The sequence below is a fragment of the Anopheles nili genome, chromosome 3 (assembly GCF_943737925.1).
Source record: "Anopheles nili chromosome 3, idAnoNiliSN_F5_01, whole genome shotgun sequence".
In the NCBI taxonomy this organism is placed as follows: domain Eukaryota; kingdom Metazoa; phylum Arthropoda; class Insecta; order Diptera; family Culicidae; genus Anopheles; species Anopheles nili.
In genome coordinates, this window is record NC_071292.1 from 14,262,428 (window position 1) to 14,391,493 (window position 129,066).

General features: G+C 48.7%; 13 protein-coding genes across 13 annotated transcripts; 8 read left to right on the plus strand and 5 right to left on the minus strand.

Annotated features, from left to right (window-relative positions):
* The first annotated feature begins 8,101 nt into the window (after positions 1-8,101).
* LOC128722835 (uncharacterized) lies at positions 8,102-10,778 on the plus strand. Its single transcript, XM_053816518.1, has 3 exons — positions 8,102-8,397; positions 8,467-9,914; positions 9,993-10,778. The coding sequence occupies exons 1-3, from the start codon at positions 8,102-8,104 to the stop codon at positions 10,115-10,117; spliced, it is 1,869 nt and encodes a 622-aa protein (XP_053672493.1). The 3' UTR covers positions 10,118-10,778.
* An 89-nt stretch (positions 10,779-10,867) lies between these two features.
* Positions 10,868-12,493, minus strand: LOC128723735 (zinc finger protein Xfin-like). Its single transcript, XM_053817500.1, has 2 exons — positions 11,707-12,493; positions 10,868-11,664 (listed from the first exon to the last, which is right to left on the minus strand). The coding sequence occupies exons 1-2, from the start codon at positions 12,491-12,493 to the stop codon at positions 10,868-10,870; spliced, it is 1,584 nt and encodes a 527-aa protein (XP_053673475.1).
* A 505-nt stretch (positions 12,494-12,998) lies between these two features.
* Positions 12,999-15,199, plus strand: LOC128725186 (peptidyl-prolyl cis-trans isomerase sig-7). Its single transcript, XM_053818910.1, has one exon. It carries the CDS (start codon positions 12,999-13,001, stop codon positions 15,087-15,089), a length of 2,091 nt encoding a protein of 696 aa, XP_053674885.1. The 3' UTR covers positions 15,090-15,199.
* A 1,311-nt stretch (positions 15,200-16,510) lies between these two features.
* Positions 16,511-47,418, plus strand: LOC128725711 (NPC intracellular cholesterol transporter 1). The gene is made up of 10 exons (XM_053819477.1): positions 16,511-16,639; positions 32,196-32,417; positions 34,134-34,658; positions 34,736-34,952; positions 37,391-37,531; positions 38,372-38,557; positions 38,639-40,489; positions 40,567-41,442; positions 46,163-46,471; positions 46,529-47,418. The coding sequence occupies exons 1-10, from the start codon at positions 16,511-16,513 to the stop codon at positions 47,095-47,097; spliced, it is 5,025 nt and encodes a 1,674-aa protein (XP_053675452.1). The 3' UTR covers positions 47,098-47,418.
* A 6,336-nt stretch (positions 47,419-53,754) lies between these two features.
* LOC128723736 (uncharacterized) lies at positions 53,755-55,405 on the minus strand. Its single transcript, XM_053817501.1, has 3 exons — positions 55,361-55,405; positions 54,028-55,290; positions 53,755-53,955 (listed from the first exon to the last, which is right to left on the minus strand). Exons 1-3 carry the CDS (start codon positions 55,403-55,405, stop codon positions 53,755-53,757), a joined length of 1,509 nt encoding a protein of 502 aa, XP_053673476.1.
* A 2,432-nt stretch (positions 55,406-57,837) lies between these two features.
* LOC128723737 (uncharacterized) lies at positions 57,838-59,545 on the minus strand. The gene is made up of 3 exons (XM_053817502.1): positions 59,501-59,545; positions 58,142-59,401; positions 57,838-58,038 (listed from the first exon to the last, which is right to left on the minus strand). Exons 1-3 carry the CDS (start codon positions 59,543-59,545, stop codon positions 57,838-57,840), a joined length of 1,506 nt encoding a protein of 501 aa, XP_053673477.1.
* Positions 59,546-61,804: 2,259 nt separating this feature from the next.
* LOC128726771 (argininosuccinate lyase) lies at positions 61,805-63,930 on the plus strand. Its single transcript, XM_053820597.1, has 2 exons — positions 61,805-63,074; positions 63,149-63,930. The coding sequence occupies exons 1-2, from the start codon at positions 61,923-61,925 to the stop codon at positions 63,422-63,424; spliced, it is 1,428 nt and encodes a 475-aa protein (XP_053676572.1). The 5' UTR covers positions 61,805-61,922; the 3' UTR covers positions 63,425-63,930.
* Positions 63,931-64,178: 248 nt separating this feature from the next.
* On the minus strand, positions 64,179-84,095 carry LOC128723738 (serine-rich adhesin for platelets). The gene is made up of 14 exons (XM_053817504.1): positions 83,919-84,095; positions 80,306-80,623; positions 79,173-79,414; positions 77,217-77,320; positions 77,040-77,175; positions 76,519-76,692; positions 73,902-75,538; positions 72,361-73,329; positions 71,969-72,097; positions 71,158-71,906; positions 70,870-71,092; positions 70,334-70,774; positions 70,110-70,248; positions 64,179-64,309 (listed from the first exon to the last, which is right to left on the minus strand). Exons 1-14 carry the CDS (start codon positions 84,093-84,095, stop codon positions 64,285-64,287), a joined length of 5,463 nt encoding a protein of 1,820 aa, XP_053673479.1. The 3' UTR covers positions 64,179-64,284.
* Positions 65,850-68,678, plus strand: LOC128726770 (carotenoid isomerooxygenase). The gene is made up of 4 exons (XM_053820595.1): positions 65,850-66,338; positions 66,447-66,772; positions 66,836-66,982; positions 67,040-68,678. Exons 1-4 carry the CDS (start codon positions 65,958-65,960, stop codon positions 68,463-68,465), a joined length of 2,280 nt encoding a protein of 759 aa, XP_053676570.1. The 5' UTR covers positions 65,850-65,957; the 3' UTR covers positions 68,466-68,678.
* Positions 84,096-85,053: 958 nt separating the features above from the next.
* On the minus strand, positions 85,054-86,578 carry LOC128723739 (uncharacterized). The gene is made up of 2 exons (XM_053817505.1): positions 85,316-86,578; positions 85,054-85,248 (listed from the first exon to the last, which is right to left on the minus strand). Exons 1-2 carry the CDS (start codon positions 86,576-86,578, stop codon positions 85,054-85,056), a joined length of 1,458 nt encoding a protein of 485 aa, XP_053673480.1.
* A 1,978-nt stretch (positions 86,579-88,556) lies between these two features.
* Positions 88,557-89,259, plus strand: LOC128723740 (uncharacterized). The gene is made up of 2 exons (XM_053817506.1): positions 88,557-88,604; positions 88,666-89,259. The coding sequence occupies exons 1-2, from the start codon at positions 88,557-88,559 to the stop codon at positions 89,257-89,259; spliced, it is 642 nt and encodes a 213-aa protein (XP_053673481.1).
* Positions 89,260-117,956: 28,697 nt separating this feature from the next.
* On the plus strand, positions 117,957-119,577 carry LOC128726707 (RNA-splicing ligase RtcB homolog). The gene is made up of 2 exons (XM_053820528.1): positions 117,957-118,201; positions 118,269-119,577. Exons 1-2 carry the CDS (start codon positions 117,957-117,959, stop codon positions 119,542-119,544), a joined length of 1,521 nt encoding a protein of 506 aa, XP_053676503.1. The 3' UTR covers positions 119,545-119,577.
* Positions 119,578-120,852: 1,275 nt separating this feature from the next.
* Positions 120,853-126,425, plus strand: LOC128723741 (RING finger and SPRY domain-containing protein 1-like). The gene is made up of 6 exons (XM_053817507.1): positions 120,853-121,112; positions 124,620-124,953; positions 125,043-125,132; positions 125,205-125,322; positions 125,403-126,019; positions 126,096-126,425. The coding sequence occupies exons 1-6, from the start codon at positions 120,853-120,855 to the stop codon at positions 126,423-126,425; spliced, it is 1,749 nt and encodes a 582-aa protein (XP_053673482.1).
* The last annotated feature ends 2,641 nt before the right edge of the window (positions 126,426-129,066 follow it).

Here is a 129,066-nt window from a genome sequence, read left to right on the forward strand (position 1 = left end):
CATGACAAACTGAGCGCCTGCGTTGTCACTAATTTTCCGCCTCAAGGAGGATTGCTTTTTCTTCCCGAAACATATTAATAAATCAACGAACGCTTGCCGAAACCGATCGCCATTGAAGTTGGGGATGTTATCAGCGGCACTGCGGGCAGGTGTGCTTGGGCCTTTAAAACTCCATGATTCATTCATCGGTTTCGCCTTCTGTAGCCTGGTTCAGGGAAAGCGAAGCCTTGCAAAATCAAGCTGGCACATTATTTCGAATAACTGCTTGCTCGCCGATGGCTTTACAAGGACGAGAGACAGAACGCACAAGGACATCTTAGCTTTAAGCATCACGGGAGCACCGTTTTCTATCATTTGTGTACGCCTTACCAACATATACGAGGTTAGTTCTGTAAGGTTCCGGCATCCGCCATCGGATGGGTGATCCTTCTAAAATAGCGGCCACCAATGAGAAAGGGAAGACGAGCTTAAACATAAACACAAAACCTAAAGAGTGGCCTTCAGTGAATGGGCAATAATCTTCTCACGTGTGAGTGAGCAGAAGGAAAACCAGAAAAGATTTCGAATAATAGTGATAGGGTCGAGTGTAGCGTTTAAGGTAATGATATTGATTAGTCCGTCCGTTTAAGTCACTTAGCAAACTGCATCGCAACGTTTTTGCAGCTTTTTTTCATTTCGCTACATGATGCTTGATCTTTCCGTTTGTAAACTGGTAGAAAAGATTTCTAGCATGGAAGCAAACCGCATAAGTCAAACAGCTTTTGTGAGGGCGATCGAATATGTTCGATATACACGATATTACTCTTTTAAGCTTCTTCTGTTCGCGTATGAAGTCCTATCATGAAAAAAAACCCCGCATGCATTAGGTTAGGATTACGAAAGGTTTAGCGAAGTAAGATAACTGCGTAGCTAGCATTTGTTACAAATATAAACATGCCCCCCGTTCATATATTTCCTCCGGGGCGGGACATGCGCATCGATCGGTCGATCGGTTGTTTAAAATGCATTTGTATAATAGTACACGGTGAATAAAAATGAAACGACCGTCGAAATCCTCTCACACGAGGAACGTACACACTGTTGCAGACCGTTTACGTGATGGCGTTGTCGTTATTTGATGCAGCGAAACAAAACGAAAGAAACTCATTCGAAGCGCATTCAAACGCTACGAATTCGCGATCACCGGTGGGATGTTGCAGTTCTTCGTCATCGTCGTCGTCGTCGTTGTTGTCGCCGTTGTTGCCGTTGGGTGATTCATCTCCGTCTCGTTTCATTGCGATCGAAATCTCCGTAGTGCTGGACCGGGCCCGGTGGGCGTCGGAACATCCACCAGTACGCCCTCTTTTTATAATGGCCAACGTCCCGAGGGAAATCTCGTTCCGATCTCACCGGGCCGATTGGTAGGAACCTTCCTTCGTTCGCCTCGTAGGCTGTACTTTTTGCACTTTGGTGTGCAAATCGACGACACCCGCTAATGAGTCACTGCCCACACGCGTCTGCCGGGCAGAGTCCACACGTTGGGACAGGTTTTTCCGCTCGTCTGACGGTACCGTTGCGCTAGCATCCTGCACGATCGCGCAAGTCGAACGCTAGCGTTACCGGTGTGGAAAAGTAGCAATGAAAGAGTGGCTCTCTGCAGGCGAAAGAAAGCTGTTTCCGCAGTTCCGTTCAGTTGAATCACAACGACGATCCGTTGGACGCCGTGTTCGACAGGCAGGATGGATCGGAAATTATTCATTTTATTCTGCACGCCGCGTGCGAATGAACTGAACATTTAATAACCACATCATTGACTTAACTGCCGCTCGAACTGAATCCGATCAACGTTAGCTGGCTGCCGAACGGCACAAAACACCCGCTAAGAAGCAGCGCGTTCGAAGGTTTCAATGAACGCAACGCAACGAAAGACTTGGTTAGTGCCAAACAAGCGACGAACCCTATTGCACGAATGAGCGATCCATCTGTGGGTCGTTCGCGTGTAAATGCGCGCGGCGAGAGAAACTTTGTTCGCGGTTTTGCACGAATTTTCTTCATCTCGCCATTGAAAAGTCGCCAATAGTCGCTCAAGATCATCGCCGTAGCTTTAGCGGGTGTTCGACCGATATTCGAACCAAGCATCACGTTCTGTCCTTTCGCTTCGTTGGCGGTTTCTTAGGCTAGCCTTTTTGTGGTGCAAAATTGTCCCCATCGAAAAGCGGGCTCAAAAGAATCAGCCCAGTAAAAATCGGTATTAAATCATCCGTGGTAGCTCCAAACCCGAAACGGTCGAGCGACATTGCCGTGTCTCGCGTTCCGTCCAGCTCGTGAACCATTCCGTCCGTGACCCGTTTATTTCTCTGGCCATTCCCGGCACGGTTTTCTCTTCCCTTTGGGCAAAGGTTTTCCCTTTCTTTTCTTTTGCCCTTTTACTTCTTACTTCCTTTCGTTTCCCGGTTCGCTGTGGGCTGGAAACGGCGCGTTCTTGGGCGTCCTTTGCCGTATTCGCTTTATTTTGCGATAACCGTCGAGCAGTTTATTCATGCATTTGCTCTGTTTTGTGGTCCCGATTCCGTTCTCGGTGTGCGAGTTTTCGCGACCATCTGTCGCCCATCAGGGATCGAAAAGGCCAACCTACGGCGACGAGAGAGAGAGAGCTCCAACATATAACCAGCACCGTACGCGATATAAAAACCCAGTAGATATTCATGAAATAAACGTTGAAAACGAAGAGCGGAAAAAATACACTAAAGTTGAAACGCGGATCGCGTTTATGTGGCCAACCGAAGCGTACTGAGCGCGAAGACCACGTAATCATACTACCGGCCTGGTCGTAGCTTTTTAGGCAGCGAGGGCTCCGGAAGGCGGGACATGTTGCATGACGGGGTGGAGGTAATTTTAACCGCCACCCTTTTACGCGTCCCAACCCCATCCTGGTGGGTTTGATGACGGGCGAGCCTCAGTGAGGCGTACCATATGATGTCGTTACTCCGCACAATGAACATATAAAGCACCGACGTTTTGGGTGCAATTGTGGCGGCGTGAGGCGATCGAATATCCTTGGGTGATGTCTTCTCCAACCGGTGGTTTCGTTTTGAACGCGCTAAATGATGGGAAGGGCTGTTATTACATTAATAGTAGCCGGTTGGGGGGAGTTTTGCGGACAAAAGACGGGCGTGTTACTTTTCCAACGCCCAAATGACGGACAGTGCGGTTAGCAATATATGGTACAATTACGAGCCGCACAGGACCACGTTTAAGCGGAAAGCACTGTAAAATTGCCCGTTTAGTGGTTGAAAGAAATGGGTATATTTTAGGCCTTTTTTTCTTGAAGCACTTACTGCAGTATTCGGAGAAAAGAAGCTCGACCATAGTGCGACCATCGAGTCCCGAAACTGGCGTGATGCGGAAATTGTTTTTCACCTGGCCGCATAGCCGTGGGTTAGAAGAGAAAAAAAATAAAATACATACACACGCTAATTGATGTTAATTAACACCCGAGCAACGTCACGCTGTCCCGGTGATCGTTTCCCTGGAAACGTGAATGGACAAGAACGGCTTTGGAAGAGCAATTCCGCCAGCTGGGATGTTGCTAACCAGAGAACCGGTGTCAACTGGGCTACATTTCGGCCATCAGTACTACCCCAGTGTTGCATATGTGTTTTAGAACAGTTGATTCACTTTCAACACACTTCCCAACACCATCCAGGTATCGCTCAAACGCATCTCATTGTGCTGGCGTTTAAGCTCGTCATTAGTTTTATAGGGTCCTGATTTAATGTGGAGTAGACGCAACCACAACGACGGCACGTTGGCACATTTGGTATGCTGCGAGCATTCGCCGGAAACGGCCCATATAGAACCCAACCCCCGGGGGTATTGTAAGCCACATCGTCATTACCACCGGAAACGGAGGCTTGCGAGAAGCATCGGTGGATGAGGAAGTGTGTAGCATAGACGGAAAGAATTAGACATTAAAACAAACTCCAACCGTCACCGTACGCCGGTGCGGGATGTTCTAATCGACTAATCATGCCGGCTACTGGGCGAAACAAATCCAAAAGCACCCGTAGTTCATGGTCGCCGGTACCCCTGAACTTAGGTCAACAACACCCAACCGACGGTTCGCATCCGGTTCGGGACAATCCACCGGGTAGCCCATCTACATGCGCCACGCGGCGACGATCACTTGGTGATCGTTTCCGTCAACGGACGCGTATGGTTCCGGTAGGAATTGAAGACCGCAAGGCATTGCCTCGCGGCGGTTTTGGGAGGCACGTTCTCTTCACGTAGTATTCGTTGAACGTTTGCGCGAAGTTCGATTATTATGTCACGTGTTTTGATCATCGATGTCCACCCTGAAAGTAGGCCATTAATCGGACGATCAATTGGGAAGGAATAGGTCTCGGATTGCGCATTGGTGGCATCACTCGTCTCAAGTAACGCTACGAAAGAAAACTTTTCAAAGAAGCTTCCCAAAAAAAAACAAGAGCTCCATAAACGTCCGATCGGTGGTGAGCTACACAACAGCAGAAGTTCATTGCACGCAACCACCACACACGGTGGACAGTGGAAAAGCCCATAACGCACGGCTAACGGAAAAGGGGGTGAAGCTTTTTTTTTTTCCTCACGCTTCGCCGCCCCGCTATATGCTCGCTAGGGAAGCGCATCCTCGCTCCTGGTGAGATAGAGAGAAAAATGAAAGAAAAACCAACAACCTCGCGTCAGCTGCGGCGAGTACGCACCCGAGCGTTACAATGGTTCCCCCGTGGGCGGACTTCTTTCGCCCGTTCTGGCATGCTGCTCTCGCGGGTTTTTCCGATGCGGGGAAGGGGAGGGGAGGGGGCACACGAATGGCCACACCGTTGGTCATTAGCAATTCTCGCCCGGACCGGCGCAGGTTTCGCATTGTGTTCCGTCGGGCACCGGGCCTGGAGCTAGGCGTTGCCTTCCAAACGCAATTGATAATAACTTCCGAAAATGGGCGCAAGAACGCGTTTATATGGTGGCTGGTGGGTATATTGCTGCTTCCGGTCCCGCGTACCGTACAACGTGGCCTGGGCTGGTGGGGAAATAAAGAAAAAATAAACCAACCACAAAGCAAACGTGAAGAAAACGCGCCGAGCGGGATGGGCGCGTGTGCCGTAGACACGCAGTGACGTGACGTGAGTAACGTACGTAATGGCCGTCGGAAACCCCCTTCGAGTGGATGGCCAACAGCAGAAATGTTCCGTAGAGCGACGAATCGAAGCCCCGGACCGAACGGAAGCACCGGTGTGGAACCGCGGAGTGCTGGCGGCGTTATGGTCGGCCGGCTTGAGGGTTTGAGCGGTCGGAATGGAAAGATCCTCCACCGAAAGGGGTTTCGCTGGGTTTGTTTTTCTCCAAACCCTCCGGTTGGGAGGGTTCTTGTTGTTTTGCGGCGCAAATTTCCTTGCGCCGGCTTAGGACACGCTCGAGGGAATCGGTTCCGGAGAGGGCCATTCGTCTTTTTTTTTTGCAACGGCGCATAAGCCACTTGAATGATGAATGAATATGTTTCTAAGCGAAATGGGACGACTTTTTTCTCGAACGTCAATGAGAAGATCTTGGGGGGCGCGTTCCAGTGAGAGTGGTTGATGGCTTTACGACAATTCGTTCCGCTTGAAAGCCTTATAATGTGTCCCCATAAAGGGAAGGTAAAACAAGAGTACTTCTTTACCGAACGCCTGCCGTTGGTACGAGAGACATTTCGGACATTATAAGGCGCGCCATTAAGCGACATACCTTTCTGGGGAATTAAATGGAGTGGAATATCTTCCACTCCAAATAATGCAACAATGTATTCAACTGCTTCAGCATCGTTTACCGGTTCCGTCGAAACTCCTTCGCGAGCGAGGTATCATCGCTCAGAAGTTAAAATGCGGTCGTCAAATATACGACGGAAAGTCAAACGTAAATCTCGTGTCCTTTTATCAGCTTCCAGAATCCAGGCACGCATCGATCGACCTGGGGATAAGTTTTTCCTCGCAACCTTGGTTTCATGTTCCACGTGCATACTAATCAATCGCTTCGTCTGCATTACCGGTTGCGGATAATTTATTGCATGAAAATATTGTCCTCGAGATCCCGCGGCATACGGCCGACCAAAGGGGGAACGAAAATCGAACCAAAGAGAAACTGACCGATTGCTTAATAAGACGCTTTCCTGCGATCCTGTCGCTTTCCCCTTCCCGATTTTCCCGTCGTTATCGACGAACCCGATCATTCTGATTGGACTGATGAAAGCTCCATCGGTTCCATCAAAGAGGACGTTCGACTGTTCCGTAACTACGTCGCCGTATTTACCGTGGTGGATGATGGATACACGCCTCGCTAGTAATTATGGGTTTCGATTTGCGTGCGTCTGCTTGACGACGATCATTTCAGATTTTCAAAATTTGCACCACATGTGCGTACAAAAGCGAGACTGGGTTGCGTGTTTCATATAAAATTGTTTCGAAACGCACGCTTTGAATTCGGAATGAAAGAAGTTCGTAAATTGGTTCGCTTTTGCTGTAAAAAGTTGCATCGTAACGGCTGTTCATCGAATGATGGTCTCTAGCGTTGGCACAGTTTTAGCTACTGAAGTAGTGCAAATATAAATCTCCCTTTCGGAGCGAGCGGTTAATAACTCAGATTTGACTGCTTTCAACGACCTTCATCGGTCCTCGGAGGGACGGGTTTCCTTTTTTGTCATTCTCCAAGATATACTGCTCCCGTGGTGAAACGGCGACAGGGTAACATGCGGCTTATGGCGTCGGAAGCTTTGGAGCAGACAGAACCTGTGAAATAGTGCAAAGCACGGCTAAACAAAATTTACTATTGAACCAGTTTCTTACTCATCGTGGGCATCTCAGGGCATGTTTAAGCACTGCTCGAGTTGATCGTGAGTGCGCGAATAATCAAAGATTTTTTTCCGCCATCTATCGGATGTCTTATTGATCGATTGTACAATCTTTTTTACAATTATATTGAGAAAGATGGTCGATTCCTAGGTTAATTAAAGATTGCATGATTTGTAATTGAGAAAAAGTTAAATGTTGTTTTTTGGAACGTTCTTTTTATTGAAAAGTTTATAATGTATGAAAAGACGTTTAAAATCTTATCACGGAATAGAGGCCGGTGCTATATATATGATTCAAATAAATCAGCAGGTGGATGCATTTCGATTGCATTCGGATGCATTTGATTGTATTCGGATGCATCTCAGTTGTATACTTTTTTCACCGGGCGCTCTATTTTTCGCTGTGCATTCAATGGAAAGGTACTTGTGATATTGCATATATTTTTATAAGATGAGCAAAATTCATACACTAAGAAAGAAAACTATCTCAGTGTAAATAGTCCAACGTACTCTGAAAAGTATCTTTTTATATTTGTTTAAAACAAATGAAGAAAACGAATTAGACGAAAACGACTGATGTATGGTGAAAAAGTTAGTCCTTATCTGACGTTAGCAATGCTGTCAAAACTAATGTCGACGTGTTTGTGCGAGCGTGTGTGCGCGATTGTTTTGGTCGGTGTGTTGTTGTTTGCGAAGAATTTTGTAACTTTTGTAAATTACAAAAAAGAATTTTAGCCTTCATCTGGATTATGGAGACTTTAGAGATTAAACAAATTTAGAAAATCTGTCGCATAGGTATGTCTATAACTGATAAATGGGGCCTCCCGAAGATGACGTAGTTCTGACGATATTGTATGCCTATTTCAGCTTTTAGCAACACATAGTTGATCATTTTTTCGATGCAGAAAAACCAGTCGTTTTCCGTAATGTATAAAAAACTGTAGCCTTGCTGACATCTCTAAAATTCGATTAGGCATCTTCCATTCATTGATTTGTGTTTGATTTACGATACAGTTGTTAGCAAAACTGGAATAAGTTACAAGTATCTGAATGATTTGGGTTAACGGGGGTTTGGGTGAACGAAGAAAAGTAACGATGCGAAATTAACTATACAAAAAGCCATTGACTAATCTACATCATTAGCTTGCGGAACAAGTACTTGCCTTTGATTGGGCTTGTTATTACCGTTTTTCACGTCGGATTCTGGAAAAACTCGTAAACTGTTGGGTTTGTGATAGAAGGAACGAGCACACCATGAACATGACAACGGAAGAACCGGGTTATCAAGAGTCGGACAAAACTCGACCATCCAACGCAGAAGACTTTCCAAACTTTCGTAACTTTCAAATCGTCAAAATGGTGGAGCATTTCCGCGTCGTAACAGACGGTTCCCAGGAGCAGTTGCGTCTCGGTTTTAAGTGTAAAACATGCGGTGAGACGTTCAATAAAACAATGCAACTGCTCGGTCACATACGGTTACATTACGAGGATGAGCACACGTGCCGCGATTGTGGGAAGTATTTCTTCGATCCAAACAAGCTGCAAATACACGTCAAGTAAGATTTATTCGAACCCTTCATTATATTGTTAGCTGGCCGCTAATTCTTCTCATGATTTATTTCTAGAGCAAAACATACGATAAATTTTCTAAAGTGTCAGCTTGGATGTACTCGGTACTCGACACCGAATTTCAAATGTCTTCAGCTGCATTACGAGCGATTTCATTTCGTAAAGATCCGCATGCGTGAGCTTCGTAAAATGGATGATGCTGTGCGTAACGGCGGCACGGTCGTAACGCAGATTTTTTCAAATAAGAGACAGCGCAAGAATATTGCAGCGACCGATGTGCCACGTTCATCATCCAGTGGCGAAGAATCGCAACAATCTGATGCTGATGAAGACACAGAACAACAGCCGCAGGAGCTACCACAGCAGCAACAGCAACAACAACAGCAACAGCAACAGCAACAACAGCAGCAACAGCAACAACAACAACAGCAACAACAACAACAACAACAGCAGCAACAACAACAACAGCAACAACAACAGCAGCAACAACAACAGCAGCAGCAGCAACAAATACAACTACAACAACAGCAATTACAGCTGGTTGAACAGCCACAGCACTATGTGGTTCAGACCATCGATGAAGAATATGAAGATGGATATAATCCCGAAGACGATGACGGTAACGAAAGATTGTTGGCCGAACAGACGGAGGAAAATGCGTTGTATGATGACCAGATGCAGTGTTGTGTTTGTGGAGCAATATTCGAGGACGAGCAGCAGTTAGAGATGCACGAAAATTCACACACTGCTCCGTTGGAGTGTAGCTTCTGTAGCATGACATTTTTGCAATTATCGGACATACGTGAGCACTACCAGAGCAGGCACCAAGCAGTCAGCAGACCTTCTCAGTTCGTTATCGCCCATCCGAGTCAGCCACTGGTGCAGCAACAAACGCTACATCAGATCGTGCACAACCCGCACCAATTGCAACAGTCACATCAAGCGCAACAAGAGCAGCAGCAGATACAGCATTGTGCTCAAACGGCTCAGTTCGTGCCCAGTGCATCGAACGGGGCGATGACCACGATGCTGGTAATGCAAAATGGAATGTTAATACCGGTGCATGCAATTGACAGTGCGCAGCTGACGGCCGTGAATCCGTATCAGCAAACGGCACCTACCGCCACCTTAACACCAATCACGCAAGCCCCCCAAATCGCCTGGCCAATAACGGCGACACCAATAACGACGAATCAGCCGCACCAACAAATCCTACCCCCCGTACACAATCAGATCGAAATCATCCCCCTACACGGTACTCCCACGACCGGTGCAGCTGCGCCCCATCACGGCATCATCACGTCGATTGCACCGCAGCAGGTGCAAGCGCAACCTCAACAGACGCTTGCTCCGATTCAGCTTAGCATAAAAGATGCGAGCGGAGCCCTGATCACCGGAGGTGGCACTGCCACTCCGAACGGTGCTGGTGGGTACGTCATAAACTCGATCGCGTCCATCGATCCAAACTACTTGAAACAAATCGATCCTGTGTTACATCAGCAACATTCGCAACAGCATCATCAACCACAGGCAATACAAAATCAACAAGTACACGCCCAATGGCTCAACGTGGCGCAGCAACAGCAGCAACAGCTGCAGCAGCAGCAGCAGCAGCAGCAGCAACAGCAACAGCAACAGCAACAGCAACAGCAACAACAACAACAGCAACAACAGCAGCAGCAGCAGCAACAACAGTTTCATTCTTAGTAACGAAATCAAAGGAAACAAAAAGTTGTTAGCTAGGATCGTTAATACGCTAACCTAGGATCATTGAAGGGGTGGTCTTTTAGGAGATGAATTGTGTTTTTATTCATGGTAGCGATAGAATACCCTTTCTGGACGATTCGATGTGTCCCGCAGGCTGCTGTAAGCTATACAGTTGGCTTTATTTTCACTGCTATGAATAGTTTATGTTAATTATTCTTGCCACGGCTTAGAATAGCTAGGAGACGGGTGTTTTTGTATCTTATAGTTAACATCGGAAGAATAAGACGTAAACGAATTATCGATGGAATATTATTTATAAAAAAGCTATATTTTTCAGCTATGGCTAACATATGTTTAATTTCCGCAATATAACCTTCTTGTGGAATCAAGATTTAATACGGTGGCATATGCGAAAGTAGTTTTCCAAGCTTCAATAATTCAACCAGTAATAACTGTAATGCAGAATAATTGCACAATATTATTATTATTAGTAATAGTGATCTTGAAATTCACATACCTTGCAGATTATTTCTCTACTTCCTGGATGTGTGGGAAAAATTTACCTCATCCTCTCAAGGTTACAATTCGTAATTTCGTTTATATAGTTAACCCATTGTTAAATTAAGATGGTCGATTAAGAATAAATGGACAGCATAAATCGTTTCACGTACAGAATTCGAAATTTATTTTACTTGTTTCAATAAATTACTTTGTCGCTACTTAAGAAAGTATTTATATCGCTCTCGTATTTTATATCGCTTCCTGGCTAGCAACTATTGGTCCGCACTCATTTGAGGATGCATTTTCTTCCGTCTGTTCTGTGTCATGGGAAAGGGATTGCAGCAATAACTGCCGTAGTATTTTCGCCCGTTCATTTTCGGATTTCTCAGAACGAATCTGAAACAGCACCTCGGGAAAGTGGGGATGATTTTTCTCTATGTGACACGCGTAATTTTGTACATTTTGCATCGTCTCGTTACAAGCGAAACACTTGAGCATTTCGTGCGAATGAGACGACAGGTGGCCGTTGAGCGCCGCAGCACGTGTGAACGTTTTGTAACAAATGATGCACATAAACGGCCGATTGCTCACGTGTATGCGCAGGTGAATTAACATAGAATGTTCTTTGGCAAAGCATTTCTTACACTCCGGACATTTGAATGGTTTGGTTTCCGCGTGCATAATGCGCATATGCTGCCGTAGGCCGAACTTTTCGCTGAATGTTTTCCCGCACAGGGCACATGTCGTAGAGGAAAACGGGTTCTGCCCGGAGTAGGAAGCAGCATCTGCTACCGTTTCCTCCATCAGTGGTTCCAGCAAATCCGGCGTGCGCGTTTGTAGCTCCATCTGGGCAAGATTTTCCAGAAACTGTTGATCAACAGTTGCAACAGAACTAATGATAAATCCTCCTCCTCCTGCGGTAGATGCCGGCGTGTCATCTTCTGGTTTTTCTTTAATCTTCGTTTGCTCTGGATGATGTTCCGGATCCGAATTTGATTCGCCCAACTGTAACAATTCCAAATTACATTTCGCGTCTTCCGAATAGTCTTGCCTGTGAAGTTCTTCGATTCCTTTTATGGGCTCCAAACCCACCGTGACTATACTGGGTACTGGAGGTGGTTCTTGTATTTCTTTCATTAGCAGACCCGATAAGATGGGATTAGCCTCAATTTGTTTTTTAAAGCAAAACGATTCTTGCTTGTTGACTGGGACTAGATCTACCTCAGATGACACCTTTATTGCTCCATGGCATTTACCTTGGTGCTCTTGTAAAGCTGAACTCTTGGGGAATTCATCTCCACACTGGCCGCACTGGTGCGTGGCTTGTTGGTCAATATTTGTTTCAACTAAGTGCTGCTTCATGTGAGGATAGATTTTCTCCTTGGTTAGATTCTCGTTACTCTCAGTAGGAGAAAGCGTGGCAGAAACTGGGTTCGTGGGTGGTTCAGAACCTGTCTTGTGGACATGTTCAGCGCTTTGTGTTTTCGGCACCCTTGTAACCGTTAGTCCCGGATGGAGCTTTTTAATGCAGTGCACTTTAAGATGTAGCTTGAGGCGCGTCGAATTGGCAAAGGAACGTTGGCAAAGGCTGCACACGTACGGGGATTCACCCGTATGCAGCACGATGTGAGCTATTAGGTGGCCGGTGTTGTGAAGAATTTTGTCACACTGCTTGCACGTGTATTGCGGGATGTCCGAGGAACTCTGCTCGATAATGTACTTATCGGACATGGATTTTGCGACGACATCGTTGAGGTATTCGGACGTAATAAGAGTGCCATTGGAATCGTAAAGCTCCTCTTCCGTCTCATCATCTCCGTTTTTCGCTGGTTGTAAATAGTAATATGCTGGAATTTTTGGTTTCGAGCAATTCATGTTTACATTTGCTCGATTGTAACTATTCACACGATTTTCGTTTTATCAAAACGCTTCTGAAGAAGATCGTAAACAAACAGTGCAGTAGATTGAGCGAATTGTTTGTTAAAAACTTGCTGAAGGCAAATCCTTCAGTGTTGGTAATTTCTGTTACCTCTTTGCACAATTTCCGCCAACAAATTTTAAACACTATGGCGATGGGTTAGTGTTGTTTACATGTTTATGGCCCCTTTCGTCTTTTCTTTTCGAACTGTCAACGTAATGGACGCGAGGCGTCATTGCGGCTGTCAAAGAGCTGTTTTTCCAAGGAGATTTTGTGAGGTTTGCCAGAAAGGCGCGTTTTCTTTAAATTCAATGCATTTGTAAACAAATGGACAAGTAAAAAGTCGTGAAATACTTGCTTCTGAGTGTGGATCGCGCGGCCCTTCAGCTGCCTTTGCTTATTACAGTCGCGAACTGTTTGTTTTGCTGTTGCACGCGAGAGTAAACCTTTTTCGGCTTGAGGATGTCGGTCGTCATCGAAACCACTATCGGCGACATTACGGTGGACCTGTTCCTGAAGCAACGTCCTCGTGCAGCGTTAAACTTTTTGAAGCTGTGCAAGATGAAGTACTACAACTACAACCTGTTTCACACTATACAGTCGGAGTTTATCGCCCAAACCGGCGATCCAACCGGCAGCGGCGATGGGGGCATGTCCGTCTGGGGCATTCTCGAAGGAGCTCACAAGCGATACTTTGAGGGCGAAAGTGTACCGAAGATCAAACATTCCGAGCCGGGGCTGCTCTCGATGGTGAACGCCGGCGATCGCCTTATTGCGTCACAATTCTTCTTTACCCTCGGTGCCGATTTGACCTCGCTGGATGGCAGCCACACCGTGATCGGCGAGGTGACGGAGGGCCACGAGGTGCTGCGAAAATTGAACGAGGTTATATGCGATGAACGGCACCGGCCGTACAAGGACGTACGCATAACACATACGGTCGTGCTGGATGATCCTTACGACGATCCGGCCGGATTTCGGGAACCGAGTCGATCACCTTCACCGTCGGCCGAGCGGCTGCAGGGCGGACGAATTGCTGCGGACGAAGACATCGACGATCTAGATGGCAAAACAGAGCAAGAAATCGCAGAAATGATCGCGGAACGGGAGGCGAAAGCGCGCGCTACTATACTGGAGATCGTGGGCGATATACCGGATGCGGACATTGCACCGCCTGAGAACGTGCTGTTCGTGTGTAAACTGAACCCGGTCACAACGGACGATGATTTGCAGATCATTTTCAGCCGATTCGGCAAGATTAAGGGTTGCGAGGTGATTCGTGACAAGATGACGGGAGACTCGCTTCAGTACGCTTTTATCGAGTTTGAAAATCAAAAGTCCTGCGAGGATGCATACTTCAAGATGGACAACGTGCTGATCGATGATCGGCGTATTCATGTCGACTTTTCCCAGTCAGTTTCGAAGGTGAAGTGGCGCGGTAAGGGACGAGGAATAGAATTTTCGGATGGTGCCGATAAGCGATCGTTCAAGGATCATGATCGTAAGAAGCCATCGAATCGGAACGGAGGGCCAACAAGAAAGCCGCAGAACGATTCTCCTAAAAAGAATCGGCACCATGGTAAGGACGTCTCGCGTTCAGATCGATCCCGTTCGAGATCGGCATCCAAATCTAGATCTCGATCGCGTTCACGATCTCGCTCTCGCTCGCCAAAGCGATCCCAAAATACGGATCGCAGGCGTCGTAGTCGGTCTGGGGATCGTAAACGTGACCAGGACCGAGACAAGTTCCGCCAACGCAACGCTCTGGACGCTGGCAGCCGTAATAGGAAGGTGAATTTGACGAGCCGAAATTCCGCCTATCTGGAGCAGCGAAACGGAAGAGATATTCGAATAAATCAAGGAAAAGTGGACTACAAAAATCGTCCTTATCCGGTTAGCTTCATTGAGAGGAATGTGCCCAAAGACAAGCAGCAGGCCGGACCAGGCGGACGACCGGGAGGTAAACGTCCAGATCCGCCTCGACGTCGTTCTAGATCGCGTTCGAGAGATCGTCGAAACGTGCGTTCTCGAAGCAGATCCCGCTCACGGGACCGTCGTCACAGTCCGGATCGCTACAGAAAACAACGATCGAATTCCCGAGAAGGGAATGGACGGAGAAGGAAAACGTCTGATGGCGAATACAGTCCCCCATCAAGTGTTCACAGGCGGGTGGAAAAGGATGATCGGAAAACTAATATCGTAAAACCGTCTGCTTCTTCTAAATCTAAACGAGCAGTACAAAAAGAATCAAAATCGTCGAAATCATCAAAACGACGGTCCTCCAGTTCGGATTCCTCCAGCCCACGGAGAGGAAAAAAGAAGAGAAGAAGTCCATCGTCATCTTCCGGTTCGTCGACGACGGATAGTTCGTCTTCGTCAAGTTCCTCAACGGATTCCTCAGACGAACGATCGAAAAAGAGAAAGAAAAAATCATCCAAAAAGAAACCCAAAGTCAGCAGCAAACCTAGGAGACGTAAAGGATCTGTGTCTTCGGAGGAAGATAAACGCAAAAAGAAGAAATCAAAGGACAAGAAAAAGAAGAGGAAACATTAAACTTAGAGGGGTCTTGCGAGGTATCGAGTATTTCATTCGGGGTTTAAGTATGATGCATTTAATTGAATTAACAACGATTTTATTTCGATTTCCCGAGCGGTGTGTATAGTGGCAACATATGAAGAATAAATGAATGGAAATTAAAGCAGCGTAATTGTTATTAATTAAAGTGGCAGTGGGTATCGAGTAAATGGGGGGTCATAAGGATGGCCCCCCATCTTAGAATGGGATAGAGATAAGGTGATACACTCGGAGTAATCTAGGTTTGATTTAAAAATTTTGCTTTGTTTGTTTTTCCGTACAATTCTTTCCCTTTTTCAAATAGCAAACAAGTGCTTTAGAAGTCTGAGATATAATTAAAAACGTTCCAAAAATACCATACGATCCGGTCGGATAATGACAATCGTATAGCAACTGTCAAACTTACCCTTAGGCTGTTTGTTGGGCATGCTGTCAGTTGTTGAGAAGTAGTGAGCTCGAACGGTGTACCTCACGTAGTGCGTTCAGAAATTTTCGCATTTTGTATCAATCGTGAGACCCATCCTCCACTGCCCAGGCTTCAGTGTAACGCAAGCCGCAAAGTGAAACCCTAACAATCAACCCCAACCAGGGGGAAACGTTGGAAATCTCGTACCAAGGTGTGGCCTGCGCGTCCCGTGCCCTCTTCCTTTCTAACGTTTCCTGCAAATGGCGGAGCATCCGATGAGGTGCCTTCACACAGCGAACCTCTCGGCATAGTGCTAATGGACGGTGTGGTGTAGCGCGAAACAAACAAAAAAAAACGCTTTCAACTAGGAAGCTACCCAACGTACGTGATAATCTGCACTTTTCGATTACTTCGTGCCCTGTGAAGGGATTCGTTAGCGCTCTCCGATATAGCATACGGTACGGCGCCCTAGGCCCTGCGTTGCATGTGATATCGATTGAGAAATCAATGTCGCCTCCGTTATCGCTGTGTTCGGTATCGCGGTAAGCAAAAGCGGTTCGCAAAACGCGCAACGTCCGTCTTCGGTTACGGATAGCGCGGCCTTAGGATAGTGAATATTTTTTTTCGGTGAAATATCGACCGCCTGACGGTGTCTGCCGTTGGGTCACGCAAAGTTGTTGCAATCAACTACCCGTGGAGTGCAAGCGTGTGAGCGAGAAAGAGAAAGCACCACCATTACTGTTGATTGTTGTTGCTGTCCGTGGGGGTGGTGTTGTTGCGGCGAGTAGTGACACCGTGGTGGCGAAAGAAGTGGCTCGTGAAGTGTGTTGCAAAAACAACAGTCTCAAAAATCAGCCGTTTGCCAGCCAACCGATAGAAAGGCGGCGGGCACAGTAGGCGCAAAATCTGCATTCCAATCTGCGTGCCGAAGGGCTAAGAAATAGCATCGCTAGAAAGTAGCCCGTGTGTGGTAGATGCAATCGTGCGTAAAGGAATGAAAATGATTAGCGGCAGTGCTCGAGTCTGCCCATCGGCATCCCCGGCCGCCATCCGGGGGCGACGTTCCGTTGCATTTTGGTTCTTTGTCCCGCTGCTCGTCCTCGGCGGTTTGCTGATCGATCAGGTGAGTGCAAACTGAAGGGCTCGTTTTCTTACACACACACACACACACACACACACACACACACACACACACGGACATAACGTCCCCACACACAGCGGAAGTACAGTGGCTCCCTCTGCAGCCCTGGTGTGTGGGTTGTTTGTAAACAACAACACCGCCCTCCTGGGATGATGGTCAGGGGCAGCATCGGGTGTGGAGGGGGTCGTTTGATCGCATTTCTGCTTTTGGCTAACCCCCGCGTCCCGGTCGATAGTCCAAACAGAAATAGTGCAACGTTGTAGTCGTGATCGTTGCAGCGAAGGGAAAACTGCACACACATCCGCAAAATGCATGGCAGAACCAATGAAAGGGGCCTCGCGCGTTGGTTTGACGTCACGATTTATGGCGCGCGCGATTGGTCGTTAGCCAGAGTGCACCCCACCACACGCACCCTTCCCCGCACACCTTTCCCGCCCACGGGGGTTTTCCACGAGGTGAGATAGTTTTTCTCCTGCGACCGCGCCCGGGCGATCCTTTTCGTCCTGCCATGGTTGGGATGGTTTTAATTCGCCTCATCTGTGCCTTCATCTCCGCATACGCAACGTGTTTGCAAAAAAAAAACGGGGTGAAAACAGCAAGAAAAAAAAAAACACACATCGTACGGGGCTTGCGTTTGTTTGCTCTGCTGCTGCACCATCGTGGAGAGAGGGGCTTTGTTTTGTTAGTGGGCATACCACGTTGGTTTGTTGTGTGTGTTTGTGCGCAGTAGAATGGAGGCCATCGCACAGAGGCAGAGGGGCATGATTTCGTAGCCACACTGCGTAAATTGTGCACCAGCCGGGAAATGATGGTGGTGTTGTGTTGAAAGTGTGCTGGCCTCCAGCAGCAAAACAAAAAAAATTCCACCCCACAAACACACGCTCACACCTTGGGGTGGCACTTTTTTTTTCTCCGTTCGTGTCCGAAACCTCGAAGGTGCCAGCGGTTTCAGGGCCGCCTGCTAATTATCGAAGCAAGGTGGATGGGTTACCGTTGGGTGGAAAATGATTTCCATCTCATCGATGAAAAGCAATTTCCCACCTCACAGGAACTGCGAGCCGGGTAAAGTGCCACCGGTCAGTTGACGATTCCGTGAGCGATCAGTTTCGTCGATACGGATGTGCTAAACAGCCCCGAGGGTTACTCGCATTCGCCCGCTGCGTAACACCCCCAATTAGGTGTGTTGACAGAAGCGTTTTATCGCGTTCACGAAGAAAACTGTGATTTTTAGTGGTTTCGAGAGTGCACTAAATGCTACTGCAAATATGAGAACGGCTGTACGGCGGGGGCCGGTGTGCTAATGGCTAGGAAATCAGCAGTCCGAGTCAGCTATTGCGATCCACTTTCCACCGGTACCGAAATCTGTAGACAGTTTACATGGATTCTTTATTGCAGGAAATGGGTTGGCTTTGCCCTGTCCAAAGGAAACAATTTTCAAATACGCGACCCCGATTGCAAGGGGGTCCGATGAGTTGCGAATAACGCAAGTTTGATAACGTGACATATGATGCTCGTTTGATAACAGGCATTTTTCACATTTCTCAAGAAATATCCGTCTCATCGAAGAGCTCCGCACAAGGCAATTCGAATGACGGAAGTTTAGTCATATCGCGTTGAAGCTATAAATTATATGCCGTTTATCAGCGCAGTCGGTCAACAGTTTTATCAGCAACTTTGTTGCTTCTTGTTGGGTTCGAGGTTTTTGTGTTCTTTTTTATTGATCACCCTATCGTGCGTAGATCAGATTGCAGCTGATGAGAGCAGGTGTTCAGCTGGTGTTTCATACCCAACCGTGCCATTCGTGATTTAACGGGGAAAAATTATTGATTGCCGGGAAAGATAGCTGGTCGAACGAAGGTCGCAATGATGTAGAATAAATAAAGACAGCTACCGATGGGGTGTGGTGGACTGATTAAACCCAGAACCGTGGGTGCTAACAGTTGCTATCTTTGAAGGCAATTATCAATCTGCTAGGTGCACTAGGAAGTCATTGCATCCATAATGCAATCCACAAACAACGTATCTTGGAAACCTTTTTCCAATTCCCAGAACAATTCCACCGTTTGGTGGGTCTGTCTCTTCGTCTCCCCCCCACGTGGGGATTGCTGACGGGAAATGTTATTCCCATGGTTTCTAATGGGTTCGTACACTTCGTTGATGATGACATATCGGAACATCGAAACCAATGTAGGTCACGGTAACACACGAACCGCCCTAATCTTCCTACGAATGTCCTTCGTGGCATGCATTTCCCTCCCCCTACCGGGCCGAGAACCATAAAGAATCCGCTCGCGACTAGGTAGAGGGATGTGCATCCCTGACATCAAATGGGCCAGCAATTTTTTACAATCAGCTGAAACGCCCGAAGGATGACCGAGAGGAGGAGAGAGAGGATCGCTTTTTAGTCCTTTGTGGTGGATAAAATTTTCCGTTACACTCCACTTCGAATCGTTTGATTAATTTATTGTGTAATTTCGCTCCATGGTCTTTTTGTGTGTGTGTGTTTGTGGGGTGAAAATCCATCCGTCCATTTTGCTGTCGATGATTTCGGTTGCAAATTATGCACAAACGTTACAGCGATTACCGATCGTTGCCCGGGTTGGATAAAATCGCCCTTTTAGATGCATACGGCGTACGGTTCGAGTGGGTAATTGCACTTATTCTACGGTCGAGCGCTCCCCTTCGTTCTTTCTCTCTCTCTCTCTCTGTTGTTCTCGAACCTTCTCGGTCGATGTAAAACAAAAAGACCTGACTGGTGTAATTTAGCTGTCTAGTCACGTGAGATCCCGTGATAGCGCATATAATGCAGCCCAGGGAGGGCTCCAAATCACCGCAGGACCGAAGGACCTGCGTAAATGGGCGGGAAGCAAAGTCGTCTGGCTTCTTGTCGCCTTCAAGGCGCCTTTACACTGGCCTTTCGACAGGAAATCGGTTTTAGCAACGTCAAAAAAGGCATGTATTTTGTTCTCTGAGTGGTTCGTTATTGATTGGAAGGAAGCATAGAAGGTAGAAACGTCGTTTGATTCATTTTGGGTTTTTTTTTTCTCTCTTTTGTAATCGTGTTAATTTAGCCAAAAAAGAAAACCCAAAACGGGATTCGCTTGGGAGCGTTCGAAAAAAAAATTTGTAAAATACGGCTAATTGAATTAATTCCAATTTCCTAGAGCGCGCACTCAGAGAGTCCTCGTGGCGTAAATGAACCGAAGATTGGATACCGTGGCCGCCCTTTCTGCAAATGTTCAGCTTCGCGTAGGTTAAATATCCCTTAACGAAGGATCTCCCGGAAGCGAGCAATGCGCGTGCTGAACGCTTTGACTGACGCAAGCAAAATGAGCCAATTGGAAGGGTCAATTAACGGTGCGTCGCGCGGCCCTTTTGTCGTGATTTTGCCATTTCTAGCGCGCCAGTTCCAAGTGAGAAGGGCGCTCTGATAACAGGTTTGTTTGCACAATGCTCCGGACCCAATTGGCAGGCCTCCGTGGTGTGATTTTTCACTGGCTCCCGATCAATTGAAGTAACTCTGCGCACCGCCAGGATGTGCATGGATTCGGGCACACGCAATCGATCGGTGGCTGTGTGATTAGTCGATTGGCAAATAACGTGCTCGCGTGGACTCACCGAAAAAAGTCCGTTTTCCAATTAGGCAGTAGGCCAATCGTTCGGTCCGCAAGCACAGGTGACTCTGTGGGACGTTTGCCAACGCCAGCGATTGACCAAAAGGAGCCGATTTTGCAACGCAACCACCACCGTCTAGGTTGGTCTGTCACATGGTTGAGCTGTATTAGCGAAGCAACCCCCACTCGGTGTTAGAAAGAAGGAGAACCGCACCGGCACGTGTTTGGAGTTGGGCTTTTGCAAAAGCCTGTTTGCCTTGGTGTCACCTCCCGAAGCTCCGGCTGGTTGTGTTGTGTCTGTCCGCGTGCCTCGGCGTTGTTTGGTGGTTAAAAAAAAAGAAACCAGACGTGGTGGAGGCCGGACCGATCGATCGATTGGGGTGGTGGAATACTCACAAGAAGCAGCACAGGCACAAAGGTACGCGTATGCAAAGGACCTCTCCGGTATGGAATGTCGCACATGCACGCGTGTTCCATGTTTAATTGAATTAACGAAGGTTGTCGGCCTTTTGGAGCTGGGTGGCACGAAAAACTAAATGTAATTAGAGGGAATCGTCTCCAATTGCGCTAATCCTCTTGCATTGATGGCGCGAATGGATCAGGTGACAAAAAAACGGAAACAATTCCTACGTTTAAAGGACGAAACACTGTCAAACTGAAGCTAAAAGCAAGACCCAATCATTCAGGCGAGTTAGTATATCATTTCGGAAACATTAACGTGCATTTGTCATCGTCTCTTTGTCACCGTCAAAGCAACTAACCAACGTAATAAATGCATTACGCGGTTTTATTGAGTACAAACCCTCGTGCGGTGAATCTTGTGCCCGATTTGAGGTGCAATTAATTATGCCAACCACGCAATCTAAGGATCGTTGGTAAAGAGGAACACACGAGCACGATTTGTCGAGGTCCTAGCAACCCTGGCACGCACACACAGCTAAAAAGGGACCTGTCATTGATCGTCTCGTAATGCGGAGGCGTGCCGACAATGATTTTCCGATCAACCTTCTCGGGTTGTGTCAAACCTCTGGGTGTGAGGGAAAATGTGCTTCCAATTCCGTTGTTCTCAATGGTGGTTGTTTGTTTGTAATTTTTCGCATGATTGGACCTTTTCCGCTCCATCTTGAAGCGATGAAGGCTGCAGCGTTGGCAGCCGGTTGATGAATGTGGTCGGACTTGAGTCCATTGCCTTGAACGTCGTTTGGGACGTGTTCTTGTGGATATTTCTAAGATGTCCGCGATCGAATCCACCTACTCACTTCTCTTCCGAAGGGTCACCCTGAGTGTGGCCGTTAATGTTGTGAATTCATTATGAGCACTGAAGGTGCCTTGTTGCCTTCACCCTTTTGGGGGATAACAGTCCACATCGCGAGCTCGGAGAAGCTTCTGGAAAACGCACTCCATTTCGTTTCTGTTTTTCGATTTGGCCGCATTCCCGTGCTTTTCTCGCTAGCCCGTGTGCACGCTTTTACTTGCATTTCTCCGCTGCCCGATAGAAATAGAAATGCGGCCGTCCGATTTGAGCGATGATTTAGAAAGTTTTCTGTTTTTCTTTTTTGCATTCATTCGAGTACTCTCGCCCCAGAGCTGCGGTGCGTTCGGTTTCACTTCCGAATCATCGGGTCGAATTGCGCTGAGACGCTTAAGTTGCTTCCGACCGACTGCCCGACTCCCATATGGTTCCGTGGAGTTGCCACGTAGAGGATTCAAGTGTTTGTCGTTTTTAAGTACACATTTCCCGCAAGCAGAGAAGGCACACCAGCCCCAGCGGCGATGTTAGCGATGAATGAATCATCAACCCATTCTCGTGCTGATAACGAACCGCGAGTGCGTGTGTGAGAGTCGCCGTCTTTGTTCTAGTCTCGTCGAAGTGGAAGAGCTTGAAGTTTGCATTTCTCCAGCGGTAGAAATTAGTAATATGAATTTATCGCTTTTTCTCGCTAGTCGTTTAAGTTTTGTAGATTATTTTTCTCATAAGGAAAAAACGTCCATAAAACATATAGAGTGGAGTGGTGATGACTCACGTGGCATAAGTCTTGTCCCCTCAATCCGGAAAACCCGGTCCATGGTGTGGTTTCGATGAAGGAGTACAATGCTCATAATAATTTCCTCACGTTGTTCAACACACGTTCGGAGAAGAGAACACGTCCATCGGTGAGTGTGGGATTCGTCCACGGTTTTGCGGAACCCGGAGCTACGCCTGCAAGGATCAGCTCCACTTGCCCGTCAGCTGTTTTGTCGTAGTTTGAGTGAGTCACCTCCACTGCAGGAAGGCAACGATGCCCGGAAGGCGGATCCTTGCAAATGCTTCATGGAGTATGAAAACACCGAAGCACCAATACACTGAAACGATTCGTCCCCATCTATTTTTCCGAGGGAGCGTCTGCGCAGTAGGTGCACTTTAAAAACGGACGAGACATACTACGCCGTTTCACGCTATTTGCCCAGCTGGAATATATGTGCCCTGGTCTGGGGAGTGTTCGTTTTTCTGCAACTGGTTGCCGGTTTTCCACAGCGTATCGATTTTACGTACAGTCTATGATTCCTGTGGAATGATCGGGAAGGATGAGAGAGAAAGAAAGAGAACGAGCATTAGAGCCTCCTGGATGGGGCGAGCCCGTTGGAAAGCCGTATATGGCTTTCTTCACGAGGATGCGCGTCCTTATGCCCGAAGGTCAATAGACACGGTTCACCGTGGTGACGTCATGAATGGATGGGCTTTGTTTTAGGTAATTTGTGTCTCGTTGAGTGGTTTTCTTTCTCGCCTTCTCTTATACGCTTTCGCAAAGCCGATGACAAATTACTGACTCATTTGGGTAGCAGTCACGGTGCAATTTTACCATGAAAAATACAATGACACCTGCCAATTTCCGATCGCCGGCCCTGTCATCATTGTTAACATTTTGGGGAAGTAAACAGCCTTTAACCGGACGCACTGAAGCGTCGCCTCATGTCCTACTTATGGATGACGGTCGATGGGGTTATTTCGAATTAACATCCTCGAATGGAAGGGATTTATGTTCTGTTTATATTTTTCATGCCTAATATAAAATTGCGCAATTCGGTTGCACCCGGTTTCATATGCTACACTTGACCTTTCAATGCCGAATCTAATGGTGAATGCCGTTTTTGGCAAAGTGGTAAATTTAGAACGTAATCCAAGACGTGGCAGCAAGTGGGGAGGAGGGTACATGTTGCCATTCATCTTTTTCGCCTGGTCGTGGTTCATCCCTCCGCCAAATGAAGGCGCAATTGATGTATTTTTGGAAGTCGGTGAAAAATTGGTATGAAAAAAAGCAAACGGAAAAAGACCAACACTTCAAGAAATAACGACTACATCAGCGGATGTTACACGTCAGAGAGGAGGGCGTAAAGATAAGTGCGGACTGTGGTAACCGGGTGAGGAAATAATGACCAATTGGTTGAGACAAAGGCGCTGGAAGAAAAACATGTTGTCAGTTGGTGAAACCTCACGTGCCACTGATGGTGATATAAATTCCAATAAATTTTGATTGCTTGTCACCGGGTTGTATGGAATCAATTATTTCCCTCGATTATTTTCGCATATTGTACAAACACGAATTTGTAAAACATGCCGAGCAAACAGCATTCACACGTGGGAGCGCAAATGTTTTTGCTAAAAAATATTTCGCATTTTTTATCAAATAAGCAACAGCTTTCGACCTGAGGAAAATGTTCTGAGCCAAAGCCCTACATAAATAGAACAAGGATTAAAATGGCACTTCTCGTTTGCTCCTGTTCCGGTTGCTAGAGTCTGGATTTACCTCACATGGTACTGCAGGTGGACTGCGCTTTTTGTTGCTACTTTCGCTCTGTAAACTAGCTTAATCCGTGCTCTGCGTCAGTTTCTCTGCATGTGCCTTGTCATGGTCCGACTGGCCTATTAATTATCCCCACAACGCCTGAGATAGGAGCTGGCGTTTCGTCACAAATTGTCGTGCGCTAAACGTGTATGAGAAAATGTGAATGTGGCTTAAAGCACGTACAAGCGAGGATTTTTAGATGTACAAACCTTCGGCCCGTTCGTCAACCAAATCGTTTTTGGATGGTGCTATGGGTGTGAGGTGGTCCGATGGTTTTATGAGTAATTTTGTGCGTACTTTGCCGTCGGTGGATGAAATTCTGACGTGCGTCATGTAGCGAACATTCAAGCGCCGTAGAAACAAAGCAAGCTGAACCGGACCTGTGGTCTGTACACAAGTCGACAATGACGAAGACAACACAATTCAAGACACTGTAATAGTAGCACTGGCCGATCGGTCATGCTGTCCGCTTAACGTGAATTGGTGCTACACCCACGAACACGTGAGACGATGATAAGAGCGAATTGTTTGCTCATGTTGCACAAGAAGTATTGCTTACCTGGGGGAATTTATGCTTATTCAGTGCACCAGGTATATTGTCTTGATATTCTCCTTTCAGATTACGTATGGGATCCAACATTTTGTTAGACCACAGAAATTGAAGTGTTTGTGGAAAATGATCGCAAGATAATATTATATCTTTCCTGCATACTATTAGCATATAGAAATATTCCAACGATTTTACTTCCTGTAATAAATATCCCCTGTAATGCATTTGTATCTTATCACCTGGCTTGCTTTGCGATGCGTTTTGTCCCTATCAGTTTTTTTCTATTCTGTAAAATGATCGATAAAAAATACCCTGCAAAACTTATATTTCCTTCCATTGTTCCACGACCTTTTTCCTACCTGACACAGCATGATCACCGTGACACATTGGCTTGCTGCAATTCCGATTGTATACTGCTGCGGAGATAGGACAAGCTTTAAGAGAAGGTATTTCGAAAACAAATTGTTCGTATCGCCTCACGATGATGAACGAATTCCAAAACCATGCCAAGCAAAACGTCTTCGGAAGCTTCGAGAGACGAAATTAAAAGTGGTCAAACCGGTTCTATAAATGACGGGGCTTGTTGATCGTGCGTCGTAAGAAGCTCGCAGGTCCCGTCGTACGACGCTGTTTGGGTGCGATTAAGGTAGAATTAGTTTAAATAATGTTTGCCTACGTTCCTGAGAATGGAATGCGATCGTGCATCTCTTCTTGCGTTGCATCCGAGAGAAATCGATGCACAATTTTGGAGTGCGTTCGAACAGAGACGAGATCACCTTACGATCGTTGAGAAGCTCCAAGGCGAGCTTGATCTATAATCGCTTCCAATGGTCATTGGCATTTGGCAGCGCAAGTGGATGAGCTACATTTACCGATGAGTCAACTTTCAACAAATCCAGGGTACGGTGTGGCTGATATTTTTGTAACAACAGATAAGACCGACCGTTTTCTTATTTTGTTTTTGCGGTTGATTCGGTGGTGATGGGTTTGTGTGAAATAAAAACATTACAAAGAACTTCTTGCTGATAACGTACAAAACCGCTGGTAAGATTTGTCACAGTTTGATAATAAAAGGAAAACCAACACGACTATCGCACCTCTTGGCTTTGCATCGCAATAAATTATTTAATAGAGGCTTGTGCGCAAGTTGATTAAAGCTGTCCGAGTGCTGAATTGCCTCTAATTGGATTTCGGAAATGAATTTTTGAACATGCGCCAGCCGCGTTCGACGTAATCCCCAAGCTTACGTTCTTCCGTTACCGACAAGGATCGATGATTCATCGCGCGAATAGCCGAACACTCTCATGACGGGGTTGTTTTTTTCTCCTACCATCGTGTCCACCGATCGTGATACTCCTTGACGTGGTCGCGTGTTCGGTTTTCTTCCCAAATGCTTCCCTCGGGAAGCATTTCGGTTACGTGATGCAATTTGTAGTCCCTCATTTGCATGCTTTGCGTCCTTCCTGGCTGAAAGTCCTCGACAATAAAGGCCAACCTTCGTTCGGTAGGCGCTCTCTCTGTAGTAATAACGGAAGCGTGATGTACTTGGCAATGCCACAACTCCAGTTGCCCTTGTGTGGAGAGAAAGCTTGTTGCATCTGCGGCCCTTTTGTGCGGAGGTAGAGTGTAATTTTCTATCAGAAACAGAATTAGTTGCGTGTTTAGTTTTTTAAATGCATACGGTATGGTTGTTGTTTGCCTCGGGCTAAGACCTTTCGACGGGACACCATAAACATCGGAGCATGCACAATTGATTTGCCACCGAGGGGTGGAGAATTTGACATGCGTTAGTTAGGTATGCAGTAAAGTGTGGTCATGTTCGACCTTCAGCTTAGTATCACTATGTACTGCACCGCACAGGAAGGCCACACGCAGGGTTTTGTAATCTGTACAGTATTTAGCTTCGGCTGTAAAAATTAAACGTTCGGTGAATTATGATAGCGTACGTGTTTGGCGGTAGATTAGACATGTTAAACAAGATTAGGCAAGCCGAAAGCGATATCCCTAGGTGGGTAAAAATTGTTTAAAATGTAAAGATGTCCAATTCAGCAGTAATATGTTACAAAACAAAACCTCGTTATAAAAATGCATTTGGTAGAAATAGAGTTGTGCTGGCATGAACAAATGGGATCGCGCTTTTAATCCTTGGTCTAATTTTCGGGAAGCTGAGCGGTGATGCATGAGTTTGTCCTAGTTTAGCTGGAAATTTGTTGGCCATTACCAATCGATATTTTACCAGCTTTGTTTTACGTTGCGTTTGTTTTTTTAAAATTTTCTCTATTCGCCGGTAGAGTATCCTCGACCCAGATATCCTTAGAGCGCGCAAAACAAATGCATGGCCCAAAGCGCGGTGATCGTAACTAGTTCTGGAGCGGAACCGTGAAATATATTGCACCATTCCTCTATGTTAGATGACGCTCCCGAACGTGGTCACGGTCGGACTGGATGTTGCTTGCTCTAAAAAGCACGAATAAGTGCGAGATCCCGCTGGATCATTGCCAGGAGTGCGTCGTCGCCTCGTAAATGTGATTTAATTTTCGCTGGAAAATTATCCTTGCGTTCGGTTTCGGTGTGTGTTTTCCAGCCTGCATTTCCGCACGTTGACCGGAACGTGTTCGGGGCTTTCTCCGTTCCACCCAGAGCCTTTACATTTCATGTAAATTGAGCATTAACCTAATTCTCGTATGATTCAGGCGGTGGGATGTGACACTATTGTGTGGGTTGAACAAAAAAGGCTTCCCGGGCGCGATCGTTACATGTCTGTCTCATACGTTTTACATTGGAAATGAGAAACCCCGACGGGGTGATGGCGAGCTTTGGTCTATTTTCTGTCACGCCCTGCCCTGAATGCATCGGCGTATCCTTTTCCGATGGTCCTATGGCACGCAGAACATGCAAATTGCAGCCATTTTGTGCGCTTTCATCATGCAACCGGTGTGTAGTAGGCGTCATCGTTCATTGGTTTAAAATACCAAATGAGGAAAGTAAATTAGCCAAAGGGATGGAACCTACTATTCACTTTGTATGTCCTCGTTCCGCGTCGGTTGGCTTGGGCTTTCGTTTCGAGTACGAATTTAGATTTTCCGGTATTTCAGTTGGTGAATGCAGATGGGCTTTATGATTAAAAACCAATTTTCTCTAATCAGATGTACGGTCGTTTGGGACAAGTCCAAGGTCACGTGTTTCGATCGAATGTCGATTAGATGATTCTCCTCTTGTGTTGGGGTTGCCTTTTTTTACGGCCGTAGGGAACATATCGCGCTACTTGACTTCCGCCGATGGGTAAAGGTCACGAAAGAAGGTTCTCGAGTCTCGCTGAAAGCGTCCCGTAATCCCTTGTTGACTGGGGATTGGGGAAACCACATTTTGTTCAGTGAAGAAAACGTTAATAATTTACGTGGATGGTTCCAAACAAGCAGTACAATATCGATCCAAATTGGACGCGGACAGACGTTTTTTAATCTTCTATTTTTTATGTTTTTTCACTTTAGACTTTTTTGTATATAAAAACTAAAATAAACATATCATGAATCTTAACATGAAGAACATCTAAGGATTTAATATAATTAAAAAAATAATGAGTGATGCAAATATTGATTGTCGTAAAAATTTATTATATTCTTGAAAGCTTCGACCTGTGGGAAATAGGCCTGAACTTTTTCCATAAATACCAAAATTGGATAAATAACAGCCCGGTGTAAATAATAACAAACAGCCATAATCTAAAGCGAATGCCTGCCGCCCAACCGGCCAAAGATGCATCTAATAACGGGGCTAGCGGTAGCTCTGAAACAGCTCACTAGTGGAGGTTATGCTCTGAATCTCACGTCTCGCCAGTTACTCGTTTTCCTTCACATTCACCTGAGGCATGTGAGCCAATAATAAGCTTCGACGAATGCTGTTACGCTGGAGCGATTTCGGTTTCACTTTCACCATTGACTTTAAGGAACCTCTAAAAATATTTAGTCCAAGATCAACACCCTTGAATGGTAACTGTATATTTGTATTATTTGTTTCAATTTTTCTGCTTTTATTGGATTAAAAATGCCAATAGGATTACTATGTTCAAATCTTCCTGAATGCCATTTAAGTCTATTTTTATGAGATGTAAAATTCCATAGAATCGATCAGGCACTCTAAGCGATACGTCGCGCTCAAGGTCTTCCAGGTATTGCAAGGAAACGTCATGGAATGCATTCATTGAGTCATTCGTTGATGAAAAAAAGTATCATTCCAATCACTTCAAGAGCATCTAGCTTACGTGTCCTTATATGTTTTGAAATGCGTTGGAAATGCTCTACTTCCGATCATAGATGATCTTTCGATCGGTAGGAACACAACAGATGAAAATTAATTGTTCATATTGCAATATTATTTTTGAATCAATGTTACACTTTTAAAATATGTCACATTTGTGTGAAGCATCCCTGCTCTTGATGATTGTCGTTTGTTTGAAGTATCTCTGCCTGTTTGCAGAAGTCGCAGCTTTTCTGTATCAGATGTGACCTTAAATGGAGTAGGTGATCAAGTTTACAAACAGCTAAATGGCTCGGTATGAGTAACGCTTGGATTCGCAGCGAAGGGGCTATGTCCACGAAACCTGTGTTGATCTTAACGTTGCTCAAGCAAATGCGATATCGATGACTTAACATTTACCGATGGAACGTGGCTTGTGTAAAAGAGTAGTGAGGTTCGCGACGTTGGCGTTAATGACAACACAAAGTTACTACCAACACATGTCATGGAGGTTGTTTTTTTAAGGGTTGTAAATTCCCTTTGGCGGAAGGAAGTGTTTGTAGTAGTTGGCTAGTGTAATAGCTGGCTTTATGTTACGTGATTTTTAATTGCTTTTCTACGATGTGGACTATGTTCTTTCAGCTTCAAGAGCGAACGAACACTTGAGCAAACTAGATAGGATTTTGTGTAAAATACCCTTTGAAAACCCTTCAACCGAAGCTTTTTTGCGATAGCAAATGAAGATCGTTAGCTCAAATTTGCAGTAGATCATTTTTTGTCAGTACCCACTGCATCATACGCACCGAGACATCAGCCGACGTCTGATAATGAGTATCTCGCAACCCTTTTTATCTCAAAGTAAAACACGTGCCCCAACGAAACTGGCGGGTTTGAAGGAGCAGATTTCATCTGACTTACTATCTCTCTTTACGGCGGCGTTTGTTTGCAAAGTGACGCATTTCCGCCGGTACGTAGTTGCGTTTTGCTGAGAGATTTAGTTTTCTTGCAAGAAGATCAACCATCAATAGGGAGCAATCACCGGGAGCTGGTCGTCTGCCAAGCAATCAGACGATAGCGCAATGCTGAAGGTGAAAATGGGGCCGGGTTATTTGGTGGTAAACGCATCTGGTGATCGTTCTCATCGGGATAGGGGTGAGCCATCCGAACATGAGCCAAACGCCAAAATCACAATAGACGGGTGTATTTTTAAACCCTTCTCGGCCCAAACAATCGGTGCTGGCTTGGTTTGTTGGTCGTTTAAATATAACACCAGAGATCGGTATTGGGGTAGGTGTTGTCGACATCAACGAGTGGACAATGGGGGTAAAACGCCAGCACCCCGTGTAAGCGAAACCGGCGTGAGTCGCGTCGGTGTAAAATATCATATGATGACTTTGTTTAATACCACACGCGTTACCGGCGCGTGGTGTCTATAATAACGAAAGGTGTAGCTGGGTTTTGTGTACGAACCATATGGCTTTATTTCAGTGTCTCTCTTTTCGCTCGAGAGGTGCATGTTTCGATTGTATCAGGAACAATATCCTTGCACCAAAGATCACCTCTGCACCATTATGGTGGGCCATGTGGGATTGCTTTCCGAAACACATGAACCGCCGTTGTCTGGTGTGTCTGTGTGATCCCCCTTAACATGATTGATTCAGAACCATCCGTCCAATTGACTCTTCCGACTGACGTTGATTCAATTAGTCGTGTGATCCGATCTTCTCAGGGGTTTCTGGGCGTGTGAGATTTTGTCCTCCGGGCTTCATGGACATAAGAATGTGCCCTCATTTCCACGTTGCTATGATTCGTGTATTGTTCGAAGAGAACGACGCTGGTTCTACGTTCTTCTTGCTGCGGAACAGACAACGTGTGGATTCGTAAACCAAACGTTGGCTTGCGTGACTTTTGGCACTCCGTTTGAAGTTTGCCGGCGACGAGTTTCCCTTAAGGTGGATTTAACTACTGGATGTGGATTTACTGCGAAAGCGTTCAATTTGCCGACTTGTGCGACTGCGTGAACGGTTTGAGCGGTAGACAGCAGCGGGAATACCGGTACCGGCTAGGTAATATAATTCCCCGTGCGCTGTAGGGGTTTTAATTAGCAAGATGCTTCTAGAACTCTTAGCTCACTGGCAAGTTTCTTCTTCCTGCATTCGAAGTGCTATCGATGGCGCGATCAAGATTTCATGATTCCAGACGAGCGTCCGTGTTGCCCAGTTAGGGAGGTTAATTGAGTTCGATGCTAATCATCCGTCCGGTTAGTTGAGGAGGTTGAATCGTGAGTTGCGAACGGGAACGGGTGAGAAATGCATCACCGGGTGTGCACAAATCATGGAGCCGTGGAATTGAATTATGAATTGTGAGTAGTTGCTCCGGGCAATGCTCCGTTTTCTGAGCGAGTTTCACGGTTGAAGGGTAGAGGGTACGGCACTGATTGTGTTGTTCTGGGAAGATGCACGCCAACTCTAGACGCTAATCTGCAACCTCTACAAATGCTACGAAAATGAGCGATGTGTTTTCAGTTCAAGGGAAAACAAGATTTTGCTAGAATATTATTATAAAGCCAACATCCAGGAAGCTCAATTAAATAAGGTCTTATGTATTCGCGCACTATGTGTTTTACATCATCAATATCTTTTAAATTAAATATGAAAACTCTCCTCCGGAAAAACGTGACACGAATCACGCTATTGGTAGATATAGCTTCTGTCTACTTACCTCTCGCATTCGTGTTATTTATTGCTCGGCGTGGGCATCTTTCAACGAAGGATGGTGAAAAACTGAAGTCGCAAAACAAACACACACACATGCCGCCGCAGTAATTAATCCGCATACAAATTTTCACGTAATCATCGCCCCATTCGAACCCCTGCCCGGAGCCGGATAGAGAAATGTCAACGCCAAACTGTCGTTCGCCATCCTCTGCCCAAAAGTACATTATTTTCGGCCAATTTTTCTACCGCTCTACCGGCAAGAGGGTTTGAGGGTTTGTTGGCGAGCGGAAAATGTCACCACACACTGTTTAGATCGCCGTCAACGTATTAGTTGATGGGAGAAATAAAAATAACACATTCAAGGAGGGGGAAAAAACGAATGACTGTTTAATTACGAGCACTGGGTGAAGGACACGTGCACACGGCAAGGAAAAGGTCCATTAAAACGTGAACTTGATCATAAATCTTGCAGGAGGGGTGCTATAGGGGTGTGGTGTCGTTTAAGAAAAGTTTTGAGCTAAAATTCCACACCCATCTGCGATCGATAGTTTCCACTTTACCGCATTGTTTCTTATCGTTTCTCATTCTTCCTTACAGACTCACGGACAGTCAGCGGGTACTGGAGATGATGCCGGTTCGCAGTGCGTGTGGTATGGCATCTGTAATGTGGATTCGCTCAACCGAGCGCAATACTGCCCGTACAATGGTACGGCTAAGCCAGCCGAAACCAAGACGAAGGAACTGTTGAAGGTGTGGTGTAAACATCTCCTGGTCGAGGACTCGACGGGCAGCGTGAACACATGTTGCGATGCGGCACAGGTGAGTGAGCTGGGAAATATTGTTAATAAGGGTTGCTTCTATCGGTGTACTAAGGTATGAGATCCGGTGATCAGTCGCAATAAATCAGAGCGCGCCCATCACTTGAGGATCATCGAGAAATCAATTTGGAATCAGGCGATGTCATCGCATTCGTTTTTAAGAATAATAACTGACAAAAGCACTTTACATACTACGCCCCAGCCGTGGCGATGGGACGCGTACTATTTGGTATTGGACAAATGTTCCCTTCAAACCGAGATCAGTGATCTCATCGCTCCCAGCACCGGCAGTAGTTTGTTTGTAGCGTCGTCCGCTCTGGGTTGGGCGGTTCTAAGCTAAATTTTGGCAGGGTTGCGGAAGCCAAAAACAACCCGACAAAAAATCCACACTGACCTTGACAGTGACGAAACCATGAAACCATGAGCGCGCCACGCTCACTCGTCCGGATTTGCGTACTTCCTCGATCCGGCTAGCAGAGCGTGTCGAATTTTGTTGATGCGTAGCCTGCTACACTCTGTTGCGCGTGTTGCTAAACTTCCACCGTGGTTTCACTCGCCCGGCATTCACCGCAACCCGATGACAATCTCTCGCTCTAGGTGATGAGCAAAATTCTGCGCATTCCGCGTGCCAACTGACGGTGTTGCTTTTGCACATTTAGCAGCCGCGATCGGTACGGTGGCGACGTGCATAATAATGCCGATCGGCATCTTCCGAGGAACAGCAGCAGTTGATTGTCAAAGCACAGGTTGGTTGTCACTCTCGTCGGATAAGACGATGTCAGGGACCCCCGGGGATCACAGAACACGATATCAGTGCGCGTTTTAGAACGTGTCGTAGAAGGTTACCCACTGGCGACCGGGTGGCAGTAGGTTTTAAGGTCAGCTGGGGACGATGCACCCCAATCTCGAACTTGGATTGTTGTGCAAGAGAGGGCGCCGACTCGTGTGAAGGTTATCGCATGAATCGGAGCGAATCTTGGGGATAACCAGTCTGTGGCTGATGCTTAATGGTTCATCCGAACGAAGGCCGTGGAATTTTTGCAGCACGTATAGATCCTCGTGCGATTTAATGGCGTGAGGAGGGCTTCTTCTAGTCAAAGTCGAAGTCAGTAAATCATTTTATATACATCCAAACCGACGAGGTTTTCACTATACAGGAAAAGCGATGGGAAGATAACAGCATGCGGAGTTTAATGGCGGTTTTTTGTTATTTGTGAGGGAAACTATTTTTACAGGCCTCCATTAGCAGGGTGTTGATGTGCGCGTCTGCTGTTCGTTGCACTGACGCAATGGAAGATGGATGGGTTTCAATTATATTTGCTTTTCCGCGCAACTGCTGCTTTGCTGGTGGCTCACGAGTATGGGTGAGGAAAATCTGGTGAAAGATCCGTTTATTGTCAAAGTGTAAAAGCTGTTGTTTTGAGACTTTTAAATTCTCCTAAAGTAACACAACTTTCCAGCTCGCTAAAAATAGCCTGCACTGATGGTCGCCGTTTGTCAAAGCTAGCATCTTGAAGGACATGCGGTGTGCGTTCGTGATGTATCGGATAGCAAGTGTGTGTGTTGAGAGATTGACGGGTTGTATAAATTGGAGAACGAGTGTCCTTGACTGATCGATCGATCGAATTTGGCGTAGTTTTTCCTTCATTTTGTTGCTCTGCCAAGATTATCCCACTAATATTATTACTCTTCAATGCTCTACCCTTGCTGCACACAGGTTGAGGTGCTTAACAAAAACGTGGCCCTGGCAGCCAACTTCCTCTCAAGATGCCCATCGTGCATGGCGAATCTGGTGCGGCATATGTGCGACTTTACCTGCAGCACGCAGCAGGCCAGCTTCATGAAGGTGGTCTCGACGGAGGAAGTCGACGGTGATGCCGATGCCGAGCCAGGCGAATCGGAATCCCAACCTGGTGCTGACGCAACGATCGCTCCAACCCCGAAGGAGTACATCACCAAGATCGATATCCACATCACGCAGCAGTATCTTAACGGAACGTTCGAGTCTTGCAATCAGGTGTCGGTACCATCGACAGGTCAGCTGGCGCTTGATCTGATGTGCGGAGACTGGGGCGCATCTCGATGCAGTGCCTCCAAATGGTTCTTCTACATGGGTGACGCCGAGAACAACCTGTACGTCCCGTTCCAGATCGACTACGTGGCGCACGGATCACCGAACGAAACCATCGATGGTTTTCTGCCGTGGAATCCGCGCATCGTGCCTTGCAGTGAAAAGTTGGATGTAAGCAAGGATTTGGCATCAAAAGCCGATCGAAGGGATCGCGTTGACTTTAATCTATTGTCCTTACATTGTTTCAGGCCAACACTCCAGCCTGTTCTTGCGTCGATTGCGAGGCGTCCTGTCCTAAACCACCACCACCACCTAGTCCACCGCAGCCGTTCGTCATCTACAACATGGATGGATACGCGGTGGTCATGTTTGTGGTATTTGTTGTTTGCAGCGGCCTATTCCTGATCGGTGCCTGTCTTTGTCACTCTGGCAGCGGTACTAGCAGCGGTAATGGCAGCGGTGCAAGTGAGTTTTCGACCAAATTTTCACGTATTCTAACACTTGTTTTACTTAGCACTAGTATGTTTGAAAAAGAATTGCTTCGAGGGAAGCCTATGGTTAGATGTGGAACAGAGCAATCAATTTTTTTCTTATCTTTTTTTTATCCTTTGCTACGCTGGACACACTCTATGCTAACGTTTCGCGAGATTGTATGATTATTTTTCACGTTTGGAAGTCGAAAAATCAAATACGAAGGCAGAACGTGCTGCAATTCCGTTGCACTGCGGTGTACTTTCTCCTTCTTCAGGCGCTGTTTTAAATTCTGCTCTTGGTTTCCGAATAGCATTAGTAAATTTTGTGTTACATTCCAGCATGAAATAGCTTCTTCTCTTTGTTGAGCTGCCCGATATTCACTGATTCTGCGTATTGGCTGGCTAGTAGTGCTATTTTCAAACATAAAACACTGCATCCAGTACCGATCGGCACGAGACGGGGTTGCTCAATCAGAATGTTTATTGGAATCGATCAAAACACTTTAAAGCGATTCGAGAAGTGTCGTTTAAATCTGCATCATTCCATTGCATTGATGCATTTCAACAGCCAGATTGCAACATTTGTTATTTCTCCAAGCCGGCGGAAACGTCAGGATCAACCGTTGTTTGTGCGAAGTAAATTGGAACGAATGTCCTTCGCGGCAAGCGGCTCTCAATGTACACTGGCCGCAGAAGAATGTACGTTCACCAACCGGGTGCATATTTTGCAACGGTATCTCACGCTTATTTTCGATTCGTAAGATCGATAATCGAATTCATCCGGCAAACGAGTCCAAGATCAGAGGTCGCAACGACGCCACAACGCTCTCCTCCTTCATCGTACGTCGGTAGCTCATGCATGAAACATCCGGAATCTTCGTGCCGGACGAGACACAGTGCGGTTGTTATTCCGACTCTTGCTTCGGAGTAGAGACGGGGCTGGTTGCTCCTGTATTTCATTCGTATTACAATGAACAAGGGTTTGATTATTACCATTTTCGAGGGGTGACATTGATTAACCTCGACCCCACCTTATGTCGCATTTCTACCGATGCTGATAGGATAACGTTTGACTGGACGAAATGTCGTTAACCAGTCTCCTCCGATCACGGTAGTAGCGTACCGATGGAATTTTTATCAATGAATAAATGTTTGATGTTATGTGTGTCGATGTATTGTCGATCGATTGTGCCTAGTTTGCTCGATATGTTTTGCGATAATTCGGTGGCCTTGGCAATCAGACGCGCATATTACCCATATTAATTATGCGACCATTCAGCTGTTGTTCTTTTTACATACATTGTTCTGTTACTGAACCGATAATTGCGGCATTTCGCTTAGATGATGTATTTTTGAATGAGTTATTTAATTAGCTAGTTTTCCTAAGTTGGTCCCGCCAAAGTTCTCCTTTTAACAGGTTGCGTGTGTAGCGCTCGATGAAACAATTTTGTCGTATTGCGACAAAAAGGATGCATCGATTTTTTATATTTTTTTCTTTTTTTGATGACAATAATTATTTGTGCTCCTTTCTTTCATTCTAACAAAACTTCTCCTGTGTTAAAGGTTGTGTTAGAATGAAACCAAATGTAGCGTGTTTTTTTAATCATCAATTTTTTGCTCCAATTGACAATGTAATGGAACCTTAATTGCTTCATTTGCTACAAAAAGAGCATAAAGTTTTGGTAAATGAATTCAGGTAAAAAAAATTGGATTTTTCAACTGCAGCTTCGATTGAGATGATATGATACGCTGTTGTCATACATAAGGGTGGTCTGAATTTTTTGCAATTTTTATTAGCCCATTAGTATTAAGTGAGAATAATCAAACTCGAAGCGTTCTCCATGCACAAGTTCATTCAAATGGCTTTTTAAATACTTAACGTTTTTGGTGGAGATCTAACAATTTTTCAAGTGTGACTAATATGCGGTACAACCGAGTGAAAGTAAACCTAGCGTTTGGTACGATATAATCTTCGTTTAGAATTTAATCGTAACATGGATGCAATCGTTATACAGATGCCTTCGTCCTTGACGGGGTCAAATTTGGGATCGAAAATTCATCATAACATTTTTCAACAATTCTGACTGATTGCACCTTGTTTTTCGTTTTCTTTTTTTCTTCCTTTTCTCTTCGGTTTTGCTAAAACAAAATCGCGGAATGGCTAAAACAAACCTGAAAATCGTAAACCACATGCAACAACCACCACATCATCTTCATCATTAAATTTTGCTCCTCGAAACTCAATGTAACGAAATCGCAACAAAAATATCAACACTCCGTACACGGATACGAATTAAACATCCGATCGCTACACCCCAAAATCAATATATAAAATGAACACCCCCTTGCTGCATTCGATTGAACAACATCATCAACAACAACCACACGCACACTACTGGCTACCGGTGGGGTTCGATACTTCCCTAATAGAACTGTTGGTAAATAGTGGTGACGCGGTGCCATCGGGCCTGCGGTCTACCGTGGGCCGCAGGTTGGCCGGTGGGCTCTCCTCTAACAGTGGCGATCTGGGCACGGATCGGGAAGACTCACCGCTACAGTCGAAACGATCGAGTAGGTTTTCTTCTGGTTTGTTGGATATGATTTTGTTTGTTATCATACACATCGTTTTAATATTTTCATCAATCCTGTCATCGTCATTTATCTCACATTCACACACCACACGCGCATCGCATTGCTTTCGGTAAAAGTCCTAATCGTTGCGTGTCTGTGTCGTTAAAAGCTGAAGAGTGTTTTGCTTCCAATTTAAACACGATCACCATCATCTACTCGGGAAATTGGGAATCAATTGTTCACAAACCATTACCACACATCGTTCCAAACGCCATCCCTCTAATGCTCACTGTCACGTGTAAAAGTGTATTTCTTGCAAACAATTGTAGCTAGCTTTTGTTAACAAGCGTGACTTCCGCACATGTTCCGTAATATTCTGTAGCACACAGTGTGGATGCTGCGTTAATTCACTTTATTATTATTTAGGTGGCATTGTTTCCTGCACATAGCATTTAGCCTTATCACTTGTTTTGTTATCTGTCTTTCTGTTCGTTTGACCATTGCAACCGTAGTATAAATTACAAACGAACTACATTTCGACTAGATTGCAGCAAAATGTGTAAGGAAATTTATATCTATGTTCACACCGTGTCAGGGGCGCGGTTGTGAATTAATAACGAAACGTTATATCTAATACCAGTCACGCTAATCACACCTCATACATGTCCTGTGGAAACCGTTTACATATCTGCTGCACTAAACCTCACCCTCTAACTGTATCTATGTGCATTCTCATCCCTGAAAAGTCCGCATGTATATTAGTTGATGCTTACTTGTCCGGTGCACGTCGGAATCATTGCGAAAGGTGGTAATTGATTGTTTCGTTTTTGTTACTCTCAGGTGCAACCTGGGACGGTGAGCAAGAACTGCGGCCACATCCATCCAGCGTGGCAGCCGGCGATGAGGACGATGACGAATCGGGCTACTTTGAACGACTTGGAGCGAAGACGGAAACCGCCCTGGAGCATTTCTTCACTGCTTGGGGAACTACATGCGCCAAACATCCGTGGCTTGTACTGTTCGGAGGTAAGCTAGTTTACCGCTCTTTCACATCCTATTTCTACAGCTAGATTTCAATTAATCGATGTTGTGTTTCCTTTGCAATAGGTCTCGTTTTCATCGTGGCAATGGGTATGGGAATTAATTTTCTGCGAGTCACAACCAACCCGGTCGAACTGTGGGCCTCACCCTATTCGCGATCACGCGTTGAGCGCGAGTATTTCGACTCCACCTTTGAGCCGTTTTACCGTATTGAGCAGATCATCATCAAAGCGGAGAACATTAGCAACGTAATGCACAACACGTCGAACGGCGTTATTCAGTTTGGGCCCGTGTTCAATCGGCAGTTCCTGCTGAACGTGTTCGATCTCCAGGAGCAGATCAAGAAAATCCAGGCCACGCGTGCCGATGCCAGTAACGAAACGATCGGATTCAAAGATATCTGCATCGCGCCGCTCAGTTCCAGCTACGCCGGACCGGTTCAAACGAAGGATTGTGTAGTTCAATCGTTGTGGGGTTACTTCTCGGACGACATGGACAATTTTAACGACGAGGAGGAGGATAGCCAAGGCTTCGTGGTGAACTATCTGGACAAGATGGTACAGTGCTTCGGGAACTATTACAATCCAGCCTGCTTGGCACCGTACGGTGGCCCAATCGATCCGGCCATCGCGCTCGGTGGTATCCCGCAACCGAAAACGCCCGACGAGAAGCCAAGCTACACGGAAGCGAGTGCCGTCATCTTGACGTTCCTGGTGCGAAACTATCATGACAAGGACAAGCTGCAGCCCGCACTGGCCTGGGAAACGGAATACGTGCGTTTCATGAAGAACTGGACGCGCGAGAACATGAGCATCGCGTTCACGTCCGAGCGCTCGATCGAGGATGAGCTGGCGCGCGAGTCACAGTCGGATGTTTCGACCATTCTGGTGTCGTATATCATCATGTTCGCGTACATTGCGATCTCGCTAGGACACGTAAACCAGTGGAGCCGAGCGCTGATTGACTCGAAGGTGACACTCGGTCTGGGTGGTGTGGCGATTGTGCTCGCTTCTGTCGTAGCCTCGGTGGGCATATTCGGCTACATCGGTGTCCCGGCGACTCTCATCATCGTGGAGGTGATTCCATTCCTCGTGCTGGCCGTTGGTGTCGACAACATCTTCATCCTGGTGCAGACACACCAGCGTGATACGAAAAAACCCACTGAAACGCATGCCGAACACATTGGGCGCATCCTTGGACGCGTGGGTCCCTCGATTCTGCTGACATCGGTCAGCGAAAGTTGCTGCTTTTTCCTCGGTGGACTGTCCGACATGCCAGCCGTGCGTGCGTTCGCGCTGTACGCCGGTATGGCGTTGCTGATTGATTTCTTCCTGCAAATCACGTGCTTTGTGAGCTTGTTGGCACTGGACACGATCCGTCAGGCGGACAATCGGCTGGATGTGTTTTGCTTCCTGCGCGGCTCGAAGAAGGATGCTCCCGGCATAATCGGAGAGGGTCTGCTGTACAAGTTCTTCAAAAACATCTACGTACCGTTTGTGATGCGTAAGCCGGTCCGGGTAGCGGTTATGATCGTGTTTTTCGGCTGGCTGTGTTCTAGCATCGCCGTTGCGCCGCACATCGACATCGGTCTGGATCAGGAGCTTTCGATGCCGGGTGACAGCTTCGTGTTGAAGTATTTCCGGTACCTGCAGCAATATCTGAGTATCGGACCGCCAGTATACTTCGTAGTGAAGAGCGGACTAAACTATTCGACTATGCACGATCAGAATCTTATCTGCGGTGGGCAATATTGTAATCTCGACAGCTTGTCGACTCAGCTGTACATCGCGAGCAAACAACCACAGTCGTCGTATCTAGCACGACCACCATCCTCCTGGCTAGATGACTACATCGATTGGTCGGCTGCACCCGGATGCTGCAAACAGTGGGGCAACGGAAGTTTCTGTCCGCATCAAAGTAAGTGTTGAATGATTGCTGGCAATATGCAGTTGTTTTTTAACCGAATTTTGTGTTTTTATCTTTCATCGTTGCAGAGAGTGCATGCGATGCTTGCGATGTATCGCTGACTCCACAAAAGAGACCGGCAGAAAACAGCTTCCGCCATTACGTTTCATTCTTCCTCGAAGACAATCCGGACGAGGCGTGTGCCAAAGCGGGACATGCCGCATACGGAAGTGGCGTTAAGTATCGGCCTGATGCATCGTCCGCTACGTACAACGACGTTGGTGCATCATTCTTCATGGCTTATCACACGATCTTGAAATCTTCATCTGACTACTACGAAGCACTTCGTTCGGCACGGAAAATATCCAGTAACATCACGAGCACGATCCACGCCAATCTTCGGTTGCAGGGACGCAACGAGGCGGACATTCAGCAGATCGAGGTTTTCCCGTATTCGGTGTTTTACGTATTTTACGAACAGTACCTAACGATGTGGCCTGACACTCTGAAGAGCATGGGCATCTCGGTGCTGGCCATTTTCATCGTCACGTTCCTGCTGATGGGTTTCGACATACATTCGTCGTTGGTGGTGGTGATCACCATCACCATGATCGTGATTAACATCGGTGGGTTGATGTACCACTGGAACATATCACTCAACGCCGTATCGCTCGTGAATCTCGTGATGGCGGTCGGCATCAGCGTCGAGTTCTGTTCACATCTTGTGCACAGCTTCTCCATGTCGGTGGAGGAAACCCGCGAAAAGCGTGCGGCCGACGCGCTCACCAAGATGGGCAGCTCCGTGTTCTCCGGTATCACGCTCACGAAGTTCGGTGGCATTCTTGTGCTCGGTTTCGCGCACAGCCAGATCTTCCAGGTGTTCTACTTCCGCATGTACTTGGGCATTGTACTGTATGGTGCCGCCCATGGGCTTGTGTTCCTGCCGGTGCTTCTAAGCTATATCGGTGAGTATTTTTGAATCGATACCAACATTCATTTCCGGCTCACCTACACGTACAAGAGTGCAAGGTGTGTGTTTTTTTAAGGTGTTTTCGATTTTGAATCGCTCGTTTTCCATCTTTTCCCTTTTTAATTTGTTCGGTCTCGAATCTAAGTTCGCTAGTTAAGGGCAATGTGCGCTCACTTGCACTCTTGTGCCTTTGTTTGTACTTATTTTCATCGCTACTATCGCCTTGGCAATACTGCAAACAAATAGCAATTAAAAAAACATTTTCGTTTCGTCCAATTTTCGTTTCCATTCCTTTATGTGTTTTAGCGATAATTAAACAAATGCAAATCCTTCTCCCTGTGCAGCTAACTCGCAATATCTTCATGTTTTATTTAGTTATTTGAGGGCAATTGATATTATCTCTCATCAACATAATTCCTGTTCGTTGTGTGCGTTTTAATCTCAATTAAATTCATATCGGGTTTTGGCACGATTATAATTTAATACTTTACAGTTTGAATTTGCCAATCGCCATCGAAAGCTTGTCCGCTATTCGATCATTCCGAGCCACTTCCAATTTAGCTTGAAATAGCTTTACGGGCGTCCACGAAATCGTCCGTCCATTTTTTCCCTTGTTCACATAATTATCATCAGATGTGTGTCATATTTAATTTTGAAACTAATATACAGCACAACGCTAGACATTCGAGCAACTGCTGGAAGTTTTCCATAATGTAATGACTCGTTGAATGAAGTAGTTGTCAATCCGTCTTGTGAATGTTAACTTCTCGAGAAGTAGAAAAGTCGTATGCTCTTAAATAATGGTCATTTAACACTATCAATATACAGTTCCGTTTTATACAATATCGAACATAACGTATCATGAGGTAGTGCATGTCGGTCTGTTAGAGACTTGTCTTGATTATTCCCTCGTTTCGTAAAGCCAAGGATACTAAGTACCCTTTTCTATATAGTTTGGAAACGTGTTCCCCTACATCTTGCCTTATGTATAGTTGACCCCTAGAAATCTATCACGGCACGTTGAGTAGCAAAATTTATTAATCCAAAATCGTATATTTTTTTCTCTTCGTTTTTCTTCTCTTCCCATCAACTCGAATAACAAAAATCGTTTGCTTTCAATTGGGCCATACATTGCACGCGTCGGTGCGTTACTGTGCGAACGTTTCCGTCTTAACCGGGGATGTTTCCGTCCGATGGTTATATGTCCATTGGTTGTCCACATCATTATGAACCACATACAAACGGACTCGAACTCGATATCTGTACCACGGAATAAATATATCATTCGTTTGATACGAAAATCGGAATTCCAACATACGAACCAAACAAACAAACCAAAAAAATCATAACCTACCCAGGCGCCCCTATCAACAAAGTCAAACTGGCCAATCACCGACGGCAAGCGATGCAGGAAACCCAGGAAACGTCCCTCTCGACAACCGTAAGCAAATCCAATCCAACTTGTGTTGTTCACAATCATTCGCAGTCCAGCGCCGCTCCGGCGGACGGCCCCTCGCGCTTCGAGGATAGTAGTAGTGGTCGTCACGAGCGTCCTGGCCGTTGTTGTACTTGCGTAGTAGCACCTGCATCCTCATCCAGCACTGCCAACTCATCATCGTCATCACCAGCACCCATCTCACCATCGGCCTCGCACTGCTTTTGCACGATTTTTAGTATTAGCACTGAAAGGAAGCATGCCTCAGCTCACTGTCAATCCGCTCGGGGTGGCTGCTGTTGCTCCCAGCACGCGGCTTGGTGTAAATCTAGTAGTTTTAAGGTTGTCGCTTCACCAACGGGAACAGCAGCAGCCACAGCAGCGGTGCACGAATCGCCATCCATCGATGCTCAGGAATCGACCATCGATCATGCGATCGATCGATCGATCGACACCGGTAGCACGGTGGAGACGCAATGTGGCTGCATCGGGTATCGGTGGCGGCATTGGGGCAGAGAGCGAGGTTCGAAGAAGGACTTCCAATTGAGTGGCGAAAGCACGTACTACTCGAACAAGGAATACTGCCTCAATATGACGCTACCGATGAGCGATGTGACAACCGCCACTTATACGGCCAAGGGCGATTGTATAGAGTCCTAGTTCCTTAAGACCACTAGCTGCTGAAAAGATCCCGATTGATTCCATTAGCATCTGCAGCTTAAGCTTTACTTTGAGTTTTAAGTTACGTTTCTAACGCATGGGAAACAGGCGTATGCTTGCGTACTCACCTTTTCTTTCCTCTGGGAATGTGAAAAACTAGCAAATTTGTACGAAAATGTGAGTATGCAATGAGATACGTGTCTTTTGATAATTATCGTTATGGCCCGACTATTAGTTCATCGTAAATGGACGATTTTGTTTCATTGTTCTTCGTTCAGGAATTATGTTTTTTTTATATTTGTATTTGCATGGAATTCTTCTCAATCTGTTTTTTAGAGAGTGATTGTAGATAATATTCTGTATGGTCGTTTGGGTCTTTCGTTAAATATTTTCATTATTTCAACTAAAAAGTGGCTCAAAACTGTAGCTACAGCTAACTATTACATCGATAGGTTGTGTACTATCAATTTTTACCTTATGATTTTGCATGTTTTTAAGTTGGTTCCTTTTCTAATGTGCTTGCATATGAAGGCTTTTGTACTGACGCACATTTAATACTCACAGAGACAGATGTGTAGAATACATCATCATCTAAACTGTCTATCACTAAAGGACTATAAGAAAAAAGGAAAAAAGCACACGTTAGTTTCGAAACATGAATGAATGCACTTAGCCGTTTAGTTTATTGTTCTGTTTCCTTTGTGGCTTGAATGCGGTAGGTTCCTATTTTGCGAAATTAAAAGACAGATCACACGCCAATGTAGCTGATGTTTTAATGGCCGATAAGCATTACGTACTTGCTGCGCCTTCCCGGAGCATCCTTGCACAGAAGCACTATCGTTTTGTAACGAAATTACTAATACCTGTTTCCTACCGATGTTGTCTCGTTTTGTTCTCTTCTTTCTATCTTTGCTCTCGATTTTCTTTCTCGCTCCTCTCCTGCCGCTCCCTCTGCCGTACTTCATCGTGCGTGCGTGTGTCGCAGCTGCACCGGGATGAAAGAATATTTATGTTTGAGCGAATCGAGGCCGATATACACGGTTACTAAGTATTTCATTTACCGGGTTGTGTTTCTTCGGTTCCGGTTTATTTATGTTTTATTTCCTTCGTTGTGTGCATCAACATTACTAGAATCTTTCATACTTCATCAACCTTCCTATGAGCAGCTTTTTCCAAGGTGAAACGGGTGAATCTGTTTTGGGGCGCCTAAAACTGGATCAGTTTCGTTCCATACAAAACGCCCTCTCGGTGTATCTATGTTTCGTTTCGTTATTATCATTTGCTGTAACACAGTTTACTCTCCCATCGGTGTATCAGTCGCACGATCATTTCCATAGTCCTTGCACCGACACGTTCTTTTGCGATCTTATGTATACCACCTGAAAGGGTGCTTGAGCCATAATGTTAGATCTTTGGGTTCTCGTATTACGTGCACCTGATTTCGACTACACACTCTAGCGCGTCACAACGGTGTGTTTGATATTGTTAATTATTAGTTTCCATTTGTAACGCTCGAACGACAAAATGAAGCATAATTTTGAGGGGGTGCAGCTGTCAGATCGACTGGAAGCATTATCCTATTGAGCCACGCTAGCTAGGCTAGACGTCCTCACATCGGAACGTGCGGTAGTGCAATCTGTGTGTTTGTCTGTCTGTCCTGCGAATGAATGAACCCCCCCAGCAACGATCGGATTTGGGTGCCAATGTGCCTTTTAGATTGTTTCATTGTTAACCGTTCATGAGCGAGTGGAAGGTTGGTACCTTTTAGTACTAGCGAATATGTAGACACGTTTCTCTAGTTACATGCTGTGCTTTCTTGGGTTTCTTAGAGAAAATCACCGGGAGAGCTCACCGCTGAAAGGAACGTCATGCACAGATCGCCACTACACGAGCATATAGTGGTTGGGGCCGAGCATCACAAGTGCATAACACTGTATATATATGTATAGATAACCAACGCAAACCATTAGCTTCCGGGGCTATTTACAACACCAAGTGCATTTTTCTAATAAACCCATCAGTTTAAATCAACAAGCTTTTTAGGGCCATTCAGAATGCGTTCTCCTGTAAATAATAAAGCTAAGGAAAAATCGTCAGATTCATTAAGGGGTGCTAATAGATTATGTTTCGTTTGTTGGAAGCTTTTTGCCTTTTACAGATTTGTTTGCGTCTTTTATGCAGATATTTTATTCAGTTTCATTTCAAGGAACTGCTTCAAATGAAGGAAGAAGTATGGTCAGCTGATGTTAGTTTTTTGAAAGATTTTTTGGATAATATTAAATACTATAGTTAGTGCTATTGCAAATCAATAACCTTCTAGTAGCTGGTAGCTTTGATTCGTTTGGTAGGATATATTCATATTGTTGGGTGATTTTTTTACGTTAATTTGTTGTACGTATTTACATCCATTTCCTGTTGTTCTCTGTAGATTGATATCATCCTAGAACGCTTTTCTAAACTTAAGTTATGTACAGTGGTCTTTGTGATGTGATCGTTCGTGTCTATTACCCGTTTTGCGCAATCCATGTGTCGGTGGTTCATATAACTGATTGGCGTGTCATTTTCTTTCTCCCCCCGCTCCCTTCGTTTGTCTACATGTCCGATTGGCGAATCCTAACAGGCGTGATGCACCGCCGAAGACGAGCCAATAACGACGCCACAATCGCTCCACACCACCCCAGTGCTCATGAAATCGATGAGGAACCAAATATGGAGCAGGATGCAGCGTACTACGACGATCGACAATCTCCCGACTTCCATGCCGACAATGAGCACCACGACGACCTTCAGCGACCGCACGCATCGCATTATCCTGCGACTCACCAAGAGCAAGAAAAACGTAGAGCAGGAGGAAGAGGAGGAGAGCGAGGATCAGATACAGCAGGTGGAAGAGATCGGCACTGGCCAGCAGCGGGACCGACCTATTCCGGTGCCCGAGTCCAGTCACAGTCCCACACCCACAACCAGCAACGGCAATATTCACCAGGTCAACAACAAACCCGAACCACACTCGAGGTCCACGTCCGGCACAACGTTCCTCCGGGAGAGGATACGGAAGAGCTTACCGAGCCTCTTTTGCAGCAAGCATCTCCCAGCAAGCCGAGCCCCACGCGCGGATCTGTAAGTGAGCAACCGAAATCTACCACGGACGAACACCAGCATCGCCCAGCAACAGTCCCGGCCCCAGCGACCGCGCTGGCATCGAAGCTTTCGCCTTCGTCATCCATTTCATCGTCCTCGCTGTCTTCGAAGGCGTCGAAAGCGTCCAAAACCTCCAGCAAGCATCGGTTACGGAAGAGCCGCTCGAAGGACGCGCAAACGGAAATCGAACACCCGAAAGCGCCCCTGGTGGTGGCGGAAGATTCCGAAGATTTGGACGGGGACGATGACGACCAGGAAAGTGAACGAGATAGTAGAGCGAATGTGTCTCCGCGCGGTAGCAATAATGGTGATGTCACGAACGAAAACTACGGTGAACCGGATGGAAGTGCGGACGGAAGAACGCTGAAATCGTCATCGTCTTCTCGCTCAACGATGGCTCCCCGGGGGCGGTAAAAAATAACACACATTTAAGAACAGGGCCAAGGAGCAATTTTCGCGATATGACAAATCATTGCAGGGCAAGTGAGTTAAGAGAGACAGATGATACGACGAAGCGCATAGTGGTGTTTTTTTTGTATTTTGGGTGGTGCGTGGGAAATCATATTTGCGGAAAAACTATCGCAACGGAAAGCAGAATAACCTATGTTCAATCGAATATATTACATATAAGTACACGGATTTCACCCGACTATTCGATGGACGGCTCGCTGGAAGATACCGGTCCGATGACCAAACTCTATGAGCTTGGAGTCGGTCTATAATATGTTATGTGTCGTGTGCGATGGGTGGAAGCATTACTCTTGCAGACCAACGGTTTCCACTCGAGTTCATATTCAACAGGGTATTGTTAGCCATCAGATGGACAAATCACAACTCTATTCACAGAGCATCGTGTTCTGTAACTTTTCGTCCTTAACTGAACATAGCTGAAACAATAGCGTGGGGCGATTGTTTAGTACGTTTGTTTTATCGCCCGATAGAACGGTTCGTGATGGTTCAAACACAGAGCATTCAACAACGAAACGCAACGAGCAGCGAATCAGTCCAAGTGATCACGCTAGGAGATGTACAGATGTTAAACAAAAAATCAAAAAGCAGATTACAAGAGGAACCAAGGGCACGAACTGAATGCATGCGTTCATGTGTCGATGTATGTATGTTTGTATGTTTGTATACATTCGTGTCCAGCTGAATATTCCTATTAAGCAGTGTATCCTCCTCCGTCGTAGGATACAGCATATTAAGCAGTGTATCCTTTTCCGTCATAGGATCGTATAACTGATTAACGCATGAATGAAGAACACAAAACCAGTCGAGGTGGACCTTAGGGAGAAATTAGATTGGATAGCGAAACCAGATTTGTTATTTCGAAAATGCTGAAGGTTCGTTGATGTAGTGTAATGATTGTTGTTCACTGGTTGGATGCAAGGAGTAAAATGAAAGGTTTGGGGACGTATGATAAATGGGGAAAGGTATATCAGCATCTTGTTGGTTGTTATCACATTGCGAAACAAGGCAGCAGTGAGAGTTGAGATTCTGGTTTAAGATACTGTTGGTAAATCATGAGTTCCTCCGAATGCTCCTGGCTGGATAATGTGAAAGATAAAGAGAGAGAGAGAGTGTGTGCGTGTGTGTGAGAGAAAAAAGAGAGAGAGAGAGATAGGAAACAAAGTTGGTTTGTTACGTTCTGTCTTATGAGTAAAGTAATGGCCTCGAACGTGCAGATGCGTTGGATGTCTAGGTATGTAGAAGGGAGATTTAAGACAAAAAAAGCTAGATAGTACATGTTTATACTGTTGGATGATAGAACACTGTGAGCCAGCGACATTAGATCGTCCATTATTGGAGTTGTTCGAATCGGAGCTGCTACTATTGTATAATGTAGCATCAGATGTCGTTAAAGCGATGTATGCGAATGTATAGATATTGGGGGGCACTTCTTCGCACCCGATCCTAAACCAGCGGATGAAGTAAACTAACAAACAAAAAATTGATGTCTAAAAGAATGACGACTCGGCTGTACTGAATGGAGGGCGTATGCGCAGATTTACGAAGAGTGGTGTGTACAAAAACAAGATAAAGTGACGAATTATCGCATTGTATTATAGGAGCATGCTGAGACCGCAAATGGGGGGAAAAACGTTCGAGTCTAGGTTTTTTTTTCGGTATAAAAGAATGAAAAAATTGAATGGCCTTTCATAAGGATTGGTTAGAGAGTGTGGCAGATGTATACAACCAATAGTATGACGAATTCTTTATGCTGTAGCGCGGAATTTATAAAAACAAAAAACAAAACTACTGAAATGAGGGCGAAATAATTACCAAGAAACGACTGTGACTGTGATTCGTTTTCCCGTTACGATTATGACTAGTTTGCTTCCTTTGGACTGCGTGAGCCGATTGCCGATTGTGTGCGTTGGATCCTTTCATTTGCAAACCACCTGTTCACACTTAGTGGGGAGGGTTCAAAAGCACCCTCCCATGTGCCACGGCTCACTCAAACAACCATAAACCTTCGAACTAAATGGAGGAAGAAAAGGTAACGCCTTTTTGCTTCCCCCTGAGTATAGAGAAATTTTCCGGTGCCTTCGAATCGAATGATTGTAGGTGTATTTGCGAGAAATCATACGAGCGGGGGTCTATTGAGAGCGGACTAGGTGAAAAGTGAGGTGTTTTTATGCGCCATACAGCCCAATGGAACCGTTGCGTCTCGCTTTCTTTCTCTCTCTCTCTCTCTAACTATCTATTTCCATCCTTTAGCCACATATTTATTACGAGGCGCCTTTCTCCGCTTTCCTTCGGGCCCGGTTCTAGACACTAAACGAAAAGCTTTTTGTGATTCCATATTTTACTGAAAGTATTCACTGGAGAATCTAAACTTCTCTACCCTAGGAGATAGCACAACGGCTGGCAGCACTGACGCATCGAAGGCTTGCGATTCTCCTTCCTTTCGATGCGGTACGTTTATTTTCCACTCTCCTTACCGTTCAATCGTTACAGAAATAGATAATCCGGACATCCGGAAGCACACCCCGCAAGCTGCTCCTGTGTGGGATAAGCAAACGCCCAGCTATGCTATACAGGGGACGAGTTAGATCTAAATCAAACGCTCATTCCGTTCTTAAACTTGTGCGGCATCCTTGCCTAGCGGCGCTTAAAACAAAAGCCAGGAGCTTAGCAGGGTTTGGGTTCAGCGGTGTGTCTCAGATTAGTATCAATATTATCGTAATTTTAATTAACTGCCAATGTAAGGGCATCACATACAGAAACACCCGCAAAAACCGATAGTTATGACCTTAATCCGTCTATGTGTCACGTACGCCGTCGTTCCTGTTTTGCGTTAAATTGTATTATTATTTTTTTTTATCGTTTCTCGTTTCCTTCCGGCTTTTCGCAAACAGTTTCGCTTAGATTTGTTGGTTATTTTGCGATAAACGGAAGAAACACAGCAAATATGCGAAAGTGAGAGTAACCGCCGTAAAGAGAAATCTACATATATAAATATACAAACTGTATAGGATAGGGGCAAATGAGAAGTGTTGTAAAGAAGCAAGTATATGTAATATAGTTAGTGGACTTTGTCGGGAAGCAGAATAAATCAAATTTAAGCTAAACGGAAGCGTACGAACAGAAGCAAAGCGATACGGTTGATGGGTTTTTGTTGGAATTTAGTGTTTACTCTTACGTTTTCACATGTCACACGCCTGTCGTGGAAACAGCGTACGCCACTGAACGACCGGGGTTAACCAAAGTTAAAGTGTTTTTTTTTTTGTTTAAGTTGCCAATCGATTGGCTTAAGAGGTTCAAGAAGCCCGCGAGAAAAGGATGTGTTTTGCGTACGATCGGGGAAACGTAGGTGTACGGCAGCCCGCCCGTTAAGCTTGTTTCCAATCTTTATTCCAACACAAAGTTTTACGCTTCTTATGTTAGGTGTATTGATTTTCAGTTTTATGCGCCGTGAAAGCGGAACAGCAAAAATCTCTAGACATTCTAAAAACAGGCGAGGGCATGACGCTTGTGAACATGTGAATATAATTAGGGAAGGCGGCGAAAGTAATAAAAGGAATAAATAAACGTTAACTCGCGTAACGCGCTCATTGTGTGTCCGAACCATCTGAACAAGCGTAAAACCACGCCACGAAAGCCACGTGTATTGGATGGAGGCGCCTGGTCGCGCACGGTGCAGCAAAAGCCGCCTTACCCCTGAAAGTAAGTCTTTCGATGTTCTATCCGTCTGTTCGGTGTCTATCGGTGTGTTATCCGTCTATAGCCGACTGCTTGTTTTGTCAGCTGTGTTTTCCTTGCAGGGTACGGGAAAATAAATATGGAACCTGTGTTCGAGATCGCCGGATTGCACTTCAACGCCACTGAATGCTGTATGCTAGAACGGGCTTCAGGCTTTTGAAAAACATTCTTCATCTCTCTCTTTCTCTCTCTTTTCTGCATTCTCTAATTTCTTTTTTAATAATTTTTAGTAATCGTTTTATTTCCTACCATCGTACGAACCTGCTCAACTTCAAGCGACCGGTCCGGTAACGGAGCATGAGTTCTGATTCGCGATAAGAGCCTGCACCGCGATAACTGTCGTGTACTTGGCCATCACAACGCACGCGCTCAGCCGCTGCAAACTGAAGTTAAGCTCGTCTTCCGTGAAGCTCAGGATGTAGTTCATCTTGCTGGTGATGGTCGTGGAAAGGATCTCATAGTACGGTCCAACCTGCGATGGAATAAGACACCGTTAACGTAAAGCAAAGCCGTTCAAAAAGCGTGCCATCCCCAACATGATTCTTACCAGCGTCAGGCAAGGTGCACCATTCGTAAGCGCCGCACAGGATGTGATCGCTTCCCCGAGATCTTCCACATCGTACACGATCATGTCGACGATCACCGCCATCAGGTCCTGCAGGCGGTACAACCGGAACGTTTCGATCTCGTAGCACTCCGACACGACGTACGACGACATGGCAAACTGGTTGTACAGCTTGGGCGAGTACTTGCTGAAGCAGAAGTACGAGTACGGTGCGTTCGCGACGAGCGCCCCAATAACGGCGCGCAACCCTGGGCACGTTTCTGCAATGAAAAATTTCTCGATCCCGGCGGAACCGGCAACGGACGCGTCCACGTTGGTCTTGAAGGTGGTGAACTTGCCCTCAAGGGTGCTCTTTTCCGTCGCGATCCCGTTCGTACCGAGCGCCTGCTCTAGGCTGGTGAGAGCCGGCTTCAGATCCTCCGTGTAGCTGGATAACGCTTCAACGGCCGACTTTACCGGGCCAAATGCTTGCAACTGTGCGCTGTAAGTAGGCGTCACGCGTTCATCCAACGGTTGCGCAATGTTCGTCCCAACACTGGCCGCATCGCTGGTGAACACATCCTTCAGGTTCTTGGTGGCGGAGATTACATCCTGCGCTTCCTTGTACATATCGCCCAGGAACGAATCGGCCAGCCCGAGCTTTTTCTGGGACTCCGCGATGATGTACTCCAGCAGTGGCACGTCCGCCGTGAGCCGCGCAAGCGCATCCTGCACGTCGTACGCCAGCTTCGAGTTGACGTACTTGTTCATGTTGGTGGTTGAAATACCCCCGTTCGGTGGGTTTCCCGGTGCATCTCGGGCGGAAGTCACCGCCTGCTTCATACGATCCAGTGCTCCCGTGAACAGCGTGAGCGAATCACGTATCGCTTTGAACGCGTCCTTAAACTGGTTCGTGATGGAGGCACCCTGCACCTCCAGGGCGGTAAACTGCGCCGTAAACCCGCTCGCCATCAGCGTCCGCAACGCGTCAACCGCGGCGTACATGGGCGTGAAGGCACCGACGATATCGTTCGATTTATCGGCCACCAGCGTGTTGAGGGCGGTCGACAACGCCATCCCATTGGTGGTGAGCTTACCACCGATGTACTGCAGGGCACTTTTCATGTCCGACAGCAGCGTGTAACCGTTCGTCAGCGGTACGTCCGCATTGTCGACGAGATCGAACGTCGCGCTCGTTTTGGTGGATTGTTTCAGCAAACTCGGTGTGCCCGGTACGGCCGGTTTGATGCCAAACTCGGGACTCGGGCTGCTCTCGATGCACTGTACTCGGTCAAAATGTAAAGTGGATTCAATTGCAAACGGGAAAAACGGATCCTCGCACACGTATCCTTTCTTACCTGTAACGCACACAGCACCAGTAGCAGTAGCGGCAGTACCGCCGACTTCAGTAACCCGGAATCCATCATGGATCACGAGGCATACGGTAATGGACTACCACCAGAGAGTGAGAGAGAGAGAGAGAGAGAGAGAGAGTCTTGTGCCGTCCGCGATGGTTCCGATAGTTCCGATGATCACACGTTGTGAGGGTTCCTGCGATGGCAAACCAACTGTGCGTTGTGATTCTGGGCTGGCGCGAGTCTGGCTCGGTTCGCCTGCAGACCTACAAGGCCACGGGAAGGGGCATTTTTTACGGGTAATTTAGGGGTTGTTTTTAGGTGGTTTTCTTATCTTTTTTTTCCATTTTAGCCAGAACCACCCGCAGTGTGTGCTGTGCGTCGTTTCGGATGATTTGTTCAGCTAGTCGGCCCAACTGTCTAAACAAAAGCCACCTGCCAAGCGAGAACAGATCACACTCGTGCTGTAAGCGAACCGAACGGCAGAGTTACGTGGGTTATTCGTTGCAGAATCGTTTGAAGCACAATGCCGGTGGAGATTCACGATCCCGTGATTACAGCAGCCTCGCGTATGGGGGTGCATTGAAGGGAAGAAAACTATGAAACTAGGCGGCCCATGTCCTTTTAATGCCTTTGGTAGAGTGATGCACATGAATGATCATTTTTTTCCTGCAACATAAACCTACGGAAACGGGCATCGATCGTACGTTACCCTTGAAGCCACTGAGTTATTCGAAACATTGCAATAAAAAAAAACCACAACAGTTGGTTGGGAAAAGCGTTTTTCGCAACATACGCACCCAATCGATATGAGCAAAAAGAGGGAGAATAATTTAATGCACGGTAGAAACGTCCGTGCTTCAAAGGACAGAAAAATAAGCAAAACCATTTCCCTTTTTATATCGAAAACAAGCCACGTGGGTCGATGATTTTATTACAACCAAAGCAAAGCAGCCGGAAAATCTCCTACACCTTGGGTCCGGAGTTTTCGCACGCCAACACACCGGTCACGATGGTTTCGGCGGACGAAATGAGCTCACACTTACCACCGGAAACGCAGGCTGCCATGCGACTGTAGCTGGCCGCCATTTCAACCTTAAGCAGCTGCATCAGATCCGCCAGCTTATCGGTCAGGTTGTTGATAAGGTCAATGTTGAACGGACCGATCTGCAAAAAAAAACGGGGCAACGAGGATGAGCACTCGAAAGGAAGTGGTTGCGTCGATCTGAACCGACTTACCGTAGCAACGCAATCCGATGCCGTATCACCGCGCGAATAGCACGTGCTAATGTTCCCGCCAAAGTCCTCGATATCGTAGACGATCTGCCGCACGAGCCGATCGACAAGCTCACGGAGCCGCTCCAAACGGATCGCCTCGAGCTGGTAGCACATCGTAAACCGGTTCGTATTAGCCGTCACGAGATCGTACACGCGCGCCGAGTACTTGCTGAAGCAGTATTCAGCCCACGGTCCGGACGCGATCAACACCTGCAGCACGTTCTGTACCGGGGCGCACAGTTTCGCATCGTAAAACTCATCGATATGATCGTCCAGCGTTACCACGGACGCGAGAAAATCCGTAAATATCTTCTCCAGCTTGTTCGTGAGCATGATCTGATTGTCGTACTTCAGCAGATTATCGTAGTAATCAAACACCGGCTGGAGCGCGTCGACGTACGAATTCAGATCCGGCAGCTGGCGTATGATCGGATCCAGCGTCTGCGTTTGCTGCGTGTACGCCGCCAGGATCGGTCCAATGACGGCGTTCGACGCGTCGGAGGCACTCTGCAGAACCTCCAGCCGGAACGTGTCGTACAGCAGCAGCGACTCGAACACGGTGTTGCTGGTTTGCCGCATAAACGCGGTAATGTAATCATCCGCCGCACTGAGATGCTGCAGCGTTATCCCAATGATGTACTTCACGAGTGGCAGGCGCGTGTTAAGATCCACCAGCGCCCGCTCCAGCTCGTAGATCACCTTCGGCGACACGTACCGCCGGATGACGTTGGTCGGTATGTTCCCGGCACCGTACGCAGCGACCGCATTGTTCACACCCGTCTGCAGGGCGTCGATTTGCGTCGAAATGGTGGCAAGCGTAACCAGCAGCTCGGAGGTGGCATCGGTCAGCATGTCCGTGATGTAGTTCCCGACCGCCTGCTGGATGGCGGTGGTTTGTGTGCCCAGTCCCGTTTGCAGGAGCGTCCGCAGCGTACCGATGGCCTCCGTTACGTCGCTGAATACGGTCGGGAGTGGACCCTTGCTGGGTGCTAATGTTTCCAGCTTTGCCGTGAGCGTTTGACCGGAGGTTGCGATGTCACCACCGATCGCCGTCAGTGCTTGCAGCAGGTTCCGCAACCGGGTGTAGTGGGATGAAATGGTGATCGTTTTCTCATCGACGGCGTCGAAGGATGTGCCTGCGACATGTGCGGACGCTTTAATCTCCACACTACCGAGCACGGTGCCATCAAGACCGAAATCTGGCCGTGGGACACCTAGCGCATCCTGAAACGAAACGAATCATTCACCATGCAACAGTGCAATCAAACCCGGACACTTACAGCGGGACACTTACCTGACAGAGCAGAAGCAGTAGTAAGCTACCGCAAAAGGAAAGCATCGTTTGTTCTCTTACAAATCTACAATAGCACTAAAAGGGCTCTTTCCGCAAAAAGAACATCGGAGAGGTGCGAAAGGTTTAACCGCACGGTTACGCGCATGTTTCGGGGTTAGCACACCAGCTGCTCAAACAGGCAACTGTTGCGGCCATTTCGAGACACAAAAAAAAACGGCACCCACGGCTGCGATGCGGTTTAGCCACGTTTGGTTGTTTCATTTCCTTGGTTTGCTGGTGTACGGTTTTGTTGCGGGATCGCTTCAGGACACACAGGATGTGCCAACTAGACACAGGATGCTTTCGGTTCAATCGACTCGCTTAGTCAGCTTTCAGCTGCTACTTTTTAGCTGATAATTTGCTGTAGAAGTTTCGTGAAATTATTGGATGTTTATTTATTTTGAAACACCCTCGAAGCTGCTCCGATAAACTGCCGAACATCTCCGTATAAGTTCCCGGAATTCGAAAACGATTGGGCAGCAATATGAATCGAACAATTTTATGTATTAAATCGTGCCTAGATGTGCGATGATTGGATAATTCGTCAACATTTTATCACATTAATCCATTCCTTATTGAATTGATTAATTAGCTGCAATTCCTTGTAATGTGTGCATTTTAGCTTCTATTATTTTAGGCACCATTTAGCGGCATTTCTATCTCACTGTACCTGTGTATAGTTATTTGTTAAGCATAATTCATTAAGCGTGTTTACCAGTTAAGCAGTTTACGTTTGTAAGCGTGTTATTCAATGATCAGGACCAAATATATTAGCTGATCAAAGTTCACATAGCATGAATCAATGTACTGGAATATAGCGAGAAACTTTTATTTATGCCAAAGCAGCTACGTGATCGATGTGTTGAATAGTAGAGTATGTTTTATGATGTTTTAATTGTCGATGGTCGTCTTAGAATTTAAGTTACAAATGTACTCTTGATTAATGTTTGACTACGTTTGAGCACGCAATAAAACAGCAAATTATACACAATGCCGCTTGAGTTCGAGAGTTTTTTATTACTTACAAAATTGTTGCCTATTATTCATACAGCAGATGCACACACGATATTGTGCACAAAAACATTGGCGAAGAACGTGGTCTTTGCAAATGATTCAAAAAGGCGAAATTAAATTGTGAAGAGAAAAAGTTGACGAGCACTGAACGGGGGCCGAACAGTTAAAATTTGACGCAAAAGTAACAGGAGAGCATACCAGGCAGGAGGTCACATTTTCATGAACCAACTGTGCTACAGAAACATGCTTTGTATAACAGAAATTTGTTTAGAAAGTTATAAAAACTCGCTCATAGATGGCGCTATAAAACTCTTGAAACATTTCATGAAATTAGCTTTGAAATGTTTCAACATTTTTGTGTAGCGCCGTCTATGAGTGAAAATTAAAGCATAATTTCTTCTCTATGCAGTTAGCGCCACCTATTGGAGAAAAGCAAAAATATTATTTTTTAAGCGTTTGTGCAAATGAAGCGTTTTTTGCGATTTAAGCGTTTCAATGTTTATTTTAAAATTGCTACCTCTTACCAGTCATGCTCTCCGGTTACTTTTGTATGAAAATTTTCGCCGTTTTGCCGATCCAGGGCGCGGCAACTTTTAATTTTCCGTGCTTTTTTATTCGGTTATTACGAGCATGCTCAACGCGAATAATTCTCTCCTCTTACTCTATTCTTTATTCTTTTGGGTTGTTTGTGTAATATAAGCATCCACATTATAAATTGTTAACCAATTTGTGTTTATCATTAACAAAATAAATTCGCCGATAGATTTTGAAATGGAAAATGTTGACGACCTTCTGTTGAGAGTAGCTAATAAACAAGTGAAATTGAATGAAAACAAACAAGTGAAATTAAATTAAAAAATCACTTTGTCTTGCGCATTGTGGTTTTTTTTCAGTTTCATGCAATCAAATATTAAATTGTTACCATAAACTAAAGAGTAAATAATTGTTAGCACGTTGGCCACCATTTTGATAGCCACCACCGTGCATGATTTTGAAAGTGTTATTTCTTCAAAATGGAAACCCTTACGCACAAATCCTTTGGCCATTATCAAGATTATTTTTTTGTAAAGGCTCGCTTGTAGTTGGTTTTCGATTTTTTTCGGCTTAAATAAATTTTATGTTCGTGTGGTAGCCCGTTGGTTGGAGAAAAACGATACAAGGAGGATTGTAACAGTTTGTTTGAATGTTCTAAAACCTTTTACGCATAATTCTTTTGAAAAATTGTGCAAATCAACGAAATTGGTTGCAATTGAAGCAGTTTCTCAAGGGAAAGAACGAACAGGGAACGAAAACACGCAAAAAAAACACGCACATATCGGTGCTGCTTGGGTGCACTGGGTATCTCTCGACATTATATTTTCCAACTGATTGAACCGGCGGTGTCCGGGGGTTAATGTTAATGAGCGGTTACAAAGTGTTCAGCTTCAGGCAGTAGGTCCGGCAGTCAGGCAGGTTCGTACACCGCTGGAGGCCTCCGCGGCACTGATGCTGGTAACGCCCAGTGAAGCGATGATGCAGGCACCAAGACGGTTGTAGCTGGCCGTCGCTTCTGAGGCCACAACGGACTTAAGCGTCGTCAACAGGGCGGATGCCTTGGACGCGATTGCCGTGTAGTACGGTTTGAGCTGTTCCGAGCAAAAAAGAGAGAGAGAAAGCAATTTTAAAAGCATTGTTAACCGCCCAAAACCGACGCAAATGTGGCCGTTAACCCGGGGCCAGCTCTCTTACGCTCTTGAAGCAGGTCGCCTGATCGTCGGAAACGGTGATGCCGAGACAGAAGTTCATGTTCGCCAGCAGATCCTCGGTGTTGAACGCGAGCTGTTGACCGACCATGGTCGCGAGTCCTTCAAGGCTCACCAGCCGGGTGAGCTCCTTCTCGAAGCAAACCTCGATCGCATCGACGGTGAGCGTAATCTGCGATATGACGCGGGGCGAGAACTTGCTGAAGCAGAAGTCCGAGTACGGACCGTTCGCGATCTGCACCTCGGACACGGCCTTAATAGCGACGCACAGCGTCGTACCGAGCGTCGACTGCAGGTTCTGCTGCAGATTGGGCACATTGCCGGCGTACGTCGAGAGCGACGCGGCGATGGCGGTGTTTGCCGTGTTCACCTCGGTGGTAAGGGCCGTGTTGAGGGAACCGAGCGGTGTAGATAGCGAGGAAAGATACCAGGAGGCAGCATCGAGGGCTGACTGGATGTCGGCCAGGATCATGGAGGGACTGGTGCCGACGGCGGTGGTCAGTTTCGGTCCAACATCGGTACCCTGCGTGGTGACTGCCTGCTGGTACGCAGCCAGGTTGACGCCGTAAGCAGCGATGCCCGCCAACAGGTCAACCTTCAGGTCGGTAACGAAACCATCAGCGGCTGCCACGTTATCCAGCGAGCTGTCGATGACGAACCGGATCAGGGGCATGTTCGAGCGGAGTGAGCGGACGAACGAGAGCACGTCACTGACGCTCTTTGGTTTGACGTTCGCGCGGATATGCGCCGCTGTGATCGGTCCATTTCCGGCCGCGGTTTTCGCCGCCGTTACGTCCTTTTTGAGCGCGGTTAGCGCCGTGGTGAGCGAGTTCAGCGTGGTGGTGGTCGTCGCAAAGGCATCCTTGAACTGGTTCTTGATGTACGAGCCCGTGATCGTGGTGATCGAGTCCAGCTTACCATCGAAGGTGCCAGCCAGCAGGGTCTTCAGTGTGCCGATCTTGTTGGAAACTTCCGTGAACGCAACATCGATCGTGCCTTGATTGTCGATCGATAGCAGACGGATCGCGTTGCCCACATCCGAGGCGGCCGACACGATCGAGTCACCTATGGCTTGCAATGCGTCACTGACCGTGACGAGCGAGGTGTAGCCGGAGGCGACGGTCAACGTCTTCTCACCGACCTTTGCGGCATCCGTGCTCAAATCGATGCCCGCCTGTTTGACGGTTGCAGATCCGGATATGGATCCACTGATCGCGAAATCTGGACGTGGAATCGCCAGAATGCTCTGGAAGCGTTTCGGGAAGGCTGCGGTGAGAAGGTTGTGCCGGAAATTGGGGGGAGCGGGGGATGTTGTGGGGTTTTATTTGGGCTGGAGGACACGTACCTGGACGACGCAGAGGAGCGTTAAAGTGAAGCAGAACGCCTTCATGTTGCGGATTCACTGCTACTTTTGGTCGGCTTTTGCCAACACCGGCATCATTTATAGTCCGCCGGCAAATGTTCTGCTCCTGCAACATCCCCAGAGGTGCCCTCTGTCTGTCTGTGTGTGTGTGTATGCCCAGAGATGGATCTTCTTCCAAAAAAAAAATGGGACCCGCTTTCGGGGACTGGATGCCAGCACGTCAGTCCACCTGTGCAAACACACTCCCACCAGCGAGATTGTGCAGATTTTCTCGGCTTCTGTTTGCTCTTGTTTTTAAGTACGCCTCTTGCGATTCGTCAGTTCATTGCCAAACAGACGTAATTCTTGGGAAAATGCACCGGGATACGGGGAACACGCTCACACAGGAGCGTGACTCTCCACACAGAGCTGTCCCAGGGCAGGCTTCTTTCGAGGAGTAGTGTTTGAGACGATCTAGAATGGTGCAATCGTACGCTTTCGCGATAGTTGAGGCCCAAAATTTCGAGTTGGTAATACTTTTTGTTACGTAATAATGCGTCAATAAGCTCGCCCGCAGGCGAGAGTTGCAGCAGTTCCCAGCTGTTCGCATGTGATTGCTAATACCTGATAGCATCCCCCAACTGGAATAAAGCGCAAGCTTCCTATTTCTCAATGCTGCTCCGGTTAATGCTTGATACAGTTCAACGGAATGCGCTGCTGTTTACATACTGATGCGTTTTGCTTCTCGTTTCGTCGTTAACAAGAATACTAACAGTTGCATTAATCTAACGTTTTCCGTGCCGCGTACGCTCCCATTACGTCCGCTGTCAGGCACATCAACGTTGTCAGCAAAAGGGAAACGAAGCCCGCCATTCCCGTAATTCGTTTCAGGTTTAATTTAGAAATAATTTCCATAAAGTACAACATCGACAACCGGGGCTAAAACATCGTTGTTGCTTGTATCGTGCCGCCGTGTGCAGCAAATGTAGAGTAGTCTGCTGCCTCGATAAACCACCCTTACCGATGCCGATGGGGATTAACACTTGTGCAAATTTAGCTGTAGAAAAGCTGTTCCCAAAGGCTACGATAAGCTAACCAAGCTAACCAAAGAAAAAACACACCGCATTCGTGCGTCGTGCTTGCTGCTTCAACAGGTCTGATGTGAGCGTTGGTGGCCGTAGTAGATCGCATCGCCTTGCGACACGTGGCAGCCTGGACATGGCCATCCTGTACCTATGCACCACGTTGGGTCTTCACAAATCGACACCGGGCGCAGAGAGTTGTCGGAGTTCTGAGACACATCATGGAACAGCATCCGTGTGTGGCATGTTAAGTAAAGAAGGCTTAATGCAGCCTCTTTTTATGCCACTGCGTCTCCACAGGCTGTAGATTCCGTAGCGAGCTGCCAAAGGCTGCACATTTGATGAACAAAAAAGAAGAGCTCGTAGGGAAGTGACATGGAAGGTCACGATCGCATAATCTGTTCCCACGAGTTGCTTTAACATGATCACCTTCCCAACAGCACACAGAACAGAAGCATTCCCGGGCAGGTTATCACATAAAGTAAAAAAGAAAAAGCCGATCGTCAGTTTGGTTTTGTGAGTGTGTTTTTTTTTTCGCTTGCTACGACGTAACCTCTACGACATGCACCGGACCAGGCCGGCTAGATTGATTATGCCAAAAATGGGACCGTAGTGCGTTTGCACAACAACAAAAAAAACCAAGAAGAACAGGCCGATTGCGAGAGCAAGGCGACAGAAATAGCCAACCCCAAAAGCATCGAATACCGAAAATCGAGCCCACGAACCTCTAATCACAGCTGACCTGACAGAGAGGACAACGAACTGAGGGATTGACAACGCCGTCGGATGACAACGGCGCAATTGACGCAGTGATTCAACGCCATCTTTGACAGAGAGAGAGAGAGAGTGAGCACGGAAAGTAGCACTGACAGGACTGCTAGCAAGCGAGGATGTAAGACGCTTCCACGCGGGTCGTAAGGTTCCCCAAAACTCGCAACCTACATTTGACAGATTTACTTAACCTCACAAAACCCGGTGGTCAGGCCACATTCAACCACGTTCAAGTTCAAGAAGCACACCCGGTGGATCGGACTCCCGCAATGCGATCCTTGCGATCTCCCACCAGCTGTTCGAGAGCGGCCTCTGAGCGGTATTCTGAGAATCGGGCCGGACCGCGGCACGATGCTGATAACCTTGCGCGGATGACCCTACGCCGGGTTGGTCCTATCAGCCCGGCTATTTAAGGGCGCTCTCGATCCGAGCAGCGTTTTAGAAGCACCCGGTTTCCGTGGCTCAACGCAAGCAAGGCTCTACAAGTGACCAACCGAACCAGCGCGAACTCCAACCGTCCGTACCGCAAGTAGCAAGTGCAGCGAACAGTGCTCAGGCTCAGTTCAGGTGACATGAGCCGCATCAATCGCACCGCGCAGGATCTGGCGCAGGCTCCGTTCAAGCTGTGGGGTGGCCGATACTCGAAGGCGACCGATCACGTCCTGTCGAAGGTGAACAACTCGCTCACCGTCGACAAGCGCCTGTACGCGGAGGATCTCGATGGAAGTGTCGCGTACGCAAAGTGCCTAGCTGAGGCGGGTCTGCTGACGCAGAGCGAGTTTAAGGTGATCGCGTATGGGCTGGACGCGATTCGGGATGAGTGGGCGAAAGGCGCGATCAAGCTGTTGCCACGCGATGAGGACGTACACACGGTCAACGAGCGGCGTCTGTTCGAGATCATCGGACCACAGATTGCTGGTAAGCTGCATACGGGCCGTAGCCGCAACGAACAGGTCGTGGTTGATATGAAGCTGTGGATGCGGAATGCCATCGGTGATCTACAGCGGTTGCTGTTGGGGCTTGTGCGAGCTCTCACGGATGTTGCGGATCGACACATTGACGTGCTGATGCCGGGCTACACCCACATGCAGCGTGCTCAGCCAGTTCGCTTCAGCCACTGGTTGCTGAGCTACGCGTTCTACTTCAAGGAGGACTGCGATCGATTCGGGGAGTTCGGACGACGTATGAACGTGTTGCCACTTGGGAGTGGAGCTCTGGCTGGCAACCCGTTCAACATCAACCGGCACAAGCTAGCGACGGACCTCGGGTTCACGGGTGTGTCCTACAACAGCATGAACGTCGTCAGTGATCGCGATTTTGTGGTTGAGTTTAACTTCCTGTGTACGCTCGTGGCCGTACACCTAAGCCGGTTGGCCGAGGATCTGATCCTGTACGCGACCAAGGAGTACAACTTCATCGAGCTGTCGGAGGAGTACACGACCGGAAGCAGTTTGATGCCGCAGAAGCGCAACCCGGACAGTCTGGAGTTGATCCGTGGTATTACCGGGCCGGTGTTTGGGCAGCATTGTGCCATCCTGATGACGCTCAAGGGGCTACCGTCGACGTACAACAAGGACCTGCAGTGTGACAAGAGCGGAATGTTCGGGGTGTTCGATCAGATGCAGATGTGTCTGGTGTTGATCGGTGGCATCATCCGGACGATGCGTGTCGACGAGGATCGCTGTCTCAGCTCACTCGGTTACGAGATGCTTGCGACGGATATGGTAAGTCGTGAACTCGGGGCTATAAACCAAGGAGCATGCGTTGCTATTTCCTTTTTGTACGCTTCCTTTCGCAGGCTTACTACCTCGTGCGCCGTGGAATCCCGTTCCGGGAGGCACATCACATCTCGGGCGAAGTTGTCGCCCATTCGGAGAAGGTGAAGATCCCGATCAACAAGCTGCCGCTCGAGGACCTGCAGGAGATCTGCCCGCACTTCGACGAGACGATCAGCCGCATCTGGAACTATGAGAACAGCGTGGAGCAGTACACGGTTGTCGGTGGTACGTCCCGGCTGTCGGTGCAGGAACAGATCCGCGTGCTTCGGACGTACGTTGAAGATCACGGCCAATAGTTTGAAGGGCCCTTTGGAGCCCACAAAACGCTTCGGTTTCGATAAAACGCTAGTGTAGGACGGTTTTTATTGCCGCAAGGGAAACTGTGCGAACGTGCGTGTTACTCTGTTACAGTGAGCGACCTTTTTGCTGACCTCCCACCAGCAGTAGTACATTGGTCGAGTAATGCATTAATTCATCTATATCCTATCGCCGCAAATCGATATCGCACTGCAAAAATGCGACAGCCTAGGTTAGGAGCTGCGTTGTGATCACAAGGACGTGCGCCGGTATCTGGGCTAGCTCCTAGAAGTGCGTATGCTAAGCCTAGCTTTCACATGTTCCCTCTAAGCATATACATATATCTTGTCTCCCATTCCTGTGTGCCCTTATCTTTTAAGAACGTGATGATTGTATGTTAGTGAATCTCGAGAACTGTGCGGGGTTGCCTCGAGAACTGTGGGGCACCCGCCATCCTTCTCGTGCTTAATGTATAGTAGTCCGAGATGAATAAACGTGTACACGTTTCGTAATTAACGTCGCTGCTTAATTTCCTCCCTAGAGGGCGCTGGGGGGTTCGTTTGCTTCGCGCCACATTTCGTTTCGTTTCGTGAGTGCGTATCATGTCCTGGACGATTCCCTTTCGGGATTTGGGGTTTAGTCCATCGCCTTTTCACCCATCTACTGCTTTTCCCAGCTCTGTTCGTCGTTGTTCGTCAAAATCGCCTGCTCACTCGCATCCGGTGGCCGTAATGGTGTCCTCTTTTCGGCTTCGCGTGGTTCCATTTGATTTGCACATCTTCGCTCCGGATTACGCTGAGTTTCGGGGAGCCTTTCCGGCCATTATCACCGCATCGGATGTTTGCTGCCGATCGCCGCGTTATCGGTGATGTTTTTTCGACGACCTACGGACGAACGCAGAGAAAGAAAATGAGAGACGCGCTTGAAACATCGGTCACCTGTAGCTTGGAGTTGGAGTTTTTTTTTGTTCTGGCTTTCATTTCGTACGACCCCCAGCACGGCATTCGATCAAACGTCAAGCAAGCGAACACCGGCACACTGTTATTTTGGTAGTGAACGCGTCATTAAGCGAGAGATTAGCCCGCATTCGCACGGGGAAGGATCCTGATCATCGCGCGTTATCCCGGCACTGACGACAATCGGAGTCCTCGCTGAGGAACGCAAATGGAGGCGTTCGAGAGAAGGCAAAAAACAAAAAATAAAACAAAAAAGAAACGACTCAGCCTGTGACGCCATCGCCATCAGCACCCCCGGGGTGGGAAACCACCGATCCGGATTCGAGCGGTTTCGACCAGTTTTGTGAGCTGCGCAGTTAGTGGATCGAGTGTGGCAGACTACAACAACGCCCAGCGAAAGCGTTTGTAGGTGATAAGCGCAATCCACCGGCACAAGATGTGCCTGATTACGGGGCTGATTATGGCTAATCGGTTCCACCACGAATTCCCTTCTCGGAACTGGCGCTATCGAGCAGTTTTGGGAGGGGTTTTGCTTTCCACCAATGCATCTCGTACGGAGCGTGATGGTAATTTGATGTAATGATTTGATCTATTTGACCTAACCGCTTTGTTTGTGAAGCGTGTAACGGTTCCAACTCGGATGGTTCTTGTGAGTTTCCCGCGTTGTGAGTTTCTCGCGCTGTAACGGTTGCATAACGTCTCCGTCGACGCTCCTGCAACACCGCAATGGACGATTTACGTGCGCCTGCTGCGTCACGTGTGGCCCCCGGGAAAAACCTTGTGGGTAGGTTTAGCAATGAAAGAAAGAAAATAAAACAGAACACACGTTTCGTTGTGGCCATCTCAGAACGAACACGCAAAAACAACACACACCGCTGGCGCTTGTACGGTTGCTAATCCACCGATGCCCTGGAACAATTGTGATCATCGAAACGTTGACACCGTTGAGGGATGGATGAGGGGATCATATAAAACAACCCCTAAGTACGTTGAATTCCCCTTGCGAAAGGTCGCGTATTGTGTATGATTGGCGTGAATTAACACGAGGTCGGTCACGATGACCGTCAACCGAAAACTACCCGTCCCAGGGTCAATTGACAAGCGGCCACCGACGCGACAGTGTCGTCCTTTTACACACGTCGTGTTTCGACGTTTGACGTTCGGTAAGTCTACGTGTGGCCCCAAAAGTGCTAACTTTAGGCACGGTGACGCAACCGGGACGATGGATTGCATAGTTCGATTGATTTTGTCACACGTGAGCAACGGAGCTCGTGGCGTGGTGAAGCACACGTAGGAAAGGCCATTTACCACGGCAGTTCGAGAGGACACGAGAACGAGAGACGGAAGCCAAACAGGTGTTGACGAGCTACGGCGCATGTCCGTCGTGGTGGTGGTCCATTGTGTCCTGGGGGATTGCTCTGTGTCAGTGCCGTTTGGAGTGCCATCCCGAGAAGGAGTGCCATCGTGGTGCAAGGATCTTCGAGTAGTTGGGTCTATAAAACCTCTACACGCTAAGAACCAGCTCCGTTAGTCGGTGATTGGTGGTGGAATCACACCCAAACCCGCCGTCCTTAGGATGGCCAACACGATGGAGGACTTTTGTGAGGAGACCAACTTCCCGGAGTCACCCTGTGCGAGCCCGTTTGAGCCTATGCGATTGCTTCCGATGGACTTTCTGCAGATCAACGGTCGCTTTACGCCACACTCGGCATGTTCGACACGCAGCTGCAGTCTGGCCACGAGTCCTGTGCCACCGGAACCGGCTGATGTGACGATGGAACAGGAGTCTCCTGGGACGAGACCGCGTAAGTGGTCCTTGCCACATCTACCAGCCGAGGCGAGCAAGTTCGAAGTTAGCGGTCGAGCAACACCCGTTTTTACCTGGAACCCGATGCCAACTACTGGTCGTGTGGTGTACGCGCTCGATGACAAGAGCCAGCAGATCGTGTTCTCGCAGGTGTGCTTCCCATCTAAGGTCCCCGTTTTCTCCGTGTGTGTCTGTGTGTTCGAGTCTCAATTTCAAGTGGTGTTTGATCCTTGATCCGTGCTTTCTGTCCTCTCCTAGCTCGAACAGGAGGAAACAATCGAGACGAGCGAGTCCGAGGTTTCGAACTCAGACGAGGACGCACCGGAGGACGACGCATCGGAAGAGGACGAACCGGTGCAAGACGATCAGAAGGGCCACGGCAAAAAGGACATGTACCCGAACTGCGACGTGAACGTGTGGTTGCGATCATGCGAGCATGAGATCGTCGAACCGATCGAGGGGATTGTTCAGGGAACGGTACCGGAGTGGCTTAACGGGAGTCTACTCCGGAATGGTCCTGGAAGTCTCAAGGTGGGCGATATGATGTTTAACCACCTTTTCGACAGCTCAGCACTGTTGCATAGGTTAGTTAGCTATCCTCCAGAAAAAAAACCCGAAAGCCCCTGAACTATTTCCATCGTTCACAGGTTCAACATCGAGGCGGGTAAGGTTACGTACCAATGCCGGTTTCTACAGTCGGACGCCTACAAACGGAACACCGCCGCCCAACGGATCGTTGTGACCGAGTTCGGCACCAGCGCAGTGCCGGATCCTTGCCAGACCATCTTTCAAAAGTATGACACGGATGACCTTCAAAAGGGCATTGACTAATTTTCCCTCCAAACGCGCAGGATAGCGGCCGTGTTCAACAAACCGGGCACGAACAACTCCGACAACGCGATGATCTCGATCTACCCGTTTGGGGATGAATTTTTCGCATTCACCGAAAGCCCCATCATCCACCGAGTCGATCCAACGACATTGGACACGTGCGCGACCTTGAACGTGTCCGACTACGTAGGGATCGTGAACCACACCTCGCATCCGCACGTCATGTCAGACGGTACGGTGTACAACCTCGGCTGTTCAGTCACCCGTACAGGTCCAGCTTACACCATCATTCAGTTCCCGCAAGGTCCTGGGATGTTCGAGAACGCGCGCATTGTCGCATCCGTGCCGGCACGCTGGAAGTTTCATCCAGGGTACATGCACACGTTCGGCATTACGGAGAACTTTTTCGTGGTGGTCGAGCAACCGTTAAGCGTGTCCGTACCGACGATGGTGGTTGGGCAGTTGAGAAACCGACCGATGGCGGCAGCTCTGAAGTGGTTTGAGCGTCAGCAGACACACATCTATCTGCTGGATCGGGATACGGGCGAGCTGCGGCACACGTACCACACCGAACCGTTCTTCTATCTGCACATCATCAACCAGTACGAGCGAGAGGGCCATGTCGTGCTTGACATCTGCTGCTATAAGGATCCGGCGATGCTGAACTGCATGTACGTCGATACGATGCGAAACATGCAGCATAATCCGGATTACGCGCGGATGTTCCGTGGCCGACCATTGCGGTTCGTTCTGCCGCTTGAGTACGGTGAAGCGTTTTCAGGACGCAATGGCAAGCGGGCGGCCTTTCGAAGGACCTCCTCGCGGGATCAGGACGCAGCCGCAGCTGCCGGTGCATCTTGGGCCGGTATGTGGCAAAGTCTTGGATCTTTCGATGCAGCAGAACCACCGAAGGACACCGATGGTGTATGGCAGGAATCACCCAAGGATACCACCGGATCGGACGGACTCGTCCTGCGAAATCTCGTGCGACTCGCGGACACTAAAGCGACGGCTTACGCCATGCCAAACCGGACCGTCTTCTGCAAACCGGAGCTGTTGTGTGATTTGGGTTGCGAGACACCACGCATTTACTACGAACGGCATCTGGGACGAGCATATCGGTACTTCTACGCCATCAGCTCAGACGTGGACGCAAGTAACCCGGGAACCCTCATCAAGGTGGATGTGGTGTCGAAAAGCCGCCTCACGTGGTGTGAAGCGAACGTGTACCCAAGCGAACCGATCTTCGTGCCAGCACCGGAGCCGAAATCTGAGGACGATGGTGTCGTCCTTGCGGCGATGGTGTGGGGTCGTGAGGAGGAGAACCGTGCGGGGCTGCTCGTCCTGGACGCGATCACCTTCACGGAGTTGGGTCGGTGCGAGTTCGTCACACCCGGACCGGTACCAAAGTGTCTGCATGGATGGTTTCAGCCCTCTGCCAAATGACTTTCCGGTCCTTGCGGATGTTCCCGGAAGTGACCGGAACCCGTGTGTGTCACGTTTTGGAGAGATACCCGGATGTTGAGAACCAAACAGTCCGCGGAGTTGTTGTTAAAAACGCTGTGCTACCTGTTACTGTTATTAAGCTCGTTATCAGATGTTAACACAAGCCAGAACCGCAATCAGCAAACGTTGTTTGGAAATAAAGCCAAGGCCCCGTTTTCGCTGAATTCGTAACCGCTCTCATCATCTTATCTAGGGCGTCGACCCAAAGTCCGCCTCCGAAAGGCCACATACGAGCAACATCCTTCCAACATTGTGCCACAATTTTGCACCGAATCCAAGGGAGCGTTACTCATTCGCACTTCCGGCGATCGACGACCGGGAGACCTTTGATTGCGATCATGCGTTATGATCACTGTCAGACCACGTGCGATCGCTCGCAGTTCCGGACAATTGATTGCGGCACGAATCGAGACCCTACGGCTGGCGTGAGTGCGAAATCAATTTGCAAGCAATCGTCTCCGTGTCGAAACGTCACGCAAACGCGTCGTCTGACTGTGTGCGTTCCGCTGGTCGGAAGGGCCGCGATAACCCTTCCAGTGTGTGGGGATTTTTCTTACGCGATTCACTTTCGCGAGTGCACTTGCGATAGCGCTGCTGGATGCAGCCTCGGTTTGATAAGCGCATGGCAGAGGGTTCTCCGGTGACCCGGTTCCGATGCAGGCGCCAGAAGGTACTCCTATCTGCCGGTGCCTGATCGTGGCGTTGGCCCGTGCAGAGAAGAGGTTAGAGTTGAAACTCGTGGTACTCGTGATGGCGCCGCTGACGGCGGATGCACCAAAGTCCAGCTGGACGATGTGGGGCGTTCGTTGGGCGATCGAGATTAGCGGTAGAACAGGTAGCCTGGGTAGCCCTGATCGATGGTGTTACTTTGTTGTGTTGAGGTTAGGAAAAGCATATGCGAACGCGAGCCAAAAGAGCCAGTTGGTACTTGCGACAGGGAACAGAACGGCACAGAGCAAGGAAGCGCATAAACACGATTCATTCGGTACAGTCGTTCCTTGTTCTGGACCAGTTCCATGTCACAAGCAGCCATTCAAGCGCCCAGACAAGCACGATGGGAACAGGGAACAGTAGTTCACGCTTCCATCGCGACCCAACCAGTTAGCGGTGTTATCGGTACAAACCTCAGTCCCAATTTTAGTACGCTAGCTCGGAAGCATTTCGTGCGAGGGCTAGTAGAATCGATAAATTGCGAAAATTCACCTATCGCGCGACATCACCCCCACGTTGTTACGCAAACACGCACGCAAGCACACATACGCAAAGCAGCCGGCGGAGGGGGTGGTCATGGTGGTGATGGTGGTGGTGGTGGTGGTGGTGGTGGGAACGAGAAGCACACATGAAGCAGTTGTGGCCATGGCCATGGCAGAAAAAAAACAACCCCTTTAGGTCCTGGCCTAAGAGCAGATGCATTGCGCAAGGCGTTGGCGTCGACGCGTGGCACCACGTGGTGTGTGGCGTGACACGCGTGACGAGTGCCGGCGTACGACTCGGCGGGCCACTTTCGCCTTCGAGGGTTGCTGAGGCTGCTGGTGGCGTTTGCGCCGACGCGGTGGTACCAGCGGATGCGATTGCAATACGTACGTTGTGGTGGTGGAGGACGCCAGCTGGGCGTGATGGTGCCCGTTTGCGGTTGACTGCTTGAGACCGCGTGAGGAGGGACAGGACGCGGCGTGGAGCGGGTGTACGGTGGTGTTATGTCCGTTCGAGACGACACTCTGCCCTGGAATAGGAGTAGAGCGTGTTACTAACGCCCGTGATGGTGTCGAACGATCGAAGGATTCTCTCGAAAGGATTCTTCAACTTACCCAGCCGAGAACTGGTGGCTTTGGTTGATCCGTTCGATCGTTCGCTTCGGTACGATCTCGTGGAGGATCCTGTAACGCGTTGCTCGAGTCTGCCACTCGTCTGTCCGTTGCTCGTTACGCTCGTTACGTCCTTTGAGTCCTTCGAGTGGTAGCGTGTCCGGCGTGGTCTACGTGGTGGCTCCGTGACGCCACTGTTGGGAAGATCCTCCGACGAGCTGGCATTCGATTGAAGCTTTTCCTTGCTACACATTCGCACGAGTCGGCGGGATTCGGCCAACGGAGCTCGGCTTCGACGGCTGGAACCACTGCCAGGTGTGCGAGATGAGAGACTGTCACCAGGGGGCGCTACGGAGCCACTCGCAGGACCCCGCAAGGATACGCTTCTTGTGAACGATCCCTCCGATCGACGGGAGATGCTCTCGTTCGATGAAGCTGACGATACTGCAAGGACGAAACATGCAAGGACACGAGGTTTGAAAACACTCCTCTCTCTCTCTCTCTCTCTCTCTCTTTAGCTCTCTTTATCACTCACTAACCTCTCGTGGGGTGACGCTGCTGGTGACGTTTGAGGCTGTCGTCGAAGTTCTTCGACACCTGAACGCCACGCGATTTCATGATCTTGTTCGTAGTCGCGCACTCCCGGATCGTGCCGAGTGTGCAGCCGCCATTCGAGAGTCTCCGGTGTTTTCCATCACCGCCTTCGTTCAGCTCGCTCAGGATACTCTCCATGCTTTCGCCATTCGACATATTGTTCACCACCTGCGGGAGACAGTAACGACTCATTTAAACACATTCACACCGAGTGCAGTAACAGCGCCACTTACGTTCAGGATCTCATCGGCGGCTCGCGTCAGCTCCTCCAGAATACGCTCGTCCCGCTCGAGGTCCTTACTGCGGTCGTACGGAGATGCGGAACTTCCATGTCCTGATGTCAACGTCTCACTCACCTTCACCTCTGATGGGCTGGAACGAACGGCCGCTTTCGGTTTCGGTGCGAAAACGGACAAATTCTCGTAGTGTGGACCATCGCCGGAAGAAAGCGTTGAGGTCGTCACACTACTACTGCTGCTGGTCACGCTAACACTCGGCAGGACACTGGCTGTCGGTGTTCGAACGCTGCCAGATGGAACTTGCGTTTGTGTTGGCTGCGGTTTCAGCTCAACACCCACTTCCGGTTGGCCGTGGCGCAGCAAATCCGGCTTATCGTTTGTCAACTGCCAGCTAGAGGACTTTCCGGTGGTTTCGGTCGCACCAGACCGTCTGATGAAGGAGGACGTCAGTGTGGCTGATCGCTGGAAGGTCGTTGAGGTCGTCGCAGGTGGTTTACCGACCGGACGAGCCGTCGAACCGGCCGACTGCTGCTTGTTCGGGTTCACGCCGAAAAATGACAGTTCGTGATCGCGCAATTGACGCGCGCCTGATGACAGCCGGAGCGAGGCTCGTTCCTCAGTGCCACGTGGGCCACCAGTGTCCTTGGCCGGGATGTGCCTACGAAATTTGGGAGATGGCGCCCGATGGGCAGTTGTCGTCGATTCATCGTTCGATGTCGTTGTCGCTTTCGTTGCGGGTGGATCTGCAATATATTTGAACAGTATTTAGCGGTAGGCTCTAGAATCGATCGCATATCCTTTCTACCTGGACTAGAGGTGTATGAGGAGCCTGTTTTCCTTGCTGGCGTGGGGCTCTTCAGCTCGATCGACATCACCGCGGAAGGTTTCACCGTCTGACGGCTAATTAGCGCCGACGGTTTCACTATCTCGAACTCTGAAAGCAAACAGCAAACAGGCACGTATTATTCACACGGCCAGGAACCCTTGATTCCAGCAGTTGATTAGTGTTCAGGGCGCAATCGATCTCGTGTCCGATACGAGGGTGCGTAAAGGTGTACCGGGTGTAGTGTAGGAGAAAAAACTCAAGGAAAATTAGGAGAAAAAACCAAACACATGTACAACGTCCGCAAGCGTCAAACCTGGTGCTGGCTGATGAGTGCTGGTGTGCGTGTTACCCTAACCCGATCCTCCACTTACCTGCGGAGGAGTTCACCGAACAGGACGTATCCTGTGCCACCGCAGAGCTGCCACTGAACTTGCGTATGTTGCGTTTCGCCTTAAGACGGCTCCAGCTGCCGGATAGCTCGGTGGCTGGTCCGAAGGACGATGATGAGGACGTACTGGCGTCGGCTAAGCTCCCAAGGTACAGCTTAACTTCCTCATCAGCCTTGGCACTGTCACTATCGCTATCGTCTAGGTCTGCGGCGTCATACAACCGGCGCAGTTGCGACAACTGCTGACTCAAAACGGTCGAACCGAGCTTCTTGAGTCGTGGAGCCGCAACTGGTCTGCTAATCAACCGTTCTACGTCGTCAGCCGTACTCGAGCGACGCACCGAGTTCTTGCTGATGTATGCCTCAAAGTCCGACAGGCGTGATTCACTCGTCGGGATTCGTCTCACTGCCGGTGCCAGTGAACTCCCAGATGTTCCGGATGCGTATCGAGATCCACTCACTCCACGCTCCTGGGCATCTCCATCGAGTGAGGACGCATACTTAGGATAGGACACCCTCAGTTTGGGGTAGTCCGCGTGAATACTGCTTGCACTGCTCGATTTCGCGATCGATTGGCTGCTGATCGTGCTGCTGGTGCTGCTGTTGGTGATGCTTCCACCGTTCAGCTGGCAGAACGCCGAATGGCGGCGAGTTTTTGGGGAATCCGAGGACACCGATTCTGCGACAGCTCGGTGATACCCAGCTACGGGTCCGTTTTCGCCAAGTGAATCCCGTCGAAATGCTTGCAGACTCTTGAGCGCTTCGTCAAGCTTTGTAGCAGCGCGCATTGTGCGCATGATCAGCGAGGTGGACTTTAGCTCATCACCGAGTGGAGCAGCCGGTGACTTAAGGTCCTCCCCAGCCGATGTCATGTCGATCAGGATCTTTGTCGTGGACTTCGATGCGGCCGATTCACTTAGGTTGCTGGAACCGTTGAGGATCGCTTTCTCCACTACCGGGTTGGCGGATGTTTGCGGTGCATTAATGAGGGACGCGTGTGTGTGTGTGCGTGTTTGAGGATGTGCATCGTAAGGTGTTAGAAGGACGCGTTGTTGGGCGTTGCGTTGAGCGTATGATGTATGGCAATGTACAGTGGGCAACGGGCAGAAGTATTCAAAGGGTCAGAGAGCATTACCCGTGCGTCGGGTGGTACCGTAAAGGGAAGAAAGAGAGAGAGAGAGAAAAGAAAATGGAAAGTAGAGCTAAGATAGGGCTCAAACAAATGCAGGTGCAGCCATCTTCACGAACAGCCAAATAAAAGATCCTCGTTCCTCGCTTTAAATCTACAAATTAACCTCATTTTAGCAAGCTAGCTAGCTCTAGTATGAATGACAATCAGGACATTAGGATGGTCAAATATTGGTCCTGTTTTTCCGCATCCTTATCGTATTTATGTGCTCAGAATCATCTCATACAGGGTATGGTCCCTTCTAAAGTGTTAGCATGATCAACTCAAACAATTGGGGGTTAGGATTAAGCACCGAAAGCGCCACTCTCTAAACGTCAAAATGCACTGACACGTACCTGCAGTGTTGTTGCCACTAACCCAGGAACTCGCACTCAACGCCGGTTGCGTGAGGTTCACTTTCGTCGAGTAACTTCCAGGCGCGATAGGCGACGAACTCTTCGATTCGTGGCCCACCTCAGCCGGGGTCAGTTTCGCTCCGGATTCACCTGACACGGCCACCGGACGTAGCTTAACGCCCCACAACGCTTCATTACTGTCAAGGTTCTCACCCAGCACGTACGGTTTCGGTTTGACAGGTTTGTTCTTCAGGATACTGCGCAGCGAAATCTCGTCCGTCGAGTGACCATCGCTTTCATCCGACACCGTTGTTCCTGAAACACTTGCACTCGCCGCTAGGGACGTCGAAGGAACGTACTTCCGTGGTGTCGGTTCTGGTCGACTAATCCCGATCGTTGTCGTCACAATCGCAGGCGTGTCCTGTTCAACAGCGAGCTCTGAACCTACTGTGGAAGACGTTCCATCTTGTTGCTGTTGCTTCACTCGAGCGCTTTCCGATTCGTCTTCAAGACTCGAGCCCAAATAAGATGCACCACCGGAAGATCGACGACGCCGCCGGAAGTTGTGCGTTGGTGGAGGTTTCTCATCCGTTTCGACGATGTTGACACGCCCGGAGTCAGCCGTAAAGTGGACTTCCGTTTTACAGAACTCAACGCGCTTCTTATTACGGCTCAGTTCGTCGATAAACGTGTGGCTGAATCCGTTCACGTTCACTGACGACTTCCGTTCGAACATCGTACGCAAGCTATCCCGCACGTAACTCGTCTCATCGACCGCGATCGAGTGTCGCTTCGGTTCACCCGGTTCGTCCTGTTCCGCTGGAGAAGCGAACGTATCCTCCGAAGGTTTGCTCGTGATTTTGATCACCATAGCCGCGTTGGTAGCCGGTGTAACCGGAGGTTTCTCCTTGAGTGGAGATCGCTCACCTAACGTAACGATCGTAGCTCGTTGATACGACCCAGCACCATCGGTGGCAGCACTTGACCAGCTCGAACAAAGATCAGACGATCGGCCAATGCCACTGTCCGTCGAGGAGTCCATTTTGGCCATCGCAAACCCACTTCCAAGCGGTTGCTGACTCATCCTTTCGAACCCGTACGACTTCCTGCGCGAGTGCCAATCCTCAGGTGTAAACGCGGAAGATCCTGTCTCCTGGCCAGGCTTTTTGTTCGCCTGCAGACTGTGACTCCGATAGGTCGTAGCATCTGATGGTGACATGTCTCCTGTCTCAAGCTGACCAAGTCTCGTTTCAACCTCAGTAATGGTGACTCCCCCATCGGCACTACCGCGCCGATCGCCAGCTGTTTCATCGGCAGGACTCATATCGTCCCGGTAGAGCGATTCGTTGCTAAGTCGACGCAAGCGGCCACGAATCTCACGCAGTGATTCCGCCGTCAGAAAGGACGCTCTCGGTGGGGACTTTGGGGATGAGTCGGATGGTTTCACAACCGGCGAAGTCGTCGGACTGGCACACGGTGGCTGATCCGTGACGCTCTTCAGGATGTTGTCCAACGCCACGAAGTCGATGTGATTGTTGCGCATGGCCGTGTTGAGACGGCGACCGTTCTCTAGCTCCTGACAGATGCGTGACACACTCACGGAGTTTTCCGGCAAATCAACCGGTCGGGTGTTGGTTCTGTGGATCGTCGTTTGAGTCAAAAGAGATGGAGAAAAATCGTCAAAAAAAGGTTCGGGATGAAGGAAGAAGAGCAAACGAAACAATCCTAACCGTCGCATTGCTAGCCACCGCGATCAATGTGGCCTATCAAACCCAACGAAGGCGTGCTAATCGAGAAAGGTCGCCGATTTTGCACGCAATACGATCAACTTCTGCCCCAGGCCCAGTACAAACTGGACATCCTACGCACGGCGTTGAACTCCCGCTGACGTAGGCTCGGTACACCTCGTCCGGCACGGGTCTATAACTCGCTAGATTTAACGACGTGCAAATGCTGCAGCCAACAACAGCCCGCTCTAGCCTTCTTCAGCTCTTGCCTCATCAGCAGCGAGCCAGGTTTGCTGAGCCACTTCGATCAAGCCGTTCGTCGATTGAATCATACATCATGTGAGGGGCTCCAGGGCCGTCGGGTTCGCCCCGTCCCCGGACGACCACGTTCTGGCTGATTTGAATTTCAAGTGGATAAAACCATCGTCATCACGTGGTGCGGTATTTTTAGCGTTCTACCCGGACGCTCCATCAACGCGGCCCGATGCAGCTGCAATCGTTCGCTATTAGCCAAATTTCATTACTCGCTGTAATGAAGTTCATGAAGCTGAGCAGAAGCGCGTAAAAAAATCAACCCCACGATGAAATCACCCACTGCGGTGAGTCAAGCTACCGTGAATTGGCCACACCGGAGCCGGTTCCGGTTTCGCGAGAGGCTTTGGAGAGTGAAAAACCCACCGACCGATTTCCAAAACGAAAGCAACTGTAATAAGAGCACAAGAGCTCAAGCCACGCGCCAATACCAGAAATGATCGATCCTCCACCGACGTTACGGCATTCGCCTACAACCCCGCTCCTTGTTTCGTGTTGTTCTTTTTCCTTGCCTCTTTCTTTTTTTCTTTTTGCCTACTCGTTTCATTAACCCTCCTCCCCCACGGGACAGGACTTACCTTGGGGTGGTTTTCCTTGGGAACTGTAATGATCGCCGTATTTTGCTCACCCGCTTCCACTGCGTGGGCTCGACGTCGTCATCGAAGTTGCTCTCGTCACGCTCGGTCGAAAGGTCCTCGATCGAGATGCTCTTGCCGCGGGCGAGCGAATTGCTGCCGTTGATGCTGTTGCTGCTACTCCGAACAGGAAACCGGAAATCAACCAAAAAGTAAAAAAATAAACACGAGACACATGAGAGAAGTCGAGAGGAGAGGTAATTAAAAGTTTGCTGCAAACGGTGGTGGGAAATTTTAATTGTTTTTCCTTCACACTTTGCTGGTTTCGCATTGGCCGTGGGTGGACAAAAAGGTTGACACTCCGCTGGGGCTTGCGTGACGATGCAATTGCAACCACTCCTTCGACGTTGACGCGCTTAAACCCACGCACGCATCGCCTGCAACGATCGCTGACTCGCACTCGCGGGATTTATGATAATTCGATTTTACGACCGTTTAATGTGGGTCCGCGTATCGCTGCTCACCTTTTTCCTGCACCCTCTGTTGACGATCGCTGCTCGAACTGCTCGAATTTCCGAAAGAAAGCACCACTACAATCCGGGGCAGAAATCGCCCTTCTGCCGGACGAGTGTCGATCGGAGTATGCGAGTTGAATGACAGCTGGCTCCCGAGTTGCGGCAAGAAACAATAACAACGCACACGATCGAGTGTCACTTCGAGCACGGTCGACTGTTGATCGGACGATCGACATTCACGGAATGACGGGCGCGCAGGATTCAGGCACTTTTGCGAGGAGTCGCAGATTCTGTGCCGACGGGTTTGGCCCAAACGCGCCCGAAAACCCACGTACCTTGGGTCGGTTTCGATGACGAACACGCCGAATGGAAGTCGTCGAACGCTTGTCGGCGTCATCTGCGAGCGGTGAATCACGCAGAATGGTACGAAAGATCGCGTGCGTGTGGGCCAAACCACCACAGAAACCCGCGATCGATCGCTGCTCGAATGGGCACTTCAATAGACTCGGTTCTCTTGGATCCCGATCGAGAATTCAACGCTCTAATCGAAGCGTAGAGTGAAAAACAAAAACAGAATCACCATCCGAAGATGTCACTGTTTTATTACAACCACGGTCTCGTCTGCCTACGGCCTGTCTGCGGACCTGTCCAGAGATCGAACCTTGCGGACCTACGACCCATTCGGCCCTCGAGAGGCCCTCACGGTCAGCTTTTGTAGGGTTTCCCACATGGATGTCCTCGATTTGGGGGCGTGTAGTTTGGAATTCGGTGAAATAACGTGAAGAAAAAAACGCGCCCCAACCACGCGCTTAAATTTGAATATTCCGAACAGCTGTCACGCAGGTTTTTGGGCCTCGCCACCGAGTCTGCCGCGGGTGGACAGAACCACACAACTTGTCCACTTGCGTGTGGGTGGAAGACCTCATAAACTTAGGGATTCCCGCCAGCCAAAAGGCGTACCGCGGCATTTAGCGCTCTTTATAGCAAAACACCGGCCATTAACCAAACCCGGCAGCAGCACCGGAATCGGAAACAAGCCAAACACCCGGCCGAGGCGCGATCCCGGCGTACGTTTATTGTATTTTAATGAAGTGTAACGCAATTTACTCGCTTTCGATGTCTCACGCTTTCCTTCATTCGGGCTCGTATTTCTTTTTTGCCTGCTTCTTCTCGTGCCCCTTTATCGGCTGTGAGACAAACCTGGTGTCGTGGTTCGAAAGGAGGGTAGTTTTATGAGCGCCATTTTGGGGCCCATTTCGCCAGCCAAACCCCGCAGTAATTGCAACGGATAAGCTGAGCGAAATTCGTAGCCCGGGAATGGCATGAAAGCTCGCGTTGGAAGTGTGCGGATTTTTACAGCCACAACCAGCGGCGAGATCCGTGGGCCCAACCCGGCCTCGGACCGATATTCCGTAGGTGTACTCGATGACATAACGAACGTTGTGTGTTCGACTGGCCGGTGGTGATGGCATTTGTGCTGGCTTCGATCCGCGAGCTATATCCTATCGCCTACATTCTTGCGTCCGGATTGCAGGACCCAGTCTGGCCCTGCTAGCCCTCCACCTGGCGGATAGTTCTCCTGCAGAAGAACCGCACGTCAAGCTTGTGCCGTTCACTTTTGTGAGGTGCCTGATTTATGGCGTGTGGTAGCGACAACCAGATTCCTGTCGGCCTGTTTTTCGAGAATTTATTTCTCCCTGGGTTAAGAGTTCCACCCAAGTAGAGGTGAGACACTCCTGCTGTTCCAAAGTGGCCGAATCTAGAGCAGGAACTACATTATCATACTGGCCCAGCCGTTATGGCACGTCGTTTGAGATAATTTCTCTTACCTCGCCGCCGGTTTTTAATAGGCCCATTGTTACGCTCGACAAGCGCGGTTGATGTATGCCAAATAGAAAAAGGAAACCGGACCATCGATAAACTAGCAAACAGCGAGGACCCACATTCCCGATGCGGTGGAATTTGGCAATGCTCTCTTCATGATTCGTTGTCTCACCGATCGAAAGCGAGTCCGGGTCGTAAACCAATAAACGACACCATTATAGCCCACTCTTCTTTCGAGTTCCCGACGGGCGATTGGCTTCTTGTGAAAATAGAAATCACCGATCAAGCGATCGGTAGATCAGAGAAAGAAGAGCTTACCTTTCTGGTTCGGCTGCAACGGAATGCGCTGGCTGGTAGGTGGGCCGCTCGTCCTGCAGTCGTCCATATCGTGATGATGGCCCACCAGTGGTGCTGGTGGTCGAGTAGCTGCCGGTTTGCAACACCGCGGATTGATTGGTGCTGGAAAACCGCCCAAAAGGCGATTTCGGTGAGCTCAGGAATGTCGCTCCGGGCGATGCATCGGGCAGTGGGTTGATGGCGTTTGATCTGCCGGAATTTGCCTGCAAAACAAGATCATCAGTGTTTATGGTGGTTTCGCGAATTAATTGACATCCTTCGATGGACTGTGGGGCAGAGAATTATGATCTAAAACACGGCAAGAAAAAAGAAACAATTCCCAGCAATAATTCCAAGCCGCCTCTCAAGGTCCTCTCAAGCTTGCTCAGTCGGCAGGGAATTGCGATCCAATTTTTTTGTTTGAATTTATTCCCCAGCCCCGCTCGCCAAGAGTTAGAGGAGAACAATTCCACCTTCCCAACACCATGGTTGCAGTGAAATTGTTTGCACGTGGGCGCGCAACGAGACGGGGCAAATATTTGGTGTCCAGCTTGCGTGCGCACCGGGAACCTAGTCTGCCCATCTTGGGGCAAATGTCAATGCCGGCGGCCTGAGTAGGTATTGTCGTTTCGGGTTCCTACATTTCGAGAGCCCGCGTGGGCACCACGGCGTCGTGGAGCGTTGAGAAAAAAACACCGGACAATCCCCCCGAAAAGCCCATCCAGCGAGTCGGGAGGTTTTTTGATCTGCGCGACAAATGAATGTCAATCGCGCGCACGATGCCGACGATTAGCTGATTGTATCGGATTAATGGTTTCTCGTCTGTCGCCATGTTTCAGTCGCCATGTGCCTCGAAGAACGCTCCTCGAGGATGCAACACGCGCAACGTGGTCTTCTTGGCGTGCTACGAGCGTGGAATGTTGTCCCGTACTTGAGCCGGGTTTTTGCCAAGACACAGGGCGCGGATAGATCGTTTCCGCCAGCTTGATTACGGAAAATATTTACCAATTTCCAAGCGCACATTGGCACGCGATCGTGCATGAATGAGCGCTTGAGTCGACGCACTCGAGATCGCCAGCGCAAACAAGATGGACGACGGGTGCATTCCAACTTACCAGCAGTCTGCTGCCGTTGGTGTTACTGCTGCCTCCTGAGGTTAGGGCTCGCTGGAAGGGCGCGAGTAGATGATGGCTGGAGAAGCCGTTCGTGGTGTGCTGGTGTTGCTGTGGGACGCCAGTACCACCGGTGGCGCCAACGCTTCCCGACACTTCCGAGTGCAACATCGACGAGGACCATCGGGACGAGGTCGTTTGGACGGTTTGTGCGCGTACCACCTGCAGTGAACCGGCGGCTGTGCGAGCCTGCAGGATTTCCATCTGCTTCCGCTGCGTGTGCTGCGTACCGTCTGGGGTGGACAGGTTTTGTGAGACCATCTGCAAAACGCCGGGGAAAGAATGAGAACGAAACAACGTTGAGAAGCCGCACTTGCACCTGTGAATGGGACGCGTATGAATGCACTCGAGAGGGTTGGATGGGTGGGTAGGTTCATGAAGGGAGGTGGGTGGAAAGGACGACATTTCTGAGTAACCACTTCCGCGGGTTGAATTCCCTTGGTTCGAGCGTTCGAAGGTCAACCACATCGCGACCGACGTTCGTTTGTTTCGTGTGCTAGTTGACACGGTTGACAACTAGATGGCGCCACCAGCGATCTCACCGGACACTTGCAATGGCGCGCAAAATTTGAAGGCCCCCTGCTGAATGATGCAATTTTGGAGTTAATAATCCATTTAACACCGTGTCGAATGCGATCAATTCGGACGTAAGCCAGCTGCAACTTCAATACACCTGCCAAAGGACCGAGCAAAGCGTTGAAAATTGGAGCACAAATCAATCCGGGTCCGTCGCGACACCTGCATCATGGCGACACGGTGCAGCGTAAATTGCCCAGCCTTCTTGAGGCTTTCCTCAGCGTTAAGCACGACAAAATGGGCGCCTGCATAAAGGCTTTCACACAGGAGCCAGCAAGAAAATGTCACCCTTTACAAAACCGAACTCCCATCCAGTATTCGTGAAGGTGGAGAAAATAAACCAACTAGTGTATTTATCGTCCAGCGACCGTTTATCGGATCGGATTCGTGTGGTTTACGCTTAATTGGCAGCACCCTGACACGCGCCCAAGTAGCTTAATTAATTACTGTGGCACCCCCTGAAGGGGGTGCGTGATTTTCGCGGGCGTGCGCATGAACAACCGCACCTAACGCAAAAGTGCCCATCGAGGTGTTTTACGTCCACGCCTCAACTCGGACAGGCCCTTGCTGGTCACCAATCGATTACACATTCATTACGGCGCGACACGGCAAGTGATGCTTTAAATAGACTCCCACCATGACGTCCTTCGGTGTTTCACGCGCCTTACCGATCGTAGAGACCCTCGAGCCACAACATTGTCACGCATTCGTCGAAAGTACCCTTAGCAAGCTCCCAATCGAGGCTAGGAAGCGCGTAATTTCACGTCGATACCATACCACCAGCTGTTAGCCAGTGCTCCAGACGTGTTCGAACGAGTGATGATCACTTCCTCGTGCTGTAATCACCGCAATCCACCCCGGTGGAGCCCTTTTTTTGCGTCTCATACACAGCCGGCCTGTTGTAAGCGCGATACGACGGTGCGAGTTTGCAGAACATAACCGCTCATTATGAGGCTTATGCAGCAAACGCTCCAGCTTGCTTCCGGGGTTGATTTTTTTAGCGTCACTTGCTACTCGGGTGTGTTTGCGTGCGAGGCTATTTTACGTGCGGTTATGAGACCCGTTGGCAGATTTCATTATTTGTTGAACACGAGATCACCACCAGAAAGGTCACCGAGCCAGCGAGGACTCAGCGAGGACCATCGGGAAGAATTAGAAGTGCCATTGTGCCAGGGAACCGTAAAAGCGGATGCCATAAAATCGCTATAAATGTAAGTGGAATAAAACTGATACTTCCCTCTACCAGCGGAAGATGAAGCGAGTTTTACCGCACGACCGTAGGATAGGCGAGCGAAAAGAACTCCTCGATCGTGCACCTCGAGACTACAATGAGCCGCTTCGAATCCGCAGCACCTCAAGGTGGAGTTCATTGCCTGGTTGGGCAGCATCGCGCACTCCTCCGGAAGACAGGAGACACACATGACTTCCAACAATGTATCACATGCAGCCGCACCAGACGACCTTAATGGTTCATTTGCCGTCCGGCGCGAGGTTCCGTCATAAATTGCAACTACTCGCGTCTCGCATTGTCGATCCGAAGCACCCATTACCGGTTCCATGGTTTTGCCAGGCGCTAGACGTGGAGTCGAGTGCGATCTTCAGACGCCCCATGTCCCTGGGAAAGTCTATTGGTGTGTTCTTTCCAAAAAAGGAGGGACGATCTGCAGGCAAACCGATCGATAGCGTTTTTCGCGGGCTTATTTTCCACTCGCGACGATCGCAGGCGACGGAACGGCAATTGTAGGCAAATGAGAGATCGCCCCGTTTCGATCGATGGCCTGGCGATGGTAGGCGTCCATTTTTGGGGACCACCACCGCGCGAGAAGGTGTACTCGGTGAAGTGCGCAGTATCGAAATCGCGATCGTGGCCGCGACCAAATGGAAGAGACCCCCGGGGTGAATGCATGGAAGACACACTCCAACTACACGCCTATTGTTCTGGTGAAAAAAGGGCAAGTTCATTACAGATGCCGTGGGGTCCCACTAGCGGCGTGTCTTTTTATCTCGCTCACTCACCAGCGTGCTCTCTCGCACTCTGTCTTTCTCGTTGCTCGTAGCGATCCGCTTCGCTGGCACTTCATTTGCCTACCGGCGTTGTTTGTGGTCTGTGAACCGACAACAGAGCACAACCACAACCGGGCCCAGACGAGGCAAAGTGGCAGCAGGCAGGAGCCAGAAAAAAAACTAGAACATCATGTTGCCAGCTTAATACAACACTTTGCAAAGCGATCCGTCGTAAACTCGGCGAGGGTTCGCTTCCAAAGAGGGGCTGTTGCACTTTCCGGCTGAGCTGAGAGTGCTTAAGACTTTCTCTTTCGACGGGCTGGCCAATTGTTTCAGCGCACCGTTGGCGTTGAAGTAAACGTTTTACGCCATAATTTGCGTGGAATGGACGCTTTTCGAGCCCGTCGGTTCGTTTCCTCGGGCGCAGCACATTTATCGTCATGGCATTTTGCCACACTTTCTTCCTGTCAGCGGGAAACGCCGCTTGGTTGGTTGATTAATGGCACGAATCACGACACCGAGTTCGCGCAGTTGTAGTTTGGTGTTCTTTTTGCAATTTCCCAAAACATTCGCTGAGAAAAGCGGCTCGTTCTAAGCCTACTTTAGCGAGTTTCTGCGATCTTCTTGCAGCGCAAGCAGGTTTACGGTTGTTGGTTCAGTGCTCTGACTCCTTCATTGCTTGGGAGCTTTCCAAACCTCGCGCAACCCCATTTAACTCCATTTTCATCGAGCCCATTCTTGGGCAGCAACGCCAGAGGAAAAAACTGGACCAATCCATCAACGCCAACAACGCCGCAGGCTGCGACACATACCCCAGGACATCCCACCGACTAAAGGGTGTCGTACCGGAATGCTGAATTCATGTCGTCGACTTCACCTCGCTCTAACCCCAACCCAGCCGCTCCTTCGTGAAAATCCGTTAAGTGAGGTGCGAAAAGATGCTACCGAGAAAATGGGGGAAGCCTCCATATCCTACCTTGCCATAGCTGTTGAGAGGTCCGTTCACCCAACGGTCCGCTTCGAGACGGCCCGTCAGCAGGGCGCCCGTATTTGGATCGACATGCTGCCACTCGCGAACCTCGCGCTGGAATGGGGTCCTCGTGGCCGCCGCCGTACCCGGTCCACCTCCCGTCACCATCGCAGCTACTTCCATGCTCAGGTCGGTTTGGGTCCTGGTTCAATTCAGCGGTGCGTCTCAGAGACCGGCGGGATACAGAGGGAGCGATAAGACGACTGCGGGCGAGGTTCCGTCGGTTCTGAAAAAGGAAGAAACAGAACGAATGGTCAGCGAACGGGGGTAAAGGATGGAGTGGAATGGCCTGGTGTTCAAACCAGAACCATCAGCAACAACGACAGCTTGAAAAAAAAAACACTAAAAACAAAATGAGGCCAAAAGAAAAGGGATCCGGCTGTGTGATCTCCTATCGCGGTGGCATTTATCGGCAATCTGCGGGCCATCCCCGTGCCAACGAACTCGTGAGGCGGTGGGGGGAGGGGGGCGGAGAGAGAGGAAGGGCGCTCCCGAGGTACCTCCTCCAGGCCAGCACCATAAAAGGGTCCCGGGCCAGAGCGAAAACAGTCACAGAACAGTCGCTGGAAACGGGTTCGTCGCTTGTACGCTCGTTCGGATGCAAGGAGTCTTTCGTTTCGTGCGACAAACCCATAAGGAACACGTTTGTTCGCGCAAAACCAACCGCACTTGACACGCAAGTTCAATGCCGTCGCCGCCATCATGTTTCCCGGTTTAGTGATCAATATTAGGTTTTCTAACCCGAGATGCAACTGAAACCATCGGACGCAGGGTTTAATTAACGAATTGTTTCGTGAGATCTCCCAACGACTCAATTTCTCCCTTGCACCTGCTATTTTGTGTGTCACTAATGAGCCATCATTAATACGGTTCCCGACCACCAAGTGTTGTAAAAGTGGTGTTTGAATATCTCTCTGAGAGCGTAGTTAGAGTACGATCGCGATCGCTACCCCAAAAAAGGCTTTATCTTTTCCAAACTCTCGCTGAAAACAATAGAGCTCCGGAAATGAAATACTCCCACACCTCTATAAAAAGAAAACTCGGAAAAATGCTTAAATCCATGCACTTTATTCGTCCATTTCTATTTGCCAGTCTGGAAGCAGTTTCTAAACTTCTGATTCGTCGCTTCCACGAGTTGCCCGATGTCCGCCTGGATGGCACGCATGCAAACGCCGTATCTTTCGGTAAGTGTGGCCATTTCCTCCCGCAAAAAGCCAATGAATAAGCCCAATCGCAGCTGGTTCCGCTCGGCTACACTTTCCAGCGGGTCTAGGTACTGTAAAAAAACGAAGGTATAAGAAGGATTCATTCTGATTTTAAACTTCAGTCTCTGGCATACATACCACAGCAGTGCAGTTGGCTGAACTCTGACTCTGGCACACGGACAATGCCTGGTTAGCGTACACGGCTCCGTAACGTAGTTGTTCAAGGAAAGCCGTGTTGGCCGTCGAGAAGTACGTGACGGTGCGTGCATCCACCTGATAGCAGGACGACAACCGTGTCGGTGCATACGACATCTGCCGGAAGTCAGCCACATAACGCTGCAGGCATCGATCCGCGTACGAACTCTCACTGATAGTGGCCTCGTCCACCATGGCGGCTGTTGCAGCTGACAGTCGGTCACCAATCGCATCCTTAGCGACTTCAACCGCTCGCGTATAGTTAGCAGCTAGCTCACCCAAAAGCTCGTTCATACGCCGGTTGTGTGATTGACCTTGCGTTTCTAGCATCTCGAGAAAACCGTTGACGCGTGTCACCTGCGATGTATCCTCGAGCCGACCGAGCAGCGTGGCGTAGCTGTCACGCACCTGGCGCACTGTTCCGTTGCTCTGTTGCTCCATCTGACGGGCGGCTTCAGAAAGTGTTCGAGCCACGATTGCCACGCTGCCGGTTAGGTCAAGGTACGCGTTCTGAACGCTCGCATTTGTGGCTGTTTCGTGCCCAATGGCAGCAGTACGATCCTTCGCCACCGTTCCAAACACATCCGAAATGTCCCGGAGAGCTGCGTTGATCAGCTGCACGGGTGTGGTGAGTGATTGCACCATGTTGGGAGTGATCAGACTGGAGATGTTCTTCGCACTGTATGTGGATTCTGGCGAGTCGGTCGTCTGTAGAGCTTCGGCAAATGGAATCCAATTGCGTCCTAGTGTTCCAACTTCCGTCTCGATTGTGCTCAAGTTGGCGGTGAGTGTTGTGATCAGATTTGATCGCACAGCACCTTCGAGTGAGCGGACTCTTCCGGCGGCCAGCTTCAATGCGGCTGTGGTCGGCGCCACTGTGGCTTGCAATTCTTCAAACAACGCTTTTCGGGAGTCCGTTCCATTCACACCAAATGAAGCTGCCACGTGGCCAAGTAGCTTATTCAGCGGCGATGTTAGATTGTTCGCAACACCGTACAACACACCAGTGGTTCCACTACGATCGAGTGCCACATCGTACTTCGCTAGGGTAGCATTTGCCTTCACGATGGCCACTATTCCGGTTCCAATGGTGTTCCGGAAGCTACTCTCAAAGCCGGGCACGTTGTAGGGCAACCCGAAATCACCAGCAGCACACGCGCCAAAAAAGCAGCTTCCAAAGATCAACACCACCAACGAACCGATCATCGTACACAGAAGTTTTGATCCACAGGACTTTCCGACACCAAAAATCACACCCGACTGAGCACGGACCTGGCGGTGATGGAGGCCCAAAACTTCTCACCCTCAAAGATGCTGCCTCGATCGCGTAGGGTGCGATCTCCCGTTCACATCAAACGGTACTTTTACAACTCTCACTCATGGCGCTTGGGGACGATCGGTCGCGATCTGGCATGTGGCCGACTTTCTCCATGTTCTGGTGAAGAACAGGCGAGATAGAGAAACCGAGAGAAAGAAGGCATCCAATGGCCAAAGATCTCCAAGATGCTCGGTTTGAGAGAAGCAACGAAACGTGAAGCGATTTCAACAACAACAAAAAATCAGAAAGTAACACGAAATTTCCGAAGCTCGGTGGAAATCGAAAAAGCACAAAAATCCACCGCTAGAACGCTGGCCCATTACCGATCGGTGACCTATTTCGATTATGCACGCGATGATCGTTCGACATCCACAAGGACCGGGTATTTGCTACAATTTTCGGGGGAGGATCAGTGAGTAGAAGTCATCGCTCCCACCGGTGATCGAGCGGTGTCCCACACGGTACACACGCTCCGAAAGAGCTGAGAACCAAACCTCGCAGGTCTCAAAATGTCAACTTGAAGCGGAAACGAAACGAGACCACGACGGATTCCCGCTGCGTTGGGACCAAAAAAGACACCAAAGATCGCGCAAGATCACGCGATCGAGAGCGTTTTTGAGAGCGAAAAAGAGAGAGAGAGAGAACATTCCCTTACGGTGTCTACCCGCCAGCACCATTCTAAGACCCGGCTGGGTGAGATGTTCTGATGTCATCCGTAGCCGAGACTACGCCACCACAGACCTTCGGTGCGTCATTTGTTTGGCTAAAATATTGGTGCCCCATCCGGAGGAAGGAATAAAAAACGATGCTATTTCTTTTTTATGCTCACACGCCCGCAGATTGAGAGACCATGCTGGGTGGGTCGCTAGTTAGAACGAAGCGTTCGGGGGTTTATTGCTCCGCTTCCAAATAGGAGCAAATATCACCGGGCTACGATCTGACGTGGAGATGGCTTTATCGACGTATCGAGACACGCTCCGAACGAGATGATGTAAAACGCGCTCAGTGCATCAGTCATTTGACCTTATTCGAACATGGCAATGGCGAGGAATTCATGGGTTTTTGATTTTGGAAGGATGTTAAACAGCTGCGGATAGTCATAGCCTTTGATGGTGTCCACGGAAACTTGAAATGTTACCATCTACTGTTCTTATGGCTTCTTGTCAGCTTCATTACATATGGTAAAACACGAGAATATTGACGTTTATTACTTTTTATCAATCCCACTTAAAGGGTAGCAGCGTCACAAGAGAATCTTTCAAACATCCTTCAAAATGTACTATAAAAAAATCTCTATTGCAACCGTTGCGAAAACGAAGCTCAAATATTTGGTAACGATGTATATTCAGTTGATAGGTTTTTTGCTGGCTTCGGGCCTCGTTTTTGCAGGAGCCAGTAAACGCTTCCAAAACGTAACATGATCCAATCTACATTTTAAGCCAACCTGTGCATACACTTTAGAATCTACCAAAGGCCTGAACGTTAACGTCCAGTATTGATTGGGAAGTTTTTATAGAATTATTTAGTTTTTTTTGCAGTTTCAGATAAGTTACTTTATAAGCTTCTGTTATGATCACATTATCTAAGTGAAGAATAATTTGCAAACAATTTTTATATTGTTCACTGCTTGCAAAAGATGTTGCACGAATCTTGGGTCTCATTACTCCAAAGACGGCCTACAAAATCTACTCAACAGAATTATCGGGAAAAACATGTTGTTTGCACAAATGTTTTTACATGCTTTAATTCCAATCTCATCTCATTGCTCTCATCTCTTTTTTCAACGCTAGCAGCTGTGCTATCCGTTAGTCTCTCCTCGTTTAGGTTACCGATAACCGTAATTGTTAATACACCAAAACTGTGAAAATGAACATCTCCACACGTCGCATTGTAATCATACTGCTAGCAGTGAATGTCAGTATTCCGTGCAAAATACGTGAAAAAAATTATCTCTCTTTGATCATCTGTGCTACAGACGTTCGTTCTCGGATTGCCACGTCCTGATTTTGGAATTGCGCAAGATGTAGCAAACAGCGGGAAGATCGCCGACCGTGCCACTGCTTTGGCACGATCGTTCAGTGCGCTCGACAAGACTTCCTTGCCCATTCAGTCCGGCGTCACCCTGCTCATTCTGGTACGCGACACCATCACGTCTATTGCGTCGAAGCTGTCCCGATCGGGCGTGGATTTGATGGGAACCATCGTGACACTGGCAAACGACGACACCGGTCCCATAGTGGACGCATTTGCTCGTGTCACTCGAGCTCTGACGGCATCAAACGCACTGCTTAATGGTGGACTAAGTACGGAGTTAAACACTCTCACCAGCAGGCTAGGTCCATATCTTGCCCGGCAATTCATAGACGCATTCCGTGGCATTAGTGGTGGGTTGCAGAACCTATCAAAGGCTCTCGCAAGCTTGCAGGTTGCCATCGAGAAAGCCAAGAATGCAGCCGGTAGTGGGGTTGTTACGACGGCTCTTGTGAGGAAGTTTGTATCCCCAACGATAGTGTTTAATGTGTTGAGTGCTCTTAACGAAATCGGAACGGGACTACCAGCTGTGATGTAACTCACCCCATGGTCGATAGAACACGAGTCATCACGGAGAAGTGCAAAGGATGTTTAATAAAATCGTGGCATAAATACCTCCATCACATTAAGGTCATGTTTTGATATGGATGGGTATTTGGACAGGTGTCAAAAATAAGTCGTCTTCCCAACGAGCACCTATTTCAAGTATGCAAAATTCAGAACGAGGCTATCGCAGCCCTGTTTAGACAGCTGAGCTTTCGTCCAGCACTTGCGCTGAGTCGTCGGATTTGCTCTAGCAGATTTAGTTGCATTTCGTCAACACGCATGCTGAGTAGTCCTTTTTCACAGTAAGAACGTGTGAAGAATTCGTGGTGCATAAATAATTCGTCCGAAGATGAGGAACACCCGAGCGGTGGCGCTCGCATTGCTGTGCATCGTCCAGGCAAGACCTACCATTCCACCTTGGCGCTTCTTCGATACATTCTCTATCGTTTCCATCGCTTCACGTTCAGAATGTCGCCGCCCGTCCGGATTTCGGAATAAAAGGAGACGTCGTGGGTAAAACAGAAGTAGTCTCAAGCATCAGTCTAACTACGCTTACCATCAGCAATCTCGAGTACAAGATCGAGCTCGGTTCGCAGTACCAGCCGCTGTACGATGAACGGGATACGCTGTATACGATCGCGCAGAAGATCACCGACACCGGTACTGCCATGGCGGAGAGTGTCTCGTACCTGGCTGCTGACAGCTCAGGTTTCGTCGAGTTCTCGTACCAATCTGCTCTAACGGCTATCGACAACGTGCTGACATTGATCCGAACGGAGTTAACGCAGGAGTTGCCGAAGCTGCAAGTGCGCGGTAAACTGTTCATAACCAACATGCTGATCGACAACTTCAACTACATTGCCCAAATTATGGTTTCGCTGGAGGAGCTCCTGCGTATGATTAAACCGATGGCTCAAAACGCGCAAACCTCCGTCGGTGGCATCGGCTTCTCAGTGCCTGCTGAGACTATACGTCACTTCATCTCACCGCGGCTGATTAACAAGCTGCTAAACGTGATAGTGCTGCTGCCAAACGCTTTCTCACCAATCTTATACTCCGTGCATAACCCGCTCGCGCAGATCGACCAAGCTGACACGTACATCTCCACGGCGAAGGGTGCCATCGAGGAGGCTCTGCAGCAAGCTCGCGTGGAGGTGGTCAACTTCAACGGAAACTTCAGGACGCTCAGGCAAGAGACGATCGATGTGATCACGAACGTTGAGCCGGTGTACAATGACCAGCAAACGGCATTCAGTGACCTTCTGCCAACCTTGCAAGCCGCCACGACCTTCAAGACGAATCTAAAGGGTGCGCTGGAATCGTACAGCAGTACGTTTTCGTTTGCATCAGTCGAAGAAAAAATCGTCCTGCTTCAACAAACCGTGGAAAACTACATCGCAAAGTCGAAAACGTTCGACGACGACTTGGGAGATGTGTACGGTGATCGCATCTGCCCGGTGATGAGAAGCTTGGTGCAGGTGCTCGTTGCCAGTGGTCCGTATGCGTCGTACTGCTACGAGAAGTACGCGAAACAAGTCGTCGATCTGGCGGTACATAACTACTACGATGTTGGTGAGTGTTACGCGCTGGAGCTGAATCGAATGTACGCTACCAATCGGCTAATCACGGACCTGGTGGAGATGGTGATGTTTAACGTTGACGAGCTGTTTGAAAATTTGAACACCTGCTTTGAGAACCACACGTGCCCGGGTTCTTGTGATGGCTGCGTCGATACGGTGAGTGACAACGGGAGTTTGAAGTAGCTTCATTTGCTGAACTTATTGCCCTCTGTATCACCCTAGCTCGGAAGGTTCCTCAACACACTGGCTAAGCTGACGAAGGAGAAGTTCGACATGGTGCTGCAGATCGTGCCGTACGAAGCGAGCGCCAGCCTCCAGCGGCTCAAATCGTGCGTGGCTTTCAGCAAGTACAAGCTGATCGCCGATGCGCACGATTTGGTCATTAACATTTTCAAATGCGAAGATACAGGCTACCGAAAATGATCGCACGAATGAACTGAGGGTAGCGGAGAAAAGCGAGCTCAAAAGAATTGGTCAATAGAATAGATATGAAACTCGAAATAGATTTGTTTCAAAAACATTTTCAGGATTTTATCACGTGACTATCTTCGATTCACAATCTGACAGTTTCATTCTACGGTTGTCAAAGTAAGGTTTTTGCCATGCCATTTAAATCACTCTTTATTCGGCAGTCGTTTACAGACATGTCGACAAGCCACCCGGGGGTCAGAAGATCAATCGTTCATCGATCCCGCAAGCCCGATCTATGTTTTGCGAACCAAACGAAACGTGGCGTTCTCCTTCGTTTGCTGTGAAATGTTTCGCGAACCTCAAATTTGCATATGCAAAACCGGCGAGAGGTGTTAATTGATCCCGGAGCTGTCAAGCGAGCATGCTATTAATACTCCATCGAGGACATGTTGCGGTGACATTTGGAAATAAAATCGAACATGTTATGCGAGAGGAAACAATAAGTCTTGTTTCGACGAGCAACAACTAAGACATCGTGTGTGCTAAACCGTTGGCGTGGCTCGTGGATGATTCGCTCAAGGTGACTCGAATCCCCTTGAGATTGAGAGTGAAAGCCCTGGGGCTGAAATTTCTCTCGTGATTAACTCAAGGACCATCGCTGTCACGTCAGCATGCTCTTCAGCCAATCAGACCAGTCACAGGAAACCCCCGAGGACTCTGAGTCGAGTCATCTGAGTCATCTCAAAAACCGGCTCGAAGAAGTCTTCTTTGCTGGAAATCATCAACCGAATTGGACATAGCCTTAATGGCGTGCGCAAGTGTAGCGTACGTGAAGTGCTTCTCCAGCGTGTGGTGGTTACAAATCCCTCCTTCACGAAACGCCACGCCACGGCACCAAAGCCAGGCTGCTAAATATGGCTAATCACGAGCGGGCGCTTGCCAAAAGCCCGTTGATTGATTGTCCCAACCGAAATATTAGCCGAGCGATTGCGATGGAATCGAGTCCGACATTTCCGACAAGCTGGCGCTCGTCATCGAAAAACGATCCATCGTTGCGGGCTCAACGAAGGTCAGTCTTGTCGCTCGTACGTCCCTGGTGGTTCATCGCTGTTCGAAAAGGTGAATCGAAAATTTACATTTCCGTTGTTCCCTTTTACGAGCGCTCTGGAGAAGGAACAACGCACAAAGCGGCCGGAATCAAGCAGACAAAATTCTCCAATTTATTGGAGGACAGCTTGGGACGGCTCGAGTTGTTTTGGGGCTACCGATCGCGTGATGGAGCGTGTAACACAATACCCACGCGTAAGGAGATCCCAATGTCGGGCGCCGGTGTAGGTAAAAGGGCAACACTCCTTCGGGTGACATTTCGTCGGCGGTAGCAACCGGTGCGCGGCTCAGACGGAAGCTAAGGAGCTTCCCACGGACCTGTCATCGCCGGCGGACGGCAGGCTCTCGTGTCCGAGCACCGAATTCTGTCCCGCTTTAGGAACAGAAACCGTCTCGAAAGCCGGATGCCAGCCCCGTGCGGGAAAGCTCGAATTTCGCTGCGTTCCATTTCATGCTGCGATGCACCCGGACCAGGTAAGTTGCATCGGTTGCGCTCGCATCGATCATTTTCAAGCTCAATTAAATCCCAACCCAGCCAAGCGGAACGGCACACGAAAGACTTGAACGACACTCGAAACGGCGAACCCGATCCGGGCGGCGCGGTATGATAATGAGCGACCAGGGCCGCATATTGAAGAAGAAAAAAAACCAGCCACATCGTGCGATCGACGCGCAAAGTGCAACGCGCATAAAAACGCGAAGAAGCGCCAACGTGGTGCAGCGGCAATCGAAAGTGGATGCGCAAGAAGCCGGTTTGGGGTGCAAGCGATAGCGAAAATTTAGCCTTGCTGATATGGAACGAACGAACGAATTGGATGTATTTCAGGCGCAATGGCAAGTTATTTCTTTGTTTCAAAGTTTAAACAAATGTGGTATTTTAAACAGCATGTTTTTTTTAGCTTTGTTTTTATGTTGCTTGCATTCTGATCAAATTCCAGCAGCGCTTGTTTTGCAAAACGATGCATGGTTGTTTTTCTTTTTTGGTGTTCGAAACTCGTGCCAAACATGGATAACAATAGCATTAATCCTTTGACAACCTGTTCACCTGGGTTCACCCGCTCCGGGAGGCCTTGCCAGCGCGTCACCAAATCCCCGACAGCCTCAAAAAAGTGGTCCTCAGCAGCTCAGTGTCTCACCACGAGCTAAAAAGCGATTCAAACGCCAAGAAGCGCGTTTCAAGAGCGAATGGGCAGAAAGAAATGATGAAGCCAAAAACCAATGCCCGCAAGCTGACATCTTGAACTTTGGCACGCTGAAACGTGGTTGAACGCTAACGCGGGGTTCGTCGCTTTTCAGTTGAGTCTTTTGTTTTCGACACCCAGCTCTTGAAGCCGATGCAGCCGATGCGACGTGGCACAAAGGGATCGCAAAACCGCAAACTCGCCCAGCCAAACGGCAAAATCGGACGTTCGTCGGACGGCTAATGAAGACATGCTTTTGGTTTTTATCAGCAAACCGGCTATATCTATAAATCATGCGCCGTCCGCGGGACGGTTCGCCGCCGCGCCACGATTGACGTTGATAAAACGCGCCGTATTTGGCAAGCCGGAGTGAGTGGCTGTTAATCAAAACAAAAGCGAAGAAGCGAAACCGATGAGGCGGCATTAGTGCGGTGGAACGATTCCCTGTGATTCGAAAAAAAAGGAAGAAAACAAAACTAATCCTACCGCGCGCACCGCGGGACTGAGATGAAATTCAAAACGGAATGGCCGAGTTCAAGGGCAGCTAGCGATCGGAATCGGGCATCGCCCGAATGTGTTGTACGGTTGGAGGTGCTCAGGAACGCCGCGTAACCTGATACAGCGGGTAATATCGCAGAATCAGAGGCCTGTATCGATAAACCATGTCCCACCAGGTACGCCGGTTCGCATTTCATCAGTTCCAATCGAGGGCAACTTTGGCATTGACCCACCCCCAATGGGTCGAACGGTGCCTGAAAGTCTTTCGAGTGGTCCATCTCGACGGACCTGGCAGAAGCCTAGACCAGACCAGATGTTCGCGTGACACGATTCCATGCGCGAAAACGCCCACGGCAAAAACCGAGCGACGATCGTGAGGGCATTTTGGCGTGAACAAAACCGGGCCAGCGGAGAATTAGTCATTTCCTGCACTCGTCGGCGCTGTCGTCGGTATTGAAGCTCAAACAAACAAACAAACCACGCCATGTGATTCGGCGTCGCCGCATCTTTCCAAAGGCACGTTTAGACGCAAAAAGAGCAACTCATTTTGAAGCAGCCTTTCCACCAGAGGAGTGGGTGCATTTTCCGGCCAGCGGCGATCGCTAGGGGAAGATTTCACTTTCGGCGTTGTTTGTCGAATCATCGATCCACCAGATGGGAGCGGGCGAGCTTTAAACTTTATTAACTTGACCTGATTTTGCTGCTGAAAACAGGGTGGAAGCCTAAAACCGGAGCAGACGGCGAAAGAAGACGGATATGAAAATATTGAAGAGTGGAGAAGAAAAAAAATAAAACCCCGCACAGGAAAAGATCGCCCCGGGTGATTTATCCGTCTAGAGAACTGGGTCACCTGGCGGTCGACCTCGAAAGTAGCTAAAGCTCCCCACAACTAATAGGTCACCGCAGCACGGTGCCGGGGACGATGTTGGGATTTGTTTTTGCATCTTGTTTATTATTATAATTAAACAACCATCACTCGTCACGCGGGTGAAGATGGCAATCGTTTTGGGTTTTATCGTCGTCATTTATCTGCTTAACCGTGGGCCATTTGGGCGCAGAAAAACCGCGAGTGTACACCGTCCGTCCCGTAAACACATTCCACACTCCCATACGAACCGTCGCCGGAAAGTGTGGTTGTGATTAATTGGCAGACATTAGTCACCTTTACATTTTAGTGCCCGTGTGGCGAACGCGTTGCTTTCGTTCTGTGGTGAGCGGAAATTTTCTAACACCCCAACGAAAAAGCTACTAAAATTACACCACCACTCCTCGATCGTGCGATCGAGGAAGGATTTGGTAACGTTCAGCCAGGTGCGCTTCTTCAGGTGTCATAATTGATACGAACCTTATTTGGAGGCGGCCAAACGGTGAACACGCGCACGATACGGTGGCGTTCGAGCTGCGCACGTTTGCAACATTGCCTCACGGCGTACGTGAGCTGGGCACCTGCCTCGTTCGGTTGAACACTGGAAGGTGGTAGCCAACGGTGACAAAACACCCGCCAAGAAGCGCCACAAACAAGGACCGAGACGGGGCGCATGAAAATAAAACATAGGAAGCCATTAAATAGGTGGCTGTTGTATTTTTTTAATAAATTCATTTTTCGGGAGCTGCAAAGTCGATGATTCGCACAAACGTTTACCGTTCCCGAAAAGGAGTTGAATCGGGGTTTGCTAAGTGCACATGGCACTGCTGGTTGGTGGGTTTTTCCGCGTCAAGTGTCCAGTGGCACCGATCCGCTTGCGTCCAATCGATCCCATCTGGTGGCGTTTGTTGACTTTCCGCGATCGAGCGATCAGCAACAAACCCTCTCCCGTCAAGCAGCGTGACAGATGTCAAACAAAACCCCGGGGGCGAAAAAATATAGTAGACTCCAAAACACTTACACAGGAGCGTGAGTGAGTGACACAAATTCTAGCGCACCGTTTGCGACGCAACCAGGCGTTTGGGCATCATTAATTACCGAGCAGTCGGGCGAAACCTACACCGATCTCCCGTTTCTTTTTTTTTTTTTGCAGGCATTTTGCGAACCGGGCGTAGCGGTGGCGTTGGGGACCAAGTTTCCCGATTTGGCCACAAAACTCCCACCCAACCGGATCCGGGCTGGCCCAAGCTCGCCCGCTACGACGTTCTGCAATGCCCTCTCGCTCGTAGAATGCCACCATGATCCGTTGCGTCACCGGTCGCGGGTTGCTTTGCTAGCTCTCGGTTGCGCCCTCACGCAGAAACCAGGTGCCATACCGAACCCTCGATCAAGCGCGTTACTGGTTTTATATCTCAACCTAACCAAACATTTACCTTTCTATCCGGAGGTCCGATTTGTGCTCCCGTATGACGCACGTGGATCGGCGAGAGGTGATCAAAGCAGGCCGCAACGTTTTCCGTCCCCTGTGGGGGTTGCTTTTTCGGGAAACTATTTTTTTGCCACCCTCAAACACACGCACGTGAGCTCACGCACAACACACACACACTCTCGGAGTGAACGGAAGCTTCTTCGTTCGCAAAGCCACCGAGGTTCAAGATTCACTTGGTGGACTTTGAATTTTCCAACTCAACGCGCTTAAAGCGAAAGATCCCGCGTGGGGTGAGACAACACATGCAAAACGAACACTCACAGTCACAGACACCACGCGTTTCACGAGGTGTTCGCACAGTTTTTCCTAACAGCCACAGACACAACCTCTCGCAGCGAATCTTGAACGAATCCGAGGGTCCCAAATTGTACGAATCTCTGTCGACCCTCAACGTCTCCGGGTCCTGGCTGATGGCAGACAGCTGAACTTTAGCCTCTTTGGAGAGTTAAGATGACAGATGGCGAACGCCAAGACGCCTTATTTCTTTTTCTCCTGCTTACCCAGCTGTACCGGCAAGTAGGCGCGTTGTTTAGGTCACTTTCATCCAGCCGCGCAACCTTGGGATCACCCGTTTTAGATGGCGCTAGCCTGTGGAGCCGGTGATTTGGGGTTTCCGTCACCTTTTGGCCCAGAAACGCGGTCACCGGTGCGCACTGACAGCTGGCCGGTATAGCCGGAGTTGCGGTTCGTAGGCTTCGAGGCTGCACCAATGGGCTCCGATTTGATGCCACGCGTTTGCAACGACTTCCCTCGACGAAGACGACGGCGAGCGTTTGGTCCAATTTTGTCTTCCTCGCAGCAAAACGACCGCAATGAATATGGAATAGACTGGTGCCGGTTCGTTTCCTCTCTCGATTTCCCGGGCGAAAGAACTGTTACTAGCCCCGGGTTGATTCGCGAATCTGATTCGCGCTCGTGTTGCGGTGACCAAGCGATAGATGAATATCGGTGCAAAAGAATTCCGGACGTCTCTCGCGCGTAGAGACGCCACGGCTAGTGGTGGATGCACTCAGGTTTAGTTCAGGCTTGGAAACGATACTATCTCCCTTAAAGATTGCTTCTTGTTTTTTTTTGTTCTTGATCTATAGCTCTTTCTTTTCTCTCTCTCGAGCGGTTGTTAATGGGGCGCGACTTCTTGGGCGCTTTTTTTGGGGGGCTTCACAAAACGCGCGACTAATTCGTCCCCAAAATTTGTGAGAAAAAAAAACGCACAACTCTCGGATCACAAACACGCCACAACCTGACCTGACGTCTACGATTTCACGTCCGTTCGGGTTGCACGCCAACGCGATACTGACGCGAACGGTGGTTCGGTCGCACGCAAGCGTTTTCTTCGCGCGATCGCGCGAGTGCGCACTTGCGCATGAAGAAAGAGCGCGCGATCGCACGAACCGGCTGGGAGGCTGTTTCTGGGGTGGTGGTGCACCAGCGAAGGGCGCAGCGTTCGACGACCGGACGGCAACGGTCTTCGTGGTCATGGACTCGCGATCGCCGGGGCGTCGAGCTTCAACGATTGTGTCGATTTTCTTTCCAAAGCGTGGGGGCTTTCTTGCGCTCGCGCATGGGCACGCTGCTTGCGAATCTTGTTGCGTGCGCATCGAGGATGAGTATCGGAATGGGTGGGGTTTTTTTAATTGAGCGTGTGCTCGGGAAAAGGATCAGCTAACTGTGGGTCGTATGCAGTAATGTTTGACGACACTTTTTCCGAGAGTGTGTCTAACATGGAGGTGGATGAGTTACGCACTGGTTTAGTGGCTAACTAGAGTATGAATTCGTTCTGTAAAAAAAACCGCTCAAGCCGTAATTGGTGCGTTGGAGACATCTTCAAGAAGAAGTCTTTCAAGCAGTGCAAAATAATCTCGTTTATAGGTCTTTTTTTGATTTTCCTAAAAGTCCATTCCATCTGTTTTGAAGATGGTTGCCTTCTGTCAGCAAAACCCCATTCACTAAATGTCAAAAAGAGCTTTTTATTCTATCATTACTAAACACTAGCGTTGATAGATGCTAGTATAAGATGTCAAAGTGGTAGATTGAACTCTCACGAGGCTTCAATAGATCGATATTTCTCCTCCCTGCACAGGGTTTAAATTGCCAACTCAACATAAAGCAACCAAAACCGTTTTCGGCTATAACTTTAACACTCATTTCCCTTCTCTAGGGAGTTGATTTCTCGCCCAGCCGAGACGGCGCGTTCACTCTTGGCATTGGTCGTCAGGTCTGGGCTAAGATCAAATCCGTTCGCTCACAAACCGAACCATTTGGGACTCTGCTGCTGCTGCTGATGTCGTTGCAAGAACTCGCGAGACGGCTGCAAGGGAGCGTAACATGGCGGATGGGAAAGCTCGCTCGACGCGCTCGACTAACGCTCGAGCTTTCTTCTCGTTCACCTCTCTTTCCACCACCAGACCGGACTCCGTGCACGTTTTTGTGCTGATCGCGTTTCTTTACATCGCTCGTTTCGACCTCACCGATGGCTGCAGGCTGCAGGTTTGGGCTTTCTGTGCTTATCCAGCCTTCGACGCACCGACAAACCGCCAGAGCGAGAACCCAAGCCGGTGTGTCGAACCGGTTAAAAGCCACCGCCGGATCTGCATGGCCCCGAAAGCCACGGCTCTAGAATACGAGAATTAAAAACAATAATAAACCGCTCCCAAAGGAAAGCGAAGCTCATGCTTATGCTCGCCGGGGTGCAATCGAAAGGGACGGACGCGTGGGAGAGACCGTGAGCGGGAGGATAAGATAATTCCCGATCCTTCCTATCGTCCCGGGTCCCCCGGAATCCCCTAGCCCCCTGATTACAACGCCCCACAATAGGCAGCTCGGCACGAAACCAACCGAGAGCCTTTAGCAAATAGCCATGAACCCATTGGCGTTGAAAGGGTTCGCCTACACGTTTTGTGCGGTGCGGAGTTCATCGCGAAGTTGTAAATCGTCGATGGAAAACTGGGCTGCTTCGAGGCAGCAGGCGACAGTTACGACAGTCGGTGTACTTGCGTAAACGCTTCAGAAACGCATTTTCGATGCCGCCCCGCCTGGGAGAGAAGCGAGAATACAAAAAATAAACGAACACGAAACTGCAAGCTGCACCCCGTAGACCATGGGGCCATTGCGTTTAAACGAAGGGGCAGAACTTTGGCCAATGTGCGCTTTAAGCTTTTACGCACTTTGTGGTATTTTGTTGCCATTTTTACACAATTCTGCCAAGGTTATGGATAGGTGTATGTAAAACACATTTTGTGCAGTTTTGAAGCCCCCTATCGTTCCTGTAACAGACGGCTTCAAATAACTGTTCGAAAGCTTTGAGTGTGATATGGGAATAAATATAAAAAAACCTACAGCTGAATCACTTTAAAAAAATGTCTGGCCAAAACATGTCTGCCCCACCACAGCGTGTTTGTTTAACCTTTCGCGTGCAGATTTCTTATTATCTTGACAAGCCTCAAATTAGCTTCATGATATGTAACGCAACCTTCACACCACGGTCGCATTACGCGCCAACCAATTAACTCTCGTCCTTACTCTCCCGCACCGTTTGGGTTGCATTCCCACCTTCATGCTCCGCCAAAACGGTCGGAAGCATTCATCAGGTTTTATTCGAATCGATCTGAGGCACGAAAGAACGCACCACGAAAATAACCGCAACACTCAACTCAACCAACTGCTCCAATCAAAGCGGCGGGCGTACATGGGTAGAACGCCAGCCAAACATGCCGAAAGCACTTAAAATACCATCACACCTCATTTTCCGCCGCGTGCTCTTTTCTTGGGTTCTTTTTTTGGGTGGGGGGAATTGCCTTTTTTCACCCGTTTCCCAGGCTAAATACCCGTCCACCGGTCAGTCTGGCTGTTCGCAAGGGTTGATTTGTCTGTTGAAAAAGGGGAAGAAAAACACACACACACACACGAACAATCACCATTCAACACCATCAGCTGCAAAAAGGGGCGCTTTGGTTCAGCGATCGTCGGTGCGGCGAAAAAAAAACGAACGAAACTAAAAGCAAAACTGCATCCCAATTGCGTTCGTTCGGTCACATTCTCTCTCTCTCTCTCTCATTTAAGGACCACGAGATGGGTTTGGTCCGATCATCCGGCCATTTGGGGTCTCTTAGGTTTGTCGAACCAACGGAACGGACGGATTTACGACGGCATCGTCATCCCATCGCAGAAAACCCAAGCCAAGTCGGAACAGTTCCTTCGTGCACAATTGCGCACGTACCGCCACGATTAGCCGCGGCTTTTATGAGCTAAGGGCCCATCACAGCAACGTGCCTTCTTCAGGATCGACGCTTATCGCTCTCAGGTCCGTGGGTTAACCCGCTCACACCCAGCCTTCCATCCAGCTTCCTTTCCAGGACACAGGACGATGATAGATCGAGCCGCAAAACAACCCAGACGATGCATTAAGGCGACCATCTGTCTTCGATGCAAGCCCACGAACCCGGCAATGGGGCGGAACGAATCGAACGCAAATAGGGCTCACGTCTCGCACCAAACCGCCCCTATACCGCTCGGCTCCATAAATCATCTTCCCTTCGCGATCCACAGATCCGTGCGAAGGATGCGGCAAAAGCGAGCGAAGCTTTCACAGGCAACCATTTTGGATGGATCGAACGCGATAAAGCTCGTCTCAGAGGGTAAGCAATTGGTTCTGCCACAGCAAGAAGGAAGTACAATTCTGCAGCTCTACCGCAGGGCAGCTCGAGATCGTGCGCGTTCTAGATAGTGTGCTGGGGTGAGCAACAGCAACAAAAAAAGAAACCCGAACAGTGCGTAGGCGACATCCGCACCGTATGGCGAAATGCATTCGACGCCTGGTGTGGTCTGTGGCCTGGTACATTGAAGGAAACGACACGACGTTTCATTTAAACGCCACATTTTCAATCACGCTGTCGTACATTTTATGGTCGGCTTGTGACGCGGTCGGTATGCAAAACCGGCTGCGTTTTACTGCACCAATAGTCGTTCCTGGTGCCCTGGGTTTAGATTGATCGGTTTCGGGTTGGAAATGCGCTCCAGCGAACGCGGGATTGGTCTCACTGAAAGCGGTAGGATGGCAAGATAAATGCGCTAGAACGCCGTACTTTATTGATCTTCGTTCGGTTTTGCATGCGGTAAATTGCGCTATTTACGATAAGCGCTAATCCCAACGGATGGGCTGTTTGAGATAGCTCAGGTTTTAAATGTTTTAATTAAACCATTTATTGCTGCACATTTTTGCAGTTATTGCATCGTTTGAATATCATTTATTTAACGAAGTTTGTCCTTGGCTTTAAGTTTATTCGTGCTCCTTTCGAAAGAGAAATTGCACACACGCGGCATTTGCATCCAGTCGTGTATGTTCGTCCTTCACAACCCGGAACCCTCGTCAACCGATCCGATCCAAACGTCCAAATATTTAACCTCGTCATGAGCCCGGACGTGCAGACACACAGCGTTCCGTTGCGGATTTACGCGTCTGCTTGCTAGCTGCAATAAAGTAGCTCACTCGATCGCAAGCGAAAGGCAGCCGCAAGTCCAAATGCAGCCGTTGCACTCGACAACAGCCTTCAGGATCACGGCACGCCCCCGTTAATCCAACGATGCACCCATTACAGTGAGGTGCCCCCAGACAGCCTTTCGACGAGACCTGAGCGATGAGAAGCTAACGAACAACCCTCGGGTGAACAATGCTACATAAATCAAGGCCTTCCCAAAGCCCGGATCGGGAGCCAAAGACGATGGATCATCCTGTGTCGTGGCCCTGAAGGCGAACCCTTGCGCATGGGATTGGGACGTCCTGCGTAGCGGCGGAAGCTGCCTTGGCTTAATGGCTTCGGTAAATCCCCCCAGCGGTTAATTTTCTTTACACTTTTTAGCCCGCCTCTCTCTCTCTCTCTCGTTCAATCACCAACGGCAGTACGGTGTAAAACAGCCTGATTCCGCTCGTTCCGTGCTCGATCGTCCGGATCGGATCGATTATTCACCGGTGTCTTGTAGGGCCTCGGTTTTCCTCAAGCTGCCTTTTCCACTCTCCCAACCAAACAAACCCACGAGGCTGGTGACTTCATTCCAGGGCAAACTAAGCCGACAATATCCGTTACAGTTTTATTAACTTGTTATAAACGGCACGCTTGCCCGTGGGAGGAGGAGCGCAGACGAGCTGAAGATCATCGAGCAGCATCATCGTACGGTTGGGTCGCGTTGATATTTTTTTTTCTTCTAACAACCCTTGGCCGTGGGCCTGGGCTCATCCACCGACCTGAGGGTATCCATATTCATAGCTAGAGTGGAGCACAGCAACCAGCCAACCAGGCCGTTTGTCTTTATAGGCGGTTTAGCGCAACCAATATGGTCTCGAGCGTCCGGGAAGGTGCTCGGGATCGTTCCGTTTTTTTTGTTCTCGCCACTCCATTCCAGCCTGGAAGTCGGCGCACGGAACGACCCGCAACGGGGGCAGGTTTACATGGAGCAATCAAAAACGAGCAAGCTTAGAGCACGGCGTGGCCAGTAGCAATGGCGAGGAACAAAATTAAACCCGCGAGGAAAACGACCGATCGATTCAATGCTAATGGCGGACAAGGGTCGCTTTGGTGACGACAAAAATTGTCCAGCTTTAGTGAGCGTTTGGGTGGGTGAAGGTGTGGAGGGTTAGAACGTACGGGACGGGAGGACAAACAACGATGACGCACCCGCAGAAGTCACGGTGGTGGCGTAATTCTATGAGCCAGTCGTAATAATGGCCGAATGACATCTTACTTGCCGTAGGCGAAAGTGGTAAATGGTCGAGCTGCCGGGGAGCTTTACATCGTGTTTATGATGCGATTTGGTCTCGTTTTTTTTGTGTTTTTGTAAGCACCCGAATGTGGAGAGAATAGAGGCATAATTTATTGCTACATAAAAGATCGAATAATACGCCAGTGATCTTCTCAGTCCTTTGGCATTTTCGGGTTAGGTTGAAATAGGATTAATTCTCTTTTTCTGTTAGCTTCAAATGGTATACTATTCATCTATTTAAACAAAAGTAGAGAGCTTCAACTCTAATTCTTATGAGGCTGCGATCATAACGAAAAACGGTACTTACAGCACGATCTAAAACGGTAGCTAAACATCGCTGTTAGTCAAGCAGTGCATTCAATAAATTCTTCTACATCGCATTATACCATTTCATTTTACTCATACCTCGCTGGGTTTTTGCATTAATTTGATGCAATCCAACGCAGCCCTTGGCGCGAGACGACGTGCTTCCCCGAGCGACTTTATCGACCAATAAATAACTATCACTCTCGACATTCGGAGGACACCGACTTCATGCGGTGTTTGCATTCGATGCGTTCGCACAACGATACGTGGTAGCTTCAGATCGAACGCGTGGCAACATCCTTCCATAAATGTGCCCGTACGGGGGGAAAGGTAAAGTACATTTGCTACTATTAGTGGCATGTTTATTGGCTGGTGTCGGTTAGGAAAAAGGATACTAATTGGTGAGATGTTGGCGTTTCCTGGGCCAAGAAAAAAACTGCCATTTAATGAAGGGCCTAACGGTATTACTTATAAAAATAGGTCAGGTACAGGTCAGGCTCGTGGATAATTTTAGGAATTTAGTGCCTAACTATCTTGAGCCGGTTAATTGAATTTATCAAAATGTCATATCGATAGCTTTGAACTAAATGGGGTTTAGAAGGTCATTTCATTGAGTTAATGTTATAAAAATCTAATAAGCAATGAATAGCAATTCGATATATATAAGCAAATAATGAAGATAAACATTTGATCAAGCTAATCTCACCGTGAAAACTTCTAACAACTATCCTTTTAATGAATTTCATAGACATTTCATGCGTATCTATCTGATTGCACTGCAAGAGTAAGAGGACGCCTTTCAACATCAAATTACTTTCAAGTTCCTTGTTGAAAAACAAGCCCTCGCATATCGCAAAAGAAGGCCACATAATGAACTATTTTCCAAGAATTCAACATCGTGAATGCCCCTCGGGATCCAAGCAAAGCCCTCCCAAGTGGATAGGTCTCACCAGTGCCCTCTCTCAATTTTACCCAGCTTCGACCGCGATATCGGAAAATTCACACCACCACCATTCCGCAAGCGTGATCGTTTGACGAACCAATTTCCGATGCAACACACCGTCGGTGATCGCGAAGGGACCCAAAAGAGGAAGGAACGGCTTGATTGGACCCAACCGTGGCATTTCCTTTCCACCTCGAGCGTGTTTCCCGCAGAATGTTTTCACCTTTCCCAGCCCTCAACGGTGGGTTTGGCGCCAGAATTAACTCCACACCGTGCAAACAACGCACCGTGCGATCGCCAACCTGCGACGCGAAAGCACTTCCTCGTGCCCGGTGGAGCTTTCGCAGTGCGGTTTTTTCGCCCCGGAAACCGTCCCAAGTGAACCTTCCGTGGGGTAGCCTAAGGTGCCTTTCCCTCCATGCGTACGGGGCATGTGGATCGCGTGCAGCTACGGGGTTGCTCGTGCAGCGCGAAACATCGCCAGCGGGTTGTACTACATAATTACTCAGACCCACTTCCGATCGGTGTGAGAGCTACTGCTGTTTTTGTAATTAGGAATTTCCTACGGTCCCCCACGCCATGACCGCAACCAGCAGCGTCATCATAAGTGGTGCGGTGTGTGCACGGTTTTCACGTGTGCGAACTCGACCCGATTGTGTAGCCGTGCGAAAGGAAACCCCTAAAAGTGCCTTTGACAATATTCAACACGTTTGCGGTCGATTCGACGCGTTGCACGCGAACGGGAGAAAGGTTCGTCGCTTGTTTCGGTGTGTTGAAGTCTTTTGTTTTACGCTCGAAATCGAACGGCGTCGGAGAGTAATTTGATGCAATAAATGAAGTAATTGGGCAGAAAACGAATGGAAAAAGGTACGGCTAGGGGCTGCACTCTTTGGAATGTGTCGCTTCCTTAGTTTTATGTCAATAAATGGCTTATTTTATTGGTAGGCCATGATGTACTTTTGGCCATGCAAAATAAGTCTCTTCTGCAATTGATATAATATACAATTTAATCATCTTATTATACTTTATTCACTGAAATGTATGTGTTTTTCTAAGGTAACTGAAGAAAAGAACATTTCAAACAAATACTAGAGCTTAGAAATGCTTTCTTGCACACTATAAGAGTCCTTCCGGCAAATGTTGCTGAGACCGGCCAACAACACCAGGAAACAACCGTTCAACGTGCGCATCGTTATCCACTCTGCACCTCCTTCCGCTGCCCCGAAAACAGAGCAACTAAATCATGTTCAACACTGCCCATATCAGGGCGGCTAACAAAACACCCGTCAGGCAGCAGGGTCGTCGGCGGGCTTTACCATAACCGTACTTTAACCCTGAAAAAGAGCGCAACACCCCACAGCACCACGCACAGAAACCACCGTCTTCCGGAAGATAAACAAGGGCCGGAACACAATGGCCACCACATCGTCATCGTTGTCGGCGGAGGATCACTTGACACGATCGGGGACGCTGACCGCGGTGCCGTACCGTATCCTCGTCCCTCACCGGATAATGGCACTCATTGTTGCGGCTCTTCCAAGCGGCAGCTTCAGTGCCTCGTCCGTCCGTCGAAGCAGATGGGACGCGGTGTTGCGTGTGTTGATTTACGAGCCAGCAATTGCATGTTTATCTTCCACCGGTGCCGGTCGAAGTGATCGTGCGTCGATCGTCGCGCGGTGGAAGAATTCTTGCGCAGGACGCCCGGGGGCCCCGGTTGGGCTGCACGCCGCCTTATTAATCAAACCGTAAGCGCATGCCAAAAAAGGCAAACGTTAGGTCATTAAAAACCTCGAAATTGATCGTTATGCACGATCACCATCGCTGATTATCATTCCGCGTTCGACGGCTGCTGTGGCCAGGCTGGTTTCAAGCCCACAAACCTGCTGGGGGTGGTGAAGAGCGCCCGAACCCGGTCACTCATGGACGTGAGTGTTTTTATTTCCTTCTCCGGTCGCGGTTCCGGGGCCCAGGTTGTGACCGGTGAGGTGCCGGAATATTAGGCACCATACGCTTCGAGTTTGGGACCACAAACGGATCGCCCGGACTGGGTAGCGGGAATGGTGTTGTTGTTTTTTTTTTTAATTTTCATCCTTCCTTTTTCCTACCGAGAGGTCCAATTCGTAGATCCACTCAGGCGTACACGGGTCGCCCAAATGCCGCTGCAAAAAAACAGCTCGGCGGCATGATTTTAATCTTGACCATTTTGCTTCGAATTTATGGTAATTGGTTCGGGTACCCTCATAAGCGAACTCGGCGACTGGCCGTGAATTGGCGCTCGATTGCTGGGAGTTTTTCGAGTCGGGATTGGGATTGGGAAGGTTTTCGCGCAAACCGACGCTGCGTAATCCCGTTTATTGGCGGCAGGACACGATTTCCGGGCCCAAGAGCGCGCGGTTTCTCTCTTTGACGAAAGCGAAATGGAATTTTGTCCTTTTTCGGAACAATGCCACCAAGCCACGGAAGTGGATAATCTCTGGCTTTGTGCCGAGGGTGGTGCATAAATTTAGCCAGGCAGTCTTTTACACACTTTTATTTGTTTATAACCCAGTAATCATAAAGCGAAACGAGTGGTGGGTTTGTATTGCAAAAAAAGTAAAAGCCTTTTTATGAGTAAAGTTTACTACGAGACCGGAAAATGAAACTGATCCTCCTGAGCATGCTACAAAATTACTACTTCTAGCTTTTGTATGACAGCCACTTGGCAGCTTAGTAAACACTTTCAATTTCTCGTCCATATGGTACCTCACTTCCTTTCAAATAAGTAACCCAGACGGCATAAGTAAATGCTTGATTAATTTCCCGATGGCAGCCAACAACCGTAAGCTGGTGTTGCCGGCTTAATGCCGTGATTTAAATATCTAATAATTCCCACCCCACAGAGGCATCGAGATGGCTTTCGCATCTACATAATCGCGACACGCTAATGTGAGTTTCGTGTCACGATAGCAAACCGCACGGAGAGAAAATGTCCCCCGGAACGGGTGACAACTCCAGCGTACGCTCGACATTACGGCTGTGCATGTCGCTGCCCTGCGGCCAACGTGATCGTGATTGAACTTGAACTTGAAAATCAACCCGAGACCCTTTGGCCGTCCCAAGCGCACTTTGCTTCCGGGTGTGAGTGTTTCTCTTTCTCTCTCTTTTTTGTAGCCACATACAACCGGCGCCTGCGAGAAGTCACCTGGCTGCGAGCAAGCTCCCTAGATGGGCATAATATTTCTGCGCACCGGAAACCACTTACCACGGTTGCCGATGGAGCCGCCAGCAACAATGTGTTTTTATTTTTATCAGCACGATGGCAAATGACCCCACCCGGAGGGAGGTTCACGCTTTAAGCTGCAGCTAAGGACGAAAAGAGAAACAGCGTGTTTTGGGGACCGCAAATCAATCCCATCACCGTGGAATGGTTTTTTCGTGACGCAACCGTTCGATGATTTACGGTACATCATTATTAACGAGACAGATACGGGGAGCCTATAGGCTCTAGGCTCATAAGCACGGATATTGGATGATTTTAAAGCCATTTCGGCACGGCTCTTCGAACATCCAACATCTGCCCGCCGATAGGACGATAATGACAGACTCTTGGGTCGGCCTTGACGCGTGATTCAACACCACCGTGTAAGGAAACCGGAACGCAATCCCATCCGGAGTCCGGTAGGAGTGCTAATCATACTAAGCAGGGGGAAAAACACACACAATGGTGTTTTAAGGGAGAAGACAAAACAAAGCAAAGCAAGCCATGCGTTTGACATGACGACGTCAGAAATTCACCGGATGCAAATGGCAATGGGCCGACACGTGACAGTGATATTGTTTAAATACACCACTCAACTATATCACTAGCTTAATGTCTATCCCTCGGGGTGATAGCTCCGGGTGACTGGCTCATGTCTGCGCATATGTGTGTGGATCTAGTCGGTGTGGTTGAACTGATAACATCCGAACCGCTCCCATCCATCAAACCGGCCACCGGAACATCGGTGGGTGGTTTTAAACAAATTTTCACGTGCCCAGTTGGGCGTGATTTCGGAACCCAGGGAAATGAGAGCCGCATATTTATGGCCCGTCTGGGCGAAAGGAAGCCCGGTTCCGTGCGTTCGGCACCGGATTGAAAGTGAAACCGAGCGCCATTTGCCTACCGAATGCTATTTGTTTACCGTGCCCTGAAACGCGCTTTTTCCTTCCTATCGAGATATGTCATGCATAATGGCGCTCCGGCATTGATTGGGGTGGTTCGTTTGCCTGTCGGGGTTGTGGTTTTTTTTTCCTTCCGTATGGCTGGCCGTTTTTTTTTGTTGTGCTAATGCTGCCCGGGGAAGTAACTTTCAAATGTTTCCTTTTTTTTTGCCTTCAGCTCCTATTTTGTGGTATGCAAATTTCCTGCTACCCGCTTTTAGCCGTACATGACAGAACTGACGTTCGCATGAATAATTACCAACTATTTCTTCTGTTTCTATCCGCGTTCGATTTTTTTTTCTCTCCACTTGCTCGCTTTCCTACCGCATGCTTCTTCCCGAGGAGGCGTGCGGTTTTCCAAGTGTCCAACAACCGACCGGAATGCAGCTCAAATGGCTGCCAAGTGTTCCTTTTTCCCTTTCGTTTCTTTTTTTGTTTTGCAATGCACACAAAACATTCATCAAACTGACCGATGCAAAACGGTGCATTTAAATGGGCACCCTCCGTGGCTGCTACAGCGGATCATTACAACAAACTTTACTCGATTTTTGCTTCAGCCAATGAGGCAACTCTTTTCATTCATCTCGTTCCACGAATCGAGGGGGGATAATACACTTTTATTCGATTGATGTTATCCGACCGCAAGTTGAAGGGAAAAGAAAATCCATCAACCACCGAAATGGCCCTCCAACTAGTACCGCGTGTTGCATAAGTTAGCCTCCCCTTCGATCGAGTCTAATTGCGCCTCGTTTGCTCCGTTCGTTACCTGCACCGATGTTGCGTTTTACCACTGAGTGGTTTTGTTTTTATATATATATACGCACATTAATATATTTCCTTTATATTCATTTATTTTCGTGTTTACGTATGTTTGTTTTTGTACTTCATCGCCTGGTTCGTGGTTCCGGGGCTTCGGAGTACCCTCTGTTTTTTACGCGTCCATTTCCACTCCGCTTCCCATCGCTATCACCGTGGCTCCATCTGGTGGTGCTTTTTTCCTCTTTTGCTGCTGTTGCTGTTGTTTGCTTTTCCCAATTATTTTTCCGCGCGCTACGTTTTCCCGGCCGCTAGCTGGACAACAATCGGTCGGCTTTATCCGGTCGCCCGGTCGGTCTCTACCCCGGTCGCGGTTCAATTGTTTTCCTCTTATCTGTTGCCGCTGCTCGTTTCCCAGTGCGTTTCAATTGATTTCCACCGGTGGTGTGTATTTTTTCTCCTTCATGCCGTTTGCTTTTGTTTTTGTTCGCCCCATGTTTCGTGGTGTTTTGTACTTTTGCTTGCGTTTCGTTTCAGTGTTGCCAACCCGTCAGTTTTGGGTGGTTTTTGTTTGTTTGTTTGCTAGCTTCTTGTTGTGCGCTTTTCCAGCTTTTTTGTCGGTTTCATTTTGTGCTCTCGCAACCTCCCCCTTCCAGAGAGCACCCACTTGCAACGGGATCGTTTAAGGCGCGTTAGTTTTCATTGCACCACCCTTTCTCGGAAAAAAAAACGGCACCAGTCGCTGCTAGGCGTGGGTGCAGATTGTCCTATCGTCCGGCACGTTTTACGGTTCTGCTCCACAATTCAACACCCGCCCGGTCGGTGGGCATAAACATTCATTCCATTTTCCACCCCATTTTCCCGTGATCGCGGACTCGCCGCGTGATCTTCATCACGCCGGACTTTCACTGTGCCACGATCGCACACATGCCGTAATTCTTCTTCTACGCCCGCTTCGATGGCTTCCCCCCAGGTGCCACGTGGAGAAAGGATGCCGCAGGTTTCAAATCAATTGGCCCCATGAAATTTTAACACTCATTTTTTCTCAACCCGTTGTCCGTTGAGGGGCGTGTCGGATGTGGCCTGCCGTGGGCTGTAAAAGCTATCACCCACCCTGATCAACGTGACTAACCGACCGTCAGCCATCTGCCAGACTGAGCCGGGGACCCCTTGGGGAAAAAGCCGCCCAACTCCCGGTGCCGGTTTTCCGGTGAGAGGCCGATGGAAAAGCGTACCCGTGCGGTCATTTTTCACGCACCATCTCCCGTGCCGGTTCCGTAGCTCTACGCTCATCGAAGCTCATCGATCGGTGAGAGGTGGTGTGGAGAAAATATGCACCAACCACCCTTACGATACCACCCTACTCATCCACCTAAGACGGTGACCTAGTTCGAGGGATGGCTGCTCTTTCTTTAGTGCAAAGGGCGATCGTTCGCCCTAGGGTAGCCCTTTCGATCTTCCGCATTACGTCAGCCTCGATCGGTCATCAATCTTGCACCGATAAGCTCTCTACAATATGGGGCCGCCCTGTCGTTACGATTGTTGCGCAATCGATTATATTTCATTTCTCTTGAAAGTGTGTGTGTGTGTGTGTTTTTTTTTCTGCGATCACCACCCGCTTTGTCCAACCTCGCGTCTTATCATGATGCCGTGCCGTTGTTCGAGTACGCCGCCAACTATTTGCCGTCCAAAAGGGCCAGATTGGGCCACGATGGTGAACCGTGGACAATGTGTATCGTTGGAGAGAAGAAAAAAATTACCCCATTCAATGCTAACGAAACACACTCGATCGAGGCGAATTTCCCTTCGCCCTTACGAGAGCGTTTTGTCCAAGCGAGTTTTGCAGCACGTGCGGGATTTCGTTTGTTGCGATTTTTTTTTCTTCGATACCCTACCACATTTCTGTCGCCGCAAATGAACATTTTAATTCGCGTGGCTTTTCTGTGCGGGCTGGCAGAAATATAACTGCGAGCTTAGAGGAAACGTTCACTCTATTCGTGGTCCATGGTCGCGCATGATCGTTGATATGGAGGAGAAGAAAAAAATCACCCGGAGAGTTGATGAAAAAAGTCACCAAGCTCGACTCTCGCAAGCCCTCGGTAAAGCGCAATAAATTCTGCATTATGCAGCCGTTGTCGTCGTCGTCGTCCAGCTGCAAAAGGGCGACAGCATAAATCGTCGATATTAGGCTCGTGCCACTGGCTTATGGCTTATCTTTTCAGTGAATTTTACACCTCGTTATTATTTAAACTTGTTTTGCTGCTTCCAACTCCAAGCATGATTCTGAAGTGTCACACAGATAAGACTGTGGCTGTTTTTCCCTCAGAAAGTCAACGCCACACGCCCGTACTTCTTCACAACATTTAATACCCATCTTTACGGGCCTCACAACTCGAGATTGACGCCGTGACGGCCTACCGGTCCTTCTCGGGCGTAATCCTTTCGCCTCAGACACCGAATACCACACGAATGGTAATTAACATTGCTACCATTTACCACCGGCGTACCGTGGGGGTACGTGGCTTTTTTTTTGCTCATGATCCGCTTTTTATACAACTTCCCCCGCACCGCTCCTTTCCGATGCAGCAAAATGTCAAAAATTCAATTTCAATTTTACACCCATTACACCCCGGGTGTTGCGGCTGACCTTCGATGTCCGTACGGCGAGTCCGTGCGGCTCGCCCGAAACATTTTCCCACCCCATGAGGAACCACGCAAAAAGCAAACCTTGACGGCGAGCTGGATTTCTTTTGCAGCTTCATGGCTTCATTATTTTCGAGCACCGGTGGAGCAGCACAAAAAACTCATTTTGGTTTCGGATATCAGAAGAAATTGGTCGAGATATTCGCGCGTTTCAGTGCAGGCTCGATTCTGCTAGGCCGGTAAAAGTGGTTTATTGTTTTCGAAATCGGTGCCCATTTCGAATCTTGCGTTTCTTTTCGGTAATGGCATTGGACGGATCGTGTACGAGATTTTTATGATATGTGGCATCGAGCGCAGAACCGAAGAAGGGGAGCTTTTGGGGGCTGGCTACCGTTTCATTTGCGAAATGGGCCGCTTTTTCTTTCCCTTTTTCGTGCTCTTTATCCAGCTGCACTCGCACTGGTGAACCTTATTTGCCATAGTACAGCCCTACCGGTTGCGATCACCCTTGAAATGGTCCTTGAAATGGTTCAACCTCCATTCGGTTCCAGACGAAATTTCGCTCCTACCAAGATGAACCGTTTTATTTGCTGTTTTTCTTCTCCCGCTTCTGGTGGGCCCGCAATTCGATGGCCGCTCCAAAATGTCATGATAATGAGAAACGCCGTCCATTTATGTCTCCCCTTTTTCCGCGAGGTTTTCCTTGCACTGGAATCAACGCACGCGGTTTCGTTCTCTCTCGCTCGCTCTTTTTCGAACGGTACATTCGAACGAACCCTCTGCGTAAAGGAAGCACAAGAAGAGGGATGGTGTTTTTCCGTGAAAGACAAGGGATGAAATGGACGGGGGCTGTGTGCCCACGAATCGGGGCCACTGGACTCCGAGGCCGAGGTGCGACGACAGACTGCAGACGACATCATTACGCCTACTCCGGTCTGCACGGGACATCCACCCCCGGGTGTAGCCCGCCCGTTTCAACCCCATTTCCAACGCCAAGCATCTTCCCATGAAAGGAAAAAAGGCGGTGAGCTGCACTGGCCGCATAAGGTGGGTCGCTTCTAGGGCGTAGAGCAGCAGTTCTTGGCCTACGGTAGCGAGCTTAAGTTGTCAAGCGATCGCACGTGGAATGCTTGCGATTCGGGAGGCTTTAATTCATCGGCTTGGGAGCTTAATCCACCCCTAAAGAGAGCCTTTCGGACTGGGGGCTTTCGTTCGCATTTGCATAACCGTTTTGTAGTGCTGCCGGATGTGAATTCGGTTGTGTTGAATGTTTAGAAGCTCCCCAAGATGAGGGAATTAGCGATGTCTTTTCATTGATATCGCCTTAGTTCGAACAATCCTCAATTCGAGCTCCAAAACAGCGACGGTAGCATCACTTGCGAGTCCCCAAGCGAAGAAGAGGGAATTATAGATGTCGCAAGGTCTTCTTCATCTTTCACGCTGCGTTCTTCGAGGTGCATTTGTGCCCTGTTCCTTCTCGGGAAGCGCTTCGTAATATCAACACCCGACTCACACAGGTTCGGAAAAGTGCAAAATACGCTATCTGATTTATCGAGCAACACATCCCACGACCGATAGCCGTGGTTGAAGTGTTTCGAAGAATTATACCCTTTAATCCTGGCCTCCTTAGCGAGACCACGGGGGTGAGTTATGAGTAATCGTAACTGCGGGCTGGTGCATTAATTCGCTACCGTCTCCAGACTCACATGAGGTCTGATAGTACACAAAAGGGAAAAAATTATATTTAGTACCATCATAGACGTCCTAACGTTATGGATAATGGTATATCCTGCCACCAGGTGGCGCTGGTCAGTTGAAATCAGGTACAAAATGTTTGGAGGACTCTTTATTTGAGTCACTGCAAATATCATCACATCCTTGCGAGCTCGGGTTATTCTTCTCAAAAAGGATCGCAGGCTATTGTCACTGTTTCATTGAGGGCTATGTTTTAGGAAGTATGTTATGTTATGGTAAAATCCCGTGTTTAGAGAACTCCGTCTTCATGGCCTTCACGACACATTAAGCGTTTAACATCACCCCTTACGGACAGAGCTCAAACAGGTACTACACCCTTTGGTAACACCAAGGTTAGTGACGTCTAATTCTGCACATTCGCATTATTCTTCGAGCGCACGGAACTGCCCCCATGCGTGCATTTATGGCTGCAGCATCCGGAGTGCGAAAAACTTGCACCATCCCAAAAAAACAGCGGTCCCGAAACACCGCTAACCCTGACACCGTAAGCCTTTTGGTAACCACACCCTCGACCAAGCTCGCAATAGTGCCCGAAAGAGGGCGATCGAGAAGTAGATGAAGAGATGGAGAGAGGAAAAAAAAAAAAGAATGAAGAAACCGCGGCGCACCATACGCGATCAGGGCCCGCGAGTGGGCCTGTCGAAGGTCTACCGGTGGTCGAACAACCGCCTAACCGCAGGCGCGAAGCATTCTCGAAAAATAAAAAAGGCCCGCCTTGCAGACGTTGCGCGCGTAGGGGTGGGCTCGTGCGTAGTACGCCCGCTCCCGAAATGGGCGAAATAAAACAAAACACCATCAAACAACGTAAGCGAAATGAAAAAGAACCCCCGGCCGCGTAACATCGAAAAGACATTCAAGCTCGTTCGCCCAAATAAGGACCTCACCCGGGCGGTGTGCGAAGTATGTCTTTGCTTTTCTTTACTGGCAGTCTCCTGGCACGGTTCACTCGGGGTTTGAAGAGATCTAACGGGCACGATAGCAAACACCGTGTTCATCTCCAACCAGCCTGGCAGATCGGGGAGAGCGCGAAAAGCATGGTCTACTGAGCGATCGCAGCGGCAGGAGGTCACCGTACCGACACCTCCACTGGAACTCCTCCACAGGGCTGAGCAGATGGAGGCAAATGGAGATTACAGCAGTAGCAGCAAAAAAAAATAAGTTATACCGTGTATATCCCTAGATCCTCTAGCCCGCGATCACGATCGTTCAGGTCAGACCCCAGAGTTCGAGCAGCAGCAACGGCGATATGAGAAACACATCGTGCGCCGCGCATTTGCGTGACAGCTGGGTTTCTGAGCACACCCTCTGAGTGTTTGTGTGCACCGAAAGGGGTTTGGGTGGGTGTCAAAATTTATGCAACTTTTACGCCAACCATACACGGCCTTCTCGATGACTCGGTTGGTCGGGTGGCTTTTTGGGAGTTACTTTAACCGTCTGAGACACACCGTCTCAGAAGCACAGGGCCACCTGTGACAGAACGCGTGTATCTCGGTGTATGACGCTGACGTAAAGCCTTGGCCTCCCGACAATGGACTCCAGTAGATAAGGTACACCGACTTTCCGTAGGGTTCTATGCTAATGCAGGTCTAGCTCACTTACCTCGACGTGCGATCGCGAACTCCTGCTCCTGTGTCAGCCGAGGTCGAGTAGAAGACGTCGTACTCGCGTGTTAACTCCACCTGGCAAAGTGTCGCAGCTTTATGGAGCCCAACTCAGGGGTTTGGGCCGAGAGTGTCCGAATGTGTGCGTTTTATGAGCTTGCTCCTTCAGCTAATCCTGTTACTGCGGGCGCGAAACGTATGCTAATGATGTCGTATCAAATCGGGGTAGCACTTAATGGGGGGTTATGATCACCAGGCTGTCTTCTCGCGTGGTGACACCTTGCTGCGATAGCACTGGCGATCGACACCGATCGTGTCCACGATTTTACGGGACAAACACACACAAACACACACGAACACGCACGGCTAATTAGAGGTTCTTAAACAGGCTTTCCGTAGCCAAACTTTCGCTTGAGCCTTTCGCGGGCTGTGATCGTTCAACAGAGCTACCACGAATCGATAGCCGGATGATCACATGACCGTTAACAAAAAGCACCTCCAACTCGTCAAGGATCGTTTGGCTCGAAAATTGGGACCCACAAGCGCGACCAGAGAGCAAGAACACCAACAGCACCGTCGGGGGTGGTTCGAATTCATTAACGTTCCGTTCGTACTCCTCCAGCAGTCCGTCGGAAACTGGTGCAGCGTGGCCGGTGCGGTTTCGCGAACACCCGCCAAATCGTTCCCTCGGGCAAACAAGAAAGGGGTCAGGAACAGGGCGAGAAACCGGGCCCGGCACCATGAACGAATGTGGTTTTTGCCATTTTTTGGGGAGCTTACTCTTTCCTTTTTTTTTGAAGATCTTTTGTTTTTATTTTTCGGTCTGCTTCTGCCCACTGCCGCTTCGTCACGATCCTGCGGGTGACTACTACTCGCCTTCGCAGCGAGGCGACAGAGAAGTGCTGGCGAATAAATTCCCTGGTGTGCGAAAATTTGAGCTGCTCTCCTGTGAGTCAGCTTGTTCGTTCTGCTCCCGAGGATGTTTCACGGGTCTTAATGGCGTTGAGTCGCTGCACTGCTTCTGTCCGTGAGCTGCTTCTGGCAAGAACTGCTTTCGCTAGGTTTTTCCCCCCGAAATGACACGTTCGAAATCGCGTTGCGATCGAAAATTGAAATGTCTACTAGCTCAACAAGCCCGCCCGTTGGTGTATGCGTTCAAATTAACCTACCATCGATCGGTGCAGGCGCTTGGCGACGTACTAGGGTCGGTTTGGTCGTGGCACTCTCGTGAACCTACCATGGGCGCATTAGAGCGTACGGGGCCAACCGCTAATCTGTCGATTCTCATCTGCCCACGCCTGGACTCCCACCTTGGACCGAACTGGGGGCCGCACCGGATCCGCGGCCTCTGCGAGACCTCACGGCGGATCAGCGCGTCGTCAGAGATCGAATCCAGCCGCCTAGTCGCGGCATAGGGGTTATGCCTTGGGGGCTTTCGGACTAGGTGGGTAGGTGGCTGGAAATATGCACAGCCAACCGTGAACGAAAGCTGCTTCCTACCTTCGAGGACGGTTCCGTCGGCGATTGGAACGCGTGGCCCGACCCTTTTGGCTCGTGCGCCGTACGTCTGTGTGCTCGATAAATCTTTCGTTTGGTTCTTCAGGGCTTCCGACGCTGCGGAGGAGGTCTACGATGTGAGAATAGTCGAATGTGTCTATAGGTTCGGCGAGAAGCCCCGAATTCGGCGTATAATTAAAGCGTGTACCATGGAGGCACGTTGCGCCGAAGACAATGAATAATGAGGGCATTAAGCGTGTTCGAGGCGGATTAATGGAAAAATTACCCAAACCTGCACATGTTCGTATGGAAGCATGTGGTCATCTAGCAGGACATTTTGGTGGAATGGGTGGTTTTAAAGGTTGTGATGAAGCACATGACAAATCTGGTCAACACTCGCTCAAGGACCGTGATGGGAAGATGTGTGTTTTCGTCGAACATTGGAAATTATATATAATATCTTTCGCTCCTATCTGCGAACAGGCTTTAGCATTCTAGCAAAGCATAGCTAGCATTTTCCTAACGTCCGTTTCAAAGTGTGCATGTATAAAAATTGGTTCGTTCTAGATAAGCTTTAGAAATCGCAAAACCGGAATGTTTCAACTATATTCTAAACTAGTGTCTACTAAAATTCTTTTGACTAATTCAAGACATACATTTGGGTTTTATTCAACGTATAACTATGTATCCGGAACATTTTAATTTCTTAAAATAACCAACTCTCTACACTTATCAATCCGGGATTTTAAATCAGTCTACAAAGTACTTGCCCCAGCAACATAAACAGCTTGCCGGAAAAATCGAAAGTCATAACAAGATTGCGTGCCAAGATCCATATACAAATCGTGTTGGTGTACTGAATGGAGTGATGAAATCAACATCAAATTGTTGGAATAACTAAATAGATAGAAAAGTCTTGTTTAGAAGGGACTTTGTTAGAGTTTTCTAACGAGTGACGCATGGTGTAAAAAGCTATTATACGATCCATCATCCACAGGATAATCTTAGAGCGTAAAAAGAAAAAGTAGAAGTCAGGTTTGCATCAACTGTAAAAAGAAATTAGCTTTGCATTTTCGCCAAATCACCCGATAAGATCTCTTCTGAAAACTCCCAATTCGATACAAAATGGTTGTCCGAGAGTACAATGAAGAAATGAAGTATATCGAGAGGTTGTCGCCAAACAGCTTCCTGATCAAAAAAGGCTTCCAATCTAACATGAACGTTGAAGGGGTGTTCTACGCCAATAGTCGTCTAGAGAAACTTATGTTCGACGAGCTACGCAACGCCTGTCGGCCTGGAATGACCGGAGGATTCCTTCCCGGCGTTAAACAGATTGCAAACGTTGCCGCCCTGCCGGGCATAGTTGGACGGTAAAGTATTCTAAATGTTACATTTATCTTTGCTCTTGTAATTGTTATCGTTACGAATTGTTCGCAGATCGGTTGGTCTTCCCGATATCCATTCCGGGTACGGATTTGCGATCGGCAACATGGCCGCTTTTGACATGAGCGATCCTACCTCCATCGTTTCACCTGGTGGTGTCGGCTTTGATATCAATTGTGGCGTGCGATTGCTTCGCACGAACCTGTTCGAAAAAGATCTTCTGCCGGTAAAGGAGCAGCTAGCTCAATCCCTTTTCGATCACATCCCCGTAGGTGTCGGGTCCAAGGGTATCATTCCGATGAACGCGCACGATCTCGAAGAAGCTCTCGAGATGGGTATGGATTGGTCGCTACGTGAAGGATACGTTTGGGCCGAAGATAAGGAGCACTGTGAGGAGTATGGTCGGATGTTGAACGCCGATCCGAGCAAAGTCAGCATGCGCGCCAAAAAGCGCGGACTTCCACAGCTTGGTACATTGGGGGCCGGCAACCATTACGCCGAAATTCAAGTGGTCGAGGAAATCTACGATAAGTACGCCGCCAGCAAGATGGGCATTGAAGAGCTGGGACAGATTTGCGTAATGATTCACTCGGGTAGCCGCGGTTTTGGTCACCAGGTTGCAACCGATGCGCTGGTCGAGATGGAAAAAGCGATGAAACGAGATAAAATTGAGACAAACGACCGGCAGCTGGCATGTGCCCGAATCAATAGCCCCGAAGGCCAGAACTATCTGAAAGCGATGTCGGCAGCCGCCAACTTTGCCTGGGTGAACCGTAGTTCCATGACGTTCCTTACAAGACAAGCCTTCGCGAAGCAGTTCAACACCACGCCTGACGATCTCGATATGCACGTCATTTATGATGTGTCGCACAATGTCGCCAAAATGGAGGAACACATGGTCAACGGCCGACCGAAACAGCTACTCGTCCACCGAAAAGGATCCACGCGTGCGTTTCCACCGCACCATCCGCTGATCCCAGTCGATTATCAGCTTACCGGTCAGCCAGTGCTCGTCGGTGGATCCATGGGAACGTGCAGTTTTGTGCTGACCGGCACGGAAACGGGCATGGCGGAGACTTTCGGATCGACCTGTCACGGCGCTGGACGTAGCTTGTCACGTGCCAAATCTCGCCGTAATCTTGACTACAAGGACGTGCTGCGAGACCTAGAAGAAAAGGGAATTTCCATCCGAGTCGCATCTCCTAAGCTGGTCCAGGAGGAAGCTCCGGATTCGTACAAGGATGTACGCGACGTGGTTCAAACGTGCCACGATGTAGGTATTAGCAACAAGGCCATTAAACTGCGTCCGATTGCTGTTATTAAAGGCTAATGACGACGCCGGTGTGCTGTGAATATTAATTATTTCAATAAACATCTGTTTCGTACAACAAACACTCCCATATTTCATTATTTCAACAAGTTGCGCGAAACGTCCTTGCTCTGGTAATGCTCTCGGTAAAAACGAAAAAAGTAGCTAACTTTAGACCCGACCCTATAAACAAGACGCGGAATTATAAAATGCATCTGTTTACCATATGACTGTCAAAACATAGCTGATTTTCGAAGTGCTAGCACGTTGTAAAAGTTAATAAGTTTAAGAGCACAGCAAAACTTGCGGTGCAACCTAATTTAACATTCAGTGAAGTGAACAATTAGAAAGATTAGGCTACCACCGGATTTTCAGGTTAGTGCACCACTTCCAAACCCGCGCTGGGAGCATTCGTAGGAAGAAGAGAAATTAGAAGAAGGGATTAACGAGAAACCAAACGGCACCGCGAGCACAGTGAAAAGATTGCAGGCTCCGTTTTGTCTTCACATCTACGATTCAGTTGCGTTCGTGCTTCGTCGCCGTGGTGAAATTGGTGTCTCCCAAGCTTATTTGTTTGCCCGTTTCGTTGACTCTTCCGTCGACGGTCCGTGAAAGGGTTGTGGTACCGGGCGACGGATGGTAGACAAAAAAAGGCACCAACTGGTCCCACAAGAACCGATCGTAATCGTCAGCGCACGGTGAGCTTTCGCATTCCTTTGCTCTCCCCGCTCGCCAAGCATCACCACCCGGTTCTGATCCCGGGCCACAACCGCCGCGCTGCGAGTGCGTTGATTGCGTTTGTTTACGTGTTTGTCTCAGTCAAAGCCGTCGCCCCTGTGCGTGCGTCGATTGTTGCGCCGTTAGTAGTAGAGAAGGCAAGAAGTGGAGCAGGTGGCAGTGGCGCGACAGGCAACAGTGTGTCCCATTTGTGTCCGGGCATTTGTTGAGTGTCTAATTTAGAGCGTTTGGCAGCGGCAAATCGCGGGTGATTTCGTGGCGTGAAAAAAGCACTGCTAAGTCGAGTGTATTCGTGTTGACAGGTGGAACGACGTCGTCGTAATCGTTGTTTCCAACGTTTCGGCAACGGTGGTACGTTGGCCCGCAGAAAGCCATGCCAACGATGAAGAAGCTGGCAACATAACACCTAATCCGCGGCACTCAACATCCGGCAAAGCGACGGAACAACCCGCAGCAGCAGTAGCAGCAGCACCACCATCTATCCACCCTGCGTTCCGGCTCTCCCCCTGGACCAGACCCATCTCCTTGACCTTCCGTCGTTTCGTTCATCCCCCCGCGGGGCTCTTCCCCCCCGGACACCGGTGTACCACCATGGGCGTGTGTCTGTGCAAGGACAAGGTCAACGAAAGCTTCGTCGACGACAGCAGTCGCGATTCGTACGCCGGCAATGGCAGTGACACGGGAAGGCTGGCATTTGGTACTGGGGCTGGAAGCGTTGGTACCGGCGCTGGTGGCCAGAACGGCCATCACATCCGCTTCTACTCCCGTTCCGATCGACAGGCTTCCTTGTCGGACACCGTGGACGAGCTGGTCAAGGAAACGCTCGAAATCATCGGCTCGATAGTGGACAAGTAAGTACCAATGGGAACACAAATTGAACCGTCCGTTGGCCGGGTGTTAATGCTAGAAATTACGGAAACCGTTCGCACAGTCGCAAAGCTCGTAAAATCCAACCATCGGAAGGTCGCCGGAACTTCGAAAGGGCAAAAGAAAAGCCCCCACCCGGGTATAAACGAGTATAATTAACGAATGGCGCTTCAAGCTCTCAAAGCACACACCGTGATCGATGGAGTCGCCGGGCGGGTTTCCATTCCACCTGCCGGCCAGCTCATGCGACGGATTACTCACGCACCATTATCCTACCCCGATGACCTTTGGCCCCGTAACGATAATCCTTGCCGTAGGCCGGAAATGGATCGATCCGTACGAGCGCGCGCTCGGGGTTATCGCCTACGGGGCCATTTTGGGGCCGTTTAACACTACGCACCGTGTCGCCTTCAAACACGTGCCACCGCAGTAAATGTGTGTAATTAATATGCGCGTACGATTATCGAACGGCGCAACCTGAACGCTCCGAGATACACGGAACCGTGCACGAAGAGATGCAATTTTCACATTGAAACATTACGCCCTTCCCTGCTTAATTACGCCCACGGAAGGGGCGCATTTGACTTCTAGTAGCTCAGTCACCGCCTGGGGGGGATGATTCAATATTGACTAAATATAGATTACATTATCAACGGGGTATGCGTCAGCAGTGAGGTGATGGAACAAGTCGTATCGGTTGGTCCGTCCGTCCGTCCGGTTGGGAAGCTAATTTTTGTCGCTTTCGTCGGAATGTTTCTCTTTTCCGTGCCAGAACTTCTCAAGCACGCATTGCGTAGCCGTTTTTTTCCGATCACTTTCTGTGACCTTGAGCGTTCTGCTGCGCATTGCAGCTATAATTTTCGTCATCGTTAATCAACTTACGCTGGTTTAGTTTAATTTCGTCCGGTTGGTTAACAATTTGCTGATAAAGTAATCGTTTGCCGCCAATCGATGGGCGGGAGTGAGAGAGAGAGAGAGACCAAATGAGGGCGGTTTGTCATCAAACGCAACTGTGAACAATTTGCCAAATACATCTACCGATGGAGGTAAAAATTAATTTCAAATTTATTCCGTTCAGTTGGTCAACAAACCACGAACAAAAGGCTCATTTTTCGACCACCTTTTGAGGGTGTTTTGTCACCCAATTCAACCCCGAATCGGTTACACAGCAACCGTAATGAGGCTGGGAAGTTGCCATCGTGTGAAAGTTGATCACTTCAATCCAGCAAAAATGGTTGCGACTGTTGTCGTCACTTGTTTGGCCCTTTAGAAATAGCTATCTTATCCCCAGTGGCCGCGTGGCGGAGATATGAAGTCTTACCTTATCTCCGTGGGGTGTCCGTTAGAAGAGGTTCTTGAGATTGCACATGCGGGAAACCCTCCCCCCCACCCGTGCCCGTGATTCATCTTTAACCTTGCGCCAATCGTCGTCAATTTTTAATGGCTGCTTGACAGATTTAGAACAACATAAAGAAAATTCGTGGTGCGTTTAATGAGGTTCTCTTTTTGCCGCACTGCCGTGGAAATCTCCGTCGTCTTCGAAAAGAGAGAGTGGACGGTTGAGGTGTGAGCTATGTGAGTAAATTAAGCCATCCGCATGCCACGCATATTCTGCTAAAACTTTGGACACCCACGGTACCAATCCACACCCAAAGGATCCCTTAAAAGGAAGGTCAGCAAGTCAATACAAAGAGCCTACGTTTTGATCTACAAAACGACGTACGTTATAATGCCATTTAGTAAAATACCTTCCTTTAAGCACTGTTCTCTCAGTGAAGAATTGGAACAGGCAAATGGGTGTTAAGCAAACGTCGTTGTAAGGGACACAACCAGCGTCAGAAGGGTACGCTATCCTGACCAAGCCCACAATAAAGCGAACCACCAACGAACACGCGTATCGCATTACGTGACGGAAAGGAAATTCCGGTCACCTCCGCGGGGTGGGTGGAATGGAGGAAACAGGAACAAAGGAAGGAATTAGAGCGAACCTTCTAATCCTAATTAATTTTCACACGAAACCTTCTAGCGAGGATTTACTGTTTCCCTGGGGTGGTGCCGTTTAGGGGGTGTGAGAAACAGAGGATGAAATTTCGGAGCTGGACGGAGTTTTTAACATAGTATGGTCGTTGCCAAAGTATCGGACTTGTATAAGTAAAAAAATTGTAGCGGATAAGTATGGTTTGTATACCTTGAAGGGTTTCGCTCGTATTTGCCGTATAAGGTTTATTATGACTCCTTCTTAAAAGATGATGAATGCTTCGGGATAGTGACGATATTTTCTTTTAGGAATTAATCGCATTTTTGCTGACTCCCATCAACCTATACCGGATTCTTCATTATTTACTTTTTAATGCAAGCTGCTCTGCCATTCGTAGCCAGCTTTAGCATAGCTATTCACGCATTAGAATGGCATGTTATTCCTGATAATGCTTATCAACGCTTGTTTGCGTAAATTTCAACAAACAAGCGTGGCCGCTCGGATAACTCCCCACTTGATAGGCTGGACATCTTCGTCATAAGCCAACCGGTCTCTTCCTGATAAAACAACAAGCAAAACGTGCCCCTGTTAGTGTTCAGCATTTTACCTCCAACACAATAAACCCCTTGGGAAAGGGGAACTGGGGTCCGCGGTTTTGGATCGTGTAATTTTCTTCGCTTGCGTGTGTCGCGTTGCGCGAGGGGCGAATATGTAATTTAAAAAAAACTTTGTACCATGCGCCTCCGTTCGCCTCGTGCGTTACAAAGCGTTACCATTATTCGGGAGGGTGCGTTTCCAGCGCGCTTCGAGAGCCCGAGAGATGGAAACGGAATGTAACAAGATAATGTACGGTGGAATTTGTAAACATTCTGTCATCAGAAAACGGCGATACCAGCGGGCGGCGTAAACCTATCGTGAGAACGTATCACGCCAGAACCTTGAACGCGAATGGACGGACGATTCTAGCACGGGTGCAGTTGCGCGAGTCAGCGTTTGTACCCTGATATGCATGTCAATCACTGCACCTGGCTCCGTGTTGAGGAATAATTTCCCACCTAAGCATTCTCCACGCGCGTGTGTCGAGAAAAGAAGCCCGGCGTTAGCAGTGCAAACAGCAGCACGGTGGAAAATTGCCTTGAAGAGGGCGTGTGTATCGATTCAACACCGCTGGGGGCTACTTGCTGGCGGGTTTCACAACACATGATCCTGGGCTAGGACCTTTTTTGAAAAGTTATGCCCAGAGGAAACTTATTTTGTTTTAGGGCGTTGATTTGGAACAAAGTGATCGCATAAAATCTGTAAAGAATGTACATTTTTTGGGGTAAATGGTCGATCTATTGATGTAAAGATCGTTCTGATGAAACAACGTGACAGCTGAAATGTTCAATCTTCTTTTAAATGCTGATAAATTTGCAAGTAAAACATTTGTTTTTGTTTAATTTGAAATACGTTAAAAGTACGCCTTGGAAAAACTTTATTTTGAGTATTTTTATTTTCCCCCGCCCGTCCTTAGTGAACCGGAAACGCCTAGCTCGATGGTACTGCTGCACGATATCACAGACAAGCCGTCGGGATGGATACAGCTGGTGAAGTCGCTGATCCGTGTGATCCCGCTCGACAATCCGATGGGCCCGAACGTTATAACACTGCTGCTCGACGACAGCCCGCTGCCATCGAAAGAATCCGTCCTCGAGGTGGCCGACATGATAACGCGCTCGATCCGTCGGACGCCGAAACGTGAGCGTAATATGTGCATCATCCTTGGATTTCTGGCGGAACGGCTGGCCGGACCGTGCAGCATTTCCGCCCTATCTGAAGTCACGCTTGGTTATCTCCTCGGGAATCTGGTAAGCTGTTGGTCAAAATGATCACCGTTTATTGATCGGTTCGAAAAAAAAATCCCAACCATACTGAACTCTGTGTTTTGCTCTTGCAGGACGAAGGGATCCACCCGGACGTGATGCTGTTTTCGTTGATTGCGCTGGAGAAGTTCGCACAAACGAGTGAAAATAAAGGCACTATAAGGGTAGGTGTATGGAGCGAGCGCATTATTCGAAGGCCACGTGTGCATTTAACTATGTTTCTGTTTCATTTGAAGCGAAAGCTGGCCCTCTATCCGGACAACCCACTTCTACGGCTGGAGCGGCACATAACGAACAACGATTACACGCTGCGGCAAGTCGGATTTTGTGCCCAGTGGTGTTTGGACAACTACTGTAAGTAGCCGTGGATAGAAACATCGTGTCCGGTTTCGTCAAACTTATAATGTGTAACATTTTTTGTGTGTTTTCCTTAGTTCTTATTGAGGGACGCCAGTACTCCTACGAGGTGGCAGACGTTAGCAACGTGAACGTGATGCTGAACACCCGCGACGTCAGCGAGTACTTGAAAATCTCAGCCGACGGTCTCACGGCTCGCTGTGATGCATACTCCTTCGAGAGCGTCCGCTGTACGTACCAGGTGAACGCGGGCTGTTGGTACTACGAAGTGTTGATCATGACACCCGGCGTGATGCAGATCGGGTGGGCGACTAAGGACTCCAACTTCCTCAGCCACGAGGGCTATGGTATCGGTGACGATGCGTACTCGATCGCGTTCGATGGGTGTCGGAAGCTGATCTGGCACAAGGCGAAACCGATGCAGCACAATCTGAACGTCTGGTCTGCCGGGTCGATCCTTGGCTGTCTGTTGGATCTTGACGCGCGAGAAGTGGTGTTCAGTCTGGACGGTGTCGACGGTGAGGTATTGAAACAGCTGTTTGAATCCGCCGCCGATGGATTCTTCGCCGCGGCATCGTTCATGTCATTCCAGCAGTGTCGGTTTAACTTTGGCTCCACTGCGTTCGTTTACCCGCCGAAAAATCGCCCTTTCAAAAGCTTCAACGGTCATGCTGTCCTGAGCGAGCAGGATAAGGTGAGGATTCTTTCCGCTATACTACGCTACAGAAGTTTCAAAAACGTCTCATTTTCTTTTTGCAATGTTCGAACAGATCGTTCTACCACGCCATCTTTTCCTGGAGCAGTTGCGCAAGCTTAGCGTCCGCGAGGATTCTTGCACGCTGTGCTTCGACATGAAAGCTACCGTACGGATAGAACCGTGTCAGCACCGTGGCTTTTGTACGAATTGTGCCGCCTTGCTGCAGTTTTGTCCGATGTGCCGGGCGGAGATTGTGAGCACGGTGCAGGAGGAAGTAGCGCCCGATGCAGCCACCAGTCCGGTAAATTCAGATGTAAATGAAGTGGAAGAAGGAGAAGGTGCAACTACAAATAATGTAGTAGGCGATCAGAATAACCTAAATCAACGGTCAGTAGAACAGTGAGCGTCTTTTCAATCGGCGAAACCAGCGTTGATATTTTGGTTTGGATGGTGTTATATGTTTATGTTGTGCTCCTTTCTTTTCTTTGTCAAGAATGCCTCCATGCGGTGGCTAATTGTGATAGCTTTCTATAAAAGAAGAAAAAATGATAGATCAAGAAAGGATACGTGAGATGGTGTACGTAAGCGTAGGTAACGTGATAAGCTAGAGCGTGAAATAATTACGGATTAAATAGAGATTTGCGATAGCCACTGACGAGAGGCATAGACGGGCTTCTAGCGCAAAAGGTTATCGTTGTGTTGTAGAATGTTAAAGGACCACGGCTTGTATGGACCATGTACTTATGCACATTATGGATGCAGGTCGCTTGTTTTGTTCCAATATTGTTCGTGTCTATGCCATCGTGGGATGAGCGGATGAGATTAAGTTGACGGTCGCATTCATTATCGTTTCCACAACGTCTTCCGATTGCACCGCTGGGTTTTAGAAACTCTCCACAAAGCAGACTCGGTGAAAGTTTGATTCGTACAAGCGCCATTTTACAATTGTTGTAGGTTGTAGGTATCACATTTTCCGCCAGTTATGTTAAGCGTTGCTTGCTTGTTTTTAGCGTATCAGGCGTATTTGAATATATAATCGTACATCGAAGACAATACAGAAGAAAGAGCTAATTAACTTAGAAACAATCAAACGTTCAGCGTTATTGTCGCCACAAATGATCAAAACGTGCTGCTACGAGATGAGGAATGATACGCTAGAGTATGATACAAAATCTAAGCAAAATCTTGCAACAAACCACGTAAGGTCTATTCCATGCAGAGAATATCAGCCTCCTACTGACGTTGGTAACGTGCGGTCCGTTTTTGAGACCACGGTTTTCGTCATTTTTGTGAATTTCTTGTTCGGTAGAGTTTTACTAGTACCATTTTGAATGAATTATACAGGTTCTTCGTTTACACGTTACTTTAGCTATCCTTTATCTGTAAGCTAACAAATTATCAAATTCACGCGTGTAATTGCCCGCGCAAAATAGCACAACAACGTTCGTTTAGTCTTACGAAAACGTTAGGTACAGGACGTCGTTATTCAAACGGCAGTTTCGCCGTACGATGAAACATGAAGACGGTTGGAGATTAATTCTCATATCCTTTAGTTCCCTTGTACGAGTGGGAAAAGACAAACACCCGTTGAAAAGATGTATAAATAGTATAACGAATTCGACTGATATATTTTTATATGCATGCAAACACAGTGGATGATATTGTTAGTAAGTAAATGAGAATTTGGAACTCTTCGTTTCGTGAAGCAGGATAGTTTTATGAAGTAGACATGTGAACAAAATGAATTGAATGGATTAACAGCAATGAATAGGGTATGTTCTTATAATTTGCCGAGAAATGAAATGATTGTAAATATATTGCAACAGCATGGAAATGCACAACATTTTACCGCGTCAATGTAATTTTGATGAGAACCTCTTACAGATAAAACACGTTGTCTAATCGTATTTAAATTATAACCAACGCCACATTGTTTCCGGATCACTGCGGATCGGAGCACATTGCTCCTGCTCGAAAAGTACATCACTACGAAGAATTTTTTACTGTTTCGAAAATAACATAGAGAACCAATATAATGCAAATAGAAACAAGTATCTTGGGTTTTGTTCGATTTGCAAACCCGCAATGCTTCGGATCAAACAAATAAGTATTTAACTCATATTTTCTTTTCAATCGTAAGGTCTGCTCCCTCTCGATTACATCGATTTATTTGAAGCAGTCAATTCGGCAGTCCATAAACGTGATTTAGCGCTCAACCACTTTTTTTGACAAGCGTAGCCTTACAAGAAGCAAATTGTGCGCGTTCCGTGCATTTCTAAACTCGCGAACGATTTGGAGTGTCCCGTTTTAATATTATTGGCCAGGGAAAAGTAAAGTACTGCCAGTTTTCTTGTACATACATATTTTACTATCGATAGCGATACAGCGTGGGCATGCTGGTACGGTTTTGGAAGCAAGAAGATTATGCTCAATCTAGAAAGTTACACACCGTGGCTCCCTTACACTCGCGTGTTCTTCGGGCCTGATTTTTCAACGCCCAAACGCCAATCTGCCAAATAGTAGTCACGCCGGGATTCTAGCGATAATAGTATCGTATTCGCCTAGCTCAAGACACGCTGCACTAAATGAGACGCAGTGTTCCGTGTTGTCCTCGATCGTAAAAGCACGGCTTTCCTTACGTGCGAGGGTTCTTGGTGAACGTGCGCGGCAAGCAAGGGGAAGGAAGGCCGTGCGGGAGCAAACACGCAGTCCGCTACTCCGGCTCTGGTTTTTACCGAAAACATCAGCTTGCAATCGCGTCAGGGCCAAGGAGAATGGATGGTGGATTACCGAAATAGCAGCCTCCGCTGATATGAATTCGCCATAGGAGATACACTTATCGCAGCCGACCGTTGTTCGGGCAGGTGCACGGGAACAAAAATCAATTGCAAACGATACTGGCCCTTGGCAGCAGTGAGCAAAAATTCGGACTGAACGACCAAGGGGACAAACATTTGCTGCATCCTTAAGACAAAAACCACCTAACCCCCCGGCTCCAAAAATGTACACGTCTTTTTTTCTTGTCTATATTCCCTCTTTTCTCT

What these genes read in the sequence shown, in the direction of transcription:
- LOC128726770 (XM_053820595.1), top strand. Translation starts at nt 65,958, where the DNA reads ATGGCCAACACGATGGAGGACTTTTGTGAGGAGACCAACTTCCCGGAG. An exon ending in AGCTCAGCACTGTTGCATAG is followed by an intron (nt 66,773 to 66,835) that starts GTTAGTTAGCTA and finishes CATCGTTCACAG; the next exon opens with GTTCAACATCGAGGCGGGTA. An exon ending in TGCCAGACCATCTTTCAAAA is followed by an intron (nt 66,983 to 67,039) that starts GTATGACACGGA and finishes CCAAACGCGCAG; the next exon opens with GATAGCGGCCGTGTTCAACA.
- LOC128723741 (XM_053817507.1), top strand. Translation starts at nt 120,853, where the DNA reads ATGGGCGTGTGTCTGTGCAAGGACAAGGTCAACGAAAGCTTCGTCGAC. An exon ending in GTTATCTCCTCGGGAATCTG is followed by an intron (nt 124,954 to 125,042) that starts GTAAGCTGTTGG and finishes TTGCTCTTGCAG; the next exon opens with GACGAAGGGATCCACCCGGA. An exon ending in GTGGTGTTTGGACAACTACT is followed by an intron (nt 125,323 to 125,402) that starts GTAAGTAGCCGT and finishes TGTTTTCCTTAG; the next exon opens with TTCTTATTGAGGGACGCCAG.
- LOC128725711 (XM_053819477.1), top strand. Translation starts at nt 16,511, where the DNA reads ATGAAAATGATTAGCGGCAGTGCTCGAGTCTGCCCATCGGCATCCCCG. An exon ending in GCTACAGTCGAAACGATCGA is followed by an intron (nt 37,532 to 38,371) that starts GTAGGTTTTCTT and finishes TGTTACTCTCAG; the next exon opens with GTGCAACCTGGGACGGTGAG. An exon ending in AGCGGGACCGACCTATTCCG is followed by an intron (nt 46,472 to 46,528) that starts GTGCCCGAGTCC and finishes AATATTCACCAG; the next exon opens with GTCAACAACAAACCCGAACC.
- LOC128723740 (XM_053817506.1), top strand. Translation starts at nt 88,557, where the DNA reads ATGAACATCTCCACACGTCGCATTGTAATCATACTGCTAGCAGTGAAT. An exon ending in TCATACTGCTAGCAGTGAAT is followed by an intron (nt 88,605 to 88,665) that starts GTCAGTATTCCG and finishes TCTGTGCTACAG; the next exon opens with ACGTTCGTTCTCGGATTGCC.
- LOC128723738 (XM_053817504.1), bottom strand. Translation starts at nt 84,095, where the DNA reads ATGGAAGTAGCTGCGATGGTGACGGGAGGTGGACCGGGTACGGCGGCG. An exon ending in CCAACGGCAGCAGACTGCTG is followed by an intron (nt 79,415 to 80,305) that starts GTAAGTTGGAAT and finishes CTTGTTTTGCAG; the next exon opens with GCAAATTCCGGCAGATCAAA. An exon ending in GCGTCCTCCACCACCACAAC is followed by an intron (nt 64,310 to 70,109) that starts GTACGTATTGCA and finishes GTTCGTCCGTAG; the next exon opens with GTCGTCGAAAAAACATCACC.
- LOC128725186 (XM_053818910.1), top strand. Translation starts at nt 12,999, where the DNA reads ATGTCGGTCGTCATCGAAACCACTATCGGCGACATTACGGTGGACCTG.
- LOC128726707 (XM_053820528.1), top strand. Translation starts at nt 117,957, where the DNA reads ATGGTTGTCCGAGAGTACAATGAAGAAATGAAGTATATCGAGAGGTTG. An exon ending in CTGCCGGGCATAGTTGGACG is followed by an intron (nt 118,202 to 118,268) that starts GTAAAGTATTCT and finishes AATTGTTCGCAG; the next exon opens with ATCGGTTGGTCTTCCCGATA.
- LOC128723737 (XM_053817502.1), bottom strand. Translation starts at nt 59,545, where the DNA reads ATGAAGGCGTTCTGCTTCACTTTAACGCTCCTCTGCGTCGTCCAG. An exon ending in CGCTCCTCTGCGTCGTCCAG is followed by an intron (nt 59,402 to 59,500) that starts GTACGTGTCCTC and finishes AAACGCTTCCAG; the next exon opens with AGCATTCTGGCGATTCCACG. An exon ending in AGGCGACCTGCTTCAAGAGC is followed by an intron (nt 58,039 to 58,141) that starts GTAAGAGAGCTG and finishes TGCTCGGAACAG; the next exon opens with CTCAAACCGTACTACACGGC.
- LOC128723735 (XM_053817500.1), bottom strand. Translation starts at nt 12,493, where the DNA reads ATGAATTGCTCGAAACCAAAAATTCCAGCATATTACTATTTACAACCA. An exon ending in ACCCAGTATAGTCACGGTGG is followed by an intron (nt 11,665 to 11,706) that starts GTTTGGAGCCCA and finishes TTCACAGGCAAG; the next exon opens with ACTATTCGGAAGACGCGAAA.
- LOC128722835 (XM_053816518.1), top strand. Translation starts at nt 8,102, where the DNA reads ATGACAACGGAAGAACCGGGTTATCAAGAGTCGGACAAAACTCGACCA. An exon ending in AAGCTGCAAATACACGTCAA is followed by an intron (nt 8,398 to 8,466) that starts GTAAGATTTATT and finishes ATTTATTTCTAG; the next exon opens with AGCAAAACATACGATAAATT. An exon ending in TCCTGTGTTACATCAGCAAC is followed by an intron (nt 9,915 to 9,992) that starts ATTCGCAACAGC and finishes TGGCGCAGCAAC; the next exon opens with AGCAGCAACAGCTGCAGCAG.
- LOC128723739 (XM_053817505.1), bottom strand. Translation starts at nt 86,578, where the DNA reads ATGATCGGTTCGTTGGTGGTGTTGATCTTTGGAAGCTGCTTTTTTGGC. An exon ending in CAGCCAACTGCACTGCTGTG is followed by an intron (nt 85,249 to 85,315) that starts GTATGTATGCCA and finishes GTTTTTTTACAG; the next exon opens with TACCTAGACCCGCTGGAAAG.
- LOC128723736 (XM_053817501.1), bottom strand. Translation starts at nt 55,405, where the DNA reads ATGCTTTCCTTTTGCGGTAGCTTACTACTGCTTCTGCTCTGTCAG. An exon ending in TACTGCTTCTGCTCTGTCAG is followed by an intron (nt 55,291 to 55,360) that starts GTAAGTGTCCCG and finishes GTTTCGTTTCAG; the next exon opens with GATGCGCTAGGTGTCCCACG. An exon ending in CATCGGATTGCGTTGCTACG is followed by an intron (nt 53,956 to 54,027) that starts GTAAGTCGGTTC and finishes TTTTTTTTGCAG; the next exon opens with ATCGGTCCGTTCAACATTGA.
- LOC128726771 (XM_053820597.1), top strand. Translation starts at nt 61,923, where the DNA reads ATGAGCCGCATCAATCGCACCGCGCAGGATCTGGCGCAGGCTCCGTTC. An exon ending in AGATGCTTGCGACGGATATG is followed by an intron (nt 63,075 to 63,148) that starts GTAAGTCGTGAA and finishes TTCCTTTCGCAG; the next exon opens with GCTTACTACCTCGTGCGCCG.